We start from the raw sequence: 120,325 nt of genomic DNA, 5'->3' as shown, positions 1-120,325 counted from the left end.
AAATGTGATTTGTTTGTTATCCTTGCTCTTAGACAAATTCCTTTTCATCCATCTTTTGCAAATGTGCAGCATTGCAATGCCATTGTACAACCAGAAATGGAAAGTTACAGCAACAAATAATTCGTCTGTGATGAAGGTAGAAAGCCGTAAAATGGTCATATGGCTAACACTTATAGTTTTTAAATATTCGAAAGTATATATGTCGAGTTTTATAAATACATATAACGGACATTGTCCTTTAGTGGTCAACTAGTAATTGTTGATGTTTTTTTTTGGTTTAATTCTTTACGCGACATTGTCACATAAATTACTCAAAATCAAGTTATATACCTCTATCACCATGTTTCACAGGGTGAAGATGTGTCGATCCACGCGTGTCCTAAAATAACATCGCGTCTTATCATTTACAATTTCATTTCCACAAACGTGTCCGTTTATTCTCTTTTACTAAAATGTCTCCGATTTCTGCTCTCGTCCAACAACAATTCCAATATTTATATTTGTCCTGGGTGACTCAGAAACTTAGAGACAACGAATTTCAACACCAGATACATATCAGTAAATTGTTATAAAGATATTATAAAGTAAAAAAAAAATGAACTTAATTTTTTCAGTTTGGAATTTAAGTCATACATTCTAGGTTTTGCTCGGATTGGTCCACAGCATAAACGTTTACTCTCTAATGACGATTGACAGTTGTTTTCCATTCATGTGTTGTGTTTGAGCTTTTGCCATTTTGTAAGGGACTTCTTGTTTTGAATTTACTTTTTTTTGTATTTTTGTTATTTTACCTTTAACGAAAAAATTAAATCCAAGTGTGAATCTAGTTCAAAGCTAGGTGTATATATTAATTTAGCTTGCCACTGCACTGGACACCAAGCAGCCATTAAACCACACCACTATCATTTTCCTAATTACTGAAAAACAGAGGACCCAAACCACTGGGTCGATGCCACTGCTGTTGGAGATTTATTTCCCCGAGGGTATCACCAGTCCAGTACACAGCTACTTTTGCATAGGTACTATTTCTGTACCAAAAATATGTAGTACTGGAAATCTACTTTTAATATTCAGTACTATTTGATGGTGGACGTTTCGTCCCCGAGTGTATCACCAGCCCAGTAGTCAACAGTCCAGAATTGACATGCATATCAATAATGTGATAATTTTTATAAATTTCCTGTTTACAAAACATTGAATTTTACGAAAAACTAAGGATTTTCTTATCCCAGGCATAGATTACCTTAGCCGTATTTGGCATAACTTTTTGGAATTTTGGATCCTCAATGCTCTTCAACTTTGTACTTGTCTGGCTTTACAAATATGTAGACGAAACGCACGTCTGGCGTACCAAATTATAATCCTGGTACCTTTGATAAATATTTACACCACTGGGTCGATGCCACTACTCGTGGACGTTTAGTTCCCGAGGGTATCACCAGCCCAGTAGTCAACATTTTCGGTGTTGACATGAATATCAATAATGTGGTCATTTTTATAAATTTCCTGTTTACCTAAATAATACAAAAAAAATTTAAGTAACAATACCAGGATTATAATTACGCCAGACGCGCGTTTCGTCTACATAAGACTCATCAGTGACGCTCATATCAAAATATTTATAAAGCCAAACAAGTACAAAGTTGAAGAGCATTGAGCATCCAAAATTCCAAAAAGTTGTGCCAAATACGGCTAAGGTAATCTATACCTGGGAAAAGAAAATCTTTAGTTTTTCGTACAATTCAATGTTTTGTGAACAGGAAATTTATAAAAATGATAACTTAGTATTGCGAATCTGAACATAAGTAAAAAAAAAAAAAATACTGACTTAGGACAGGTGCAAACATTTGTCAACTTTCAATACTGTATTAACCATTCTGTTATAAGGCATATGTTAACAAACAAAAAATTGAAAACACAAAAAAGGAGATAAATTCCTCAAGCGCCTGTAAAATTTTTCTGGTGGTTCTCTCTTTCTGTTTTGTTTGATACCTTATAACAGAAATACGATAACATAAAGGATGATTACCTAAGATACACGGTAATAAACCAAAGCGTTACATCAACCTACCATTGAATTGAATAGGAGATAAACAGAAATAGTACTTCTCTTACCTTAAGGATTAAATTTGTTTTCTATCCAATATTATAATGTAGTATATGGTGCTCATTGTTTAGTGATGTATTGATTAAAAAGATAAATTCTGCAGAATAATTGACACAAAACAAAAGTGAAATAAAACAACTGTGGAGAGTAAATAGGAAAATTTTGCATCAATTCAAAAGTAAATTAAATATTTTTTGGAGAATTAAAATGAAACAAAAAATATCAGGAAAAAATAGAAATAGATAGCATCTCTTATACACGTTGCTTGATCCAGTTTTTATTTTTGATAGTTGCTGAATGAACAAACAGTTCTTATCTTACTGAAAGTTCAAAGGCCCCTTGATGAGGACTTTATTAATATACTACATATAAAATCAGTATTTTCTTCCAACAAACTATTTCATTTGTTTTCTATCAATATGCTTTATTACTGATTCTTTAAATACCAACTTGTGTCAACTGAGGACCACCTCCGGTTGCGGGATGTTTTTCGCTGCATTGAAGACCTATTGGTGTCTTTGATATATTCCCCATTTCTATTCTTAATTTTATTGTTTTTATTTACTATGCATATGGACTACTTAGTAATTTATAAGTAAAAAGTTGGAGTTTAAAACAAGAACCTAAAACGGGTTTCATATACAAATGATATGTTGAACTTTTTCATTTCACATTGGTTCGTTGTATCAAACTGCTCATCCTTATCTTCGTTAAACAAGTTTTCCAAATTCTATTTTCCTGTGAAAAGTTCGTAGTATTATCTTTAAGTCCTTCTACCCATTCTGTCCTAGCTGGGTGTCGGTTCTTGTCAAAGTACATAACTGACTCAAGATTAGTGTCTTGAAGTTCTAGATAAAATTTTGAGTAGTTGTCTTCGGTCCTAGCACATTCCATTCTTTGGAGCAATTTAAGAATGAAATTTAAATATGGGTTGTTTCGTTTCAGACGCATTCAAAGTTTTAAATTTTTCACCCAAAACAAAATTGGTAAAAGGAATCTCTTCATCCATTGTTCAAAGTGTGTGTTAAGTACTTAAAAGTGAACACTTTTCTCTGCCCGAGTTCTCAACAATAAACTATTGAACTATATTTTTCGCCTTTTGCACTACTTACATGAAGTAGTATTTTTAAAAGAACATTAAAACCATAAATACGTAACACTATTTTAACAACATTTGTTGAATTACAATATTTAAGAAATAATTGATGCAAGCTATATTTTATTGTAGTTTTAACATGTGCATGCATTATATTCGTGATTATTTTTGCCCGAGCGATAGTGAGGGCTAAAATAACACGAATGTAATGCCTAACCATGTAAAAGCTACAATAAAGTATAGCTTGCATCAATTAATTCGATTCTGATTAGCATAATTAAAGTAATTTCTATGTCCGATTTGTATAAGGGAAAAGCGATTGTGTAGGCTCTTCCATAAACTCCCTTTTTGTTGGTAAAGAAGCAAACGACAAGCACGGTGATTTTTCAGAAGGACGCATTTTGAACAGCCAACATTAACGGTTGTAGTATCTAGGTCAAATGTTTCAATTTAGGAATGCAACACATTAAAGTCATAATAAACTAATAAGTAACAACATGTGCATCATTTAAGACTTTGGACGTTTTTTAAGTTAATGAAATATAGTAAATGCATGCCAATTGATAAAATTCATTATTCTGCAGTAGTCAATATACGCATGTGCAAAATAAAATATTGGATTTAGAGCATGGATTTGTTTAAGAGAAAGAAGCACGTCAAATTAAAATTATTATTTATCTTTAGTATTATTTAGTAGGCATTCTAAATCATAATCATGGTACCAATGCTAACTATTTACACCACTGGGTGGATGCCACTGCTGGTGGACGTTTCGTCCCCGAGTGTATCACCAGCCCAGGTGTCAACACTATATCAATAATGTAGTAATTTTTATAAATTTCCTGTTTACAAAACTTTTCATTTTTCGAAAAACTACGGATGTTCTTATCCCAGGCAAAGATTACCTTAGCCGTATTTGGCACAACTTTTTGGAATTTTGGATCCTCAATGCTCTTCAACTTTGTAATTGTTTGGCTTTATAAATATTTTGATATGAGCGTCACTGATGAGTCTTATGTAGACGAAACGCGCGTCTGGCGTACTAAATTATAATCCTAGTATCTTAGGACTATTTACCTCACTGGGGCGATGCCACTGCTCGTGGACGTTTCGTTCCCGAGGGTATCACCAGCCCAGTAGTCAACAATTCGGTGTTGGCATGAACATCAATAATGTTGCCATTTTTTTTTATATAAATTTCCTGTTTAAAAATAAAGGCAACAGTAGTATACCGCTGTTCAAAACTCATAAATCGATAGAAAAAAACAAATCCTGGTTATAAACTAAAACTGAGGGAAATGCATCAAATATAAGAGAACAACGACACATCATTAAAATGTAACACACACAGAACAAGCATTAGACAAAATCCTATGAGAATAACAAATTTGGCATCAAAACTAAATACATGAATTTGGTATAGAAAAGTACCGTGACTCGTCTTATAATAATGTGAATTCACACTCAAATATAAGAAGAAACAAAAAGAAACACAACGTTGAAATGTAACACACACAGGAACGAACAATAATATAACCAGGGCCAATTCCTGATTGGTACAGGACCTTTTTTAAAAGAAAAAATAGTGGGTTGAACCGGGTTTTGTGGCATGCCAAACATCCCGCTTTAATGGCAATGTTAATTATCACATGAAAATGACAACACAACATAACAGAACTACATTAAAAAACTTTGAATTTTTCGAAAAACTAAGGATTTTTTTTTTTATCCTAGACATAGATTACCTTAGCTCTTCAACTAATTGTTTGGCTTTATGAATATTTTGATATGAGCATCACTGATGAGTATTATGTAGACGAAACGTGTGTCTGACGTACTAAATTATAATCCTGGTACCTTTGATGACTGTTTACTATTATCTCATATGGCCATCGTTGTTGTTGTTGTTGTTCTGTATCTTTCCTCCACTGTCTGGAGAACGGTAGTGTTGGGTATGGTTACCCAGCACTTCATAAAATATCTATTTATGCACTGTCCCACTTTTTCTACAATACTAAATTAAAGTCTATGTACACATTAAGAGCGGGGTGGTCCCTACTATGTTTCAATCACTCAATCATGATAGTATGAAAAATGTCAGATGAAATCTAGCACACTATTCAGCAGGTTACTTGTAATGATATTCTAGAGCTGTACTGCATCTTTGTGAATCAGACCAGAGACTCCGCCCAGATCAAGCCATGGTATTTTGTTAAACAGGCTCCTGGTCTGTCATTCTTAAACACCTATGTATGTTTTCTTATGCAATATATAGCTTGAAACTTTTAAAAATCGTTTGTGGATTTTAGAAGTTTCGGAATATGTTCTAGTTAATGTATTTTTATACGACCACAAACAAATTTTGCGGTCGTATATTTGTATCACGACGTCGTCGTCAACTTCGTCCAACGTCGACGGATGGCTTCTGGATAATTACTTTAGTATAAGTAAATAGAAAACAATTTTAACACCATGTTTACAACCACATAAGGAAGGTTGGGATTGATTTTGGGGCTTATGATCCCATCGGGTTAGGAATAAAGGGTCCAAAGGGACCCAAAACATACATTTATCTAGTTCCAGGACAATAAAACCAATTGATTTAAAGCATTCTTCTAGATACTATCTTATGATCACATAAATGCTTCTGTCCACGTTTGGTACAAACCCATGATGTTTTAAGACAGTTATAAAATTTCAAAAACTTTAACCACAGAGTAAATGCAATGTTTCACGAAAGGAAAACTAAGTTTAATAACAAGTAAAATACAGAAAAACAAGATTATTTTTTTTACAAAATTAGTTAAATTACCTTATAAATACTATTATACGATCATAAATAAGCTTCTGTCCAAGTTTGGTAGAAATCCAGGATAGTGTAAAAAAATTATTAAAATTTCAAAAACTTTATCCACAGAGTGAATGTAGGATCGCTATGTCTTGCTTTTCAACTAAAGTGGAAGGCTCGACAAAATCAATGGAGGAAAAACAAATCCGGAATACAATACAAACTAAAACTGATGAAACACATTAACTTTAAAAGAGGAAAACAATGGAACAACAGAAAAAAAAGTGCAACAAAAACAAATGCCAACTATCATAGACACATACATTTTTGATAACAGCCATATTCTTGACTGGGAACTGGACATTTTGATAAAAACACCCATATTTCTGACTCAGAACAGGACATTTTGATAATAACAGCCATATTTCTGACTTGGAACAGGACATTTTGATAATAAAACCCATATTCCCGACTTGGAACAGGACATTTTGATAATAACACCCATATTCCTGACTTGGTACAGGCCATTTTGATAATAACACCCATATTTCTGACTTGGAACAGGACATTTTGATAATAACAGCCATATTTCTGACTGAACAGGACATTTTCATTTTGATAATAACACCCATATTTCTGACTTGGAACAGGACATTTTGATAATAACAGCCATATTTATGACTTTGAACAGGACATTTTCATTTTGTTAATAACAGTCATATTCCTGAATTAGAATAGGACATTTTGATAATAACAGCCATATTTCTGACTTGGAACAACATTTTGATAATAACAGCTATATTCTGGACTTGGCACAGATAGGACATTTTGATAATAACAGTCATATACCTGACTTGGTACAGGACATTTTGATAATAACAGTCATATTCCTGACTTGGAACAGGACATTTTGATAATAACAGTCATATTCCTGACTTGGAACAGGATATTTTGAAAATAACAGCCATATTCCTGACTTGGTACAGGCCATTTTGATAATAACAGCCATATTCCTGACTGGGAACAGGACATTTTAAGATACAAAAGTGTTTCTATGACTCATCACGGATAATGTCATGAAAGCTGGATCCATAATGTTTTATATGTATGAATGTATGAAATTGTGGCACAGGACAACCTTGAAGTTTCTGTGAATTGGGTTAATGGTATTTAAGACATATCATTTAGACCTTGAAATATATGATAATAATAAATAAATGTAACAAATATGCAGTTTAGCATTTATTGTAAAAATGACATGATGGCATCATTAATGAAAACATGTTACTTTGTTACAAAATGGAGGCATGTTATGGTATTTATACATGTTACTGCTATATGTGCATCACATCAAAGGACAAATACACATTTACATACAACAGATAGACAGATAGAATATCAAAGTTGTATCATTAAAATAAACAGATAAGGACAGCTTCCTTTTTACAGAACATCTTAGGGATACTAAACTGGTATTTGAAAGAAAATTGATTTGGCATTTTACCACTGCATAAGAATATAATAAAATGCTTAAAAAACTTTTGAATTGCATGATTTTGTTTCCAAAAAACTTTTTCTAATTTTGAAATATCATTGATATTGGTTTCGTTAATAAAAGCATTGCCCAATAAAAAATATTCTTATTTTTAAATTAAAACAACTCTGAAAATTGGTTTGCCTTGTATTAAGCCTAATGGACTCATGCACACTTTATTCAGCCAGATTTTTTTTTACAAAATGTCTTACTATATAAATTTACTTAGAGTTGTAAAAATTTGACAAATTCTTTTTTTTTATCCTACATGCTAGAATTGTCATAAAAAGCTGAACTATTTGGTATCAACAGATTATGATGTGATATATATGTTATGTGAATACAAATGTGATGATATGGCTTGCATGCATGTCAGAATCTACAAAATGTTATAATTAACACAAATGGGATAAAGGGGAGATAATCAACTGTCATGATAAACTTTTGAAGTTTAAAGTGCATTTTTGTGCATACTCATTGTTTTTTTCGTGAGTTTCATTTTCAAAATAAAATATAGTTGACATGAAATTATCAAAAAAAAAAATTTTTCAATTGTGTAACCACCAAACATTATGCAAAGTAGACATTTTTTAAGTTAAAGCACGATATTTTAAACAAACTAAAATCAATAAATAATTTAGAAATCTTCTATATTGTCCGAGGTGTAAATATAAAACACATCTCATTAAGTACACTAACTGATTATTGAAATTAGTCAATCGATTACATCAAATATTTGCATTAATTAATTGTGTTAATTATAACAAACTGTAAACTTTGACGGTCATATTATACAATTGATGTGCCTCAAATCTACATCATTATCTTTATACAAAAATTAATTTGCAACTTAGTTGCTCTAGGATGATACTGTATATCCTTTCTCCTTTTGTATACAATTAAATAAATAAAAAAAAGGTTACATGTTTCAGACTCTGCCAGAGAGTGTGCACTATAAATAAATCGGCAATCACAACATTCAATCTCTTGAATTATATAATTAGAAAAACAAAATCAGTGTTAGCTTAAAAAATAACTATTAATAATGACACAATTAATACTGAATCAGATATTTAATAAAACTCTGTACCGGTTTTATAATGAAAAATAATTTTGTTTATAAATTTGATTTAAATTTCAACACAAAGTTCACTGAATAGACATGTTTAATTCTAAGAGCAATGTCTTTTCTTTTTAGGCATACCAATTTGTGATTTAATTTTTTGAAAATTATTATTATAAAATCTGCAAAAAATCAACTTGATAGGTATAAGAAGGTAGATAAAATCTGGTAAAAATTAATAAATATGTAGCAATTCAGATAAAAATTCAAATATATCTCTCAAAAACATGCATTTTTTTTATATTACAAGGGGAATCAAGTCCTAATTGAAGAATCTTAACCTGAATATGGAAAAAACAATTTCTGTTCATGCAGAATCCTATTTTTTTTTAAGATAATATAAAATTGAAAATAACATCAACTTTTTTCAAATAGCCTATAAAAGGTCACATTTACAAAATACTGAAGAAATAAATTAGTAGTACGTTTATACACATTCTTTACAAAATTATACAAAGTTGTGGTACAAAATTTCTGGGCTACAATACAAAATTCTTATTTCTGTCTAAAAAAGTTCTTTCTTAAAAATGTTAGAAAATCTTTTCAATTATTAAGTAAATCAAATACTCATCAGAAAATGATAAAAAAAATCCTTTTCATTATATATTAAGCAAATTCAAAAGATACACTGGCAATATACTAGTAAGCATATATTTTGTAGACGTTTAAAAATTTTCCTAATGCAACATTATATATTTCTTTCCTGGCTTTTTTGAAATATTGTGTTATCATTGAACTATTGAATTATTAATATACCATTAATGCAAGCATAAAATGTTTGGAAAAAAGATAATTGCAACTGTCTGTCAACCACAAAGAGACTTGGCATTTTCTAACATCAGTAATTTAATCATAATGAAATGCTATTGGTGAATCTGAAATTTGAAGAACAATTATTTCCAAAAATTTCAAGCGTCCCTTTGGCAATTAAATTGCCATAAACATTGTGTTTTCATTTTTCTGGAAGACAGTTATCAATAAACTAAACCAAGATCACTTGATGTGAGTATTCCTAAGCTATCTTGATAAGACGGGTGTCAAGCATTTAAGATGGTTTAAAAAAATAAAATTTCCCATATAGTTTTTACACAAAATGAGGTAAACATAAAAAAGAAGGGAGGTCGTACTGTGGTAGTGTCAATCCTCTGAGATGGTATAACAAATTTTAATTTCTTAAACGAGGTAAAAGGAAAAGAAAACCAGTACAAAACTGTGGCTTTATTTTCAGCTTTTTATAGCAATATATAATAAATTTATAAGTAACAGTGAGATGACCACATATGTACACCATTGACCATATAAGACAGATGGACAGATGTAGCTGTTATATGATATAGAGACCTTCAAAACATCTTATAGCTACACCACTGACCATACAAGACAGATGGAGCTGTTATATGGTATACCTTCAAAACATCTTATAGCTAGCTGGATAATTATATGTACACACATTGTTTTATTAAGAAAGAGCAACTTAATGTTTATGATAATATAATTCTATTTTATTAAGTGAGATCTACATTAAAATGTCAATGTTATGTATAACTACAAAGTTGTGTTTATACAGAATTTCATTATTAATTATAATTTTCCTGTAATATCTGTGAAGTGATGTTACCTAGGTGATACTACACTTTTCATTTATGTCAGAATTGTCCTGAATACAGCTTTTGAAATTTGAAGTGTTTTTCAGGATTAAGTTTATTGTTATTACAATATTTCTTTTCTGTAAACTGTATTTTAATTAGCTATTAATCATTCATTCTAAGATGGAATTACACAGACAAACCAGTGATAGCAATATCGATTGCCCAATGTTTTTCAGTTTACCAAAAAAAAATAAAAAAAATATCTTTACAAAATCAACCAAAAAAGGGTATTTTTCTGTAAATTTAAATTGACAGTTTCCTCAAACATCTCAAATACTACTGAACAATGCTATGAAACCTCAGTAAAAAGTAAAATCACAAAAATACTGAACTCAGAGGAAAAATCAACAATTAGAATAACTCCTGAAAGCAATGTATAAATTGTTCCCATTATTCTGGGTTGTAAACAATTATGATCATTGGTGTAATCAAAAGTTTAATATAAACTTATTTATAAAAATACTATACAAACATTGTCTTGTTTTGTTAACTATTCCATGCAACACTAGGCTAGTGTCTTCAATGTCATAATATGTGTACTATGTCATAATTTGTAGTGTACTATGTCATTATTTGTAGTGTTCTATGTCATCAACTGTTACAATTTATGTTACAATCTTACATTACAATACAATGAACAAATACATCACATGGCACAGTTAAAATGACCAATGATGAAAAATCGGTGGTTTCTTTTCAATATACACATCAAGAAGAATTATAATAATTAATAACACCCTTTAAAATGTTTGCCTGAGTTAAACAAACTTGTTACATCTTGTTACATGGTTGAATGAAGATGAAGTTCAAGATGGCAGCTACAAGAATTTTTTCTATTGAAAATGATAAGTCTGTAAGACTCAGCTTTCCTAATAAATAAAGCCTTTCATGCTTTTAAAATTTCTTTAAATTTTCATTAATTATGTAAACTTTAAAAACAAAATAAGCACTCATGACAACTTTCATTCCAAATTAATCTTCATGGGACACTTTTTTCTTTTTTTAGCACTTTCAAATTATTATGTATACTATGACTTTATATGAGATACTATATTCTAGAATATTAACAAATCTTTTCACTAATGCAGTGAGTAGAAAAATTAAGAACTCCAAAATTATTATGTTAGAGCTTGTCCACAATCTTATTTATAAAATGACTGATTTTGTGCATTATTAAAAAAAAAGTATTATTATTCTAAAGCACTTAAAGCAAAAAAAAGTTCTGTCATAAAAAAATTGCAATTATATGAAAAGCACCAAGCATGATATGTTATTTCATTAAATACAAAATATATCTACTGTCCAACTTTAAAATATGTTATCTTTGAAAACCAGCATAGCAATCAACATGTAATTACTATCTTATACATGGTACTGAAAACTGTCAAAATGGTATTTTTATTAAACTAATGTGATCTTGGCTACTCAGGCCCGTAGCCAGGAATTTTCAAAGGGGGGTTCGTTTGACTCACAAACTCGACTTTAACAGTCACAATTCGAACAGAACATCGACTTTAACAGTCCTTATTAGTTTTCAACCCGAACCCCCCTGGCTACGGGTATGCTACTCTACTAACAACTCTATTCTGAATATCGATGAAATTCATATAGTTTCATATTTGGTTTGACAAGTAAAAATTTTAAAATAAAAATACAAGACCTTGTGTTATTTTAATTTTCATTTTTAAGTCAACTTAAAAATGGGAGGTAACTTGTAAATAAACAATATTTCCTTTGAAAATATGGCTAACTAAAAAATGAGAGGTAACTAGTAAATAACCAATTTTTCCTGTGAAAATACGGTTAAAAATGTAATTATAGCATGCACACACTAGTTTTATACTACAAAATCAATTAACAGCAATTATCATATGTATAGTTTGTCATTCAAAAGCACTGGTTTGCACATAAGAAATATTTGCTTTGATTATCACATGAAATGTATCACATGTCAGTCACATGATTTAATCACATGACATGGATTAAAACAGCAAGCTCAGTTAAATACATAATCTAATCATGTCACATGGATCAAAACAGCATACTCTGTCTTCTTATTTTACCTACAATGATAAAAAATTGATAATTGAACTAATTTATTTCAAATAACTTTTATTTTGAATAACTGTAAACCTGCAACTGCCAGTGGAAGATCCAAAAGAAGCTGGATCTGCCACAGACTGCATCTCAAAATAATCATTTTACCTAAATATTAGTTCTATATTGATAATGTATATATCACTCTGTGAAAATGTTTCATTTATCTTGTACATCTTAAATATGATACAGTTTATCAAATCGTCATTCATTTTCTACAGCAAGTTATCTACTGTTTTCTACATGCCTGTACCATGTCAGGAATATGACAGTTGCTTACTATTGTTTTATGTGTTTGAGCTTTTCATTTTGCTATTTGATAAGGAACTTTCTGTTTGTTTATTTTCCTTGGAGTTCAGTATTTTTGTTATTTTACTTCTTACATGTAGCACAGTTAATAAACAGTTTTTTGCTGCATTTAAGACCATTTGTGGACTTTGACTGTTGTCTGCTCTTTGGTCGGGTTGTTTTCTCTTTGACACATTCCCCATTTTCATTCTCAATTTTATTTCATCATGTAACCTAGTTCATGGTACCAGTTTAGTAGCCATGTCAATTATTCAGCTGTACTTTTAGTAGATCTATATCATGACATTATATTAACCCTACCTGTAGATGATAATGATGAGGACCTCATTCCAGGATCTTTGTGTAATATTATACCAGGTAGTGTAAATATAGATACAGCTGAAACAAATATCATTATAGTTAATATACAATATCTATTACATCATTTCATTTCTATTTTCTAAGAAAATCAGTTGATTTCAATTCTTTTTTAGCCGATACATTTCAGAGCAAGAAATGTTCTAAATATAGTTTCTGTGTTTCCATTAAAAGATAAATAAAACAAGAATGTGTCCCTAGTAAAAGGACATCCACAATATCATTTTCTATGTTCAGTAGACCGTGAAAATGGGATAAAATCTCTAATTTGGCATTAAAATTAGAAAGACACTATCATAAAGGAACATGTTTACTAAGTTTCAAGTTGATTGGACTTCAACTTTATCAAAATCTACCTCGTTTAAAAACTTGAACCTGAAGAGGGACAGACTTACAAACGAACAGACAGTTGTACAAAAGCGAACGGACGCACAGACCAGAAAACATAATGCCCATAAAAGGGGCATAACATTATTAGGCGTTTAAAAATTAAATAAGGTGAATACTTCCTTTTTCATCAAAATGAAAACATCCTTCTCAATTGGATATTGAAAGTAATTCAATTATCTTTTTAAAATGTTTTCAAGTGTATCCTAAAGCATCCTTCAAGGTTTCAACGAAATTTTTATAAATGGCCTATTTCACTCATTTGAATACGTTTAATACTTCCTTTTTCATCAAATTGAGGACATCCTCCATCAGCAGTATATTGAAAGTAATTTAGTGATCTTTTTAAAATGTTTTCAAGTGTATAATCATGAATTCCTTCATTTTTTAACAACATTGGCCTATTTCACTGAGATGACAAAGTGTACATATACTTTCTATTGAGAAAGTACTACAACAATCATCTTGATACTATAAAATCAGTTTTATCTAAGTTATTTTCAAATTTGATTTTTTTTTCATTGTCAAACCATTTATTTCCCACCCAATTGGTGAACCCCTCCAAGTTCATCTGATGTTTATGGGTCACTTCTGAAGTCCACATTTCATATGCTCTATTTTTAGAAGTAATGTCAAAAGTTGGCTTTTGTGGCAGGTTTGATTGTGTCTATGTAAGTAAAATAGGTATTTTCACTACACACAGATTAATCATGTGATAATTATAAGTATTAACGTACTGTCTGGTAACCTATGTACACTTGGTCCCAAACTGTTGAAGAAAGGATATTTCATAGCCTCTGCAGCTGAGCACCTTCTGTTAGCTGTATACTGTAAAACATAAAATTATAGATTTAAAATCTTAACCCATATACATAATATAATCATGCATATATTCCAATTTCCAAGTCATGAACCTTGCCACTAGTTTTCTTTATGCCTCAATGATTTTTTTTTTGCTTTGAGTCTTTGGTGTTTAGGTAAGATCTTTGATAGTTTCAGTGAAATGTGTTAACAAACTTTCTATAAATAAGACACCATTCAGAGCTTGACTTACTATATAAACATGACTCTTGTTGAAGCCATTATTTTTTTACACTGTACTTATCATAGCCTCAATCCAATCATGTTAACCTCAAATTGTGACAATACTGATTATGACCTATCATCATGATTTGTTTTGCCATTAAAAACACGAAGGGTGCTACTAGTAAAGCAGGAAATCTCCACATTGAGTTCATGAGTTCAACTCAAGTTTCTAGGGTAAGTGTTACTAAATCTTATATTTTGAGTGATTTGTTTTATTTACTGAATTTTGGGTGTTTCAGTTCTTTTTCCCTTCAAAGAAATAAGAAGCTTGGCATTTTGGCTAAATATCACAATGTAGGAATGGCCATATGGGAATTTGCTTACACAAAACTTCTTATGAAAACAAATATGAAAAATTTAATGTATGGTCATTATGGAGATAAAAAGTTACTGGTACAACAGTGAACTCTTCAACACAGAACTTAACAAATATTGTTGTCACCTCAACTTACAACTGTAGTATAGGTACTGTGGATTCCTTTATTTTTGTGGGTACCAGTTTTCGTGGTTTGAGGAAAATGAACATATTCGTGGATATTTAATATAGTGGTTTTGGCAAAGTCTACACTCATTTCTTTTGAAAATTTGTTTTTCGTTGACCACAAAATCCATGAAAATTGGTATCCAACGAATATTAATGAATCCACAGTAATGGGTTTATATTTAATGGCAGGTTGATTCCTCAGATTTTTTTTTTTTTAAATTGAAATTTTAATTGTTGACTCCTCTATGTAAACAACTTACCAGTAAATGTTTTGATAACAAATCTAAACCATCTCCATCTAATCTGTAATGTAACAAGATCAAAATACATTTAATATAACATATCATGGGAAATAAGTAACAATTAAATATTACATTAAGTCAGGATAAAAAACGACACTATGTATCCAGGCCAATGTATCCCTGCCACTAAGAGGTGGGCAGCATATAAGTTAAACTGAAGTAATTTGATGTAACATAAAATAGAAAATATATTTTTCATCCAATAAAATAAATAAAACTTTTCAGTTCTGTCATTACACATGTATTACTCATTATATGTTTATATCATTGTTTCTGAAATATGAATACCATCAGTAATTCTTCATAATTATAGTTTTGAAACATGAATACCATGAATTATTCTACAAAATTACATTTCTAAAATATGATCAACATGAGTAATTTTTTATAATTATACAGTTATGAAATACCATATGAAATGATGTATTAGATTCAATGTTATTATGAAATGTACCTGTATTATATGTCATAATAATGTAGACCATTATGACATGCTAGACTTTTAAAAGCTATGTAACTCAAACTTGCTATGAAAATATATGAAGCTGGATTCTTTAGTGAGAAGATCTAAACCTACCTTGGTGCTACATTAATAAGTGGTTCTGGCTTATAGAAAGGAAAGTTATAAGACAAATAGTCCTCATTTTTACTAAGTCCTGGGAACTGAGTTTCATTTGGTGTTCCTAGAATTTTAAATATGTAATGAAGTTCATCTTCTACTGTTGACCCTGGGAACAATGGCCGACCACATGCCATCTCATAAAATATACAACCAACTCCCCTGTAAAAGAAAATAGATAAAGTTTAACTTTTATATTACAGCTGGTTAATGACATACTATCATAAATATATCTATAAATAATATAAGGTCAATGTAAAAAAATATCTATTTTTTAATCTCAGGAAGGTCAATGTTTGCTGAGCTATTAAACAGTTTCCTGCCAAATACAAAAAAGTCAAAAAATTCTGACATTGACCTTCTATTGTTTTTATACTGCAGCTAAATATAAAATCAATTACATAGATATCAAAATGTCCAAACAAAATTGAAAAAAGCTTTTCCATCCTAAAAAGAATCATCAAATTGTGAAGAAAAGCGCTGCATTTGTTTGCACTGTCCTAAGTCAGGAATGTGATATTCAGTAGAAGTCATTTGTTGATGTAGTTCATAAGTTTTTTTCGTTTCTCTATTTTTTTATAAAGATAAGACCATTGTTTTTTTTCTGAATTATGCCTCACCTAATACTTTGTTTATATATCAGACTTTGTGTATTATATATTCTACAGTAATTCATTTTGTACACTTTCAACACCTAACCAAATCAAGTATTCATTTCTGAAGGTGTTTGATTTAGAAAAGTTCCACTTAATTAGGGTATATATCACACTTACCACATATCTATTGGAGTAGAATACTCTGTAGAACCTAGTAATACATCTGGTGGTCGGTACCTAAAATAACATCAACTTTATTATAAACATTGTTCATACCCTAGCAAGAAAATTATCTCCCTTTAATCATGTTGAATATGGTTTTTGAAGCTTTTTTCTCCAGAATTTAGTTCTCTGTCAAAAGGTTTTGATTTTATATATGAAGATATGTCATATGTATGATTTAGTGATACAACTCTTTTGAATTGTATCAGAACTTATATATTTTGTTCTCTTATAAATAGATGGTGCCTGCACATTTTACAGACAAAGTCTTCACCTCTGAGCCTTCTCATAAGGCTTTTGATTACCAGTATGTGTTTATTTGACCACTTTTATAGTGACGTTTGATTGCCTGACAAATATTCCATGATAATTTGATAAGCTTGGACTGTATTTTTGATTATTAGATTATCTTGTTACATGATTATGTGATTATGTGATTATATTGGCAAAAAAATTGGATAATGTGACTAGTCAGGCAACCTCTAACTCTAGTTGAACAGAATTCTTTATTTCTTTTTCTATGTTAGATGAAAAGCTTGGTAATATAACTGTGTGGTGTTTTTTTGTCTATGATGCTTGCAAGGCAGATATGATTGTCTAACTGGCAATCATACCTCATCTTCTTATTTTCATAGATATGTTTAAATAGTTACAACTCACCATAATGTGACCACTTCATTGGAATATGTTTTAGTAGGTATTGACTTGGCACGGGCTAAACCTGAAATTTAAGTAGATAAAATATTCAACTTTAATTTAACAATATACTGCTCAATAATGCATACTGAGTATATACTAAAATTGAATCTGATTTACTTATGTAAAACTTTCAGTTCATTTCTATTTTAAACAAAACAAGAATGTGTTTTAAAAAAGTCCAAACAAGTTTTTATATTGTTTATAAAATATGAAACTATGAATATCAATTGTTTTCTTACAAATATTCCAGTAATATAACTGGCTGTCATTCATTAGAGGCAAACAATAATAAGTTACTGTGGAGTAAAACCTATTTATCATTTTGACTTCTATATGACCTTAACTCATGTACTACGTTCTGAGTACTCTTTAAGTAAAAATTATTTTATTGTAATCCAAAAGGGTTGTCAGTCATAATAAAAGCTTGATACATAATTATGATTGTATCCTGTATGCCAAACTTGTATAAAATTCACCAGTAAAACATTTTCCTTTTCCTTTTATTTCTGTTGATGGGTTGTGTGTGTTGAAGGGATTTGACATTAGTTTGACCTGGTTTATTAGATATTCCTTTATCAAGGTATGTTCATCACACAATTCCTAACAGCTTTTAAATATCACCTGTGCTAAAATTACTGTGGGTTCGTTGTGAGAGAATGAACCATAAATTTTATGCTCAACAAGATAACAGTTTTCTATAGGCTTGTGAATAAAATTTCCACAAAAAGCAATTCGAAAGAATACATGAATTCACAGTATATTGCAGAATGATGATAAATAGTATTTCAAATAGATATATATCTAATTTTGTAACTGTCTTATTGCTTGGTTAATAAAGCTACTGCAAGGACTATAACCACCTGTAGTTTTAAAGAACCCACATGTCAACATCAGTATCTACTGCAATAGATAACACCATTATAATGTTAACCTTCACATGCTGGAAACATAACTAAATATTTGGTGTAACAATAATACTTACCAAAATCTGCTAATTTAAGTTCTCCTCTTTCATTAATTAGAAGATTTTGTGGTTTAAGATCTCTATGTAGCACTTGTTTTTTATGGCAATATGCAAGGCCTCGTAGTAATTGGAATAAAAACAACTGAAATAAAGAGGAATAAATAATCAATATAAAACAAACATTTTCAGTATATATCCTAGAGCATCTTTTCCATAAAAAGTTTTCAATACATCATGCCATCTGTTTTACTGCATATGGTAAATAGAGTAGAGTTAGTTTTGTTTTCACCAAAGAACTTCATAAATCATAATGTTTGCCTGTACCATATGAAGGGATACAGTAACTGATTTTTCCTTCAATTTAAATCTGGTTAAAAATTAACTTTTTCTTGGCAGAAAGCAACATTTAAATCCTATTGATAAAGACCTATGGAATTTAACTTGTTTGGTTCCATCTCTTATCTTATCAAAACATATAACTAAAAGATACCAGAGGAACAAACAAATACAAATTTTATGTTTAAAATGTTATATTTTTTTAAAGTAAAGATGATGGCTATCTTGTTTTGTTTTGAGCGCTACTTTTTGTTTGTTTGTTTCGTAGTATTTATTTACTTGATGTGTTCTTTCTAGTTAGTTTCTTACCTTTACATTATTCATACTCATTATATTACCGCAGTCGTCCATATACTGTTTGAGATCACGATCCTACAAATACAATATATATGGAATGGAGGTCAAAATGTCATGTAATGATAGGTTGCACCAATATAGTTTGATCAATAAATTGTTTTAATTTTTTCTTGATTTATTCAGTACCCTGTTAGGATTTTTACCTAAAATGTATAAAAGTCAGTTCTTCGATAATACTATTTGAAATTGAAATATATTCAGAATATGTGTCAAAATGAGTTTGAATGTAATATTAATAGATCCCAAAAAATTCTTCAGAAGTATTGTTTCATAACACAGCTGATATTGTAAGACCACTTTGAATAAAAAGTCACATTTCTTGTTGGTTCAGGTTGACATCTGATGTAAGAAAATCACCATGAATGAACCAATTTAGCTGAGGTTAGTATGAACTTTTTTTTTGGGTATGTTCACAAAAAAATTTGTAAGGGTTCCGCGGAACCCAGTGTCTCGCCTACTTTTGCTGTAAATCGCAGGCTAATCCAAAATGAGGAAAAAAATCAATAAAAATATTCCTCTTGATACTATCTTTTGATTGTAAGAAGCTTCTCTCCAAGTTTGGTAAAAATCTAGGATAGTTAATGAATCTAATAAATGTTTTGAAAACTTGAACTGCAGACTGTATGTAATGTTAACTGGAAGTCCATTTAAAAGTAAAATACAGAAAAAATTAAGTTATCTTATTACAAAACTTATTTCTTAATACTATCTTATGATATTAAATAAGCTTCTGTCCAAGTTTGGTACAAACCCAGGATAGTTTAAGAAAGTTATTAAAATTTTTAAAACTTTAACCACAGAGTGAATGTAATGTTTCCCCGCAGAAAAACTAATTCCATTTAAAAGTAAAATACGGAAGAAATGGAATTTTATTTTTACAAAATTTACTTCTGGATACTATCTTATGATCATAAACAAACTTCTGTCCAAGTTTGGTAGAAATCCAGTATAGTTTAAGAAAGTTATTAAAATTTCAAAAACTTTAACCACAGAGTGAATATTTGTTGACGCCGCCGACGACACCGACGACGACGGAAAGTAGGATCGCTTAGTCTCGCTTTTTCGACTAAAGTCGAAGGCTCGACAAAAAAGAAATACAAACTTCAACATCACTTTTACTTACCAAATATTCAAAGACTAGAGTGAGAGACTTTTCTGTATGAATGATGTCATGGAGGGTGACTATATTTGCATGCTTCAGATCCCTGAGTAATGAGACTGAAAAAGAAAACAAATAAATCATACACAAAATTTAAAATAAATTAAAAAATTCTCTTTTTAATGACCCACTTATATTGAAAAATTAAAAGAACTTAAGTGAGCAATAACTCACATTAATGAACTTGTTTCCTAAGTAAAAATGTATCTATTTTTAATTACTATGACCTTGACCTCAGATGCAGTAATCTCAAATTCAATTAAGATCTTCCTCATTCTATATCATATATGTGACCATATTTCCTAGTAAAGTTACAATCTGATATATAAAGTGTATGACTAATAATAGGGACACCAAGATGTCACTGATAAACTGATAATGCAAATGTTGAGATTAAAATAGCAACACTTTAATATGTAAGTTTTGCAAACATTCAAAGTCAATGAACCATGACTGAAGGTACATGGCTAAATAATCTCCACTGAAATGAGATTTGCAAATGCTAATACAACTGCATACCAAATATTATTGACTTATCATATGTAGTTCTCTTTAAACAAACCTAAACACAAACTAATACATGTGAACTAAGCAAAATTGCAGTCAATAAACTAAGCCTGAGGGGCAAGGTAAAATAATCTCCATGGTAATGAGATGTGCCAATGCTAATACAACTGCATATCAAATATCATTAACATACTACTACTGGTTCCCCCATAAATCAACTTATACACTAAGTCACAAACTAATACATGAAAACTAAGCAAAAGTTTCAAGGTCAATAGACCATGACTGCGGGGATGTGGCCAAATAATCTCCATAGTAATGAGATGTACTTGTACAACTGCATACCAAATATCTTTGACATACCACTAGTGGTTCACCATAAACTGACCTAATCACAAACTGGTATCACTATTTTACCTTCTCTAATGGCTGTACATGGTGCTCCTTCTTCATGTTCTAGTCGTATTTCTTTCAGAGCTACAAGATTGTCTGTTAGTCGACTTTTACCCTTGAACACTGTAGCATATGTTCCCTGCAAATATAATTTCTCACTTTTATCATTTGATTTTTATAACCGTTTTCTTTTATATATATCATTTTATTCTGGTATCACCTAAGTTATCAAAGGAACTTGATTTGTACAGTTCTATACAGAGGATATGTTATCTATTCTAATATAAAGACATTAACAATTGTTTTAACTTTCTGCACTTTCATATTTTACATATTTTGATGTAGGGGTGTTACCCTGTAATCTATATAAAACTGCTTAATTCAGTTTGTAGGAGAAATAAGTAAAATAAAATTAGCATGTGTTAAATTCACAATTTATAGATTTTGATATTTTTTCTTTATTCTTTTTTCTCTAATTCTTCGTCATTTTATCTCTTTCTGCACCCATTGTATAAAAAAAATTTAATCAACGTGTGGTTTGTTTAATCTCAGTACTTCATTGGTAGTAGTTCATTATGACGTTGAATTTTCTTGCTTTCCTCTGAATTTCCTAGTGTGACGGCATGGAAAAAGGCGACCATGCCTGATGACATCACATTGAAAGAACACATCTTTTTGTAGATCATTTGAAAAGAAGGAATAAGTTTGCCTGCATAATGTTAGAAAATCATTAGAGAAACAGATTCCACCACCAAATCTTGTGTAGTACAATATTTATCCACTCTCGACAGTTAAAATTAAAATTTCAAATTTTAAAACTGTTGATAGTGGATAAATATCGTATTACACTTGATGCAGTGGTAGAATCTATATTTATTATCTTATGCATTGACTTAGAGAGAGTTAGCAGAGGTACCAGTTTCATATCATGATGTGTTATGTCAACTGATCTAACCCTAAAGTCTAGAATCTAAAGCATTCTGGGTAATGTTTTCAAAAGCATACACCAAAATGTTCTGATTGGTTAACAAAGTACCAAACAATAGAAATTCAACCAATGGCTTGACATTATTGACCTCATGAATTTCTATAGATTCTGAAAATACTATTTATTTACCAAAAATATAATGCAGAAAGGTTAACCAGAACAAAGGAGTGAAATAAATGCTATATTTGTTTACCAGTTTACAAAACAATTAACTATTGAAATAAAGCCTCTAAAACAGTTTATACTTAGAAGTCCATGATTATAGGGTTCTTCTGATTCAGTTACAGCCATAGTTATTATCATTGTATAATCATTATCAATCCTTAACTAATCTTTATAACTCTAACTAGATTTAGTTCTTATTTATTTTCCCAGTTATAACATCTGTCCAACAGCAAGAGATGTATCCCATACAAGAACCAAACAATTTAATTTACACCAAATTTCAAAAACAATGATTTTTCTTAACATGAAATATACATATAACAGCTTAATAGTTAAACATGCTGATTGAAAAATAGATTATGACCTTGTCATTACATGCTTGTTTCCTGTAAACAAAAACTCAAGGCTCCTTATACCCTATATTGCCCAGCTGAAATTAAGCATCTTTAATGATAATGAAATTTTCCTTATCCAATCTGACCATTAATTTTAAAGGGAAGTCAACTAGAGTTATGGTTACATGTTAAAGACCATACTTTGACCTTTTAACTGTTAACAAATTATGACTAGGATGGAGAGTTGTCCCATTGGGGCTCATACCACATCTTCTTATTTATATTTAGTACACTGGCGGATCTAGAAATTTTCAAAAGTAATGGGGGCCCACTGACTGCCTAAGAGGGGGCCCGCTCCAGCCACACTTCAGTGATTCCCTATATAAGCAACCAATTTTTTCCCAGCTTGTGAAGAGTTGTCTCATTGGCAATCATAGCACATCTTTTGAAAAGGAAAACCCTTATTCTGATCTTTTAAAAGATGTTTAAAATAATACATGTGTTTCAGTAGTACTTTGAGATATATCAAACATAATCTTATCGGGGCCTTTTATAGCTGACTATGTGGTATGAGCTTTGCTCAGTGTTGAAGGCCGTACGGTGACCTATAGTTGTTAATGTTTGTGTCACTTTGGTCTTTTGTGGATAGTTGTCTCATTGGCAATCATACCACATCTTCTTTTTTATATAATGCTTATTAAAAATTAATTTTGGCACAAATATCAATGGGGCATCTTGAATAAAGCTGGGCTAATTTATTGTACATTAGAATAATTAAACACTGCCTTTTCACTGCACTCTTTTGAATTTCCTATATTTTTTCTAGGTAATTTGAATGTATTTCAATCATGTCTTTCATAACTAAAACCTAACTGAAAACAATTAAGAATCTTCTTTATAAAACTCTCTATTTCCTAGGTTACTTCTACAGGATCACTATTGTTACCAGTCAGCAAGTTATTACCAAGATCTTGGTTGATAACAAATGAGTTTTCTGTATCATAAACATGTATTAATTTACAGTAACCATACCTCTCCTAATTTGTCTAATTTCGTGTAGGATTCTATCTTTCCAAATCCAATTTCAGACTGCAAATAGAAAACAGTTATATGGTCATGTTCATTTTCTTCACAAGAAATAACAACTGGTTTTACATGTGAATCCTATTATTGCTTTTTTAGTGAAAAAGATGCACCAAAAAATAAAATGTGGAAAATGAGAAATTAAAGCAAGTCAATAAGAATGCTCTATTTCAAATAGATAAAATAAATTATACAAACCGTTTGTTATGTAATGAGAATGCAATATCTGTTTGATGAAAGTTAATTACACAAGGGAGTAATGATCAATGTTAATTGGTGATTTACAAAACTAATGAAGCAAAAAATTACCTTCATTTCTCTCATGTAGAAATATAAAATTTGAGATATTTCTTTGTAATTAGATTTTTGTTTTGTATCATCAATCATTAACACTTTATATTGTTTATTTGTTTTTCTAATTAATGTCATCACTTCTGGTTGGTATGAGAGATTGAACTGTTTACAATTTTAAGTTTTACATTTTTCTTTCGTTCTTTCTAAGCACATGTTTTCGGGTTAATTTTATACCAATGCTTGTTGTTTTTAGGTGGTTTATCTTAAATAAAGGCTTGTGCAAGTCAATAATGTAAAACCCTGTTTATACTTGTACAAAGTGAACTTATTGCTATATGAATTGATTAAAAAAAAGATCAGTTTGTGTTTACATTTGGACAAGCAAGATTCATCTGGAATTCTCAATCAAACTTTTTTGATCATGTACGTTTACATTACATTATAATAAGAACCAGTTTGAATGAAATAAAATAGAGAAAATGGAAATGGGGAGTGTGTCAAAGAGACAACAACCCGACCATAGAACAGACAACAGCAGAAGGTCTCCAATAGGTCTTAAATGCAACAAGAAATTTCCACACCCAGAGGCATCCTTCAGCTGGCCCCGATACAAATATATATACTTGGAAGGCGCAAAAATGCGGCGGTGTTAAACATTTTTATGTGATCTCAAACCTCCCCTATACCTCTAGCATGTATATCAGGTGGGTGGGTTGCACTGACTTCCTAAAAGGACCCACGTCAGTCATGCTTAGTTAATTCCCTATATAATCAAACAAATTTTCCCCACAAAAGAGGAGGGGAGGCACCCTGGGCCACCACCCAAATCCACTTCTGAAAGTGACAACAGTACACTGTTTAACTTATTCTGATGTGTCTAATTTTTGTACATTTTGTCGGGTAATGTAATGTATTTCGGTTGTTTCCTGTAATTAGTTTATACTTCAGTTTTATAACATATCTTTTGAATAGTCATTTTATAAAATTTACTGTTTACAAAAGTATAAACTATTCTAAATAATAGGGATGTTCTGGTACCTAACAGAAAACCCTGGCCGATTTTGGCACACCTTTTTTGAACTTTTGGTTCTCCACGCTGTTCAACTTTGTACTTGTTTGGCTTTGAAACTTTTGTATCTGGGCATCACTGGTAAGTCTTGTGTGGACAAAATGCACTTCTGGCGTATTGAAATTTTAAACATGTTGCCTTTTTCTAGCTATTATTTGTGTGTTTCTTTGTCAATTGTGTTCTCCTATTTATTTATATTGTAGTCCTGTAATGTTGTGTTGTCATTTTAATGTTATATTTCACATGGCCATAAAAGAGGGAGGTTTGGCATGCCACAAACCAGGTTCAACCCACCATTTTTCCTTTAAAATGTCCTATATCAAGTCAGGAATATGGCCATTGTTATATTATAGTTCTTTTCTGTGTGTGTTACATTTTAAAGTTGTGTCGTTTGTTTTCTCTTATTTTTGAGTGTGGGTTCAAATACTGTAAGACGTGTCACAGTACTTGTCTATCCCAAATTCATGTGTTTGGTTTTGATGTTATGTTTGTTGTGGTATTTTGTCTGGTGCTTGGTCCATATCTGTGTGTTACATTTTGATGTTGTGTTGTTGTTATCTTCTTGTGTTTAATGCCTTTCCCTCGGTTTTGGTTTGTTACCCCGATTTTGTTTTTTGTCTATAGATTTATGAGTTTTGAACAGCGGTATACTACTGTTGCCTTTATTAAACATTTATTGCAATTCTATAGACAATTACAACTCACTTGCACATGCCATGATAAATATTTAATACATTCCCTAAAAGCAATTTCTATCGACTGTCTTTAACTTGAATCATTTTAATATCCGAAACCCTTAAGCTTTACAGATAAAAACTTCCATCTGTTTTTCATTTAGCATCAAAACATAATAAATTTGTTAATCTTGTCTTATTTTTAAAACACCATCAAGTCATCAAGAGAGTTTATCTCTCAAACTAACCACTTTAAAAGATAACCTCTGAATGGAGTTAAATTACTTGACTTCCTGTTTGCCTTGGTTCTGCCTTTCTACAAGTCTGTTCTCAATTATATAACAACACCACACATTTTATTATTTGGCAATCTTACCTATAGATTTTAATTTAGCCTGTCCCAATTTTCTCCCATCTTCTGAATAAAATGCGGTAATTTCAATCAATTTTGATCACGGTAATCATTTATAGACACCTATGAATGAACTAAATAGCAGGATTGACTGGGGAGTTTATTTAACCACAGCTTTAATGAAAAGACATTACATTGCACATGAATTCTGGAAATTTTGCATTCTTTGGTGGTCACATTTTTGATTGAACTTAACTAAATGAGTGCCTGATATAAAACTTTCAATGCAGTTGTCTTTGCCAAGTTTAATCAATATAAGCCAAGAATTTCAGAGATGAAATAGTTATTTGATTCTAATGTATGCCACCCAAACAACATACATATAAAATTCCATTATATTTTACTGTGTATTTTGAGAAGAAAAGAAATTTAAAAAGTTAAAAAATTTAGTTTTACCAAAGAGCTAACCTTCTTTTAATATAGTGGACCTTCAATACATTATGGGTATTAAAAGTAATCCCTACCATAAAATTGAGAATAGAAATGGTGAATGTGTCAAAGAGACAACAACCTAACCAAAAAGCAGAAAACAGCTGAAGGTCTCCAACACAGCAAGAAAATCATTGTCTGCTTCAATACGACCATTAGCAGTGCTATTGATGAAGATGGCTGTTTAATGTTCAGCAGCAAATTAAATGCCTATTCAGGATGAGGACATGCTAATGTACTATGAATATAAAAACCCTGCTTTGTACAAGACCAAAATTTCTAGCCATATTTCTAAAGCACTAATTCACAAGGTAACAGTAAGCAAAGACATATGTCACCTAACTGGACACATTCATCTGACTTTCAGCTTTTACTCTTAATCCTTTAAATGCTCATTGGTTGCTTAGCAGAGAAGAAGCCAATATTAATGTTATTGAAAGATGGAGGCTAAGTAAATGAGATAATGAGCAAGTAAAAGTACATATGGCTTATAAACTAGTGATCCATGAAATTGTTGTTGCATGTAAACATCCTCTATGGAACTATTTTAAATAATTGTAACTTTAACATTTTTGATTACTTCCCAACAGTTTAAAAATAAATAACAATTCAAGAATTACATAATCTATATTTAAATAAATTGTTTATATAAATGATAACATGTGCAGCATCTTCCCTCGTGCACTCATAAGCATCCTTTACCTTTGTGATCTAAATAAAGCATCTTTAAGTCATGCCACGACGGGTGGCCTTGACAAAGTAGTATCACGGTTTTCATCATTTTGTTTTAATGCTTTGATTCAAAGACCTTCATGAGTGTAATAACATCAAGAAATCAGCTTGATAATAATAATAGAATAAGGTTTTCAAACTAACTTAAAGACTAAATAGTAATGCTTACAAGAGACTTCCTTCTTGACCGTCGACTCAGTTGACCTTCTGGACTACTTAGGTTTGTTCTAGACCTATGGCTTGGTAGTCTCATATCAGCTGGAAGAGACAGGCGTTTGTTTGCCTCCTGTAATATAAACATAACAGTTTTGAATTAATCACAGTATACTATTAATAAGAACCATTTAATGTGGTTAGATTTTGTAATCATATCATATTCTAATTATCTTTTCTTCAGTTCTTAAAAATATATTTGTGTTCATCTCCAAAAAAGTACCATTTTATCATGACTGAACCACAGTCGTGATAGTAGTCAAATCTATTTAACTCTTTAAGAACAAAAGTGTGTCCCCAGTACACAGATGCCCCATCTGCACTATCATTTTCTATGTTCAGTGGACCGTGAAAATCAGAAAGATCATATCATGGGGACCATGTGTGGTAAGTTTCAAGTTGATTGGACTTCAACTTCATCAAAAACTAACCTCGATCAAAAACTTAAACCTGAAGTGGGACAGATGGAAGAACGGACAGACGGGCAGATTCACAGACCAGAAAACATATGGCCCATAAATGGGGCATAAAAACATATCTTTTCAGCAACCTTGGCTATATCAAAATGTCCATTTTTTTTAGGGTTACCAGAGAGAACCAGAAACTTGAGCAAAAATTCTGCCATAAGTGGGGTTCAACCTTGACGACCTCAGAGTTGGCTAACTACTAATCAATTTATAGGAACTTTTTGTCCACTCAGCCAAGGAGGCCGGTAACCACCAATGAGACAACAACTTAACATCATTAGTAAATATCATAATAATGTTTAACTAGCATGTATGGTTTCCTGTATGTTTGAGCATGAATAAGAATACTGCTCTATTATATGTGATAACACTTGATTAGAGCCCAATGAAAACTTTAAGTCATATAATTTTATCATTTGTTAGTTTAAGATTTTGATGAATGATTGAGACTATACATCAACGCTTTAACCTTAGAAGGCTTTGGTTTTTGTTGTCACTGGGTTGCCGTCTAATTGATTTTTACTATACATCTCCTTCTATTCATAAGTAGACAGACTTCTGACAGACTTTAGTTGATGCCCCATATAATAAAAGTAACTGTGATATCTATCAGATTGGATGGTTTTTAAAACCCAGTTCATGGCCTATAAATATGGCACAGTATATTAGCTATTTTGACATTTAAAGATATGAAAACCTACACAAAAAAGTTCTGAATACTATCATCTTTAAATAACAGTAAAACTGCTTTATCATCTCCTCACAAAAACCACTGTACCATCAATAAATTCTGGATTTATACTTTAAATTAAATCAAATTTGCATAAACAACATGTACAAAATATCAATTACCTAGATACACCTGTTTATTTAACAAACTTGCAACTGAAATCAGTGAATATATATCATTCAAAAGTCTGAATTTGTACTTGACCGACATGTTGTACTTTTGCTTATGCCAACAGACCTTCTTCAATATACAACAGTCCATTAGTACCGAAGAACATGTTATTTAATTGCCTTTTAATATGATTAGATTCCTCTCTGATATAGACATGTTTTTATTTTATCAATATTATCTGTTCAATACATATTTTTCCCAAGGCACAAAGGAAAAAATAAGTGTTTAAGAAAAAGAGACACAATCAAAACAGTTTTTTAAGAATTTGAAGATAATTAACCAATTACATCCACTTCTGAGAAAAAATGTTTTTTGAAATATGATTTTTTCAATGATCATGGATTTAACCTGGAGGGAAAATTATTTTCCTGTTACTAAATGAATTTGTCATTTTAGAAATGCTGATATTTATATTCCCCTTTGCTTGTTGTTCAGCATTTAACTGTACTAGAAACTACAGATGGTCGAATAATTGATTGAATCCCTACCAGTTGACCCTTAATTGTCAGTTCTAACAAAAGATCTCTCCTCTGTTTGAATTCAGCATCAAGTAGAATTTTATATGATTTTCCAAGAAGCAATATCCGCAGTCTGAAGTTGAGACAAACAGCGTTAAAAGTATCTCAGAGGACACGATCAATACGTGGTGACCCTTTCCACATTTATAGCTACATCATATAATAACTGCAGTTCAAACAGAGAAACGATGAAAATGTTTTAATTTAAAAGTTCATACCTTGTAAACGAGTAAATATCTCTTGTCTTCTGGAATACTAAGGTCCCGAGGAGAACTCATCTTAATTTGTCTAACATTGGAAACTCCCATTGTATCACACAAAAATGTTCCAGATTCTTTTAACTAACAATCTAACTAACGAACTTTAATCCTAGACAAAGTTTTATATTTTGTGGTATTAATAAATATGAATCTCTTCTTTATGTAACAATAACAATTAAAGCATCTGTGTTAAATTTATCTACGTTACATTTTTACAGTAAAGTTACAGCTGTAGATACTTTCAATTTGAAAGCAACATTTGAAGAAGACCAGAGATACAAATTAACTTTTATTCTGATGCCAAACCAATTTACAATTATTTGCAAGAATATTTTGCCAAGGTTCAAACTATAAACAGTTACTGCAGATGATATACCAAATAACTAAAGTCAAATTTGTAAACAATCTACTTAAAATTCAATAAAATCTCTTCTTTTATTTTAAGAATAGTTAAACAGCATAGGAAGATAGGTTTATTAGGTTTATATCAGCAATATTCACATCCAACAAATGTGTATTTAGCATACCTAATGACCCTTAAACTCATCAATAAGGCAACAATTAACTCATCAATATTTTGGACAAAGTTTGGACAAAATCAAAGACTCATGTGTTCCCAACCACCAATGGATTGATTGATTGTTGTTTGTTGAATGTCTAAATGTAAATATATACTAAATTTATTTGTACTGTTACCCTCAGCTTACTTTGAGGTATGGGTTTTGCCTCATTATTATAATGGATGTTCTATTTAAAAGGTAGGTGTGTTCCTCATATCAGTTTTATTCTAGAAGATGACAAAGGAATTATTCCCTCCACCAGAAACCAAATAATGTAGTAGTTAATAACTATGTATAGTCTTTGTCTGTTCTATGGTCGGGTTGTTGTCTCTTTGACACATTCCCCATTTCCATTCCCAATTTCATCTTGAATGAATTGGCATTTCTGGTGTGTAAGTGTTCATCTCAGAATTTTCAAATAGCACCAAGGAAATTAACAAAGCACTGGTTCCTAAATAATATAGAACCATAGCCCCTGTATACTCTATTATAAAATCATCGAAGATAGCACCACGGTACAAAAATATAGAACCTAAATGTACCACAGTTTGTATGGCCTTGGAGAGAACACTGTACAGAGTTATTTTGAAACACATTACCAAAAGTAAACTGTAAGCAAGACAATCAAAGAGAAAGGCCTTAAATCAGTCACTGTAACAATTTATCATGATGGACAAGCACTACCACCATTAACTTATTGACAGTTATTTTGTCAAAGACTTCTATGAATTGATTATTTCAATCTAACCCCTAAGTGTGTCAATAACACAGGAAATTGGAATTATATTAACAATCATTTCATAGAAAAAATGAGTTATTATGACAGAATTGGTTTCATATTTCTTCGAACAGGCTTTTGAGATCTTTATCAATAAAACAAAAAGTTTTCTATTGAAAATTTGGAGTTGGACAAAAAAGGATTGGATCATTTGTTCAGTCTTCAAAATGAGTAAAAAATAAACATGTAACAATCCAAGGACACTGTCTGAAGGATCCAAGGACACACTGAAGGATCCAAAGACACACTGAAGGATCAGTTTTATCAAAAGAATTCATAATAAATTTTAATAACAATCGAACAGAACTTTTGAAATTTGTGTTTGCTCAATAATAACAATATACACAAAAAGCTGGGCTGTGTAAACTTATAATCACACACCACTTAAAAGTTATTGGCAACAACTAGCTTAGGTATAACAGGCAATATAGGAAAGGTGTACTGACATAAGTAGTCTCCAAACACTTTAACTCCAAATGGAACTTTCGTTAGTAGAAGCCATATTAACTATGTGTATCAGTGAGAAAAAGCTTAGGTATAACACAACAAAACTTACATACAGAAACTTTTTTTTAGCCCACATGATCGAATTTAAGTCTAAAAAAAAACAACAGTTTCTATTTTTCATGTAGAAATTAATCACCTTTACCTCTGGTTATTAATCAAGTTAGACGGATAGAATCCATAATGGACAATTCCCTTACATTAACTATCGCTTAACTTCTCACATTTTGACTAATTTTACAACTTTGAAACAAAGTCCAATCAATCCCCATCGAGGTTTCTATGACAACTGTGATGTAACACAACTTTGAAAATTGTTCTTCATTTAATAACTTTAGATAAAAAGATAGTCAGATATCTTGATCTAATTATTTATGCAAGAAAAGGGATTCGGCTGATTTGTGTTATACAATGTTTGTATGGAGGATTTATAAAGATATAACATCAATATAGAGCAGCGATACTGCAATCTCACATCTAAAAATAATGAATGATTAACTAGTTCTTTGGCATCAAACCATCCATACTTTTCATATAGATGAAAATATTTTAAATCCTGGCACCTCTCATGCATTTTACAAATGTACACAGTAATGAAGTAGCCTTCCGTAAACCAATTGTACAATATTTGAAAATAGTGATTCACCTGAAAAATAGCTACGAATTTGTAAATTTCATAGTTTACTTATTGGTGTAAATCATGACGTAGAGAATAATTCTTCCCATGCCTGATCAAGAAATAAAATTGACTTGATGGTTAAAATGGACTACTGCAGATTGTGAAATTCATACTTTTCATATTGTCTATTATACAATTTATATTTTCCATGGCCAATACAGGATTGCTCTTAAACAGCGAAATACTAAAAATAATTTAAGTCAGAAGTTTTATAATAAAATTCAAACAACTGATCCTTCACGAGCCATCATCCTCCCCCCTAAAAATACCCAAACCAACAAAAATTTATTTGGCAATTACAGTTAAATTTGAAGAAATTTGAAAACAGTATTGCATTTTATTGTGTACAATATAATTCTCGTCATGAATTGGACATAATCCTTAAGTAATTTGTAAGTTGACGGATAAGACAGTTGTTTGTTTTTCAGTTAATCGAAATATATGAACTTAACTTTCATTCTAGGAAAGCACTGTGGAATCTCTCTGCAGAAAACCATTCTTATTAACCTAATTTATTAGATAGAAGAAGAGTTCGTTGAGGAAATTACTTTTGAAATATTTCTACAGGAATTAGTGAAGTCAGCTGGAAACAGGAATTCCAACTGAACAAGGAAGCAAAACATCCAATCAACAGTTACCAAATATGGGTAAAAATAACTGTGTTTTTCATAGAATCTCAAATAAATCATATGCTGCACTTTCTATTTGTTTTGGGGGAAAAAAGTTCCAGTGCAAACTTCATTACAACAGGGCATTCACATTACTGATTATCAAAAAATTTCAAATTTGCTTCAAAATACAACCTTCTTAAACTCTATAGAAAATTTGATGTTTCAATCTGCAACAGAGTCTTACAGATAATAAAAGATCTTTTTTTTGCTGTTTTGATTTTGATTTTAAACTTTTTAATTCAGAAGATGTTTTGAGCTATCATTCAGGGAAACGTTCCAAAAAGGGCTGACTACAAATTTATATTTATATCATTCAGTACCATTTAGGCATTAAAAATGAAAATAATATGCTGTTTTAAAGTGCAAAAATAGCTGTCAAAATAGACATTTAGAAGTATTTTACACAATGTTAACCAAATGCTCACAAAATGAGTTCATTTTAGTAGTTTTTACATTCTTGAAACAATTTTTATGACCTAAAACCAAAAGAGTATGACAAACTATAAACATGCATGATATCTAACAAATTAATGTCAGCCTCTGTTGAATTGTGCCACATTTTCTTGTGCGCTGATATTTAGGCTTAAGATGCTGTTATAGCTTACTTCAACTATTAGTTTTGCTCAATGTTGAAGGTCAAACAGTGACCTGTATATGTTTACTATCCAAGGCAATTGGTCCTTATGAACAGTTATTCTATTTGCTATCACACCACATCCCATTATTGAATATTGACAGTGATAAATCATGATGTTTTATTAGATTTATTGTACTTTTTGACTTTTAAGTTCATGTTGCAAACTAAAAGAGGCCTTTTTATTGCTTTTACTTTAGTTTATCAAAAACTATAGAAGGAAAAAATACAATTTTTAAGACCAACTGGTATTACATCCTTCAGTTATTCTTTTTACTTTCTTCAGAAGACATCTATACCATACAGTGACCTTTAATTGTTAATTTCTGTGTCATTTGGTCTCTTGTGGAGAGTTGTCTCATTGGCAATCATACCACATCTTCTTTTTTTATATCTACATTATTTCAAGGTCTTAATGGACATTGATGGATTCAAAAACTATTACCGGAGAGGAAATAATTGAATTGCTTCATTATTACACACTGAATAATCAAACCAGTTCTAATTCATTGACCATCAATCTGACCATCTATATAATTGTATTCATTGACCATCAATCCTTGACCATCTATATCATTGTACCCACTGACCATTTATATCATCATACTACAAACAATTTAACATTATCTGTAATCAGCTGACAAGAAAAAACAAAATGAGGCATTTTGTGTATTGACAAAAATGCAAAGAATTGCTAATTAATGTGTAGGAGGGTAAAGTAAGGTTAACTCCTCATTAATCTCCTGCATTCTACTCTTGTTAACTATTGATTCAATGACATACTGTAAAATATGGGGAGGTGTTTTGTAACACCAGGTTTACTCCATTCTAATATTATGACAGTGTGTGAAATATGTGTGTCTAACTGGGGCATTTATCAGCTCTTTTGAGAGCAAGATTTCCAGTCTGTTCCATTTTATTATCCTGTAATAAACCTATCCAATCAAGAGTGGCCTTTGTTTTACAATATGCCAAACAATTATACTTGTATCATCATCATAACCCATTATGAGGTTTCCTTACGGATAGAGATCTAACCAAGGAAATGACCCTAACCCTGACAGAACTAATTACAATATCATCATTAACAATTAGTTTTACTCCATAAACAATGGAAATGGTCTACTGAATATCTAGCTATGTGTTTTTAACATAAACCACATCAAAATACACAATAAATTAAAGAAAAAAACACTTTGTTGGTTCATACTGGGGATCAGAAATCAACTAGAATCGAAATTAAAGGGCAACCATGTCATGTATTAAGTATGTATGTACACAATTGATGCAGTGTTCACTTAAAAACTTGATTTTGTTCTCTTAAAATCACATAGTCACTGAACTTATTATCCATCTAATCCATTATTCTACACTTGTATTTGTAGAAAATGTATTCTCAATTGAGTTTTCCAATTTCCATTTATGAATGAACTGCCATGGTTGACCAGCGGTCATTTCAGTAAAAATGTGTCATTGGACATTGTGACTGGAAGATATTTTCTTTGTGAGATCAAATTTTTCTGAAGAAACGTACCATAAATTGGAAGGTAGAGCATATTTAGGACATACAATAAAGGGCTACAGTGTGTACCCATAGGTCCTCCTACCTGGCTACTGGTGTATTTAGGACATACAATAAAGGGCTACTGTGTGTACCCATTAGTCCTCCTACCTGGCTACTGGTGTATTTAGGACAAACAATAAAGGATTACAGTGTGTACCCAAAGGTCCTCCAACCAGGCCACTGATGTATTTAGGACATACAATAAAGGGCTACAGTGTGTACCCATTAGTCCTCCTACCTGGCTATATCTTCTTTGTCGGTTCCTCATTCTAACTGCTGAGACAACGTCCTCCCTGCTGCCAGGATTGGATGTGATTGAGATTTCTTCACTTTCTCCATCAGATAATATTCTCGGATTCTCATGTACTATACCTGCAAAATAAAAAAAATATTTATTAACTTTGTTTTTAGTAATGAACATGATTGTTCATTGTGAACCCATAATGAGCATTGTGTACACTCATGAATAAACTATATATTTTGATATAGACAGATAATAACAGTCATCTTGATCAGGGATACCACCTCCAATAGGGAATTGTCTCTTAGAATACAACATTGAAAGGACTATGGCAGGCTGACAGAATAAAAGAAATCATGATGCCCTAAAATTGAACTATTATGATAATTTATAGGTCTTTTGATCCACGATAAGTGATACAATATATAGACATACCACACCTGTTATATTTTATTAAATATATTTAAAGTAAATATCATTGCTCCAAAAATAGAAATAAAACCACTTGTTGAAAAAGAGCATATGACTGATGCTATTTCTTGTATTGATTATTTTAAATTGTGTTAAAAAAGTTCAAAAGCCTGAGTACTTCCCTATTTACTTTATCCTGTTGACTGTTCACCTTAAAGACGCTTACAACATGTTTTCAATGTTAAGATAATATCTATCACTGACTATAAAGTTGACCCAATCTCTTGTGCATTTAAAAGCAGCATTTTAACAGCTCGTTATTCATCAAAACTAGTTTGTCTTTTATTATAATAAGCATTGTGTATTAGTTTCGGAAAAATTTCTTTGAAGCAAAGTTAGAGAACGGAATACAATTACAAGATACTATAAGCAAGCTGTAAGATACTATAAGCAAACTCAATTTTGCTGACATCTTCATCAAATAGTCTATGATGGATAGTTGTTACAGGGGCAATCATAACACATCTCTTTTTTTCTTATATCAAAGTAATTACAACCTGTTGATATGAAATCATACCAAACTCGTACTTTTCTATAAATAGTACAGGAAGGACACAATGAATAAATAAATAAATAGTTAAATAAGCTAAGACCATTTATCTAGTCCCAGCTGTCAAGGAAGAACAGTAAATAGTTTTAAATGTTTAACCATAATATTATGTTTCATATTCAATCATATACCTATAATGCTATTTGATACAGTTAAAGCTGCTTTGTTCGTCTTAATAATACCTCAAAAGGACTAAATAATACCTCACCATGGAACAACAGAACAATCATAGAGACGTTTATGGTCACAAAACTATAGAATAGAAATTGGTTAATTACCATTCAAACAATTTATGACCAGAAAAACCTGATCACCTATAATAAAGTGAACAAACCAACCCAACCTACAGACAATGATGTAACTCTTCTATCCAAACTCATGCAATGTAGCATGACAACTGTTAATTATACTGTAATTTAACCTGCGCCCAAGCTTAAACAAGGCCTTTGTATTGCTTCATATTTAATGAGGAAATTCACACATATAAAGTAAAAGGAAAAGTTAGTAAAATCAATTGCTAAGCAGAAAGTCCCTTGAAGAGGTTAATGTCATGATTGCATGTCTTTTTACATAATGCAAATCATATTCTTTGATTTTTGTAAAAGTACATTCATCAGGAAAGTGAAATGTCAGATGTAACATTTCAGGGAAATATCAAATCACAAATTCCATTACATTATATCCAATGTAAATTCTAAAATGATTAGATTTATTTGAGACAGACATAAAACGGAGTGATTAGTCAATTCCTACAAGGCAAATCAAATGTTCTTCAAGTATTCCTACAATTTATAACCTATATACCTAGAAAGAAAACCATGTTGTCTATTACAGTTATTCTAATGTATTATGTGTCCTGTAGCACAACTTTCAATCGCTTGACATCTGCCCTCAATTCCAAGATTCAATCTCAGTGACAGAGGGATTGTTAACAACGATTGTGCAATCACATTCTCATTTTCAGGATATTTATTATATTTCATTTCTGGTAATTTTACTGCAGTATTTAATAAGAATAGAAATAATATTAGAAGCACTGTATATAAACTTTTTGTGCTTCTGAAACACTTTTATTTTCCTTCCAATTAAAATACAAAACTGTAAAATTAGGAATGGAAATGGGGAATGTTTCAAAGAGACAATAACCCGACCATAGAATAGACAACAGCAGAAGGTCACCAATAGGTCTTCAACCCAGCGAGAAATTCCTGTACTTGGAGGCATCCTAATCAGCTGGCACCTAAATAAATATATATTAGTTCATTTTGTTTTATTCCTTATAAAAAAATAGTCAAAAAGCCTGTTATTCATTTGTTGACTTTATCTCATTGACGAAGGATGTACTGTGAGTGAGTGCATGAGTGAGTGACCCATAGTTTTTTTTAACTTCTATGTCATTAGGTCTCTTGCAGAGAGTTATCTAATTGTATCACTGACTGCTTATAACACATAATCTTTCTTTTTTTATTTTATATCTGAATATTTGGCCATTCATATTTGACAGAACACTCAGCCATTCCAATCTGACCTAAAATATTCAGCCATTCAACTTTGACCCTACACATTCAGCCATTCATATTCAACTCTAAGACATTAAGCCATTCATATGTGTCTCAAAACATTTAGCTCTTCACTTTCAACACATATAAAAGCACCTTTTTTTATATGTTTATCATACATAGTTGAGCTTATGATAATGACTTTTAGAGTTTATGATGAAAGTGCTATTTCAGCCTCTTCCCTTATTTCTATTCAATTTCTGACCGTTTTAAAATTACTGACTTTATTGTAATATAGGGTAGGACATTAACACTGAAACAAAAACTGAGTAAACCACACATGACAGCTGTTAAAATAGATGCAGCAATAATAGAGAAGCATCAGATATAATTTCCTTCCTGCCAAGAAATATGATTAAACACCCTCCAACAATTCCTACCCAATCATATATAGTTTTAACACTGGAGACCTTACACACATATTTTATCATTGTGGTACCAGTTTCTGACAGACTTTAAATTTTGTGCTTCACAATTTCATAATATAGATGACAAGCTTATCAAAAAGGCTAGTAATAATTTTACAGAAATAATCAGGATGATAAAATTGATGATATGTTTATACTGGTAATGATACTATGTGTTATGTAATGGCTTCACTCCCAGTTCTACAAGATTCTAAAAAGTGCAAGACAATCATGTAAAATTGTTCTAGTTAAAAGACAAATCTTATACATATAGATTTTACATAGAGATTTTAGCATGTTGACATGCAAGTAACTATTCAATGAATTTATCAGTTGTGTTTTTTTCTTAATCTAAGATTCGATATATAGTTGATGATCATGATGATTGAGGAAGGTTTACATCATTTTTTTACTCAAAACAGAAATTTTGTAAGTCTAAAGTTAATGATAAAAAATACGAGTACAATGTAACAGTTCAGGATTTATAAAATGGCCATAAGCAAAAGATTTTGAAAGATACATTTCTAAATATTTTTTTGTGAAATGAGGAAAAATAATATGTTCATGGATATGTGATTGAATTGTGTTTGCCATGTTTGCAAAAGCCTGCATGTACACAAGGTTCATTCCCTCTATTCCCACTTTTTATAAATCTTGTAAGAAAAGGTAAAATATCATGTGGGAATAGGAGGAAAACTTGTGCAAACAAAGGATTATACTGTACAAACATTTTTAATCAACTGTTAATTGACCAGTGTCTTTTTTTATTATAACAGGTAATAAGTTATTTTTGCATCTATGAATTCTGTTTTTTTTAAACAAAATAAATATGAAAGAAATTAAAACAAATATAAGTAAATTATTTTTATTACTTTTATAACACAAATTTAACTGAAGATTCAAGCAAGCATATTAATATAAAAACAAATTATACAACAGCACTAATTAAAATCGCACATTTTAGCACAAACATTAGACAATCACTGTTTACAAGTCAATTAAATAAAATTGAGAATGGAAATGTCTATTCCATGTGAAGAAGGTGGGAGGCTGCATCACCAAACTCTACTGTTGTGACTTCCTGGTTGTGGTGTCTAACCTTAAGTTCGTCTAATCTGTTGATGATTTCCATACTTCTTTTAAAGGGCCACTCTCTTCCCACTGGCTACATACTGGATCATTGTCAATGCGTTCTTATGTTATGGAAGTTTAATTTGTTGAAAGATGTTTGGATGTGGCTGCGTGGAATGTTTCTTCAGCTTGCTGTGCCATCCCTCTCGATGATTTGTTGTCCTTGATCCTCGTGTTAAGTAGTGGTTCCAAAGGTGACTGTTCTGTTCAACCCAGTATGTTGTTACATAGTCTGTAAAGACTGTTTAGTTGATGTTGGTATCAATCTGACCTATGTCTGTTAGGGCATTAAAGCACACACCTTCAACCTCAGCAAAGGGTATAAGTGGAAGTACAGCGGCACAGCATACTAGTTGATGAATAGTGTCGTCATCCTTGTATGGGACCTGAAGTCCACTTTCTTGTGCTTTTCTCCAGATGTATTGCGTCTAGTGGCAGAATTTCAAATGGCGACTTTGTTGTCCAGGAAGATATTGGTAGGCTGAAGTTTTAGTTGGTGCTGGTGGCAGAGATCTTTAAGTAAAGTCAGGAAACTTGTATATACTAGTTCACTCTTGGCTGGAAATAAACTGGGTACGAGTGGATTACCATGTATTATATCTGCAGCTGATAAGTGTGTTAGATTCTTTTGCGTACTGAAGATGAGCATACGCCCTACTGTGTTGTCGTCTGTTAGCATGATTGATTTGATCAGTTTTGGTAAAATGGAAGGTTCTTCTTGCGTTTGTTGTACATTGTGTTCTTGCAAGATGGAAAAGTTCTCAGACAATTTTTTAAGGTTACAAATTCAAATATTTTAAAATTAATCTGACTCCAATCTATTTATCATAATTTTTCTTTATTTTTAAGTACAAATTCAAAATTTTTAAAAATAATTCTAACTACAATCTTCTATCATAATTTATCTTTATTTCTTAGTACAAATTCAAAAAATAAAAAAATAAATCTAACTCCAATCAATTTATCATAATTTTTCTTTATTTTTAAGTATTTCTATGATGAAAAAAGAAACATATTACAAATAAACAAGGTATAATACCTAAACAGTGTACCAAATATGTTAGGCTTTTAAAAAAAATACAGGTAAATCTTTGGTAAAATTCTAATCAACCTTGATTGTTATAAAAACAAATTATTTATCAAAACACCTATTGTTATTTGCAAGTGGGAATAGAAGGAATAGTATTTTTAAAAAGTGGGAATAGGAGGAAGACACCGTACACAAGCATTCTACTTCACTGAAAATTTAAAATTTGTGGTCTAATCCTTTACTCAGAAAATTCCCCAAAATTGGTCTCCAACAAACAATAAAGCATGATCAGATCCACAGTAAGTTTTGATGTCAGAAGTTTGATATAAAGTGCTGTTTATTTTATCTTGGAACAGATGAGACCTTGACAAATTATTTTGAAATTAATATCTTGTAAATGACTGAATATGGACCTATTGGTTTGTTTGGTTTAAATGATTACTGTCTAATTGATCTATTCCTCATATCTTCTTTTATTCAAAAACACTGCTTAACTTCTGTTTTATATTCATTTATTTTTTCCATACCATTAATAATTATTTGTTCAACTGATGAACCCTGATGATAATGTATACACCAAATCAATGCTGTTTTATGAGAAAAGGAATTTAATTTCCAAACTGGTTGCATAGATATCCATATTAAGTTTTATATCTGTATACATTCTGACACATACTGGACATCAAAGAGCTGAAATCAACATTCTTATAATCCTTGACCTAAAGGTTAACCATTATCTTAATGTTCCACTTTTATAACTCCTGTCATAAAGTTTGTAGAAACTTACAAGAAATCAAAGGTTTTATCTCAGTAGCAACATAGAGCCTATCAATGGACACTGCAGGATACAGAACATAAAACAATGACCCATATCAGTAGTAATGTGGGGTGCCATGTTTACAAACATCTAGAACCTATCAATGGACACAACAGGATACAGAACATAAAACAATGACCCATATCAGTAGTTATGTGAGGAGCCATGTTTACAAACATCTAGAACCTATCAATGGTCACGACAGGATACAGAACATAAAACAATGACCCATATCAGTAGTTATGTGGGGTGCCATGTTTACAAACATCTAGAACCTATCAATGGACACTGCAGGATACAGAACATAAAACAATGACCCATATCAGGAGTTATGTGAGGAGCCATGTTTACAAACATCTAGAACCTATCAATGGACACAACAGGATACAGAACATAAAACAATGACCCATATCAGTAGTTATGTGAGGAGCCATGTTTACAAACATCTAGAACCTATCAATGGTCACGACAGGATACAGAACATAAAACAATGACCCATATCAGTAGTTATGTGGGGTGCCATGTTTACAAACATCTAGAACCTATCAATGGACACTGCAGGATACAGAACAGAAAACAATGACCCATATCAGTAGTTATGTGAGGAGCCATGTTTACAAACATCAAGAACCTATCAATGGACACGACAGGATACAGAACATAAAACAATGACCCATATCAGTAGTTATGTGAGGAGCCATGTTTACAAACATCTAGAACCTATCAATGGACACGACAGGATACAGAACATAAAACAATGACCAATATCATTTAGTTATGTGGGGAGCCATGTTTACAAACATCTAGAACCTATCAATGGACACTGCAGGATACAGAACATAAAACAATGACCCATATCAGTAGTTATGTGGGGAGCCATGTTTACAAACATCTAGAACCTATCAATGGACACGACAGGATACAGAACATAAAACAATGACCAATATCATTTAGTTATGTGGGGAGCCATGTTTACAAACATCTAGAACCTATCAATGGACACGACAGGATACAGAACATAAAACAATGACCCATATCAGTAGTTATGTGAGGAGCCATGTTTACAAACATCTAGAACCTATCAATGGACACGACAGGATACAGAACATAAAACAATGACCAATATCATTTAGTTATGTGGGGAGCCATGTTTACAAACATCTAGAACCTATCAATGGACACTGCAGGATACAGAACATAAAACAATGACCAATATCATTTAGTTATGTGGGGAGCCATGTTTACAAACATCTAGAACCTATCAATGGACTTGACAGGATACAGAACATAAAACAATGACCCATATCAGTAGTTATGTGGGGAGCCATGTTTACAAACATCTAGAACCTATCAATGGACACAGCAGGATACAGAACATAAAACAATGACCAATATCATTTAGTTATGTGGGGAGCCATGTTTACAAACATCTAGAACCTATCAATGGACATGACAGGATACAGAACATAAAACAATGACCAATATCATTTAGTTATGTGGGGAGCCATGTTTACAAACATCTAGAACCTATCAATGGACACGACAGGATACAGAACATAAAACAATGACCCATATCAGTAGTTATGTGAGGAGCCATGTTTATAAACATCTAGAACCTATCAATGGACACGACAGGATACAGAACATAAAAAAATGACCCATATCAGTAGTTATGTGGGGTGCCATGTTTACAAACATCTAGAACCTATCAATGGACATGACAGGATACAGAACATAAAACAATGACCAATATCATTTAGTAATGTGGGGAGCCATGTTTACAAACATCTAGAACCTATCAATGGACACGACAGGATACAGAACATAAAACAATGACCCATATCAGTAGTTATGTGAGGAGCCATGTTTATAAACATCTAGAACCTATCAATGGACACGACAGGATACAGAACATAAAACAATGACCCATATCAGTAGTTATGTGGGGTGCCATGTTTACAAACATCTAGAACCTATCAATGGACATGACAGGATACAGAACATAAAACAATGACCAATATCATTTAGTTATGTGGGGAGCCATGTTTACAAACATCTAGAACCTATCAATGGACACGACAGGATACAGAACATAAAACAATGACCCATATCAGTAGTTATGTGAGGAGCCATGTTTACAAACATCTAGAACCTATCAATGGACATGACAGGATACAGAACATAAAACAATGACCCATATCAGTAGTTATGTGGGGAGCCATGTTTACAAACATCTAGAACCTATCAATGGACACGACAGGATACAGAACATAAAACAATGACCCATATCAGTAGTTATGTGAGGAGCCATGTTTACAAACATCTAGAACCTATCAATGGTCACTGCAGGATACAGAACATAAAACAATGACCCATATCAGTAGTTATGTGGGGTGCCATGTTTACAAACATCTAGAACCTATCAATGGACACTGCAGGATACAGAACATAAAACAATGACCCATATCAGTAGTTATGTGGGGTGCCATGTTTACAAACATCTAGAACCTATCAATGGACATGACAGGATACAGAACATAAAACAATGACCCATATCAAGTTAGTTATGTGAGGAGCCATGTTTACAAACATCTAGAACCTATCAATGGACACGACAGGATACAGAACATAAAACAATGACCCATATCAGTAGTTATGTGGGGAGCCATGTTTACAAACATCTAGAACCTATCAATGGACACGACAGGATACAGAACATAAAACAATGACCCATATCAGTAGTTATGTGGGGAGCCATGTTTACAAACATCTAGAACCTATCAATGGACACGACAGGATACAGAACATAAAACAATGACCCATATCAGTTAGTTATGTGGGAGCCATGTTTACAAACATCTAGAACCTATCAATGGACACGACAGGATACAGAACATAAAACAATGACCCATATCAGTTAGTTATGTGAGGAGCCATGTTTACAAACATCTAGAACCTATCAATGGACTCTACAGGATACAGAACATAAAACAATGACCCATATCAGTAGTTATGTGGGGAGCCATGTTTACAAACATCTAGAACCTATCAATGGACACGACAGGATACAGAACATAAAACAATGACCCATATCAGTAGTTATGTGGGAGCCATGTTTACAAACATCTAGAACCTATCAATGGACACGACAGGATACAGAACATAAAACAATGACCCATATCAGTTAGTTATGTGAGGAGCCATGTTTACAAACATCCAGAACCTATCAATGGTCACTGCAGGATACAGAACATAAAACAATGACCCATATCAGTAGTTATGTGGGGTGCCATGTTTACAAACATCTAGAACCTATCAATGGACACTGCAGGATACAGAACATAAAACAATGACCCATATCAGTAGTTATGTGGGGTGCCATGTTTACAAACATCTAGAACCTATCAATGGACATGACAGGATACAGAACATAAAACAATGACCCATATCAGTAGTTATGTGGGGAGCCATGTTTACAAACATCTAGAACCTATCAATGGACACGACAGGATACAGAACATAAAACAATGACCCATATCAGTTAGTTATGTGGGAGCCATGTTTACAAACATCTAGAACCTATCAATGGACATGACAGGATACAGAACATAAAACAATGACCAATATCATTTAGTTATGTGGGGAGCCATGTTTACAAACATCTAGAACCTATCAATGGACATGACAGGATACAGAACATAAAACAATGACCAATATCATTTAGTTATGTGGGGAGCCATGTTTACAAACATCTAGAACCTATCAATGGACACGACAGGATACAGAACATAAAACAATGACCCATATCAGTAGTTATGTGAGGAGCCATGTTTACAAACATCTAGAACCTATCAATGGACACGACAGGATACAGAACATAAAACAATGACCCATATCAGTAGTTATGTGGGGTGCCATGTTTACAAACATCTAGAACCTATCAATGGACATGACAGGATACAGAACATAAAACAATGACCAATATCATTTAGTTATGTGGGGAGCCATGTTTACAAACATCTAGAACCTATCAATGGACACGACAGGATACAGAACATAAAACAATGACCCATATCAGTAGTTATGTGAGGAGCCATGTTTACAAACATCTAGAACCTATCAATGGACACGACAGGATACAGAACATAAAACAATGACCCATATCAGTAGTTATGTGGGGAGCCATGTTTACAAACATCTAGAACCTATCAATGGACACGACAGGATACAGAACATAAAACAATGACCCATATCAGTAGTTATGTGAGGAGCCATGTTTACAAACATCTAGAACCTATCAATGGTCACTGCAGGATACAGAACATAAAACAATGACCCATATCAGTAGTTATGTGGGGTGCCATGTTTACAAACATCTAGAACCTATCAATGGACACTGCAGGATACAGAACATAAAACAATGACCCATATCAGTAGTTATGTGGGGTGCCATGTTTACAAACATCTAGAACCTATCAATGGACACTGCAGGATACAGAACATAAAACAATGACCCATATCAGTAGTTATGTGGGGAGCCATGTTTACAAACATCTAGAACCTATCAATGGACATGACAGGATACAGAACATAAAACAATGACCCATATCAGTAGTTATGTGGGGAGCCATGTTTACAAACATCTAGAACCTATCAATGGACATGACAGGATACAGAACATAAAACAATGACCCATATCAGTAGTTATGTGGGGAGCCATGTTTACAAACATCTAGAACCTATCAATGGACACGACAGGATACAGAACATAAAACAATGACCCATATCAGTTAGTTATGTGGGAGCCATGTTTACAAACATCTAGAACCTATCAATGGACACGACAGGATACAGAACATAAAACAATGACCCATATCAGTTAGTTATGTGAGGAGCCATGTTTACAAACATCTAGAACCTATCAATGGACTCTACAGGATACAGAACATAAAACAATGACCCATATCAGTAGTTATGTGGGGAGCCATGTTTACAAACATCTAGAACCTATCAATGGACACGACAGGATACAGAACATAAAACAATGACCCATATCAGTTAGTTATGTGGGAGCCATGTTTACAAACATCTAGAACCTATCAATGGACACGACAGGATACAGAACATAAAACAATGACCCATATCAGTTAGTTATGTGGGGAGCCATGTTTACAAACATCTAGAACCTATCAATGGTCACTGCAGGATACAGAACATAAAACAATGACCCATATCAGTAGTTATGTGGGGTGCCATGTTTACAAACATCTAGAACCTATCAATGGACACTGCAGGATACAGAACATAAAACAATGACCCATATCAGTAGTTATGTGGGGTGCCATGTTTACAAACATCTAGAACCTATCAATGGACATGACAGGATACAGAACATAAAACAATGACCCATATCAGTAGTTATGTGGGGAGCCATGTTTACAAACATCTAGAACCTATCAATGGACACGACAGGATACAGAACATAAAACAATGACCCATATCAGTTAGTTATGTGGGAGCCATGTTTACAAACATCTAGAACCTATCAATGGACACGACAGGATACAGAACATAAAACAATGACCCATATCAGTTAGTTATGTGAGGAGCCATGTTTACAAACATCTAGAACCTATCAATGGACACGACAGGATACAGAACATAAAACAATGACCCATATCAGTTAGTTATGTGAGGAGCCATGTTTACAAACATCTAGAACCTATCAATGGACATGACAGGATACAGAACATAAAACAATGACCCATATCAGTAGTTATGTGGGGAGCCATGTTTACAAACATCTAGAACCTATCAATGGACACGACAGGATACAGAACATAAAACAATGACCCATATCAGTAGTTATGTGAGGAGCCATGTTTACAAACATCTAGAACCTATCAATGGACATGACAGGATACAGAACATAAAACAATGACCCATATCAGTAGTTATGTGAGGAGCCATGTTTACAAACATCTAGAACCTATCAATGGACACGACAGGATACAGAACATAAAACAATGACCCATATCAGTTAGTTATGTGGGAGCCATGTTTACAAACATCTAGAACCTATCAATGGACACGGCAGGATACAGAACATAAAACAATGACCCATATCAGTTAGTTATGTGAGGAGCCATGTTTACAAACATCTAGAACCTATCAATGGACATGACAGGATACAGAACATAAAACAATGACCCATATCAGTAGTTATGTGGGGAGCCATGTTTACAAACATCTAGAACCTATCAATGGACACGACAGGATACAGAACATAAAACAATGACCCATATCAGTAGTTATGTGAGGAGCCATGTTTACAAACATCTAGAACCTATCAATGGACATGACAGGATACAGAACATAAAACAATGACCCATATCAGTAGTTATGTGAGGAGCCATGTTTACAAACATCTAGAACCTATCAATGGACACGACAGGATACAGAACATAAAACAATGACCCATATCAGTTAGTTATGTGGGAGCCATGTTTACAAACATCTAGAACCTATCAATGGACACGGCAGGATACAGAACATAAAACAATGACCCATATCAGTTAGTTATGTGAGGAGCCATGTTTACAAACATCTAGAACCTATCAATGGACACGGCAGGATACAGAACATAAAACAATGACCAATATCAGTAGTTATGTGGGGAGCCATGTTTACAAACATCTAGAACCTATCAATGGACACGACAGGATACAGAACATAAAACAATGACCCATATCAGTAGTTATGTGGGGAGCCATGTTTACAAACATCTAGAACCTATCAATGGACACGACAGGATACAGAACATAAAACAATGACACATATCAGTAGTTATGTGGGGAGCCATGTTTACAAACATCTAGAACCTATCAATGGACACGACAGGATACAGAACATAAAACAATGACACATATCAGTAGTTATGTGGGGTGCCATGTTTACAAACATCTAGAACCTATCAATGGACACGACAGGATACAGAACATAAAACAATGACACATATCAGTAGTTATGTGGGGTGCCATGTTTACAAACATCTAGAACCTATCAATGGACACGACAGGATACAGAACATAAAACAATGACACATATCAGTAGTTATGTGGGGAGCCATGTTTACAAACATCTAGAACCTATCAATGGACATGACAGGATACAGAACATAAAACAATGACCCATATCAGTAGTTATGTGGGGAGCCATGTTTACAAACATCTAGAACCTATCAATGGACATGACAGGATACAGAACATAAAACAATGACCAATATCAGTAGTTATGTGGGGAGCCATGTTTACAAACATCTAGAACCTATCAATGGACACGACAGGATACAGAACATAAAACAATGACCCATATCAGTAGTTATGTGGGGAGCCATGTTTACAAACATCTAGAACCTATAAATGGACACGACAGGATACAGAACATAAAACAATGACCCATATCAGTAGTTATGTGGGGAGCCATGTTTACAAACATCTAGAACCTATCAATGGACACGACAGGATACAGAACATAAAACAATGACCCATATCAGTAGTTATGTGGGGAGCCATGTTTACAAACATCTAGAACCTATCAATGGACACGACAGGATACAGAACATAAAACAATGACCCATATCAGTTAGTTATGTGGGAGCCATGTTTACAAACATCTAGAACCTATCAATGGACATGACAGGATACAGAACATAAAACAATGACCCATATCAGTTAGTTATGTGGGAGCCATGTTTACAAACATCTAGAACCTATCAATGGACATGACAGGATACAGAACATAAAACAATGACCCATATCAGTAGTTATGTGAGGAGCCATGTTTACAAACATCAAGAACCTATCAATGGACACGACAGGATACAGAACATAAAACAATGACCCATATCAGTTAGTTATGTGGGAGCCATGTTTACAAACATCTAGAACCTATCAATGGACATGACAGGATACAGAACATAAAACAATGACACATATCAGTAGTTATGTGGGGTGCCATGTTTACAAACATCTAGAACCTATCAATGGACATGACAGGATACAGAACATAAAACAATGACCCATATCAGTAGTTATGTGGGGAGCCATGTTTACAAACATCTAGAACCTATCAATGGACATGACAGGATACAGAACATAAAACAATGACCCATATCAGTTAGTTATGTGGGAGCCATGTTTACAAACATCTAGAACCTATCAATGGACATGACAGGATACAGAACATAAAACAATGACCCATATCAGTAGTTATGTGGGGAGCCATGTTTACAAACATCTAGAACCTATCAATGGACACGACAGGATACAGAACATAAAACAATGACCCATATCAGTAGTTATGTGGGGAGCCATGTTTACAAACATCTAGAACCTATCAATGGTCACTGCAGGATACAGAACATAAAACAATGACCCATATCAGTAGTTATGTGAGGAGCCATGTTTACAAACATCTAGAACCTATCAATGGACACGACAGGATACAGAACATAAAACAATGACCAATATCAGTAGTTATGTGGGGAGCCATGTTTACAAACATCTAGAACCTATCAATGGTCACTGCAGGATACAGAACATAAAACAATGACCCATATCAGTAGTTATGTGGGGTGCCATGTTTACAAACATCTAGAACCTATCAATGGACACGACAGGATACAGAACATAAAACAATGACCCATATCAGTAGTTATGTGGGGAGCCATGTTTACAAACATCTAGAACCTATCAATGGTCACTGCAGGATACAGAACATAAAACAATGACCCATATCAGTAGTTATGTGAGGAGCCATGTTTACAAACATCTAGAACCTATCAATGGTCACTGCAGGATACAGAACATAAAACAATGACCCATATCAGTAGTTATGTGAGGTGCCATGTTTACAAACATCTAGAACATATCAATGGACACGACAGGATACAGAACATAAAACAATGACCCATATCAGTTAGTTATGTGGGAGCCATGTTTACAAACATCTAGAACCTATCAATGGACATGACAGGATACAGAACATAAAACAATGACCCATATCAGTAGTTATGTGGGGTGCCATGTTTACAAACATCTAGAACCTATCAATGGACACGACAGGATACAGAACATAAAACAATGACCCATATCAGTAGTTATGTGGGGTGCCATGTTTACAAACATCTAGAACCTATCAATGGACACTGCAGGATACAGAACATAAAACAATGACACATATCAGTAGTTATGTGGGGTGCCATGTTTACAAACATCTAGAACCTATCAATGGACATGACAGGATACAGAACATAAAACAATGACCCATATCAGTAGTTATGTGAGGAGCCATGTTTACAAACATCTAGAACCTATCAATGGACATGACAGGATACAGAACATAAAACAATGACCCATATCAGTAGTTATGTGGGGAGCCATGTTTACAAACATCTAGAACCTATCAATGGACACGACAGGATACAGAACATAAAACAATGACCCATATCAGTAGTTATGTGGGGAGCCATGTTTACAAACATCTAGAACCTATCAATGGACATGACAGGATACAGAACATAAAACAATGACCCATATCAGTAGTTATGTGGGGAGCCATGTTTACAAACATCTAGAACCTATCAATGGACACGACAGGATACAGAACATAAAACAATGACCCATATCAGTAGTTATGTGGGGAGCCATGTTTACAAACATCTAGAACCTATCAATGGTCACTGCAGGATACAGAACATAAAACAATGACCCATATCAGTAGTTATGTGAGGAGCCATGTTTACAAACATCTAGAACCTATCAATGGACACGACAGGATACAGAACATAAAACAATGACCCGTATCAGTTAGTTATGTGAGGAGCCATGTTTACAAACATCTAGAACCTATCAATGGACACGACAGGATACAGAACATAAAACAATGACCCATATCAGTAGTTATGTGGGGAGCCATGTTTACAAACATCTAGAACCTATCAATGGACACGACAGGATACAGAACATAAAACAATGACCCAGTATCAGTAGTTATGTGAGGAGCCATGTTTACAAACATCAGTATCCTTGATGGAATATTTATATTCAAATCATAGATTCTTAGCTAAACTGAACTGCATTAACTTAAGTAACCTATTTCATTAAGTCTGAAGTTAGATTTATCATCATCAAGATCTTCCAAAGGCAGAATGGTGCATCAGCATGTTTACAATGTTTCAGGGCATCTTTAGGAAAATGACCCTCTGATTTGTACTGACAGTAATAAGACTAATTAAATGATTGATTGATTGTTGGTGTTTACTGCCACATTCAGTACTCTTAACTATATCAGGGTGGCCAGTCTTTTCAACGGTTGAGATAGCCACATTCATTACTCTTTACTATATCAGGGTGGCCAGTCTTTTCAACGGGTGAGATAGCCACATTCAGTACTCTTTACTATATCAGGGTGGCCAGTCTTTTCAACGGTTGAGATAGCCACATTCATTACTCTTTACTATATCAGGGTGGCCAGTCTTTTCAACGGTTGAGATAGCCACATTCATTACTTTTTACTATATCAGGGTGGCCAGTCTTTTCAACGGTTGAGATAGCCACATTCATTACTCTTTACTATATCAGGGTGGCCAGTCTTTTCAACGGGTGAGATAGCCACATTCATTACTCTTTACTATATCAGGGTGGCCAGTCTTTTCAACGGTTGAGATAGCCACATTCATTACTCTTTACTATATCAGGGTGGCCAGTCTTTTCAACGGTTGAGATAGCCACTTTCAGTACTCTTTACTATATCAGGGTGGCCAGTCTTTTCAACGGTTGAGATAGCCACATTCATTACTCTTTACTATATCAGGGTGGCCAGTCTTTTCAACGGTTGAGATAGCCACTTTCAGTACTCTTAACTATATCAGGGTGGCCAGTCTTTTCAACGGTTGAGATAGCCACTTTCAGTACTCTTAACTATATCAGGGTGGCCAGTCTTTTCAACGGTTGAGATAGCCACTTTCAGTACTCTTAACTATATCAGGGTGGCCAGTCTTTTCAACGGTTGAGATAGTCTGCATACCCAGGAAGAACCATCAGCCTTGAGCAAGTTTGGTTTTTTAGACAGACAGTGCACTAACATTGACTATAAACCAGACCTTGCAGTCATAAAACTTTCAAGCATGATTTTTGTACTCCGACTCAAGAATCAACCAATCAAAATACTGGATTTTGTGTTTTGAGCACTTATTTTGTACTCAGAGTACTGAGTAAAGTTTTATGACCACCAGGCCAGGTTGTTAACATCTCATTGTCCTGCCTGCTACTAAAAGTTCCTTTTATATATGATATAAAACTTAACCTTCAAATGCACATAATCAACAATAGAGACTATTAGAAGCATATTTCAATCAGCAAGGGAATGTTTTTTATTCTTTAATTGTTTATTATCTCTTCTTATTCTGTTATCCAACATGCTGAAAGCCATCTAGACAATAACAAACATTTGCAATGTCCCCAATGAGTCTGTGAGCTAAATAGTATCATCCAACAAATTTCTTTTAAAACTGCACAAACCCCTCCACAAAAATAGATCAATCAATTGTATTATTTCATTTAAGGTCCCCAGGGAGGAAGGACAAAGATAAAATCATACAAAAACAATGCAGATCAAACTAACATGTGTATCTCTTTAGTAATTCCTGGTTAATGTGAACATGGTGAATGTGGGCTATAAATGATAAGAGCAACCTTTTGCAGGCACGGATCCAGAGGGGGGAGGGGGGGGGGGGTTCCGGGGATTGGAACCCCCCTTTTTTTTTGGACAATCAATGCATTTGAATGGGGACATATAGTTGAAACCCCCCTATTTGTCCTGGGTTAGGAACCCCCCTTTTTAAAATGGCTGGTTCCGCACCAGTTTTGCATCTCTTTCATTCATAAATGCTTGATATGCTTGACATTCTTATCTTCAATTTTTTTGAAATGTTTTTTTGTTCTGAATCTTTTTAAAAATAAAAATTGCCAATGTGTGTATAAAAGGTTAAAATCAACCACATTATTTTTCAACTGTTTATGATCTTTCTAATCATATTTTTTTCAGAGTCTGTTTCACTGTTATCAGTGAGATTACTAGATGTGCTAAATTAAAAAAAAATCTAGTAAAGTTCAATATGAGTTATTTTCAAGACATGCATGTGCTACTTGCTTATAGCAGGTAAAAATCCATAAACTAACCTTGACACAGAAAGTACCTTAAGTATCAGATATATTATGGCTAATATTTCTATTACAAACAGGAAATCAGCTGTTTCAAGGTTTATTTACTTTAAAAAGATGACATAATTATATTGCTCTGTCATTAGTTTTTTAATGTCAAGATGAAATAGGATTATCTACACTTCAAAAACCAAACACATTTTGATTTTAAAATTAATTATATAAACTGTTCAAATGGTTAATAGATTACCGTACAAAAATTTGTCATTTCAATATTAGTCAATGGTAAAGATATATTCATTGTTATATTTCTACATTGGCTAGAGGTATAGGGGGAGGGTTGAGATCTCATAAACATGTTTAACCTCAACCTAATTTTGCTCCTGTCCCAAGTCATGCCTATGGCCTTTGCCAGTCTTGTATGATTTTTAATTTTAGTTTCTTGTGTATAATTCAGAGTTTAGTATGAGGTCCATAATATCACTGTACTAGTATACATATTTTTAAGGGGCCACCGTAAGGACAACTACGGGTGCGGGAATTCTTGCTACATTGAAGACCCATTGTGGCCTTCGGCTGTTGTCTACTCTATGGTCAGGTTGTTGTCGCTTTGACACATTCCCTATTTCCTTTCTCAATTTTATTGCTATATATTGCTATATATATATAGTGCCCTATATATATGAATATGATGGCATTTACAAAAGAGGGGGTTTCCAACCATATGTACCCATTCTAATGACTCGATCGTACAAAATAGGGGGGTTCCAACCCCAATACTTCCCCCCCTCCTGGATCTGTCACTGGATTATGTGTCAAAGTAGGATCATCTTCCTTTACTGACTGTTAGATTGTAAACTAGCATGCTAAAAAATAAAGGTCATGTTCATGGCAGGGTTCATTATATTTATACCTGCCATTAAACATGTCCTCATTCAAATATCCATGTAATATTTGCCACTGGATATAAAACATCAGTATTAATCCAAAGGAAAAAACTCTTTCTTTAACATTAAAATTTCATACCTATAAATAAACTACCTATGTGAACTGAATAATGCAATCAAAGCCAGGTGCGGTGTGTAGGTATTTTTTTTATAGAACATATAATCTTTCAAACTATCATGCAAGCATGTGCAAACAAGCATTTTTGTTGCACTTCATTTGCATGATAAATCAGGATGTTATTCAAAAAAGTTCTTTAAATGACAGCCAATCTGCTACCAACTAAAATGGGGCGAGATCATTATGTGATACATTCTTATTCATTTGAGCCCCTTCATGTTGATGAAAGGGTTCTTATTGGGAAAAAAGTATAAGCATCTCCCCTTTATTAGGAATTAGAATTGCATGCCCATATTACAAACAAACATTTGTTATAAGAATCACAGGTTATACTATGTAACCAGAAATAGTTGGACAATACCAGTGGCGGATCCAGAACTTTTCATAAGGGGGGCCCGCTGACTGACCTAAGGGGGGGGGGGGGGTCCTGTCATGCTTCAGTGATTCCCTATATAATCAACAAAATTCTTCCCACAAAATTTTTTTTGCCCCCTGGATCCACCTATGAATACAAAATAAGGAGATAGGGTATGATTGCATAGGAACAAATATCAACTAGAGTCCGATGGTGAAGGATGTAATCAAAAGTCTGCAAATTTGAGTCAAACCCATACTGTTTATAGTAAGACCCCTGAGCTATTTGATTATTGTGCCACAAAAAGGGGGGTATGAAATGATAAAGCTTGTGAAGGGTAAGAGTTCTATCATTATGTGAGAGGGGGTAGGAGGGGTCCTGATCCCGTAATCCTGGGCTTAAAAACATGAAATCCCAAAATCCTGGGCTTAAAAACATGAAATCCTGAAATCCGGGCTTAAAATCATGAAATACATTAAAGGATTCCCCGATCCCGGAAGGATCAATCCCAAAATCCTGAGCTTAAAAACACTGGATCCCAGAGAACCGATAAAGGTCCTATCCCCCCTCTTATATATAAACAATGATTTTCTCCTGATTTTACTGATAATTTCACAGAATAATAAGGATATAGAACTATAAACAGATAAATACATAGAAAAGAATTTTGTCATAACTGCTGGGTAATTTATTTTTCAGTTCTGATTATTATCTAAGAATAACCTTAGCTGACAGCAAACTTGCATTGATCTTGAAAGATTTGCACTGCTCTTCAGAATTTTTTTCTTGACAGTTAAGTTGAGATGTTCAACAAATAGGTCAAAGATGAAACCTAAGAAAGATTCCAAAGGAATAGGTCAACATGATAAGGCCCCACATGAATTATCTCTATAGGAAATGTCTAGATCATATGCAGCATGGTTCTGGTGTCTTATCTTTATATGATACACAGCACTTAGTTTACATTCAATATCAATTAATCAACTAAAACTGATATAAAACATATTTTAGGGTCAAGGTGGAATAAATATTGCACTTAACCAAACATTGCTGAATCCAGCATTATCAAAAGTAATAAAACCTGCAGTAACTAAGTTACTGCTTAGTTACTGCAATGTACCATATAGTGCTTAAATCATATTTCAAATTGATTTTCAGGAGAAAGAGTTGAATATTTATATTGATAACTAAGTTTAAGAAATGTATTTTTTTCAAATATGAAAATTTCTTTAATCAGTTAAAGCAATTTCATTTGTTTCTTTAGTACATGTAATGTGAATGTTTCTTTTGTCTGAAATATCATCAACACCTTCTTGAATTTGAGAACAGAAAACATACTATTAGTCTTCCTTTGATATACCGTATAGCGGGTTATTTTCGCGGGTGTAAAATTTCGCGTTTTTCATTGAATAAGGTATACGAAAAATTTTGGTGGTTATTATTTTGGCGGACTCAACATTTTTAACATTACCTTTGCATGTACACTTTTAAATTGGCAGAATTTATTTTGGCGATTTTGTTCTATCCGCGAAAATAAGCGAAAATTTACACCCCGCGAAAATAACCCGCTATACGGTATGGGTGATTTATAAATATGTCATACTGTATAGAAAGCTGTTACAAGGCCAAATTCAAGGCTCAACAAAATGTGAAACAATTCAAAAGAGAAAACAAACAACCTATGCTTAAAACTAACAAATTAAAGTTAATACAGCAGATAGCAATCAGCAACAACACATAAAGAAGGTGTCAGGGTGAAACATGTTTCTGAGGGCTGAACCCTCCTTTTGAACAGTCAAATGTTGCTGCATGCATAGCTGCCCAATAACCCTTTTCCAGTGCTTTGAATTAATTGAATAACAAAAGCCACTCAATTCATTATGTTCATATGAGTACAGAGATTGATAGTTTTTATTTTACTTCCTTATAATTTTCTTTTTATCTATGCATTGTGTACAATCAATGAAAAAGAGATATCTTTATTATATCAAATCTGTCAAAATTCACTCTCTTATAGAACATTGTAGAACTCAGGTAATCAATCAAAATTTAAAATATAGAGCACCCTAAGCTGAGGTTACCACAGTCTTTTGAAGATGATACAATAGTCATACCATGCATGAAATGATTTACCTTCATCAAGAACACTTGAACCCAAACATTTTAAGTATTTCAGTAAATCATTTTAGTTCTGATGCACTGGCATCTAAGCAGCTGATACCCTCAAGAGACATAAGTCCACCAGCAGTGGTATTATGACTCTGAGTGCTTGTGAATGAAATTTACACCTTATAACTTTTGTTGAAGTGTTCTTAAAAAATAGCAGAGTTTCATTCAATTTTCACTTATTTTCACAGAATTTTGAACAAAATCACCAAAATAAATACTGCCAATTTAAAAGTGTACATGCAAAAGTATTGATAAAAAAAAATTGTATACCTATATTCAATGGAAATCGCGAAATTTTGCACCTGCGAAAAATAACCTACTATAATACGGTAATATCTGAAGATGACAATATATTCGTGAAATATATAAAGTAAATTTCTATTTACCGGTACACTTTTTAGTTTAAAATGAAACTTTTTGTACCTCCAAGGTGTTCTTTCTGAAATCTTTATAATGTTCAAATGATAAATTACAGAACTGCTGTAAAAGCTGATGACCATTGCCTATCCTTAAAATTAAGTTCTATGATATTGTTAATAAATTTCAAAAAGAAAACAATTATAATTTATAAAAAAAATTACCTAATCTGGCATTTCTAGGCAATGTATGATTTTTGTCGTGTTCTTCCTTTAACTTTGGCGGAGTAACAGCAATGTTTGTTGTGGGAACAGGTGATCTCTGTGAGGAACTATCCGACCGGGACCAAAGATTCCTAATCCGACTTATTAAAGATAAAGAACGACTAAACGGTTTCTTTTTCTCTAACTTTTGTAATGTGAGCACTTTCCTTTGTCGAAAACTACGACTTTCAAATTGATGCATTTTATCCATGTGAATTTCAGGTCCTTTATTTTTATTATTCAATTAATTAAAACACACTTTCATTTTACACAAACACTTCCTGATTCTTGTATATCCTTTCACAATAATATTTGTACTTCACTTATGTAACGTCCATTTCTAGTAAGATCATATAAATATAAGCTGAACGTTCATAATCACTTAATCTAGTTTATCTTTCAAAACTATTTTCCAATCAACAAACTCTTTTGACTCATGTAAAAAAACAATTTCATCTAAACACCAGGACTTAATGTGTAAAATTAGTCTTGTCAATTTCCTGAGAGGAAGTGACCAATTTGCAAGGAAACAATATTGTATCACCATTCATATAGCAAACATACAGATGTAAATAGCAGATGTTACAATAAATGACCAGTAATGTCCAGTATTTCCAAGGATTGGTCACTCTCCATTTTAATCACAGTATGATGAATATTAGGGACTATATAACATGTCAATAGTTTAAATTACCTCCTATTATTTACAATATCCTAATGACAATACTTCATATTGATTATTACTCCCTCAAGTATTATCACACAATTATTACGCTTCTGTTTCAATAAAAATTGTCATCAAATGGTGATACCAAATATTGCACAACTATCTTCTCCCAACTACCTTCCAATAATTATATTGGCAAATGAAATTCTAAAGCATATCTTCAAACACTAATATTTCAAATTAAGTTTCAACTTTTTGATCACTTAACGTTGCCTTTTGTATGAAATTCTCTTCACTTTCATTTATATTCTAATTGTTATTTTTTGACTGATCACTGAAGACAGGATATTCCTCTACCGCTTAGTAAAATTATCCTGTTTTTTCCAGTAAAATCAAATGTAATTTCATTCACAATTATCCTGTATTACCGCTTCAATATTCAAAAATAATTTGATCAAAAGCTTGTTCAGAAAATCTAAAACATTTGTACAATTTATCCATCACACGGCTTGAGGAATTATAGTGGCCTTCCCTGGAAATCTGCTTCCATTCACATTGAAGTTTGTACACAAATAAATGTAAAACAAACCAGTAATCAAGAATTAGATAGAATGTAATCCAAGCCTTTCTTCAAAGACCTGTGGTAACTTCTGCCATGGCCATGATGCTACAGAAGATAATTGTAAAGATAGGAAGCAGATAGAGTATCAGGTTGTTTTATATGTTTAATCTTGTCTTATCTTGTACAGAACATTCTGCCATCAAAATCTGTTTTAACATTAACTTCATTTAAAATAAATTCGCTGTTTTAACTCTTTTTCATCCATGTGGAATATGACTTTTCTGCACTGTTCTTTAAATTTGATCTTTTGAAGGTAAATGAGATATGGTATATCTGATTATTATATTATGATAATTTGTATTTACCACTTTAAAAACAGACATGAATTTAGAAGTCAAGAGATTAATAACTCCTACAGGAGTTAAAAGAAATGTAGAAAATGTTTTGCAAGATTTAAGACAAGTTTACTATATCTTAAACCCATCACAAAGGTTAACCACATGTATAGAATGTGTAAATAGCACTTAAAACAGGGAACTGAGGGTTCATTCAAATAAATAATGAATATGTCCATGGAACACAGATGATGTCCTAGCTTGTATTAAACATTATTAAGGGACATTAAACGTGACCCTAACCAAATTCATGCTTAATCTGAATTTAGTCGTAAAATTAAGCGTTGTGTATAAGTTTTATAACATTTGGTTGAGGCAAACTTAAGATGGAAAATAGAAAGAAAATTTCAGCAATTTTTCAATTCGTAAAGGAACATAACTCTAGAACGGTAATAGTGAAGTCACCAAAATTCAAATGTAATCTGTCTTTTGTAGTAATAAGCATTGTGAATAAGATTTAATTAATGTAAACTAAAGTTAGAAAATGCACACCAATTTTGTGGCAGACATACAGATGGACAAAGGTTAAACTTCATAATCGGAAAGGAGTAGGGGCAATAAGGCCCTTATTTGGCCCAAAAATTACTGCAAATTTAAAAGTTATCATACATATTTTTAAATTACTGAAAACTTGACTAAGGTATAAGGTACTAAGAAAAACAAAACAAATTTGACATCGAACAAGTTACCATGGCAACAAATCATGACCTAATTTGCATATTTTGTTAAATTTCGTGATTTTCCTTGTTTTTTCATCAAATTTAAGTATATTTTAGATTGAAAAAGTCTGTGCGCACCCAAGAAACAACTTTATATTTGGTGAGATTATGCCAATAGTTACAATAAAGCTTCTGTTAAATAATTTTGTTGTTTCTCGGCTGCGCAGGATGTTTCCTCAACGATAATAATGATAGAAAACTGCATAAATTTTGTATTTTTCATCGTTTTTGTGAAAACAGTACATATTATGATGTAATTGCGATGTCATCAGATAAAAATCTTTCTGTTTTTAATTTATATTTCTTGACCCTATGCATTTCTGAACATTATGTGCCAATTTGAAATGGTTATCAAACATTTTATTTTCTTGGGCCAAAACTAGGCCTTATTGCCCCTACTCCTTTATACCTCTGCTATGGCAGGGGGCATAAAAATATCTATTTCAGAACTTTTGTCCTAGATTATATTATTACAAACTGGTGTTTTGACTTTGCTTAAGAAACCAGGTAGCCTTCCTTGCCATGAATATACCATTAGTATAATAATATTGAAGCTTGATTCGAATTTGGGGTTATCTTGGTGAAGGCAATGTTACGTGAATGTACCATAAAATAATATACTGATGTTTATTAAGATTCAAAGAACTAGCCTATGGATGTTGGAACTTGGAAGTTTACTAAACATGTCTCACTCAATTTCATGTAACACAAACTGTGTGTGAATCATAACTTTGGACGGTCATTACACCAAGCTTAAAAAATCCATATAAATGAATTGATTAAGATGAAATGACCAACAAATCATATCAAACAAACTGAAATCATAACCTAAAAGACAAAACATATACACCAACAACAAACATTAAGTGCACAGACTGAACAAATACTACTGTGGATTCATTTATTTTCGTGGGTATCAATTTTCGTGGTTTGAGGAAAATTTACATATTCGTGGATATTTAATTTCGTGGTTTTGGCAAAGTCTACACTCATTCCTTTAGAAAATTGGTTATTCGTTGAACATTTGAATTCATGGTTCTCCTGTACCCACGAAATTCACGAAAATTGGTATCCAACGAATATTAATGAATCCACAGTATCAAGGGTTCATGTAAATAAGGTCAATGTCAGATTATCACTGCCAGACAGATATATACACCTTACAATCATACCATACAATGAATAAAGTAAGCCTATTGCTACTAGTATTTGAGAAACAGACAAAATTACAAAAAATAAACAGGCCCGTAGCCAGGAATTTCTAAAGGGGGGTTTGTTGGACTCAATAACTCGACTTTAACAGTCACAATTCAAACAGAACATTGACTTTAACAGTGCTTATTTGTTTTCAAGGGGGGGTTCGGACAGGGGGGATTCGTCTGAACCCCCTGAACCGCCCTGGCTACGGGTATGATAAACATTGACCAATGAACCATGAAAGGTCAAATGAATATAATAATGGTATGATTGCCAAGGAGACAACTCTCCACAAGAGACGAAATGACACAGAACCTAGACAGACAACATGTTCACCATGCAATTATTCCACTCTAAATAAAGTTGACCAATATTGCAAAGTATCTTAGAAAAAAAGATATAACCATGAAAACTTAACATTGACTTAAGAACCATGAAAATGAGGTCAAGTTCAGATGAACCATGCCTGACAGACATTAACACCTTCCAATTATTCATTACACGAAATATAAGTCAACGTTCTCTCTACTCACAAAGAACAAGTATAAAATTCTTGTTTCTGAACTTTTACATTATCTGCTTTAGTTTTTCACTTCCATTGTTTCATCTTTAATTTGTTTCAAACACATGTACAAATGATATTTTCTTCCTGGCAAATGAAGTGAAATTGATATACTTATACTCTTATTTCAAATCTTGCATTTTATATTGAAATTATTCTTTTGAAATATCTAAAATAGCATATTCAATACAATGACACATATGATCTCCATATATGATATATGAGTTTTTAATATTATAAAATAACCATTTGATATTTCCTAAAAGTTTACAACAAATCTCCTTTATATATGCCCAAGGTTACAGAACATAAGGGCAACCCTAATAGTTATCTAACAAACAGAATATGTTACTTTTAAATATTGAACCAATAGATTAGATGAAAGTCAGCCACAGAAAGCAATCAATTATGCACTAGGTACCATTTAGATTGTCTTCAGGAAGAATTGTTTTGATCAAATTTACCACCTCACTTATATTGTTTGTCTTGGAAAATACATTTTCATTCATAAAAACCTGCCTCATGAGAATAACAGATACTTCACAGCCAATCCCCTAGCATTGATTCCTGATTGTACCACAGCCATTCACAAATACCTTATTGATAGAATTCACCATGTAAACATAACAGATAACAGACTGTTTACATATGCACCAGCAAATCAAATTGTTGTCTTTTATTCAGGTTTATTTAATTAAAATTAGTATTTTGTGGATTTCTGGAGTTCATCAAACTCTGACTGCTGATAAATACTGTAGTAAAATATAAAAAAATAATCTTTTTAAGCATGCTTAGCATAAGATTACATAATGCCATATTTTACGCCCCTTTATTTATCAATGGACATATGTCATTGTCATTTCTCCTTAACTTAAAGAATTAAGCTAATAGGATATATATATACATGCATGTGTAGGTAGTATTATTATCAGTATAACACAATTTTCATAACTTTTTCATGGAATATCAGGTATAATCAGGTATTCATAAATATTACTATTGGATATTTTTTCAATCGTTTTCTGGAAAATATACTCTGAGTTGCTTTACGTGGCCACCTTCAATATGTTCAAGAGTAACATTGAAGTTGAACCAAAATAAAACACAGATTTGATTCGTAATACATGCTTCTGGTGGATAGTTATTGCAAGGACTCTGGAGGATAGTTTTTTCTCATTGCCGATCATACCACATTTCAAAATTTCTTTATCTTAAATCTTCATCAGATATGTAACGAACATGATCAACATTTGGCAAAGCCCCCTACCCACTCCAACAAAAAACATCAGAGAGCTTAAATACTTTAAGCGCCAAAATAGTGCAGCCAAAATTTGAAAGTCAAAGTTGAAATTTATAATTTTTGTTCTACCCTTTAAGGACCTATATATATACCGTTGGTTTTCCCGTTTGAATGGTTTTACACTAGTAATTTTGGGGCCCTTTATAGCTTGTTGTTCGGTGTGAGCCAAGGCTCCGTGTTGAAGGCCGTACTTTAACCTATAATAATAATAATAATAAATTCTTTATTTAAAGAGGGTAAACTCAGTTAGTTACAATAAACTAATCTTCCCTGAGGCCCTCACATACAAATTACAATACAATCAAAACAGATATTTACACATAGTTAATTTACAGTCATGTAGTTCAATGTATTGTTATTAACATAAGATATAATGCTGTTTAAGAAGTATACATGTAGTCAAAAAAATCAAATGAAAATAAAAAAAAATAAAAAAAATATATACATTACAAATGCATTGTCATGATTGTAGCAAATATTTCTATCAGGATTGTGTTAGGTACTTCTTGATACTTTGCTTAAAAGTAAAAGTGTTTTGAGCCTTACGCATTTTGTGTGGTAGTCCATTCCATAATACTGATCCAGAATAAGCAAAGGATTTCTTAAATAGTTCAGCTTTTGGCTTAGGAACTATCAGATTACCTTGAGTGACACCTCTTAAGGAGTAAGGATTATTATCTGATTTCAGTTTAAACTTTTGAACTAGGTACATTGGTGCTTCCATACGCATACATTTATATAGAAGTAAATATTTGTGGTAATTTATTCTATTGTCAACTGTCATCCACCCAAGTTTTTTAAATAAGGGGGCTGAGGGGGATAAAGGATCTGCATCTAGAATTAATCTTGCTGCTCTTTTTTGGAGTTTTAAAATTCTTGTTTTCCCTTCATTTTTACATTCACCCCAAATAATACAGCAGTAGTCAATTAAGGGAAGAATATACCCATTGTAATATGTTTTCCTTGCATTTATATCTAAAAACTTCTTTATTTTAGAAAGAAGGTATATTCTGGATGATATATTAGCACAAACTTGGTCAATTTGATTTTTCCAGTTAAGTGTGTTGTCAATTTTAACACCTAATAATTTTTCACATGAAGAATTTTGTAAAACTTTTGAATTTATTATCAAGTTTGGTTGATAAGTCTGAATTGATAGTTTCTGTTTTGTTCCAGTAACCAAACATTTTGTTTTATTTGCATTAATGAACATGTTGTTCATTTTACACCACTCTTCAACCCTGTATAAATCTTCTTGAACATCATCATGTATGTTTTCTATGTTTTTCCCAGATTTATGAAGAGTGGTGTCATCAGCATATAGGTCTGTTTCACAATTTTCAATACATAAGGGAAGGTCGTTTATAAATAGTACAAACAATAGGGGACCAAGTATAGAACCTTGGGGGACACCAAATTTTATATGTTGTTGTTCAGAATAAACATTACAAATGTTTACCTGCTGTTTTCTGTTATTGAGGTATGACTTAAAAAAACTAACAGTAGCCTCACTAAATCCATAAATTTCAAGCTTTAAACAAAGAATATCATGATCTACCAAATCAAAAGCTTTTTTAAAATCTAATAAAATTGCTAGATTTAAATTACCATCATTCATTTCTTGCAACCATTTGTCAATGATATTGATAAGTGCAGTTTGACAAGAATGCTGCGGCCTGAAACCAGATTGTGTAGGGTGTAAAAGTTTAAGTTTAGATAAATATTTGTACATTTTATTAGAAACATGTTTTTCTATTAATTTTGATAAAGTTGGAAGAACAGATATAGGTCTGTAATTTGTTGCTAAAAGCTTGTCACCATCCTTGAAAACTGGTGTTACCTTAGCATTCTTCAGTAATGAAGGATATATACCAGTATCTATCATTCTGTTAAATATATATGTGAGAGGTGATGCAATAAAAGGGGCACTTAATCTTAGGATTTTTGGACCAATATTATCCATACCAGATGCTTTATTTATATCAAGTTTTGCTAATTCATTAAATAGCTCATTCATATTCACTGGTGGTATAGAAAAATTTTCATGTTTATGTAATTTATTTTTAACAAATTTACTAAGATTACTAAAATCTGCTTTGTTAACAGGTGTATAACTTCCTTGTTTTCTTAGTTTTTCCGCACAGGAAGTGAAAAAGTTATTAAAAGTATCAGCTATACATTTTTTACTTTTAGTTGTATTGTTATCTTCTGTGGCCAACTCATATGGTGTATTTTTAACTTTTGAGTTCAGACTGTGAAGACATTTCCATAATGTTATTTCTATAATGGTTTACTTTTTAAATTGTTATTTGGATGGAGAGTTGTCTCATTGGCACTCACACCACATCTTCCTATATCTATATATAATATATCTAATATTGTTTTGTAAGAGTGGATAAAAACTTATTTCATTGACTTGGCCTAATTCTTACTACACTGACTGACCTATAGTAAGATTATAACTAATAACTGCATGTTCATCATGATTTGCCTTTTGTACTCCACTTATTGACTGTAAGAGTGTTTATAATCTAATAAACTTTAATCAATACAAAAGGAGGACATTTGTGGGTAGAATTGTTTTTCATGACCACATCAAAAGCTTTACACTCTATCACAGTGAGTCTTTCACTTTCGTACAAAGTCATCTATATGCACTAAGATTAATATGTGATATGATGTCATATAGGTTAATCTATAATGTCCTTATGACATGCTGACAACAATCAATTAATGTAAAGCTAGTTAAAACTCATTGAATCAATAAGTTAAAGATCCTCCATCCTGCATCATTAGGTTTTTAATGAGACATTGAATGGAAACTTAATTGCTTTTTGTTTACAACCAAAGACCCAAAATATCATAATTAAGTTTTGGACTACGAAAGGCCAGTTTCATATTCATTGTGTTCATTATTTGGGTTTCAATGCTTGGCACAATGCATTTTTAAAAGCGAACAGTGAAATGTTTGTTTAAGTTCAATTTCGATCAATTTGGCTGTGAATTGGCTTCTTGGCTTAGACCAATGCAAGTCTTATACAATATACTGTACAGGCAAGTCTTCTAAATGGTTACAGGAAAGAGTAGACAATTTGTGGTTTACTTGAGCCTTTGGACAATCAAGCAACTTAAGCCTGTAGAAATATTGAAGGTATAACGTTATAGAAATAGAAATTTATATATAGATATCTCATTTAGAATTTAACAAACTCCTCCAACATGAAGACATAATTAAGCCTCTTAATGGTCATAATACTGTAAAACAATCACAAACAATTAGGACCATTGACATGTAAACAACTTTGCATGTGACCATTCTTACCTTTGATTTAGTAACACCCACACTCAGGCTGATTGACTTTAAGTATCATTGAATGGGGGTCTCATTGGGAGGTTCCGATCCCAGATCCCGCTTACTGTTTCGTCAGATTCACGTATCCCGCTTACACTATGTACGTAGGCAACTCTCATTTTGTTGTCATTTCCCGGGTCCCGCTAGACCTCATTTCCCGTTTTCACAACACAATAATTTGACTTTCACATGTCACGCTTAGACCCCAATGAGACCCACTAGAATTGGCAGAGTAATCCAGATTACTCTCTTTAATACATAGAATTTTCAAGTTATATAATAATAAATATATCTAAAATAAATTATCTACAAAAAAAATGCATATGGTAGGTATGATATATACTTATTTTATATAAATTCAATTCCAGTAGCTCAAAAAAGTGCAAATGCTAAAACCATACCAGATTTTAACAAGTTAATTATAACATAACAGTTCAAACTGTTCAATCTGAAGGCTAAAATGTCTTTTAAAGATGTTATTGAACAGTCTACCATATTATAAAAGAATAAAGACATAGTTACTGTCAACTGCACCATTATTATGACATACTTTCCGCCATTAAAATCTGATAATAGAAATGTATAACAATCTATGTCAGGTTGACCTTTTGAACAAAATGACCAATTACTGGTTATGAGGGAACATTTCTGACTTCATTACTTACAAAGTCTAGACGACAATGCCTTCCTTTCCAAATCATAACTGAATTTTATGTTTTAATGTCTCTTACACAATACAGAGTAATTTGCATTATAACTGTATATAACTGAACATCCTGCCGACTTAATACCCATAGTCATTTGATTGAGCCTTCTATCAATGATCATTGAGTTTGTAATTCATCTAATGATCCTACTTCGGTATTATTAAAGGAAATATAACCCCTTTATTAAGGCCAAGGCAAATAGTAATCCTAGAATCTATATAATACCAGCTGGTGTATGATTAAGGTACTTGAGTTTGACATATAAGTCTAGTAGGATTTTCATGCATATAGCCAACGGCATCAACTGTTGCTCTATAATGTTCCTTTTCAAACAGAATGTTTATTTGAATAAAAGCTTTTTTCATCTGATATTAAACATCATTTCTGATAATACCAAAATGCTGTGCAAATTAACGTAAGTTCAGTAAAAAATAATTAACAGGCTATTGTTTGAACTTGGAATTATTTTTAATTATGGAATTTGCATAATTTCTTGTACTTGAAAATTTTAATTCAAACTTTTTTCTGATAATTTTTCATATCATGCTTCTTGCTTGACACAGAAATTATCCTAATTAGGAGCACATGTGAAGTTGTCAATGTTAACATAAACCACATCATGAGACATCTATATGTATAGTCTTTCGAACTCAAGGATGTTTCTCTGTTCCATCTCATTTCAGGGTTGTATATAAGGTATGCCCTTGCAATGAGATTGTAGCAAAGAAACACCCTTTTGTTGTGAAACCATGGACAATCTATAAATCCATATTAATTGTTTTTTTTAATTATCAGACTTCCCAATTTGTGTAGAACTGTTGCCTTGTCCTAAATACAATATGTATATATAAACTTTATTTATTCCTCCTCCACCCTAATTGTCTTCTCAAAACATTGAACAATTATAAAGGACTTGAAGTTTTGTGACAAGTATAATCCACTAGAATCCTTACAATATCAGATAAACAGCTGATGTCCTTCAAATCAATACAACCAGAAAATATAAAACTATTAGTCAATTCCACTAGATATATACTATCACATTAAAATCAATTCTAATGTCATTTTTAAAGTTGAATGTATTTTTATTGGATAATATTACATAAGAATTTGATTAAGTCAAAAGTAGGTTCAACACAAGTATTTTATGAAGGCTGAGTGAGAAACTTTTAAGATTTTGATAATTAAGTTAGGATTTACTTTCCTCTCTTAAATCAATAAAACCATTTTCTTCAGAATTCCTCATCATTCATTTTGTTCATTGTATTCATAATGAAATCATTGCTGAGACTTTATTCTTGATGAAATATTTACAAAGTTGAAGGCCAGATTAGAACAAGAAATATTTCTTTTGGACAAAAATACCTGACCTGTATGTAAAACAAGAGTGCACATGCTGAAATGTCTCACCTTCTTAACTAATCATTGATATTATGTTGATAGTCCTAATTATAAAGTTTTATTACAACTGTCACATAAACTAACATTAACCATTAAAGATAACTACACAAAACCAATGAACCATGAAAATGAGGTCAAGGTCAGATGAATCATGCCATGCAGACATGTACAGCTTACAATGCTTCCATACAATAAAATATAGTTGACCTATTGCTGAAAGTTTAGAAATAGACCAAAACATAAAAACTAAAAACTGTGCAATGAACCTTGAAAATGAGGTCACAGTTAAATAACACATGCACGACTGACATGTACATGTAGATCATAGAATATTTCCATACACCAAACATAGTTGACCTATGGCATATAGTATTAGATAAAAAGACCATAACTCAACCAGATGCTCCGCAGGGCGTAGCTTTATACGACCGCAGAGGTTGAACCCTGAACGGTTGGGGCAAGTATGGACACAACATTCAAGCTGGATTCCGCTCTAAATTTGGATTGTGATTAAATAGTTGACACAGCATAGGTTTCTGACACAGAATGAATGTATTCAAATGAACTTAAAATTTTTGTTTTCTCTTAGAGCAATTCACTATGCTGTTGAATATTAATCCTCTCAAAAAAATGTTTGAAGAAATTTTCTTTTTATTTATGAAATTTCAAATGAGAAAAATTGAACCCAATTTTTTAATCACATCCCCCTTTCCCTTATTCCAAAACTAATTTCAATTAAAATATTCTAATGGAGTTTGCAACAATTACTACTCATTTAAATACATCATAAAATATTAAGATGTAAAAAAACTGCTTGTTATCACTGAATGGTAAAGATTATTTAAATTTATCAGTTGGTAGTAAAAAGTGAATATACATTGTATATTGTATATAACAAAGATTTAAGTTGATTCTGGACAAAGAAAGATAACTCCAATTAAAAAAAATTCTTGCAGATATTTCTTGCTTACTATACTGGACAAAGAAAGATAACTCTTAATTAAAAAAAAATTTGCAATTTCACAATATCGTGATAATTTGATATTTCTTGCCATTGCACAATACTGTGCAATTGAAAAGACTTGCTATTGCACAATACTTAATATAATAATTTTAGATCCTGATTTGGACCAACTTGAAAACTGGGCCCATAATCAAAAATCTAAGTACATGTTTAGATTCAGCATATCAAAGAGGCCCAAGAATTTAATTTTTGTTAAAATCAAACTTAGTTTAATTTTGGACCCTTTGCACTTTAATTTAGACCAATTTTAAAACTGGACCAAAAATTAAGAATCTACATACACAGTTAGATTTGGCATATCAGAGAACCCCAATTATTCAATTTTTGATGAAATCAAACAATGTTTAATTTTGGACCTCGATTTGGGCCAACTTGAAAACTGGGCCAATAATCAAAAATCTAAGTACATTTTTAGATTCAGCATATCAAAGAACCCCAAGGTTTCAATTTTTGTTAAAATCAAACTAAGTTTAATTTTGGACCCTTTGGACCTTAATGTAGACCAATTTGAAAACAGGACCAAAAATTAAGAACCTACATACACAGTTAGATTCGGCATATTAAAGAACCCCAATTATTCAATTTTGATGAAATCAAACAAAGTTTAATTTGGGACCCTTTGGGCCCCTTTTTCCTTAACTGTTGGGAGGGACCAAAACTCCCAAAATCAATACCAACCTTCCTTTTGTGGTCATAAACATTGTGTTTAAATTTCATTGATTTCTATTTACTTTAACTAAAGTTATTGTGCGAAAACCAAGAATAATGCTTATTTGGGCCCTTTTTTGGCCCCTAATTCCTAAACTGTTGAAACCAAAACTCCCAAAATCAATCCCAACCTTTCTTTTGTGGTCATAAACCTTGTGTCAAAATTTCATAGATTTCTATTAACTTAAACTAAAGTTATAGTGCGAAAACCAAGAAAATGCTTATTTGGGCCCTTTTTGGCCCCTAATTCCTAAAATGTTGGTACCAAAACTCCCAAAATCAATACCAGCCTTCCTTTTATGGTCATAAACCTTGTGTTAAAATTTCATAGATTTCTATTCACTTTTACTAAAGTTAGAGTGCGAAAACTAAAAGTATTCGGACGACGACGACAACGACGACGACAACGACGACGCAGACGACGACGCCAACGTGATAGCAATATACGACGAAAATTTTTTCAAAATTTGCGGTCGTATAAAAACTTAACTTTGACCACTAAACCATGAAAATGAGGTCAAGGTCAGATGACATCTGACCGCTAGACATGTACACCTTACAACCATTCCATACAACAAATATAGTAGACCTATTGCATACAGTATGAGAAAAACAGACCAAAACACAAAAACTTAGCTTTAACCACTGAACAATGAAAATGAGGTCAAGGTCAGATGACACCTGCCAGTTTGACATATACACCTTAAAGTCCTTCCATACACCGAATATACTAGCCCTATAGCTTATAGTATCTGAGATATGGATTTGACCACCAAAACTTAACCTTGTTCACTGATCAATAAAATGAGGTCGAGGTCAAGTGAAAACTGTCTGCTGGATCACTATTCCTATGTCAAGCTTTCCGCAACAAAAGTTGCAGGCTCGACAAAAATCACTTCAACATAATACATTGTTACAGCCAACCGGTCAAAATAGTACCCTTACACTTGCCTATAGCTATACGGCCATTGACCAGAAGCCTAATCAATTATCTTTGAAACAAGCCTTCTAACACATTCAATTCTAGTAGACTTCCATAATTAGACACTACTACTTCTAGAACAGGAGTTCATCTGTCAAAACAGACAATGTGAAGGGATAGTAGACAATCCCAACAATCTGTAGAAAACTTAAACAGACAAGGTGAAGGGATAGTAGACAATCCCAACGTAGAAATCTTTAAAAGCAATGTTTACAAAGTTCACTTTGCTACTTCTGTTATTACATGTCTTTTACAACCAAACAGCTGCTGTTGTGTTAAACTTATATCATAAGAAACAAACATCCAAATGCATGAGTGCAAACAGAAATTATGCATTCAGTAAACAATCATATAGACATATGGTACTAATGCTGACCAACTATTCAGTCTAGACGAAAACTTCCTGACAATAATTTAAGTGGGAACTATTGACAAAACATGTTTGTAAGAAAACTTATTTATTCTCATAATTACATTGTTTTGTTATCCAATACTTATCTTGAAATATTACTTCAAAACACGTCATTTTGTTACATGATTATGGTTTCTCTTTAGATACAGTGTCACCAACATGTGACAAGACGTAATGCAAATCCCTTAACACAATTTCCACCTCTCACTTTCTTAGGTGACAAAATAACATTTACAAATTATTATAGAAAACTCTCATCTTTCTATAAAAAAGTTAGAAAATAACATTTAAAAAGAAGAAATAATTGTAGATCAGGATTAGACAATTGCATGAAACAGACGAATTACTCAGTATTTCAATGAGTCACAATCTGTCAATATTTTAAAGATCTATAACTTTTTTAATGCCATTCATACCAATTTAAGTCCAAATAAAACGATGTTAAGTATGACTTGTACAGCTATAGAAATAATCCCTAATGGAACAGCAATTATTAATTTTCGATTCAATTACAGTTATCATAGCCAGGCTGCCTAAGTCTAGACTTGTCAATTTCCACCCCAGAGCATCTTTGAAATACAATCTGAACATTTTCTTAGCTTTTCAATTAAGACTTTGAAGTGAGCAATATAATAAAGTTGTATAAGACTGTACTGTTATCTATTTCTCTTTATTCCAAGCGACTTCTGATCTTTAAATGACAGATTCTCATAATTTCAAATCCAGCCTTTACTGTGATATTATAGTACATTGGATAAGAACATTTCTTCAGAAATAAATTAACTGAAAATTTTGCATCTTTTATTTCATTGTGTAATGATTATAAAATTCAAGTCCAAGTTCAATACTTTTAAAGGAGCACAAGTTAAATTGTTTCTAAATTTCTACAATGGAAATCAAGGGAAGTTATTGTTAATAAAGATATATTTAACATGTTGAAAAATTCTACTAAAAATTCCAAAAAGTTGCTGAAAAAAAACCCCATATACATGATATATAACCCTATTGTTATTTTTAACAAAACATTAATGAACTATGAAAACAATTATACCAAAAGAGTTACATGTATAATGTAGCAGTACCTCTTTTATGGCTATTTGTTATAGACTGGAAAGATATAAAATGTCTTGATCTGAGACCAAAGATATATATTAAATATATTATATAACATTAATGGAAGCAAGTTTATAGCACCAGAAGTACAATTAATATCTCTACAGTACGATCAAGGCCAAAATATTGGAAAATCAAGAATCTCATAAAAAGGTTGAAGTGAAGATGAATACAAAATGGACCAAAAGTAAAGTCAAAACAAGAAATTATGAACCATAGCTATGCATGAGACAGAAACACCTTAAAGGGACGAGTTCTTGAACCTCAACAACAGCAACTAGCATGTTTACTATATATAACTCCCTCTGAAGTTCCAATAAATAATCCTGCCTCTAATGAAAGGAAATAAAATACCTCTCAAAATAGATGTTATATATATATAGGTCATACATCATTTATGTGTTACATCACAAATGGATTACATACTAATCAATTAGGACAATCTGATGCATGCTGTTCAACCCCAAAACTCATAACTACAGTAGAAAACAAGCATGATCATAGCATGGGGAAAACTTTCTGATGTGATGCAACTGATAAAAAATATTTATATCTGCAAGTGCGATTTAGCTTCATAAAACCAATTTTTCATAATTTTCTTTCAGGCATTTATATCATAAAACTATAGTCTTGAAAAGGAGTAAATTTTAGAAAAACAACACACAATATCTCAATTTATGCACAACTGAAAGGTTCAATCATGGTGGCTTCTTTAATGGTGGAATGAATGGCTTCTCAATGGTGGAATGAATGACTCCTTCAATAATTGAAAGAATGGCTTCAATGGTTGAATAACTGGCTTCTTCACACTTCTTCAATTTTCAAAGTATGACTTTTTCATTGGCTGGATAAAATTACTCAATGGTTGAATAAATATATTTTTGAATTCAATTTCTTATGCTTGAATGAAAGATCTTTTAATGGTCGAAAGATAGGTTCTATCACTGACAACTTTATGAGAAACTACACCATATAATTCAAAAGCCTAAAATATTCTGTGAAAACCTGTGTCCATCCTTACATTAACCAATGATAAGTTCAATAAATGGATGATTTCCAACATTCAGCTTAGTGTTTCCTGTCAGTTTCTCTATAATTATTGGTATTGGCATAAAAACAGCACAGATTCCAATCAGACTGACAATGGCAGGAAATACAACATAAACAACAATTTAACATGATTAAATACAAAATCTGAGGCAAGCTGTGGGTCAAAGAAATAATGCTTTATAAAATATAAACACAAGTATTAGTTTAGTATGTGAAAATATATTTGTTGTTTACCCAAATGTAAACAGAACATGAACCTAAGCAGTAAGAGTAAACAAGATAAATCAACAGGAAGTTGAATAAAATAAAAACCAAAAATTTGAATATATAACAAATTATAACTGATAACCTATGATTTAGTGTTTGATTGATTGATTGATTGATTGATTGATTGATTGATAAGGGTTTAACGCCACTTTCAACACCACATTGTGCTATTTCATGGCGGTCAGTTCTTATTGGTCAAGGAAAACCAGTGGCGAAAAAAGAATCAATGACCTTCAGTAGTGTTTGAAATGAACAAAATTTATCAGGATGGTAACCAGGCTGCTCTCGTTTAATCTAGGGAATAACCATTTACAGTCAATTAATATGATACAAGCAAAAAAGAATTCTCTAATAAGGAAGTTTAGAGTAAATAACAGATCTGCTAGGGTGGAGAGATTAGGGGCCTTGATTGTAACCCTCGGCTAGCAAAGATTTGATAGGGTGAATAGATTAGGGGTCTTGATTGTAACCCTTGGCTAGCAAAAATTTGATAGGGTGAATAGATTAGGGGCCTTGATTGTAGCCCTTGGCTAGGGTGGAAAGATTAGGCCTTGATTCTAACCCTTGGCTAGGGTGGAGAGATTAGGGGCCTTGATTGTAACCCTTGGCTAGCAAAGATTTGATAGGGTGGATAGATTAGGGGCCTTGATTGTAACCCTGGCCTTGGCTAGGGTGGAGAGATTAGGGGCCTTGATTGTAACCCTTGGATATGGTGGAGAGATTATGGGCCTTGATTGTAACCCTTGGCTAGGGTGGAGAGATTATGGGCCTTGATTGTAACCCTTAGCTAGGGTGGAGAGATTAGGGGCCTTGATTGTAAACCTTGGCTAGGGTGGAGAGATTAGGGGCCTTGATTATAACCCTTGGCTTGGGTGGAGAGATTAGGGGCCTTGATTGTAACCCTTGGCTAGGGTGGAGAGATTAGGGGCCTTGATTGTAACCCTTGGCTAGGGTGGAGAGATACGGGGCCTTGATTATAACCCTTGGCTATGGTGGAGAGATACAGGGCCTTGATTATAACCCTTGGCTAGGGTGGAGAGATTAGGGGCCTTGATTGTAACCCTTGGCTAGGGTGGAGAGATTAGGGGCCTTGATTGTAACCCTTGGCTAGGGTGGAGAGATTAGGGGCCTTGATTGTAACCCTTGGCTAGGGTGGAGAGATTAGGGGCCTTGATTGTAACCCTTGGCTAGGGTGGAGAGATTAGGGGCCTTGATTGTAACCCTTGGCTAGGGTGGAGAGATTAGGGGCCTTGATTGTAACCCTTGGCTAGGGTGGAGAGATTAGGGGCCTTGATTGTAACCCTTGGCTAGGGTGGAGAGATTAGGGGCCTTGATTGTAACCCTTGGCTAGGGTGGAGATTAGGGGCCTTGATTGTAACCCTTGGCTAGGGTGGAGAGATAAGGGGCCTTGATTGTAACCCTTGGCTAGGGTGGAGAGATTAGGGGCCTTGATTGTAACCCTTGGCTAGGGTGGAGAGATTAGGGGCCTTGATTGTAACCCTTGGCTAGGTTGGAGAGATTAGGGGCCTTGATTGTAACGCTTGGCTAGCAAAGATTGATCAAACCTCACCTTCTAATTAAAAGACAAAGTTAATCAACAATAAAAAGGTAATATCATAATAAGATAACAGTGGTTAAAATATGGAAATAGAATACACTTTTAGATGTTATATATGATTGGGCATTAACTCTTTCCTCCATAATGACGCCACCCCCTTACTCCATAATGACGCCTGTGTAGTACCTCAGTTGAAACACTTTGACTACAAAGTGTCTGCAGTTGACTTAATAAAATTTGTATTCAATATGAATGGGAATATATTTCATAGGAATATCCGACTTAAATTTATTTCATGAAATAATTGTTTTTCCCAATGCCTTAATACTTTAAATCATATGTTCAGCATTTTATTAAAAAAATCCTATGCGTATCAAATATGCAAAAAAAAAATCAATGGAGGAAAGGGTAAAGGCATTAAGGGAGCAACAGTCAATCAAGTAATCTGGTATTATATTAACACATATAACGGTTCCAACTTCCTATAATTATTTTACCTTGAAGGTACAGTACTATAACAAAGGGATAGTCATATAAGTTAATACTTACCGTTTGATTCTTTTAAGATTTGATTTATATTTTGTTAAAGTACAGATAATCTATAGATTAAAGTAAAAACCTTGAAAGTGTACATAGGTCAACATCTGACAATGCACCACTGGCATATATTTAACCTTTTCATGTTCAGTGAACAACAAAAGTTTGGTAAAAAAGCCTAATTTGGTATATATATCTTAAAAAGCTCACATAATCATGATAATATTTTTTAAGTTTCAAGTTGGTGTATAGTGACTACAACATAATGGTTTCTAAATAAACAAACCAGAAACTAAAGGGACCAATGTACAGACTTAAAGATGGAAATAAATAATGGTTGCTACTATCTTATACAGAGCATAACACAATGTGCAAAGATCCAATCTAAGGATAGGATCATTTAGAAATAAATTGTTAGGCTTTTAATTAAAAAAATTAATTCAATTAAAAACTGTAATCAAAAGCCCTAATTTTTTTTAGTTAAGACTGAAACAGATTTATTTTCTGAGAAATTCCTGACAAATCTTTATCACCTTCAAATACAACAGAGAATTAGAGACCAATTCCTGGACACTTCAATTATCTATTCTCTATCAAAGCAGATGAAAACCTTTATAAATGGTATCCCAAGAGGGCAAATACAATCTGATAAAAAATTGTTAAGTTGATCAAAACTTATCACCTATTGATAGATAGAAACTTTCAAGATAACCTAAAACCTATAGACCTACATTCTACAAACCAAAATATCCTTCTACAATTACATAGGAATAACTTGTTTATCTATGGCTCAATTCTAAACCTCATCTTTACTACAAAGTCATTATGATATGTCAAAACAACAAGTGTTTTATCATAGCCTCCTCATGTCTGAAATAGTTTCTAAGGGGAATAGATAACCTGTAGCACACAACAGTATAGCTGTCCTGACAGAACTGAAAATAGTTATCAACAAAGCTTCCAGGTTCAGAATATATGTTGAGAGATTTTTAATTTAACACAATATGAATAAACAGAAATCTGAGTTCATGTCAATGAGACAGAAACCAAACAAACAACACAATGACACTAATTATAGACTTCTAAAAGTTACATGAAATTTGTTGTCTATATAGACAGTGAAGTAAATAATTCAATTTGTGCTTGTATGCCCTCTGTATTTACTAGACTAAAAACTGCAACAAAAAAAACCCTAAATCTTTGTATTTTTCTCAGGAAAACACGTACATATAATGTAGGAGGGCATTTTTCGTGATGTCAAAACTGCATTTTAAGTGAAATCAAAAACAATTTTAAAACATACATAAATTGAAACATTTAATCATAAGTTCAAATGAAGTGAAAAGTTAGACCAAGTAAACCCTGTATCACACTCTATACTGACATTGCTGGTTTTTAATGGAATTACTGCAAGTTACCGGAGGCTAGAAAACTGCTGAAACAAGGTGATTGCTGGTGATTTAGGGGAGATAACTCTCTTTATGTCCCTTTGAAATAATACCTGTTACGTCTGAGCGCATACTATATATTTCTAAGTTAATCACCCTCGATCAAAACTTTTACAAAAATTCACTGTGAAATATAACAGTCAAGTCAAAATCAGCAGTCATGATTATTCATGGTTTTCAATATGGTTGCAGTATCATGGTTCTAACTACGGTGATTCCTGGACTCATGAAAATCTGTTTGGACTCCCCAGTGAGTCCAAAGATGCATCAAGATTGAAATATTTTGTATAAACTGACAAACATATGCTCATTTTATAGCAAAAGTTTAAAAGAAATCTGAATTTAATGTCATTTCATTAACCTATCATAGGTCATGGGGACTAAAAGGATAAATTACTAAGTATATTAAATTGCAATAAAATATCTTCTTCTAACTGTTGGGCTCACTATGGCGAATAATGACTAGTTCCTAGATTTGCTTTAAATCATAAGTGAGTACCCTAGCTAGCATAAATTGAAAGTATTCCCCTCAAGAATTTTGCAGTGATAATAAAGATTAGGTTCAGATAAGTACAAAACTACCAGTTGTGTTATGTAAAAATATGATGTCACCTGCAATATGACATAATTCTACATCAGATATGTCTTTTATACATACAATTCCTTACAAACAAGGTCATATGAGGTGAGAGGAGTGAGGCAAATTAATATTATTATCAAAATATGTTTGTAAACACATTTGTATTTAAACATATCATATCTAAATGATTAGAAAATAGTCATGTCACAATATATAGTGTGCATACTGCTATACATAGTAAATCTGATCCTTTCTATAATCTTACAAAGATAAAGAATGTTGGGTGTGGGGTACATAACAATTCTTGTCAATAGTCCTGTACATAAAAGTAGATACATTAAACATTAATTACTGTACACAATTTCCTCAACATGTAACCAAACTTTAATCCATGTCAAAACCTTTTCTTGCAAATGTTATACTCATGAAATATTGAAAACCAAACAAAGCTTTTGAAATGATGAAACAACCAGCATGATTGTCCTCTTTGTCTACATATATTGAACATCAAGGTCATGCGACACATGTCAGATAAAAACATACTTCTTACAAATAAATTCAGCCACTGATAAAAATAAAAGGTACTTAATTCTGATAAAATGAGCACCAAGATGGGTCAAGGTCATGAAATTGACCACTAAATTTTGTTGAGATAAGATGTAATCCACAATCTACATGTAAACCTGACCACTGGCGCTTGAAAATGAGGTTACATCTATATGGCATGTCAAAGGGTTAATAATAAACAGCTGCGCCATGAGTGCATGATAAGTCCCTCGATTTTCAGAGAATAAAGTTCAATAACTTCTCAATGTCATATCAGAAACTCATAAAACACTAAAGGGAGGTTATCTTAATAGATATTTAAACCAGTCACCAAAGTTTCATGATAACTGCTCAAAGCATTGACTGAAAACTGGAAAATCTAAACTATTTTATGACAAAATTTATACTTTGTTAAACATTCTAATTCGTGGTTCACCAGTTCCAAGAAAACCGACGAAAATTGGTATTGACCAAAGAATAAAAATGAATATACAGTAAGTCAATAAACATAGGCATGATAGGGTTCAATCTTTCAACAAGTGACAGAAGCTATATGTAGAACAACAAAATCACACAGATTGAAGGAAGAAACCTCTGCTTAAGGAGGATTGTGACATGTACAGAGATCAATATACAAAATATTGCAACACTTTCTATAATCTGATTCCCTACAAGAACATACATATTTTTTTATTTCTATAGTCATTGGGTTGCTGTCTCTGCATTGACATTTATAATCACCATTATATATATCTTTTTCATTCTTTCAAACATCCAAAATATGTGCACACTAATGCCTGCTTTTTAAAATATGTACATGTATTACACATTTTATTATTGAGAAATGTGAAATTTGACCATTCTTACTTGATCCATTCTCCTTTGCTCCATGGTCCTCAATAGTCAAATCTGACAAACTATCATCCACATTCTGGTCCTTACTGAAGCTATGAGATAACCGTCTCTTGATTCTTTTGATCATTGTGTTGTCACCGGTGGGCAGCTGGTTTACACCAATTCAGTGTTTGGTGATTTATTATAAAATTCATTGACTTCATAGAGAACTATCTGAAAAAGAAAAAGAAATATCACATCATGCACATAAAACATAAATTATGCCTGCTTACATGGTTTTTAATATTCATTTAGTATAACATGATTTACAGATTATATATATTATTTCTGTTCATCATGTTCATTGAAAAAGGCCAAACATCTTTAATACATGTATATATACAATCTTACCTTAAATGGTAACAAACTACAACTATTTGCAGTTCTTAATGAATTTAAGAAACTTCTATAGACCTTCTCAGAGTTCTTGACATATTTTTTTTCCTGGTGCATGGTCCTCACTTTTTATTTCTATTGAAAATACCTGATTGTGTATGTTCTTTAAAAGTTTACCTATAAAAAGGTTAAAACTTTCAATTGGACCATCACTTTTCAAGAACTCTGCCTGCTAATGCTTGATAAGACTTTATACATGTAGAAAAGTATTGTTGAACTTCTATTCCTCTAAAATGTGAATGCCGACAAAGCTAAATCATTTTTGACAGATTAATTACCAAAAGGCTATAGTTTCCCACATCATTGACTTTTCCTTTCAGTGTATATTATTTGCAATTGGAAATATTAATTAATTACAAATGCATATAGATATTTATACCGTATAGCGGGTTATTTTCGCGGGTGTAAAATTTCGCGATTTTCATTGAACAAGGTATACGAAATATTTTAGCGGTTATTATTTTGGCGGATGAAAACTTTTATTAATACCTTTGCATGTACACCTTTAATTTGGCGGAATTTATTTTGGCGATTTTCTTCTATCCGCGAAAATAAGCGAAAATTTACACCCCGCGAAAATAACCCGCTATACGGTATATTAACTCACACCACCTCTTTACCTGAAAGTCCATTTACAGGTTATAGTTATAGTCATCCGATATATCATAATGATACATAACAATAAAAAGTCACCCCAAGTTAGAGTGTACGAACTGGATACATATATTTCCATACATATGTTATACCTTACATTGTAAGTTGATATAGGTACACAAAAATGTACTAGCATACAATATGGCCAAGCATTAACTTCCTTTAGAGCAGCACCCAACCAGTGAGATTTTTAGACTTTTGTCAGATAATTTTATTATATGTAATAAAATTGAGATTAGAAATGGGGAATATACACATGTCAAAGAGACAACAACCTGACCCAAGAGCATTAACAGTCAAATAAATACATAAATAAGGCTGTTAGTTTTCTCGTTTGAATTGTTTTCCATTGTCACTTTGGAGCCTTTTATAGCTGAATATGTGGTATGGGCTTTGCTCATTGTTGATGGCCGTATGGTGACCTATAAATGTTAATTTCTGTGTCATTTTGGTCTCTTGTGGACAGTTTTCACATTGGCAATCATACCACATCTTCTTTTTTATAAAGACCACCACCTGGTCTTTTTTTATAAACTGCATCTGCTGCTTTTTCAGATCTGATCCAAATACTATAAAATATATAGTAAGATGTGGTGTGAGTGCCGTTGAGACAACTCTCCATCCAAATACTATAAAAGATATAGGAAGATGTGGTGTGAGTGCCGTTGAGACAACTCTCCATCCAAATACTATAAAAGATATAGGAAGATGTGGTGTGAGTGCCGTTGAGACAACTCTCCATCCAAATACTATAAAAGATATAGGAAGATGTGGTGTGAGTGCCGTTGAGACAACTCTCCATCCAAATACTATAAAAGATATAGGAAGATGTGGTGTGAGTGCCGTTGAGACAACTCTCCATCCAAGCAACAATTTAAAAAGTAAACCATTATAGGTTAAAGTATGGCCTTCAACACGGAGCCTTGGCTCACACCGAACAACAAGATATAAAGGGCCCCAAAATTACTAGTGTATAAACATGTCAAAGGACTGAAACTCATTCATTACCACTATGACCACAGGACATCTTCAACAAGATACATGTAGTAAATAACCGGTAAGATTTCAACAAACCAAGTCAGATAATTTGTAGATATTGTAAGGGCAGGCAGTGTTCTCTCCACAGTATTTTAGCATCAGGCAATGTGATGCTATTTGAAGTGTTTTTTTTTATAGATTATGTTATGAATGTGATGCTATAATTTTTAGAAACAAGATGGTATTTCAATTTCCCTTGTTTACAACATGTACCAGGGTGCTAAATGAAATATCACGGGAAAACACTGCAGGGGCAGGTCCAATTAATGTTTATTAGGATTAATTGCCATATCAGTGTGTAATAATGTCTATCAGACATGTCATTGTACCATATCAGTATATTTGTTCCACAATATTTCTAGATACATGTACATGTATATCTTGTTTCTATGGTTGGGCTGCTGTCTCATTGATGTCTACCTACACATAACATTCATATTGTTCATTAAACTCATCATGATACTTCCAGTAATTTCAAACAAAAATCTGACTGTTTAAATTTAATATTTTGGGTTTTTTTCAAGGTTGAGAGATCAATCTTTGGTGAGTCCAATGTCAAATTTCCAATAGCATATCATCAATACTGAAAAGACCCATTTGAATTTGCATATTCATTTGAACCCATGACCTTATAGGGATTAGTAAGCATATAAAATTATATCACTTTTAAGGTTTATCAAAAAGAATTGACAAACATGGCTGTCTTTGCACAACATAAAAAACTCTGATTATTCTTCACAAAGCACAATAATGTAACCATTCACCTTAAAGACTTTAAACATACTTATTTCCCATTTCCATTCTCAATTTTATTGTTTACAAGGATGCAGTAATAATGCTGTTGTCAATTGCAAGTCATAAAATTTAAAAGAAGTAAAATAAATGTTTTTTTTTTAATTCACTAATTAGATTTCTGCATTGAAAATAAACAATCAAATAGAGAAAGGAAACGGTGAATATGTCAAAGCGACAACCACCCGACCATAGAGCAGACAACAGCCGAAGGCAAACATATTTAGAACCAGTCATTGGCATGATTCTTAAACCTGAAATCTGGTTGATAATCATATGATGAAGACTTACATGTAATCTTTCATTCAGTATATTTGGGGCCTAAATCTAGAGCTGCCAATACCTGCTACAAGTAGTCCTTCCTACATGTACATGTATATCTATTTTTGTTAATGTATGTTGAATTGGCTATTGTCATGATTGTTATTTTGCTAATTAGATTGATTTGTTACATTGTACATGTACTTGATCTAACTTTGGACTTGAACATCATTTGAACTGAGTTTTTCTGTGTGTGTTGCTGTGTATTACACAAAATGTACTTTCCTTTTGAAACTCCAAGTCAAAACTGTCATACATGTATATATGACGTTATAGAATTGTTGTTTTGATGCTGTGGATGAACAATTCATATCATTTGACATTTTTGCATTCATTGCCATTGGCCTAGTTTTTCACAAAGGCATATCTAAACTTTTAAGCAAATACCTACTTGTGAGGCATGTTAAAATAGTCCAAATAATTATGACGTCTTGATAGGCTATCATATTTATTTTCTTTGATGCCTTACAGCGAAACCAAGACAAATGCATATGTTGAAACTTAGAGTACTGTGCAACAGTATGGAATCCACACCAAAAAGAGCAAGTTAAAAAGGTTGAAATTTTCCAGCGTCGAGCAGCCTGTAATGCCACCAACCGCTATGGGAACACCAGTAGTGTGGGCAGCATGTTAGAAGAACTAGACTGGGAATCATTGGAAAACAGAAGAGTTAAATTACAGCTTACATTACTCTACATGCTCTACAAAGTGGTTAATGATCTTGTGGATATACCATGCGACACACTTACTTAACACCAATGTCATTGAGAGCAAGATCATCACATACCAAGAAGTTCCGGCAATATTCAACCAAGACTAACGGCTACAAATACAGTTTTTTCCCAAAAACAGTGACAGTTTGGAACTCACTACCAGCAACTATAGCTGAGGCTCCCTTCTTGATATCTTTCAAGAGGGAGCTTTCAACCCTTTCTATCTTATCTGTGCAGTCCCCCATTTGCCAAGTAAGTCAAATGATGGACTGGAGCTATGCTGGCGGGGATTAATTTCCCTGGTACCGCCACGGAAGCCGGATTGCTTCAGGCCAGATGAACGAAAAGCAAATAGGAACCCCCCCTTTTTAAATTCATTGCTTTATTATTATTTTTATTTTTTTATACTTTATACTCCCTTGAATATTCTTTGGTTACCTTACAAAATTACTCTTTTTCTTACGCCCACCGGAAGTGTTGAGTATTGGTCAAGTTTGACAGATCAACATAGAATGTAGATGTAGATGTTAGGCGTCAAAGAAAAAAAACAGCCTTTCAAGACGTCATAACTGACATAACTATTTAGACTAGTTAAAATCTATACCAATTTGCATAAAAAAAGCGACTTTTGGCTATCTCAGAACTAATGTATTATGATTTACATGTGTACATGCATATGTATCAACAGAAATCCTAGTTTTTGAACAACCTTACAGCACTATGGTCTTATCAATGGATTACAGATAAACTTGCCAAGACAGGATGTTAAAAAATGTGGTCGAAATTAAACCCAAAGAATAAGGCACCATCTGAATGTGGTGTGTCATATTATGTAAGCTTGGCCCACAAATGGTTTACGATAGTTTTTCTATTACATGGAAGGGTCAAATACACCAATAAGACAAATGAAAGTAAAGTAAGAGGCTAAAGAGTCTTGAGATGAATAAATTACAGAAAGTCAAAATACAAGTGGTGGAAATAAATATACTTGTAACACCTGGTGAGTAGGGTCAACAGAATTTTTCTGGCAATGTTTATTCCAGAGCCCAAATTATCAGTATAAAGCTACATTAAAAGACATTACACAGACAAAGGAGGTTTTTGTGTGGGCAATATTGATACTATAACAGAATGGAATGTGGTTTTCTGACATCAGATATTATTCGGAGATAGATTTTTATCGTTTAAAGATAAAATTAGATGTACGAAGTACCATTTTGAAAATATTCTATATGTTTACCTTCGTCAAATTTTACATTTTTAGGTGACAGACAGTCATGGAAAGATGTAAATCTGGAGTCCCTTACATCAATGAAAATATAATTATAGCTAAAAGATTTTTTCTTAATACTCTAATTAAATATGAAAATCGTACAACATCATTTTGTTCGAATTTCTTAAATTTATATGAAATGTCTCTTGAGGAATAAGAGAAAGGCATGCCTAAGAGAAAAGGTTAAATAATAATGTTTTCCTTGTCGGTGTTATAAGCGGCTCCACAATTACTTCCGGTGCCGGCGTTGACGTCTAAAATTTTCTAAAATTTCCAAACTTCATTTTATTCTAGTAAAAAAAACAACTATGCATCCTGCAATCCCTATCTCACTAGTATTCCTTGGTTGTTGCAGTAATGTGGTATTCCTAGAATATTTAATAAGGTACATGATTTCGAAAAACGATTTTAGAAAAAAAAAAGGAAGGGGGTGCATATTAGTAATACAGAAATTATACAGTGCATAGTAAAAATTTGTATGAAAAAGTTGTGAGGCATGAGTTCTAATTAGGCAAACTCACTCCATGTTCGCCCTGGGTTTCTTCACCAATACGTGAAATTGAGAATTAAAATGGGGAAATTATGTGTCAAAGTGACAGTCAACATCAACAACCGACCATAGAGCTCACAACAGCTGAAGGCCACCAATTAACTTCAGTGTGCCTTCATCACAATGATTGTTGTTATGTAAAGAAGAATCTGGGTCAGTTCACGCCCATTCACGTTCGCACCCACTCATGTTCACCCCTTTCACTTTCGCACCCTACATGTTCACACCCAAAGTCTGTTCGCACCCTTCATGTTCGCCCCTAATTTTTATTGGTTTTGTGTTTAATAACTTTGTAATCAAGTTTTGGCAAGTGTATTCCTATAAGTATATTTGTTGTCATTGTCTCATTATAAAGTGAGACAGCATTTTTTTTTAAATTGAATAAATCTTATTTAAGTTTTTGATAGTGCATTAATTGTTAAAAAGAATTAACAATCCTTTCTAAATAAAGTGTCAACCTTCTATTTTGTGTTGAATAACTCTTGATCATGTTTTGGTTAGAGTATCCCTATAACTTTGTTTCATTGACAATGATTGACTTGTTTCAAAATAAAGTGAGATTCTGACTATATTTTTTTTGTGTGTGTTTTATTGTTTCATTGTTTCAGATCAAAGGGACCAAGATGTTAAGATCAATTATCTTTTGTGTTTTTCAGTTGTAATCTCCAATGTTTCACTCATACCAAGCTAAATACATTCAGTATTTAAACCTAAGCAATTTAAAACAACTATCATGATTTTCCAATTATTCAACTGGAATTGAATTTGAACTAAAATTGAGCGCGAAAGTGTAGAGTGTGAACAGACCTTGGGTGCGAACATGCGAGGTGCAACATGTAGGGTGCGAAAGTGTATTGGGCTTTAACGGACCTGATACCATATAGGAAGGTGCTACCTTAAATTCCAGCTATATAGATTATGCCAAGACTATGTCCTAAATATTGGTATAATGTCCAGTGGGAAACATTTCATGCATGTTCAGGATGAATGTCCTACGTTAACATATAATTTTTGTTTAAAATAAAATAATAAGTTCAGATGGTAAATGTTACAAGACTATAAAGTGTATGAAGGTTAACATACAGTTTTCATTTATAAACTTGACTAAATGTCAATAAAAATAAGATGTAGAATGATTGCTAATGAGAGAAATATCCAGTGTTTCCGCCAAAGATCAAATGAGAAAATTGAAAATGGAAATTTGGGAATGTGTCAAAGAGACAACAACCCAATAAACATGATAAAGAGTTGAAAACAGCGGAAGGCCACACATGTGTTTTCCACACAGTGATGTACAAGTCACCGTATGACTTTTAACAATGAGCGAACTTTTATAGTATACTATTAAAAGTGAAACAAAAAATTTCAAACAATTCAAAAAGAAAACCAACAGCCTTATTTATGAACTGAACATTAAACAAAAATATAAATATGATAAACTGCAACTACATGTAATGACAACCACTGAATTATAGTCTCCTTGCATTTAGAGGCATACTGTATATAGAAACCTGTTTGCTTAATCTAACCTGGTACAGAGGAGTGACAGAACAACAATAACAAAATGTATAAAACAGTTGGGAAAAGGCTTGATTTATCTGATAGACTCAAAGCACAAAAAACTCAAAAAAATTGAAAATAAAAATCCCACTTCCAAACCATTACAATTGTTGACAAAGTTCTGAACATAAGCACATACATACATTGTACTATGGTCCAGATAATTTTACATATATAGACACTGTATGAAAAATATATTAGTTTTGTATAAATATTACTTTTATATTTTCAGTGATCTTCCTACCTGTGGAAATCTGATAACATTTATGCAGTTTGCCTTCATTGCAGTGGAAGGTTTAATATTTACAGCAAAATTTGGAACGATAAAACAAAAAATTCCTTTACGGTATGAATCACAAGTTGAAATTCAATAATTTATTTATTTGGCACTATGTAGATTTAATCAAATGGGTGACTTCAATGCTTAATGCTAACACTTCAGCTATAATATATACTACAGAGTTTTTAAACTAATAAGTGTTAACTCAGGTTCAGCAAATACACAATGAATTACCATGATTACTAGAATTAGAATATATTTAAATATTTTATTTTTTTCTAACAATGAAAGACTAGAAAAACTTAAAAGTAAACATGTTAACTTTACTGGAGTGCTAAATCAAATGATAAGATGATTTTAAAAGTACTTCCATGTATTTGATACTTTTAAAAAAGTTTTGATAATTACATGTGGATGTCTACTTCTTATAGTTTCAGCTTTTCACTTATATTTTGTTATCCCTTCTGCTTTTTCCTATGCTTATTATATGATAAAAACACATGTACTCATGAAACCTAGATTTTATCTAATTTTGAAAAAAATGTATGTTATAAAAATATGGATGAGAGTCAATGAGACTGCGACTGAACTAGCACAGAACAACACAATACAAAAACAACATTTACATATCAAAATTTTAATTTTAATAGTTGTTTTGTTCATTCTGGAAATAGTTCCTGTATGTAGACTTTACCAAGGTTGCTTAAAATTATAGTGTGGTGCTTTTTAATATCATGAAAGTAACAACTCATTTATAGAATTAAAGTAATTTCTATCTATCATGCTGGTGTGTCTGAAAAAATAACATAGTTAGAAGAGTAGAATTCACATTAGAAAGGAAAAGGTTTGATAAGAACACTTAAGATTTTCCCCTTAAATGAGATTTTTCATATTTGACAAAATCTGATAAATTTTATACGATGAATTTTTTTAATAGATAACACAATTTTAGAAGAAGAAAAAATCAATCTACATGTGTAATGTTATAACCTAAAAAATTGATATTACAATCCATTGCTTCCACCCAATGTTTTAAACTTATGCCTTTACCACACAATTCAACATATTACTTGACTTTATTGACCCATATGCATGTGCTGACCTTATAATACCATACAATACATGTATATATAAAGAGAACAGATTTATAGTTTCAAAACCATATGGTAGAAGGAGGCCTTATCGTACCTTTTCCTTTAAATTTGTTGCACTTACAATGGAAAATTAGGTATGACTGATGTAAATTTAAGAAATTTCAATGGTTATTGAAGAATATCAGAATACATTTGTGCATGCATATACATGTACAAAGAGGATTAATTTTATTTAACGGTAAATTAGAAAATTAAGTATTTATATTTTTCAGTATATATGGAGTGATGGTGTCACTTTTCTTTCTTGTGCAAGTGGCCAATAATGCGGCATATTCATTCAATATATCTATGCCACTCCAGATGATATTCAGGGCAGTAAGTATAGAATGTCATGCTAACATTCCTATTTTTCAGCATCTACACAGTAATGGTGGCATTCTTCTTTGTCGTACAAGTTGCCAATAATTATTCCTTGTCATTCAATGTCTCTCTGCCTTTACAGATGATATTTAGAGCAGTAAGTATTCAATTAAGTGGTTGAATGTTTTATATTTTGATACATCAATTTTAAATTTTTATCCTTTTTATCAATCCACTTGAATTTTTTTTTTAACAAGACCAAACTAAAACTTATTTCTTGGAAGTGATTATTTTTATTAATAGAAAAACAAAAGATATGGGGAGGAATTAATTAAAAAAAACTGAAAAATTTTCACTGCACAAAAAGATTTAAGAGTTGGAAGATTAAACCTACTGAATATAGACCTACTAAAAATAATTCATAAAACAATAGGACTGAGTTTTTCCTGATCAATTTAAAAATAAATGTACAGGCTAGAGAAGTAGATGTGAAAATTAAAAAAATCTATAACAAAATGAAAAAAATCTTAACCTTCACTCTCTCCCTAAAAGTAGAGAGTTTTATGTAATTAAGAGTTTATCTAAAAATAATATTTGCATATGGAGGTTCTTAGGCATCATAGAGACAATTGAATGGCATGTAGCAGTCTGTTCTTTATTGACTGCATCATAGAGACAATTGAATGGCATGTAGCAGTCTGTTCTTTATTGACTGCATCATAGAGACAATTGAATGGCATGTAGCAGTCTGTTCTTTATTGACTGCATCATAGAGACAATTGAATGGCATGTAGCAGTCTGTTCTTTATTGACTGCATCATAGAGACAATTGAATGGCATGTAGCAGTCTGTTCTTTATTGACTGCATCATAGAGACAATTGAATGGCATGTGGCAGTCTGTTCTTTATTGACTGCATCATAGAGACAATTGAATGGCATGTAGCAGTCTGTTCTTTATTGACTGCATCATAGAGCCAATTGAATGGCATGTAGCAGTCTGTTCTTTATTGACTGCATCATAGAGACAATTGAATGGCATGTAGCAGTCTGTTCTTTATTGACTGCATCATAGAGACAATTGAATGGCATGCAGCAGTCTGTTCTTTATTGACTGCATCATAGAGACAATTGAATGGCATGCAGCAGTCTGTTCTTTAATGACTGCATCATAGAGACAATTGAATGGCATGCAGCAGTCTGTTCTTTATTGACTGCATCATAGAGACAATTGAATGGCATGCAGCAGTCTGTTCTTTATTGACTGCATCATAGAGACAATTGAATGGCATGTAGCAGTCTGTTCTTTATTGACTGCATCATAGAGACAATTGAATGGCATGTAGCAGTCTGTTCTTTATTGACTGCATCATAGAGACAATTGAATGGCATGTAGCAGTCTGTTCTTTATTGACTGCATCATAGAGACAATTGAATGGCATGTAGCAGTCTGTTCTTTATTGACTGCATCATAGAGACAATTGAATGGCATGTAGCAGTCTGTTCTTTATTGACTGCATCATAGAGACAATTGAATGGCATGTAGCAGTCTGTTCTTTATTGACTGCATCATAGAGACAATTGAATGGCATGTAGCAGTCTGTTCTTTATTGACTGCATCATAGAGACAATTGAATGGCATGTAGCAGTCTGTTCTTTATTGACTGCATCATAGAGACAATTGAATGGCATGTAGCAGTCTGTTCTTTATTGACTGCATCATAGAGACAATTGAATGGCATGTAGCAGTCTGTTCTTTATTGACTGCATCATAGAGACAATTGAATGGCATGTAGCAGTCTGTTCTTTATTGACTGCATCATAGAGACAATTGAATGGCATGTAGCAGTCTGTTCTTTATTGACTGCATCATAGAGACAATTGAATGGCATGTAGCAGTCTGTTCTTTATTGACTGCATCATAGAGAGAATTGAATGGCATGCAGCAGTCTGTTCTTTATTGACTGCATCATAGAGACAATTGAATGGCATGTAGCAGTCTGTTCTTTATTGACTGCATCATAGAGACAATTGAATGGCATGTAGCAGTCTGTTCTTTATTGACTGCATCATAGAGACAATTGAATGGCATGTAGCAGTCTGTTCTTTATTGACTGCATCATAGAGCCAATTGAATGGCATGTAGCAGTCTGTTCTTTATTGACTGCATCATAGAGACAATTGAATGGCATGTAGCAGTCTGTTCTTTATTGACTGCATCATAGAGACAATTGAATGGCATGCAGCAGTCTGTTCTTTATTGACTGCATCATAGAGACAATTGAATGGCATGCAGCAGTCTGTTCTTTAATGACTGCATCATAGAGACAATTGAATGGCATGCAGCAGTCTGTTCTTTATTGACTGCATCATAGAGACAATTGAATGGCATGTAGCAGTCTGTTCTTTATTGACTGCATCATAGAGACAATTGAATGGCATGTAGCAGTCTGTTCTTTATTGACTGCATCATAGAGACAATTGAATGGCATGTAGCAGTCTGTTCTTTATTGACTGCATCATAGAGACAATTGAATGGCATGTAGCAGTCTGTTCTTTATTGACTGCATCATAGAGACAATTGAATGGCATGTAGCAGTCTGTTCTTTATTGACTGCATCATAGAGACAATTGAATGGCATGTAGCAGTCTGTTCTTTATTGACTGCATCATAGAGACAATTGAATGGCATGTAGCAGTCTGTTCTTTATTGACTGCATCATAGAGACAATTGAATGGCATGTAGCAGTCTGTTCTTTATTGACTGCATCATAGAGACAATTGAATGGCATGTAGCAGTCTGTTCTTTATTGACTGCATCATAGAGACAATTGAATGGCATGTAGCAGTCTGTTCTTTATTGACTGCATCATAGAGACAATTGAATGGCATGTAGCAGTCTGTTCTTTATTGACTGCATCATAGAGACAATTGAATGGCATGTAGCAGTCTGTTCTTTATTGACTGCATCATAGAGACAATTGAATGGCATGTAGCAGTCTGTTCTTTATTGACTGCATCATAGAGACAATTGAATGGCATGTAGCAGTCTGTTCTTTATTGACTGCATCATAGAGACAATTGAATGGCATGTAGCAGTCTGTTCTTTATTGACTGCATCATAGAGACAATTGAATGGCATGTAGCAGTCTGTTCTTTATTGACTGCATCATAGAGACAATTGAATGGCATGTAGCAGTCTGTTCTTTATTGACTGCATCATAGAGACAATTGAATGGCATGCAGCAGTCTGTTCTTTATTGACTGCATCATAGAGACAATTGAATGGCATGCAGCAGTCTGTTCTTTATTGACTGCATCATAGAGACAATTGAATGGCATGCAGCAGTCTGTTCTTTATTGACTGCATCATAGAGACAATTGAATGGCATGTAGCAGTCTGTTCTTTATTGACTGCATCATAGAGACAATTGAATGGCATGCAGCAGTCTGTTCTTTATTGACTGCATCATAGAGACAATTGAATGGCATGTAGCAGTCTGTTCTTTATTGACTGCATCATAGAGACAATTGAATGGCATGTAGCAGTCTGTTCTTTATTGACATTGACTGCATCATAGAGACAATTGAATGGCATTTAGCAGTCTGTTCATTATTGACTGCATCATAGAGACAATTGAATGGCATGTAGCAGTCTGTTCTTTATTGACTGCATCATAGAGACAATTGAATGGCATGTAGCAGTCTGTTCTTTATTGACTGCATCATAGAGACAATTGAATGGCATGTAGCAGTCTGTTCTTTATTGACTGCATCATAGAGACAATTGAATGGCATGCAGCAGTCTGTTCTTTATTGACTGCATCATAGAGACAATTGAATGGCATGCAGCAGTCTGTTCTTTATTGACTGCATCATAGAGACAATTGAATGGCATGCAGCAGTCTGTTCTTTATTGACTGCATCATAGAGACAATTGAATGGCATGTAGCAGTCTGTTCATTATTGACTGCATCATAGAGACAATTGAATGGCATGTAGCAGTCTGTTCTTTATTGACTGCATCATAGAGACAATTGAATGGCATGTAGCAGTCTGTTCTTTATTGACTGCATCATAGAGACAATTGAATGGCATGTAGCAGTCTGTTCTTTATTGACTGCATCATAGAGACAATTGAATGGCATGTAGCAGTCTGTTCTTTATTGACTGCATCATAGAGACAATTGAATGGCATGTAGCAGTCTGTTCTTTATTGACTGCATCATAGAGACAATTGAATGGCATGCAGCAGTCTGTTCTTTATTGACTGCATCATAGAGACAATTGAATGGCATGCAGCAGTCTGTTCTTTATTGACTGCATCATAGAGACAATTGAATGGCATGCAGCAGTCTGTTCTTTATTGACTGCATCATAGAGACAATTGAATGGCATGCAGCAGTCTGTTATTTATTGACTGCATCATAGAGACAATTGAATGGCATGTAGCAGTCTGTTCTTTATTGACTGCATCATAGAGACAATTGAATGGCATGTAGCAGTCTGTTCTTTATTGACTGCATCATAGAGACAATTGAATGGCATGTAGCAGTCTGTTCTTTATTGACTGCATCATAGAGACAATTGAATGGCATGTAGCAGTCTGTTCTTTATTGACTGCATCATAGAGACAATTGAATGGCATGTAGCAGTCTGTTCTTTATTGACTGCATCATAGAGACAATTGAATGGCATGTAGCAGTCTGTTCTTTATTGACTGCATCATAGAGACAATTGAATGGCATGTAGCAGTCTGTTCTTTATTGACTGCATCATAGAGACAATTGAATGGCATGTAGCAGTCTGTTCTTTATTGACTGCATCATAGAGACAATTGAATGGCATGTAGCAGTCTGTTCTTTATTGACTGCATCATAGAGACAATTGAATGGCATGTAGCAGTCTGTTCTTTATTGACTGCATCATAGAGACAATTGAATGGCATGTAGCAGTCTGTTCTTTATTGACTGCATCATAGAGACAATTGAATGGCATGTAGCAGTCTGTTCTTTATTGACTGCATCATAGAGACAATTGAATGGCATGCAGCAGTCTGTTCTTTATTGACTGCATCATAGAGACAATTGAATGGCATGCAGCAGTCTGTTCTTTATTGACTGCATCATAGAGACAATTGAATGGCATGCAGCAGTCTGTTCTTTATTGACTGCATCATAGAGACAATTGAATGGCATGCAGCAGTCTGTTCTTTATTGACTGCATCATAGAGACAATTGAATGGCATGTAGCAGTCTGTTCATTATTGACTGCATCATAGAGACAATTGAATGGCATGTAGCAGTCTGTTCTTTATTGACTGCATCATAGAGACAATTGAATGGCATGTAGCAGTCTGTTCTTTATTGACTGCATCATAGAGACAATTGAATGGCATGTAGCAGTCTGTTCTTTATTGACTGCATCATAGAGACAATTGAATGGCATGTAGCAGTCTGTTCTTTATTGACTGCATCATAGAGACAATTGAATGGCATGTAGCAGTCTGTTCTTTATTGACTGCATCATAGAGACAATTGAATGGCATGTAGCAGTCTGTTCTTTATTGACTGCATCATAGAGACAATTGAATGGCATGTAGCAGTCTGTTCTTTATTGACTGCATCATAGAGACAATTGAATGGCATGCAGCAGTCTGTTCTTTATTGACTGCATCATAGAGACAATTGAATGGCATGTAGCAGTCTGTTCTTTATTGACTGCATCATAGAGACAATTGAATGGCATGCAGCAGTCTGTTCTTTATTGACTGCATCATAGAGACAATTGAATGGCATGTAGCAGTCTGTTCTTTATTGACTGCATCATAGAGACAATTGAATGGCATGTAGCAGTCTGTTCTTTATTGACTGCATCATAGAGACAATTGAATGGCATGCAGCAGTCTGTTCTTTATTGACTGCATCATAGAGACAATTGAATGGCATGTAGCAGTCTGTTCTTTAAGTATACATTTTACATTAATGTGGATTCATTATTATTTTTGGGGTACTTGTTTTTGTTGATTGTGTCAAATCATGAGCCATAAATTCAAATGCTTTTAAAAGAAATATAAATTCCCTTTGAACTTGAAATCCACGAAATGAAGTATTGACAAAAAAAACATCATTCCACACTCCTCAAAAATAAATGAATCCACAGAATGGCTAGTTAGAAATATCTATATATAAGCTAGTACAGTACCACAATAGTTTCTCTGTTTAGCTCTATTCTCTTTGAAAATTTAATGTTTAGGATCTTCTCCTCTGTTGTAAGCCCCTCTGCAGATATTGAGCAACCCACTGACAGGAGAAGTCTATAATTGAACAAACAGGAATTCCAGAGATTCTAAAAAATCTGCTTGTAGAAAGTACATGGATAAACATTGAGATATGATTCTAACTAAAATTAAAATCTATATATATATGTATATACAGCTCGTCTAAACATCAACCCAACAATGTTAGTGTATATATATATATATATGATAAAGTACGTCTGAGTCAGTGACAACCCTACAACAGATGTGTCCATCGGATCGCCATCAATGATGGTGATACATATGCACACAGCCATGTATCACCATCATTGATGGCGATCCGATGGACACATCTGTTGTAGGGTTGTCACTGACTCAGACGTACTTATGAATATAATTATTTTCTGTGACTGTATCTTACATTAATTTGTAGGATCCTTCACTACAGATAATTTAGCTGATCTGTAACAATAACATCTTCATGCCTAATATATCATGTACTGTAGTACGCCGCTAGATTAAAAAACTGACGTGGAAAGGTAACATATGGCCACCGAAAGCTCTTTTTTTGAGAGCCCAGGTGGTCGTGTGGTCTAGCGGGACGGCTGCAGTGCAGGCGATTTGGTGTCACGATATCACAGTAGCATGGGTTCGAATCCCGGCGAGGGAAGAACCAAAAATTTGCGAAAGCAAATTTACAGATCTAACATTGTTGGGTTGATGTTTAGACGAGTTGTATATATGATAAAGTACATTTTGTAGAGATGTTATGAGTGAGGGATTAAGGTCCCTAAAACTACCTGTCTGTTGGTGTATTGTAGCATGTGTACCATTTCTTCTCTGGTAATCTGGCCAATAAGAACTGAATTGTATTGGCTTTTGCTTTTTAAATCTTTCAATTACATGTATATGGAAAAGATAAATAAAATGTATATAATATTACACAAGACATCCATATAGCATTGTAACAGCATGTTCATGTCATCTTAATTATGGAATATAGAATTTTTTACAAAAGTTTTTTGACAGATGTTTTTTTTTTTCTCTCTAAAATTTATCAAATCCTGCAGATTAGGATTTTCAACAAAATTTAGGTGTCTTAACTTTGGAAAATGTCCTGCTATAATTAGATTTTGACTTGATCCATTTCAGCATTTTAGTTTAAGGCTTAATGCATATGAAAATTAATTTAGAATTTAGTAATTTCTGTAAAATTATTGTGGAGTGGATTCTATTGAAGACTTTTGTGACAGCTTTAAATTATTATTTGGAAAGTTTTATCACAATAGAATTATAGGCAATTTACTTTTAATAAATCAGCTGTTATTCTCAAAGTGAAAGGACATTGTCAAAACTTTTTATTCATAAAGATCATAAAACAATATTTTATTGAAGATGTGATACATGTTTGCTATATTCAAGGAAATAACAAATTAATCAGAAATTCCTTGCTTGAGGGGTGGGTGGGGGAGCAGTCAGCAATGAGCAAATAGCATACAGGTCTTAAACCATTAATATTTACCTCCCTTTATGTTTTGTATATCTACTAATATTCCATCTGAAAACCTTCTCAATATCAAGATCCATTGAAATAAAATAGATAATTTCAGTGAAATTACAGTTTTAATTTGATTTAAACATAACTCATCCTGTGTTTTGAATATTTAATACTAACTTTTACAGGGATCCTTGATAGCTAATTTAACATTAGGAATGATTATCATGAAGAAAAGGTAAGAGTTGTGATTAATAATTTTGAATAACTAGAATGCTTTAGAATGTACATAAATACTAGTGATCAAAACTAGCTTCTAATAACAATTTGTTTTTGTTTGTATTAATGTACCCTAACTGGTTAACAGATAGTTACTGTGTATGTTGATAACATTGGTTAATTACTGTTGCTTTGTTTGATGAAGCCTGGTTAGTTGTTGCTTTTTGCCTCGTCTCATAATTTGCTCATGGCAGTACAAAAGCTAGAATAAGGCAGGCTGATTTTGGCAGCAGGGGTGTCAACAATGTATTAGTTTGTGCACGTTTATGTGGATCTGAATTCATTGCTTCTTTTAATGTTAAGGTAACACGATACCGAATGACGTTACGCCACGAGTTATCGTTCCTGACGTTATCGAATAACGTTCACACATTCAAGCCAATGCATCAGGTTTTGCAATCACAAAGTGATAAAATTATAAAAAAAAATATTGGGTATTTATGTGACATTTTTAATGGTAACTTTTTCTGGATACTTGATGGAGTAAAGGAAAATAGATCCGAAACGGAAACGATTACTGTACGGAGTTTGACTAATGTCCTGACAACCTGACAATGTCCTGACAGAAATGAAAATGTTAAATACCTATTTTATTATTGAAGGATTAACTTGAAATTTGGAACCAAGTAAGATGAGAACTAATATTTAATATATAAAAGGAAAATAAATGAAAAAAATATTTATAAGAGTTAGAAAACTTGCCCTAACCAAATTGACTTTGAAACTTCTTATGTCCTGACAGCTATGAACCAGCGATTTTTCTTTTATTATTGACTGGATAGACTTCAAATTCAATACCATGGCAGATTAAAACAAAACTTTTAATACAATAATACAAGAAAAAAAGAAAAAATATTTATAAGAGTTAGAAAACTTGCCCTGACCAAATTGACTTTGAAACTTCTTATATCCTGACAGCTATGAACCAGCGATTTTTTTATTATTAACAGGATAGACAAACACAATATAATGGCAGATTAAAAAAATTAATACAATAATACAAGAAAAAAAACGAAAACTTGACCTGACCATATCTACATCTTTCCCGTGACTAATGTTCCGACCGATGTAAATTGTTTATTACTTTTTTTCTTTGAAGGATCGACTTCAAATTTGATGTCAAGGAGGATTCTGACATAAAATATAGAAATATAAGAAAGGATCGTTTAAAAAATAATAATTAAAGAGTTAGAAAACTTGACCTTACCAATATCGACACTGCCCAGACTTATGGCCTGACCGATGAAGAAAATGTTAATAACTTTTTTATTATTGCTCATTGTTAATCTTTAAAAATGAATTACTTTACTTTTAAATATTCTGTTTTTTTTAAAATTAAGCATTTGAAAGATTTATCTACATATAATAGACTGAGTTTTATCATAAGTCTTTATTCTTGGTGTATGTTTGCAATAAATATTTTTCATAATGAACGCCGTATTCCCATGAACATTTGTTTTGAAAGTAGAAATCTAGTCTATAGAAACTTAGGATAATGGGTAAAAAACACGAGGAATTGTTGGTACATCTCTTTATTTGTGTTAAAATGGTCGTCAAAAACACCGCTCGGGCAAAATGGAAAAAGGAAATTTATCTGGATGAGAATACGGATAGAATTAGGCGATAATGCACAATACAAGCAGACTTTGCAACTCATACAAAAATATTTTGTTTGTATGGAATGTTAAGAAAGTGGTTTACTTGGTTATTTTGCCGAATATCTTTCTCTATGTTCCTGTTTAAAAAGTCACTGAAATTCATTGTTCTGTACAGAGTAAATTCGATATAGTTTCGGAAATATTTTGAAAATCCTATTGACCAAGTCTACACGGGATAGACAGCAACATCGGAATGAAGCCTGAAAAAGTTAACGTAGGCTGAGAAATACATGGGAACTTGATTCGGCAAAAGTAAGATTTTTTTTTTCTGGACAATCTGTGTTTTTGGCGACAAGTTGAAAACAGTTGTTTTTCTTTCAATTTTAGCATAGCATTACCTATAGTTGCAGCTGAGGGTGAAACAAACAATTTTTTTCTCAGGGTCAAAAACAAATTATTTTTTCTCTCCAAAAACTGGAAACAAACTTTTTCCCCAAAAAAATCCAAAGCCCCCCCCCCCCCCCGAAAATCAAATGGTTGCTCCCTTATCGTCGGGAAAAGCCCGAGGAGTTTCACAGTATTAAAATGAGTTTTTAGAACAAGCATGCAACTTCCATGTAGATCTATATACATGTATAAAAGAACTGTATGCTTTTCTTTTTGTGGATAAATATACTATTTAAAATAAGATCATATATGTATATTGTAATGCTAGTATAGAATGTATTAGCATGAGCTTTAGAAACACGATGGAAAGCGAGACTCGCCGAGCTTTCCACTTGTTTCGTAGCGAGTGCAGAAACCTTTTATAATTCTGACATTGTATATAGCACATAATTTTATATTTTGTTTATATCCTACAATTTACACCCCAAGGCCTAGGGTGAACTGGGATAACAATATGGTCACTTGGTCTTCTTCCGACTGGCAGTAAAATGCTTCCAAAGTAAGGCGTCCATTTGGCTGTGCGGGATGTATTATTTATTGTTAACTGCGTCTTGAACATGCATAAAATATTTGCCACTGGACGAAAAGTTACCAGCAATCAATCCTAAAATTCAAAATTGCCACTTGAAACTAACAGAGCACGCAACATCATATCGTTTCACCCGTGTAAATTCAACCGTCAATCCCACACTTCCACACTTGATAGTCTTTTTGCTTCAGGTTTAAATTGTGTACCTGTTTTTTAAAGGTGCGCATATCGTCTGGATTTTCTTTTTGTTTGTTTGTTCATGACAGGTTGCTTGATTAGGCATTTTGATAAATTATAAAGGCCCGTAGAGTACAGACTCCGGGTAACATCTCCTTCATGTGGAATTTCAAGCTTGAGCTTTTATGTTTCGCAGTTTGTTTTACTTATAAAGAATGCATATATGATCTCAAGATTTGTTTTATAAAATACTTTTCCACAAATGACAGACTGTTGAACTAATAGTGAAATTTTGCATACAGTTTGCAATGTTTGTCCGACTTGCTAAGCAAGCAACTCACACATTTACACCACGCATGTTAGTGGAATTTCTATGTGCATGACGAAATTAATCATATCAGTAGAATCTCATATCACTAGGAAATTTACGGAAACCTTACAGGGGAAACGAAAATAAAATAAACACCCTTCAGATCCCGACACATTTTGTGTTTTCCATTTCTCATATCTTTGAGGAGAATAACGTTACATTCTGTATTCAATAACGTCACACGTTTTCGGTCAAATTCTAAGGGGATCAATCAATTTTGAAGAAATTTATCTCAAAAACAAGGATGGTGACATATGATTTTCTATACATGTATGAATTCAGTTTGTAATTCTGAATATTATGTTAGTTTTTTGTTGTTGTCCGTATATTACAACATAGCCATCCATTGGAAAATCTAAAAAGATAAGCCGAAAAACAGGCATTTCCCTTATATACCTAAGTAAATTTGTCGCCAAAATCGACGTTTTCCAATGAAAATACCAAGAAAACAAAAATGGTGACCCCCATTTTTTATTACATATTTCGATGTAACTCGGTGCAAAGAACGCATATCCAAAAAAGTTTGAAAATCGGGAGATATGCCATTCGGTATCGTGTTACCTTAATATGCTTTGAAGGAATGCTTTCATTTATAAGGTGGATATAAATTGATTGATTGACATGATTCACCTAGATTCACATGTGGATATACATTTTTTGATTCATTATTGGCGTCTGCTCTAAAAGATTTACTGGTTTACCTCTGTTCATTTGTCAATTACAGGTTTGAACAGGATTCTTCTCATCAACCATAATTCAGAGCCTCTTTTTATTTGGTTACACATTTACAGATCAGTCTTTTATGATCTGTGAATCATCTGTATGTTCATGACAGTGATGCATGGAATAGAAAAAAAAAAAAAAATCAAACTTTAAAAATCTGAAAATTTATGAAAAATACTTTGAAAGACGATATTATTTTATATTTCTTCCTGTGTGACAAGTGATATTTTGTATAGAGTTTGATATTTGAAAGCTAAGCTAAACTAAATATTCTTTATACTGTCTGCTTCCATATTGTTAGTTATATGTATTTTATTTCACCCCAAAACAGGATTTGTATTAGTGAAAAGTAACTCACACTTCATCTTGTTTATAGTCTGTCTGTGTTGGTTTCTTTGGTTTGTGTTGATATTGCTTTTAAGTTTATAATAACTTAGTGTTTATGTACATTAATTGATTTTGATGTCACTCATCCTGGTCACAGCACAAATGTGTAATGAAAAATATCTATTTCTCTTGAATGTACCGGTAATCTCAACTTCAATATCATAACATTTTGATAATTATAGAACAGTTTTACAGATTGTCTCTGTGTACGTTAAAGTACCTTTATTGATTGATTTTGTTATTTCAAATTTCAATAAAGCTTATTGGTTTGAAATATGCCACTTTTAGTCTTGGATTTTTGTCAACACAAGCTTATGTTTTTATGCTCCATTGATGGGCACTATGTTTTCTGGTCTGTGCGTCTGTCTGTCTGTTTGTTGGTCCATTCGTCCTGCTTCAGGTTAAAGTTTTTAGTCGAGGTAGTTTTTGATGAAGTAGAAGTCCAATCAACTTGAAACTTCAGTACACATGTTCCATATGATATGATCTATCTAATCAATGCCAAATTAGAGGTTTTCCCCCATTTTCACGGTCCACTGAACATAGAAAATGAAAGTGCGGATGTGGCATCCGTGAACTGGGAACACATTCTTGTTGAAAATGTTTAAATGTCTGTTGCTTACTATCTTACATCTGGAAAAACGACAAATTATAAATTTCAGGAAATAACACTACAGGAAGCATACAATTTATATATGTGAATCTTTTTTGTTTGTTCATTACATTTTTTAAATAGAAATCTTTTATATTTTACTTGCTATAGATGGTTCTATTGTCAGTGATTGTAGCCTTTTCCCTTGAGCGCAGAAAATAATGGAGCAAACTGGTCAGTTTAGAAAGACAGATGAGATTCACAAATTGAAAGTTTTTGAAATTAACTTTATTATATTTTTTCCTTTGAAGTAGTCTCATATTCTTAACTTATCTACAGTAGATGGTCTATTGAATTTTAATGTATGAACATGGTTAAAACTGATGTGTTGATTTTAATTTATATATGTTTTTATGTTTCTTAGATATACTACAGGGAAGTATATCTCTGTTGTGTTGATTACAGCTGGGATAATCCTATGTACTATAGCATCAGCCCAACAAGTAGTAAGTATACTTAGTTTATTTCAACAATCTTTGGAATGCATTTTTTCAACAACGTAAAACGTTCAGTCAATATTTTGGCAACAATAAATATTTATGTGTCTTTTCATTCAATGATCAATCTGTTTCTTACATGTCTCAATGTAAAATGTACTGCTATCAAAGTTTACTAGCTTTGGAGTGTAGAATGCATGATGTTAAGTACTTTTAGCTTTGCTTACAGTAACTGGGATCTTTCTTTTGGTACATTATTGTTTATTACTATTGTTTTGTATATCCCAAATTACCAGGTCTGTCCATTACCTTGACAATGTCAACAAAACTCCTTACTGAACAGCTTTACTGTTATTTTTTTAACATTTACACATTTAAATTGCACAACACAACCTTAAGATATGCTAATTCAATCTCAGTCCAATATGTTAAAGGGGAGATAATTGTTATGTACTTACTTTATTTATCTGTTTGTGTAGTGTTGGATAATCGGTTGAAATTACCAACCGATTATCTATTGCAATCGGTTGACAGCAACCAACCGACTATTGGTTATAATCGGATCATAATACCTTGCCCTTTTATTTTAAAGGAAATCATGTATTTAGTCTCATTGTACATGTCTTATGTGTACATTCCATATCATTGCAGAGTTTATATATTCATATTTGATCTTGTGTTTCCTTTTCATATTCTTGTGTACTAAATTATAATCCTGGTACCTTTGATAATTATCTATTCAGCAGTTAAAACTATGAATTGATAAGAATCGAGATTCATATTGAACATATTTTATCTCATAATTACAACATTAATTACCAACAGTGACACTAACATTTCTAAATTTCAATGGTGTAACTCACAAAACAATTTCAATAACAAAGCTGTATGAACATTTGAATGCTTCTAATTAGGAAAAGATATATAAAGTTTTTAATTTTTAGAAATTTAAAATTAACCCAAAAAATTAAAACAATGCATTTGCATTATAATATATACAGTAAACAAAGGGTATTAAGCCATTGTCTGTTAATTCGTGAAGAACGTTTTTTTTTCATTTTTGTGATCATTCATTTCTGTCAATTGTGTCATTCGTACGTCTGAACTTATAATTGCAAGAATGCGGAATTATTACATAGTTGAACCGTATCAGATTCGTGATTCTTATATTTTTATGAATGGCGGACAAATTTCGGAAAATTTACAAAAATAAACGATGTTTGGCAAGCAATTTGGAAAGGAATATGATGTTTTTGATGCAACACATGGATAAACATTTCTAAAAGGCAATTTGCAACAAGTTCTAATGAAGCAACGAAATTATTTTGTCTAAAATCAGAATGATTTGTACCGCTCTCAAGTAACAAGTACCTGTAATGAAAGAAAGTATTTCATACAAAGTTATTAATGTTAAATAACCTTCCATCAATCTGCAAATGCTTTTGTCAAGTTTATAAAGAAGGAAATTGGTTTATTCTTTAATTATTGGATGTTTGACATTGTTACTGTCATCGACTGGTTAATATTGTTTGACTGCGCATATAAAATGCAAACCGTAAACAGACCGGAAGTTGATAAGCTAAAGGTCCGGAAACTTATACGACAATCGATTGAACAAAATCCCAATCGATTATCGACATCGCAAGGCCCAACCAACTGATTTCCGACTTATTCCGATCATCGGAACAACACTATGTTTGTGTGTCTTGAAGTTGGTAAGCACAGTCCCTATGTCTCTTTAATATTTGTTGTTTGCATGTTTTAAACTGATAAACTATTGATTGTACATGTTACATTTGACTTTTTGTCAGGAAGACAACAAAGCCACATCAACAGGAGACCTAATATATGATTTAGCAATATGGTTTACAGGTAAGTGGCAGCATCATTTTCCTCTACATATCCTATACTATGTATTACTATTTTGCAACTTTTATTAGAGATTTTGGATGAAATTAAAACATTTTTTAACTTTAAAATTAATTTAAGAAATTAAGGCTTACTTTTAAAGTTGTATAAACCTTGTATATTGAACCTACTGCTTTATCATGTTAATGTTTTTATGCATGACCTGATGTTATGTATGCTGATAAAAAGAACATCACAATGCATGTGATGAGAATACAAAAAAAAATGTGTTTGATAAGGATTACAGAAAAAAACTGTATTATTACCCACTCTTAGATATCAATCAGATAATTTTCTTTCACATGAACTCCTAAACATGGAACACCTTGATTCCTCCCAACACCTTGCTTTTTTCAAGGACAATTCTGTATCTATATGAACATGTGATGTTATATTTCAGGTATATTCATATTGACGGCTGCTTTGTTTATGACAGCTGGCATGGGTATCTACCAAGAAGGGATCTACAAACAGTATGGTAAACATCCAAAAGAAAGTCTCTTTTTCAATGTAAGAAGATCGATGTTTTACAACATTTATCAATGGGAATATTTACATGATAACAGTTTTGATTAAAAACAAAACATGATCAGTCTTTTCACCACATTTTTATTACTTTTTAATACATGTATTACAAGGTATATAATTATGCAAATATTAATAATCCCTGATGTAGTTTCCATTGCACTCAGACATGTTTTGTTTGTTTAAGTGTAATCATATGGCTTTCTCATTGGTTTATGCTCAAAGGATATACTGTCTCACCTTGATAGAGTAAAAAGAGGATACTAAGCCAACTGTATACCGGTATATAGGATGTCTGTGGCATCAATAGTTGTATAAAATTTGTCATTGGGTCAGTTTAAGGGGGAACACTTATAAGTAGTGTTGTCAAATCGTACATTTTTGCCTAACCAGTTACTCGGATAATCGTTCGACCGATTAACCGGTTAACCGGTAGTTTAAGTTGGTGTTTGAAAGCTTATAAATAGAACCTTACACATAGATATAAGATGTGGTATGAGTGTCATTTGACAACCTTTCATCCGAGACATAAATACGCTTTTCCTTTAGCAGTATAAGGCTTGTCCGTGAGGATTCCTGGCGTAGTTTGAATTTTAATAATCAAATACACCATATCAACTATAGTGTTTGTTACTGTCAGTACCAACTTCAGATTGAAAACAAATCTTAATCTCGTAGAATTGAATATATCATATGTCTGAAACCGATTATTCTTTCCTTTTCTCTTGTTGTCTCTGAAAATCATGCGGTGTGTTTCAATTTGAAATGATTAATGATAAAAAGATAAGATGTGGTATGATTGCCAATAAGACAATTATCCACAAGAGACCAAAATGACACAGAAATTAACAACTATAGGTCACCGTACGGCCTGTTTCTTTACTGTGTTTGCTTTTTTCTTTAAGCGTGTTACTGGTACTAACACGTATACATTGAGAACATTCACATTGGATTGCATTTCACAATTTTATTTTATTTAAAGTAAGACTAACCCTTGCACTACGGAGGTTGCACATTTAGATGTGAGTTTACATAATATTAGATCAAAAATAATGAAGTAATTAGTAAAGTTTAATCTCATTACTGATTAAAAGTAACTGTTAAAAACACATGTATTCTAAATATGTTTCTTTAAGATCCTGCCCCAAAATCTAATCAATTTTATTTTTTTAGGATTAACAATAGCAATCAATTTACTTGACAATTGATCTGTCAAATTAATTACCACGACGACAATTTTTATGATTTCAATACAGATTTATATCAAATCTATCAAAACTGAAAAAAGGCCGGTTAACCAGTTAGCGTTTTTGGTATTCGGTATTCGGTCGTTCGACCGATTAACCGGTTAACCGTTGACAACACTACTTATAAGTCAACAATATTTTATATGCAGTAGTAGTAGTACTAGCATTGGTTTATCTTTTGTCCATATCATTTATTTGGCTCTGTACCTTAAGTCATTGAATTTTAATTACTTAATAAATGTATGCCTTTTTGAATTACAACACTGTCAACAATCTATTGTTCATACTCAAATACTTCAAAAATATGAGAGCAGAGCAGAACACAGTAAAATTGAACAGCTGTCTATTTATTTGTTTATAATTTCTTTAAAAGAAAGTTCTCTTGAATCTAGTGCAGCAGACGTGTTCCCTTGCTGGGTCACGCCAAGATCTCAAAATTTGTGTTTGATGTTTCTCTGCTTTGCACACAGTATTCAGAAGTATGGAGTAGAAATTATGAGATTGACTAGGTTGACATATCTATGAGCTTTTCATAGGACCAAAGTATTTGAAAAAGACATTATGGTACTATATATTCCAAATAAAACTACTTTCTCTTTGTTTTCTTATGTGACTTTAACAAATGTATAGACGGTTGATCTTGAGTTCAACATTTCCAAAGTTTACATTTACAATTCAAAAATGTTTCATGTTTACCAATATAATTAAAATGATAATTTTATATTTACAGCATGCTCTACCTCTACCAGGTTTTCTGTTATTAGCAACAGATATTTACAGCCATATACAGAAATTTAATAATTCAGGTAGGATCATACATACAACTCATTCTTGTGTTTATTTGTAAACATTGGTTAGATATGCACGAAATACCAGGTAGACAGCTTTATAACAAGACCTTTTTTTTGTAATATATAAGTTATTATTTTAAGTAACTATACCTATACCTCACAGTATAATTAAATTATATGATGGTTGATTAAAGATCGTATGATGTGAAAATATTTGAATATTTTTTTGTCCAAAGCGACTAACCCTATTATAAACCACCACCAGTGGGGCCAATATTTGTTTAGTAATAAAAGTAAATTATATGAGTCAGCAGATATCCAAAATTGTAAAACTTGCTTAAATGGGTTGACAATTTTGAATCCCCCTCTTTATAGGGACGTTATTGTATACTATTTGATCTCTAACAATATAATGTTGAATAACTGCTTGTTGAGAGTGCAAAGTTGATAATTTTAATGTATGTTCTTTCATATTTTCAAATCATTTCATTACTTACAATTGAAATTAAAAGCAATTATAAGCATTATTTATTTAGGAAGTACTTTATCTTCCAAAAAAGTATTACACAATTCTTCCACATTTTACTTATTGCTATTGAACATTTTATACATTTGAACATCAAATTTGCCTAATTTATGATTTATTCTTTTCTAGCACCTTTGGACTTAGCTTTAGGAATAAGTTTACCAAGATTGTGGTTTTTCCTCATTTTCAATGTTATTACACAGTATCCTTTACCATGGTTGAAGATTACATCAATGTTTTGCTGTAAAATAAAATTGTCAAAAAAATAATTTATTACAAGATGGTTGCGAATCACAATATGTTGTATTCATGGGCTGCTTATTTTATCTTTGTTGATTATTCATTTGTATTAGAATTACAGTAGTGCAATAACCTTCTTGAAGACACTATATATAGATCTATATCGTTAAACAATATCTTTATTCCACAAGCTACACAGACCCAATTAAAGTGTTAACTATACATCAAGAATAAAAAAGAAAGAAAACCTTTGACTGTTGTTATCTTCTTTTTTTCAATTAATTAAAAGACAGATTTTAATATAACTTCAAAGCAAGTATTTAAAAAAAATCTTTTAGATGAAACTTTTATTAGCAACTTATTTATATTTAGACAAATAAGAAAAAAGTTCTTGTCTTCAAGATTAATGCAGGGTTTGCATTATTCCAAGTATCATACTAACTTGTATTGAATTGAATTATCAAATTTCTCCTTAACTCTTGATCAGATACATATGTATAAGAAGTGTATTCATCCTAACCACAGAGTGTTCATCGTTAACTGTAACATTAGTAGTTACACTCAGGAAATTTGTTAGTCTTATATTTTCTATTTGGTATTTCCAGAATCCATTTACACCAACTCATTGGTGTGGTACCTTGTTAGTATTTATAGGAACCCTCATCTTCACAGAAGTACTGCCACTGGATAACCTACTACCACAGAAGAAGACGAAAAAAGAAGATTAATTTATTACTGTTTTAAGATACTGCTTTCATTTAGTATCCATTCTATCAACTAGCTTCTGAATTTTATTTATTTAAATTTCAAGCATATTTTTACTGAGAATTAACATATTAATGTCATTATTTATTATTTTTCACAAATTCTATTCAGAAATTTTTTTTCAGAACTAATGCATTATTTATTATCAAATTATTGCAGTTCTTAAGTGTAATGGCATTCCATCAAAAAGTGAAAACTGTCATGACTGTTGGAAGAACTTTTTTTTTTAACATGAGACCATCGAATATAAATGATATTTTTCAATCTTAAAACCAAGAGAAAAAAATAAAAACTTGTGTATTAATTTTGCTTTAATATTCCTGAAAGATCTCTATTTTTTGACTAATTATTTTTATACTTACACTAGTAAAGCTTTATTAGATTGAAATCAAAATATCTAGCTTGATAGCTTTAATATCTTCTGGACATCGTACATTTAAAGTTCATCTTTATGGCAAACGAGTATTAATTAATTCATAGGTTTTTTAAAGACTTGCCTTTGTATAATTTTATCTCACTGTAATGCCACCAAAACTTTAAACTTTTTAGTCATTTACCAAGTATTGTGTGACCTAACATATTAACGAAACTTGGCATTAAAACCAGTATCTTTATCATGTTTCAAAACTTTTTATGACGGCAGTCTCATTGACCTTATGAACTTGTTGACCTGTGTTCAGAAGACTTAGAAATCCATAATTGTATTGATTTACATGTAGTATGTTAGTATTGTAGAAGTACAAATGTAGATTACAGAATGTGTTTTTTTATGTTATACTTAATGTATCTTATACAGGAACCTGCCATAAATGTTCTTGCCCATTGTCATTACAGATTGGGGTGTTAGTGCAAATTTATAATGTATATTCTCTAGTGGAACAATCTTTTATAAGTATCTTTACATTAAATTTACAAACTCCAAATGTACAATTTTGGTTTCAACACCTGGACATAAACTTATATTTTTTTATTTTTTTTTTTCATTTCTATGATATTGGTTGTTATAGTATCAATAATCAGCGTTTACTAATGGTAGAAATTGGTTGACATAAAACAATACTTTTGCAAAATCAATTCAAAATTTTAGAGAACTGTTTTTATATGGAATTGTTATGGTTGACTATCAGTGGCGGATCCAGAAATTTTCATAAGTGGGGGCCCACTGACTGACCTAAAAGGGGGGGGGGGGGGGGGTTTGCGCTCCAGTCACGCTTCAGTGATTCCCTATGTAAGCAACCAATTTTTTTCCCAAAAAGGGGGGGGGGGGGCCTGGGCCCTCCCTAAATCCGCCTCTGACTACATGTTAAGTAAGACACAGAGATGGGTTTTTTTAAATAGAGTCTGTCGCAATTTAATTTATACTGAGCAAGAAATACATTTACAATGATTGACACCTGCCTTTAGTCCTATGTTAGAATTGTTATTTGTTAAATGCTTTATTCAAATATAGATTTAATTTTTAGAAATGCATTACTACAATCAGTCTTGATTTTTATAGCTTGGGTATGTTAACCATACCAATAACATGTAGTATATAGTTTAAGTAGCACATTTAAGATGTTATATTGTGAATGTAAAATAATTTATGCTCTTTCAGTCAGAGAGACCAGTATGGGGTGCTACAGTTGTTTGAAAAAGGCCGTTTGTGCCAGTTACGGTAGATTTGTCATTTTTCTTTGAAAAACAATTTTTGTGGGTTCTGTTGCTACAGGTGATCCAGGAAATTACATGTTCAATAAATGACAATTTTCTATTGATTTTTATGCAGACATCTGCAAATCCATGTCATAGTCCTGTGTCATATAAACTAATAAAATTTAAAATTTTTTTTCTATGTTTTTTTGGTTTTGTTTCATCCGCTTGATATATTTACTTTCATAGACTTCAATCATTACATTTTCATAGGGTTTTCTGATGGGAATCCAGTTATTGATTATATTTTTTATGTACAGTGTATGAGCGGGCAGCTCCAGCCGTTTTCCATGTTATAACTTAGTTACTGCTTAACAAATGACTTGTTGGTATGTTGTTTTGCTTACATTGAAAAGATTATTAATTGTTATTTAAAAATTAGTTTAACTGTGCAATTTGCAAATTAAGTATATAAAATTTTAAACAAAAGACTTTTTGTTTTGCTTGTACCCTGTTCTGATTAGGAGCTTATGCCTATTTAAAAATATCTTTTCTGTTTTTATGAAGAAATTGAAAAAGGAATGGAAATCAAGTAGAACTGTTTTAGTTTGGGCTTTCAATTTTAAAACTTTATTCAGAACTCAGTGTACAAAGTTTGTGTACAAAACACATAATCCAGTATTTTGATTTATTTAATTTTGAAGACTTTTATCCAAGGTCTCATCAAATAAAATTGTTCAAATTTTTCTCATAATCAATAAAAAAAACATTGATGGATTACCAATGTCTCATCAAGTGAAATAGTTGTTATTTTCTATCAGATTTTTAAAAGTGTCAGAATTTTGCAATAGACGAGGTGCTAGTCATTAGATGGCAATTGTTTTTGACAATCTTAATTATTTTAAAAATGTGCCATTTATATTTTTAGTTGTATTATGTTTTGATGTTTTAAAATACAATGTTACAAGTGTAAGTGTAGAATAAACAGTATTTGTTTGTCTCACCTGTAATGGATACACCTTATGGCTATTTGTCCACCATTACTGGACAATGTAAAAGTGATTATTGTATGAAGTCAATAAGTAAACAGCACAGAATCTCAGTCAAGTAGTGCAGATTTCCAAATAGCAGTAAGATGTTTTATTTTCTCATTTTAAGCTGTTCAATCGAAAATAAATCATTAACATTCGCTTGGCTACTTAATTTCTAACCACACCCTAATATCAAACACGACAAATAGTAGGTATGTCTTAAATATTTACAATGAAATTTTTTCTGTGTTCATACAGTCAAATATTATTAAAGAGATAGTCAGGTGCGGTGACCATCTTTGATACATGTTTCATCCTCTGAATTACTGATGACATCATCTGAAAGATACTCTTGCACTGTGTTCAAGCCAACCTTCAACTTATCGGCTATCCGGATCAGCTTATTACACTTCTTAAGTGTTTGAATCAACTCTTCAAGAAGCTTATTAGCTCTAGTAGGCTATTTACTATACATTTACTGAACAGCTATTTCAATACTGTTGACTATGTCAGAATTCAATTCAAATTGTATCTGGTTACCTTTGAAACGAAACGTGGTCTCATCTTTCTTCACCTTCTTAGCCAGATTGAGTTTTGTTGTCAAAGTTAATATCAGTCACTATTAGCCAACTTGTCGTTCATACAAGTCTTGAACAGGGAAAATACATCTGCATTAGTTACATCTTTGTCTCCTACCTGGGTACTTTACTGTCAGAAATAACTCTTCCCATACTCAAATACATATTCCTCCTTAGATGGTCTCCACCCTTGTTGAAAACTTTATTGTGCAGGCACGACTTTTTAATTACTAAAGGAACTTCTTACTCTTTTTTATTACAATTTGCCCGCTACCCGCACTCGAAAATTCATATGCCTGTCATACATAGATATATTTCAGCAGAATTAGAGATTAACAAATGTTAATCAATGTTTATATTTTAGAAGTAAGAACTGAGTGTTTAATATTAATTTCAAATGCTTTATGGTATTTAGTTTCCAACTGTCATATGTACTTTGTCCTTGGCCTCATTTTAATATTACAATTTTTTTTTGTAAAAGGACAACTTCATTTGCTATATAAAATCATTGTAATGTATATATGTCTGTCAGACAGGATTGGCCATTGTGTATTTATGATGATGTCACACTTTTTTATTATTTTAATTTTCAGTAAATATACAGGGTCAAATCAATCCCAAAATGAACTCTTTCCTTTGGTTGCTGGTTAAAACTAAAGTATGGTTTTAAGTTGGCCTCTTGTTGTACATTGAAATTTATTGCACATTGGATGCATATTTGTCTATTTGTGAATTGATGAATTTTGACAGTTCTAATTAGTAAACACATACTTAATTACAGAATTTGGTGCAAATTTTGCTGTCAAATATATTCATTGTGAATTCACTCTAAAATTTATTGTATCCGCTGTCTAGCCTATAGTCCTCACTTTATATATACCAAAGGTGAATTAATTTTATGTCATGTAAACAATATTCTTTCTATTTCTGATTTATATATAATGAATGTATATGAAGATTGAAGATACCAGGTTATTTGTGTGCATTACTGTTATTTCTGCCAGTAGTTGTTTATATTATTGGGTTGTTTATTGCTTTTTTTTGTTAATATTCTGGGCAAATATTGTGTATATTAATTGATTGTTATATGATTAAATGATTGGATTTGTTACCCTTATTCTTTAAATGTTGCCATCAGTTAGAAAAACTAAGGATTTTCTTATCCCAGGCATATATAACCTTAGCCGTATTTTGTACAATTTTTTGGAATTTTGGACATTGTTCTTCAACTTTTTACTTGTTTGGCTATAAAGATATTTCGATACGAGCGTGACTGATGAGACTTGTGAAGACATGCATCTGGCATACTGAATTATAATTCTGGTACTTTTTATAATTACTAGTGATTAGAGCCAATTAATTTAAACTATTTGTTACAGCAAATCCAAATAAAGACTGGTTTCTTTTACAGCCATTTCATTCAAAGGAACCGAAAATTCATTGTAGGGTTGTCAGCAGGAGACAGCAAGTTTACTTAAAGGTTGCCATTTATTACAACCAATCCATTCAAATATTTTATTGGCAATTCATTCCAAGGTTATCTGTTATGGCCTATCATTTAAAAAAAGCTGGATATTATGGTTAATCATTCAAGCATGAGCAATTCATTCAAAGGTTTCTATCTAGTGTGAACAATTTATTCAAAGATTGTTATCTGGTATTGGCAATTCATTCAAACGTTGCTATCTAGCATGAGCAATTCATTCAAAGGTTGCCATCTAGTTTGGACAACTCATTCAAAGATTGCTATCTGGTATTGGCAACTCATTCAAAGGTTGCTATCTAGCATGAACAATTCATTCAAAGGTTGCTATCTAGTATGAGCAATTTATTCAAAGGTTTCTATCTGGTATTGGCAACTCATTCAAAGGTTGCTATCTAGCATGAACAATTCATTCAAAGGTTGCTATCTAGTATGAGCAATTTATTCAAAGGTTTCTATCTAGTATGGACAACTCATTCAAAGGATGCTATCTAGTATGAGCAATTCATGCAAAGGTTGCTATCTAGTATTGGCAATTCATTAAAAGGTTGCTATCTATCATGAGCCATTCATTCAATGGTTGCCATCTAGTATGAGCAATTCATTCAATGGTTGACATCTAGTATGAGTAATTCATTTAAAGGATGCAATCTAGCATAAGTAATTCATTCAATGGTTGCCATCTAGTATGAGCAATTCAGTCAAATGTTGCTATGAAGCATAAGTAAAGGTTGCTATCTAGTATAAGCAATTCAAGCAAAGGTTGCTATCTAGTATGAGCCATTCATTCAAAGGTTGCTATCTAGTATGAGCCATTCATTCAAAGGTTGCTATCTAGTATGAGCCATTCATTCAAAGGTTGCTATCCAGTATCGAAAATTCATTCCAAGGTCGCTATCCATTATGGACAACTTATTCAAAGGTTGCTATCTAGTGTGAACCACTTATTCAAAAGTCGCTATCTAGTATGAGCAATTCATTCAAAGGTTGCTATCTAGCATGAGCGATTCATTCAAGGGTTGCTATCTAGTATGGACAATTCATTCAAAGGTTGCCATCTAGTATGGTCAACTTGTTCAAAGGTTGCCATCTAGTATGGTCAACTTGTTCAAAGGTTGCCATCTAGCATGAGTGATTCATTCAAAGGTTTCTATCTAGTATGCACAATTCATGCAAAGGATGCTATCTAGTGTGGACAACTTATTCAAAGGTTACTATCTAGTATGAGCAATTCATTCAAAGGATGCTATCTAGTGTGGACAACTTATTCAAAGGTTACTATCTAGTATGAGCAATTCATTCAAAGGATGCTATCTAGTGTGGACAACTTATTCAAAGGTTACTATCTAGTATGAGCAATTCATTCAAAGTTTGCTATTTAGTATAAGCAATTCATTTAAAGGTTGATATCTAGTATGGACAATTCATTCAAAGTCACTATCTAGCATGATCAATCCATTCAAAGGTTGCCATCTTGTACGAGCAATTCATTCAAAGGTTGCTATCTAGTATGAGCAATTCATGCAAAGGTTGCTATCTGGTATTGCCAATTCAATTAATAGTTGGTTTATAATATGAGCAATCCATTAAAAGGTTGCTATCTAGTATGAGCAATTCATTCAAAGGTTGCTGTCTAGTATGATCAACTCATTAAAAGGTTGCTATATAGCATGAGTAGTCCATTAAAAGGTCGCTATCTAGCATGAGTAATTCATTAAAATGTTGCTATCTAGCATGAGTAATCCATTAAAAGGTTGCTATCTAGCACGAGTAATCCATTCAAAGGTTGATATCTAGTATGATCAATTCACTCAAAGGTTGATATCTAGCATGAGTAATCCATTCAAAGGTTGATATCTTTCATGATCAATTCACTCAAAGGTTGATATCTAGCATGAGTAATCCATTCAAAGGTTGCTATCTTGCATGAGTAATTCATTCAAAGGTCGCTATCTAGTGTAAACAATTTATTCAAAGGTTGCTATCTGGTATTGTCAATTCATTCAAATGTTGCTATTAAGTATAGACAATTAATGCAAAGTTTGCTGTCCAGTATGGAAAATTCATACCAAGGTTGCCATCTAGTATGGACAAACCATGCAAAGGTAGCTTTCTAGTATGGTCAATCCATTCATAGGTCGCAATCCAGTATGGAAAATTCATGCAAAGGTTGCTTCCTAGTATGGACAATTTATTTAATGGTTGCTATCTAGTATGACCAATCCATTCAAAGGTAACTATAATTAAGTATGAAGGTAATTTGTTCAAAGGTCACCTTCCAGTATGGACAATTCATTCAAAGGTTGCCCTCATGTATGTTCATTCATTCAAAAATTGTAAGCAATTACAGCATATTCAGTTAAAAGCTGACATCTTTTACAACAAACTCATTATGGTTGCCATTTTGTTTTGGTTTCTGAAGATGTTACATTTTCTGTTGATTGAAAAGATAGGACCAATTTACCTTAATTAAATAGGGACGAAAGATACCAAAGGGACAGTCAAACTCATAAATCTAAAACAAACTGACAACACCATGGCTAAAAATGAAAAAGACAAACAGAAAAACAATAGTACACATGACACAAGATAGAAAACTAAAGAATAAACAACACGAACCCCTCCAAAAACTAGGGGTGATATCAGGTGCTCCGGAAGGGTAAGCAGATCCTGCTCCACATGTGGCACCCGTCGTGTTGCTTATGTGATTACAAATCCGGTAAATAGTCTAATTCGGTAGGTCACATTCATGAAAGGGAAGAGGATTGTAGTTACGACGTAAGGAACATATCCGATATCATTTGTGAAACGGTTATTCCATAACGGTCAACCAACTCGTGATGGCGTCCGTAAAATTTACGAAGGGATGATTTCAACTTCACCATTTGGAACTCTTGGTTTAATAGCTTCCTTGTAAGCAGCAACCCTCTACATTTCACAAACCGTCTTCAAACAGCCTTTCTAAATGGTGAAGGTATTTGATACTTTTCTGACAATCATGAGTTTTTTGACAAGCCTGCAACTTCTGTTGCAGAAAACTCGACACAGGGATATTGATAAGCGGTGGCATTAACTAACTTCTTAAGAGCTTGTTATTTTAGAAGGTGGAAGACCTGGATGCTTCATATATTTTGTATATAGATTTCCTATGTTACAAAGTTTCTGTCGTTACACTTGTATTGTTTTTAACCTCATTTTCATGATTCAGTGATTACTTGAAAAAAATCAAGGTTTTTTGTAATGTAAGTTTTATTTGTTATGAGTACCATAATAACTGTATTTGGTATTTGCGTACCTTGCAAGGTCCTCATGCCCGTCAGACAATTTTATTGATCAGTGGAAAAGGTTAAGTTTTTGAAGTCAAGTCCATGTCTCAGATACTATAAGCAATTGGTCCAGTATATTTGGTGTATGGATGGATTGTAGGGTGTCCATGTCCAACTGCCATTAGACATCTGACCTTGACCTCATTTTCATGGTTCATCAGTTTATAGTTTTATTTTTTGTGTGTTTTGGTCTGTTTTTCTTATACTGTAGGCAATAGTCAGACTATATTTAATTTGGTGTATGGAATGATTGTATTAAAGGTACTCATGTCCAACTTGCAGGTATCATCTTAACGGGCCCTCATTTTCATGGTTCAGAGGTCAAAGTTAAGTTTTGAAAATTTGTTTTCTAATACTATGTATGCAATATAAGTCATCTATAATTGGTGTATGAAAATATTTTATGATGTAAAAGTCAGCAGGTTTAACCTTGACCTTATGTTCATGGTTCATTGTTTAGTGTTAAGTTTTTTGTCTTTTGAACTTTTTCTTCAACTATAATCAATAGGTCTTGTATGGATAAACTCATTATTGATACCAGGATTAAATTTTATATCAACGCCAGACGCACTTTTCGTCTACAAAAGATTCATCAGTGACGCTCTAATCCAAAAAAAGTTAAAATGCCAAAAAAATTACGAAGTTGAAGAGCATTGAGGACCAAAATCCTAAAAGTTTTGCCAAATACAGCTAAGGTAATCTATGCCTGAGGTAGAAAAGCCTTAGTTTTTTTCGAAAATTCAAAATTTTGTAAACAGTTAATTTGTAAATATAACCATATCAATGATAATTCAGGTCAGCTCCAAAGTGCTGACTACTGGGTTGGTGATACCCTCGGGGAAATAAATATCCACCGGGCAGCAGTGGCATTAACCCAGTGGTAGTAAATAAAACTCATCATAGATACCAGGACTAAATGTTATATAAATGCCAGACGCGCGTTTTGTCTACAAAAAACTCATCAGTGACGCTCGAATCCAAAAAAATTTAAAAATTCCAAATAAATTACGAAGTTGAAGAGCATTGAGGACCAAAATTTCTAAAAGTTTTGCCAAATACAGCTAAGGTAATGGGCATTGTCAGCTGTACATATCTGCCTGGCGTGGTTCATAAGACCTTGACCTCATTTTCATGGTTCATTCATCAATGTTTAGTTTTTATGGTTAAGTCTGTTTCTTAGAAACTATAAGCAATAGTTCAACTATATTTAGTGTATTGAATGATTAAACAGTGTACATTTATTTCTCGTTTGGATTACATAACCTTCACCTCATTTTCTTGGATCATGTTAAGTTTGTGTGATAGTTGTAGTAAAGCTTTACATTTAGGAGTATTAAGATAATTTCAATAGTTTATAAAGAAGGCAAGACATTTCAGTGTGTGCACTCTTGTTGTGTTAAAGCAATGACTTATTGACTCGCATTCACAAATTAGCCCGATTTGGGTTACAGATCCGTTCTGTTGTGGTTCCTTTGTGTATCCAAATTGTAAATGACTAAAGATATTGTCTCAATCAGTAATTTTGTTAGATCTGGTCAAATTGGTTGCTGATAAAAAAAAAAAAAAAAAAAAAAAAAGAGTAGTAATAATGGCATGCTTAGCTACCGGATGTAAAGCTATGTTATGTCTTGAAGATACAATCTATTGGCAGACAAGACGCTTGTGCACGACAGATGTAGAATAAAATGCAAACACACTTTGTTCAGCCCAACAGTATCAAGCTGCAGATCAAATAAACACAGTTTCAAAGAAGACAACAAAAGTTTGTAAGTATTTTACCAGAAGCCTTTTGTACAGTATAACGGACGGAGCGGAGTCGAGCGCAAACTAAGTTTGCTTTCGGCTTTGTCATCATTATTACTAAATATTAGGTACTTAAAGTCTGAATGTATTTGGTTATTCAATTTTAACTAAGAAATGCACATTGAAAATCAAAGTCAATGAATGGTATTTGTAGCCTACAATTTCATCTGACCAAATCGAAACAAACGACCTATCACAGATCACTTGTGTTTGATCTTATGGTTTGGTTTTGTAGAAAATGTTATTGTTAATAGATTGAAAGGAGATTAATGTGGAACAATTACCACAATCATGAATGTATGATCATGTAGGTCACAATTATAAAGACTTTGTATGACTTTTCTCTTTCTGGCCTATATCATTTGTTAATATATATATTATAGTGAATTTGTATAATCAGGGATTATGTAGAATCCCTGATTTTTCAGGGAATATGCAAAATCACTAAAATCATTAATAATTATATATAATCCCTGAAAATGACCAGTGATTTGACATAATCACTGAACAATTTAATAATTATTCTACAAATTCCCTAATATGATTTTAGGGATTATGAATAATTTAATGGTCCTTTGTTTGATTAAATTAAAATAAACAAATGATAATTTCAAGTTCCTTTCATTTTCCTTGCCAGATGAAATAATTTTGCTTTAACAAATGTAAACACAGAGGATGATCTAAAAGATATACTAACACAAGGTGTCAAGATAAAACATCAAAATTAATAATAATAATATTAACATTTCCTTCATAACGAAAGCTTTACATGTATTGTTTGTATATTAAAAGCCAGCATCAAATGGATATTCATCCTTTATTTGTAAATCCACAAGCATGTTATTTGTGATACATGCAAAGCAAATGGAGAAAAAGATTATGGAACAACTGTATTGTGTGGGTTATTCTGTTTGTTCAAAGAACAATTTGCAAGAAATTCAAACTGTGAGAACTTAGGCATCGAAATGTATAACAAAAAACCAGGTAGAACTTGGGATTGACAAATAGAACAAACTTTAAGAGGAAGCTTACATATTCATGATATCCTCATAGCTATTCCACAGGATAACAAAGAAAAGGGAAACCCAAAAAACATAATGGCAATTGTTTAAATAAAAAGTCTGAAGAAGAATTTTGACTGACCACAAAACAATGGTATCTTTCTTGCTCGAACCAGTTCAAGGTTTCAAATTCCCATTTTTTTCTTTTTCTTTTGGGGGAGGGTACCTTCTGATGTTTTTACTGAACTTTTAATTTCTCTTAGGCGTGTTGTTAAAATCTGATTCGATATGTGCAGGCAAAGGATTTTTAAAATGTGAATATTGTGGTAAAAACAGATGTGAAGCATATTATTTTAATATATTGTGTTTAATCTGATCTTCAGTGCTGTACAACTTTGTACTTTTTTCACTTTCGATCTTTTATATCTGGGCGTCACTGGTGAGTCTTGTGTGGGCAAGGCGCGTTTTTGGCGTATTGAATTTTAAACCTGATGCTTTTTGTTATCTATTAATCATGTTTTTCTGTGTCTAATATGTTCTCCTATTTATTTGTATTGTAGTCCTGTAATATTATGTTGTCATTTCAATGTTATATTTAACTTTGCCATTAAAGTGCGAGGTTTGGCATGCCTTAAAACCAGGTTCAACCCACCACTTTTATTCCCCTTTAAAAGTGTCCTGTACCAAGTCAGGAAGATGGTCATTGTTATAATATTGTTCGTATCTCTTTGTGTTGCATTTTAACGTTGAGTCGTTTGTGTTTTCTCTTATTTTTGAGATATTGAGATAAGACGTGGCACGGTACTTGTCTATCCCAAATTCATGTATTTGGTTTTCATGTTACATTTGTTATTCTCGTGGTGTTTTGTCTGATGATTGGTCTGTTTCTGTGTGTGTTGCGTTTCGGTGTTGTGTCGTTGTTCTCCTCTTATATTTAATGCGTTTCGCTCGGTTTTGGTTTGTTACCCCGATTTTGTTTTTTGTCCATGGATTTATGAGTTTTGAACATCGGTATACTACTGTTGCCTTTATTTAACATTTTAATATAGTGTGCCTAACTTTAAAAAAAAGGTTTATCATTTTGATATTTTGTGCTTAAAATTTTACAATTGTTCTTACTTTATTATGATGTTTTTATGTGATTTTAAAGAATACATTATTTTTCTTTTACTCATTTTCTTTATAAATAAAACTATTTCCTCATTTCAGTTATTATGTAGAATCCCTGACGTTGTTTCTAGTGATAATACATAATCCCTGAAAATTTCAGGGATTCTACATAATCACTAAACTAGCCAGTGATTCTACATAATTCCTAAAAATTTCAGGGATTCTACATAATCACTGATTATACAAATTCACTGTA

The 120,325-nt window shown here is 32.5% G+C and overlaps 2 protein-coding genes and 1 long non-coding RNA gene across 6 annotated transcripts; 2 read left to right on the top strand and 1 right to left on the bottom strand.

The window, feature by feature from the left end:
- Positions 1-7,220: 7,220 nt before the first annotated feature.
- On the bottom strand, positions 7,221-84,997 carry LOC134712630 (cyclin-dependent kinase 17-like). 3 transcript variants are annotated; one of them, XR_010106306.1, is made up of 16 exons: positions 57,702-58,370; positions 35,340-35,473; positions 27,522-27,638; positions 23,692-23,748; positions 21,196-21,310; positions 20,236-20,330; positions 19,065-19,127; positions 18,438-18,561; positions 17,417-17,477; positions 16,712-16,771; positions 15,897-16,100; positions 15,278-15,320; positions 14,185-14,275; positions 13,004-13,081; positions 10,055-12,360; positions 7,221-9,989 (listed from the first exon to the last, which is right to left on the bottom strand). XR_010106306.1 is itself a non-coding variant. In XM_063574380.1 (16 exons), the coding sequence occupies exons 2-16, from the start codon at positions 79,807-79,809 to the stop codon at positions 12,329-12,331; spliced, it is 1,389 nt and encodes a 462-aa protein (XP_063430450.1). In that variant the 5' UTR covers positions 79,810-79,895; positions 84,876-84,997; the 3' UTR covers positions 7,221-12,328. The 3 variants fall into 3 exon arrangements, 2 of the variants coding, with proteins under 2 accessions (XP_063430450.1, XP_063430438.1); XM_063574380.1 differs by lacking the exon at positions 57,702-58,370 and adding exons at positions 79,695-79,895; positions 84,876-84,997 and having other exon boundaries at positions 7,221-12,360; XM_063574368.1 differs by having other exon boundaries at positions 7,221-12,360.
- Positions 38,700-73,682, top strand: LOC134712647 (uncharacterized). The gene is made up of 3 exons (XR_010106307.1): positions 38,700-38,758; positions 59,014-59,118; positions 73,447-73,682. It is a non-coding gene; the product is annotated as an uncharacterized LOC134712647 (long non-coding RNA).
- A 143-nt stretch (positions 84,998-85,140) lies between the features above and the next one.
- Positions 85,141-108,299, top strand: LOC134712618 (UDP-xylose and UDP-N-acetylglucosamine transporter-like). Of its 2 annotated transcripts, none has more exons than XM_063574349.1 (10): positions 85,141-85,293; positions 87,251-87,364; positions 88,807-88,909; positions 96,693-96,742; positions 102,031-102,112; positions 103,915-103,975; positions 104,412-104,521; positions 106,514-106,589; positions 107,230-107,302; positions 107,828-108,299. In XM_063574349.1, the coding sequence occupies exons 1-10, from the start codon at positions 85,217-85,219 to the stop codon at positions 108,066-108,068; spliced, it is 987 nt and encodes a 328-aa protein (XP_063430419.1). In that variant the 5' UTR covers positions 85,141-85,216; the 3' UTR covers positions 108,069-108,299. The 2 variants fall into 2 exon arrangements, with proteins under 2 accessions (XP_063430419.1, XP_063430427.1); XM_063574357.1 differs by lacking the exon at positions 88,807-88,909 and adding an exon at positions 88,665-88,767.
- Positions 108,300-120,325: the final 12,026 nt, after the last annotated feature.

This window comes from Mytilus trossulus, chromosome 1 (assembly GCF_036588685.1).
Source record: "Mytilus trossulus isolate FHL-02 chromosome 1, PNRI_Mtr1.1.1.hap1, whole genome shotgun sequence".
In the NCBI taxonomy this organism is placed as follows: domain Eukaryota; kingdom Metazoa; phylum Mollusca; class Bivalvia; order Mytilida; family Mytilidae; genus Mytilus; species Mytilus trossulus.
This window is presented reverse-complemented; position numbering and strand designations above follow the sequence as displayed.

Bases quoted from the DNA above. Each gene is read 5' to 3' on its own strand.
- LOC134712630 (XM_063574368.1), bottom strand. From the start codon at position 57,951: ATGGATAAAATGCATCAATTTGAAAGTCGTAGTTTTCGACAAAGGAAA. The intron at 20,331-21,195 runs GTAAAATAGTGA...TTTCTTTTTCAG, and splicing joins ATGTACAGCCATTAGAGAAG to TCTCATTACTCAGGGATCTG. The intron at 16,772-17,416 runs GTGAGTTGTAAC...ATGTTATTTTAG, and splicing joins AATGAAGTGGTCACATTATG to GTACCGACCACCAGATGTAT.
- LOC134712618 (XM_063574349.1), top strand. From the start codon at position 85,217: ATGCATCCTGCAATCCCTATCTCACTAGTATTCCTTGGTTGTTGCAGT. The intron at 96,743-102,030 runs GTAAGAGTTGTG...TATGTTTCTTAG, and splicing joins ATGATTATCATGAAGAAAAG to ATATACTACAGGGAAGTATA. The intron at 107,303-107,827 runs GTATCCTTTACC...ACTCTTGATCAG, and splicing joins ATTTTCAATGTTATTACACA to ATACATATGTATAAGAAGTG.